Source organism: Rutidosis leptorrhynchoides, chromosome 1 (genome assembly GCF_046630445.1).
Source record: "Rutidosis leptorrhynchoides isolate AG116_Rl617_1_P2 chromosome 1, CSIRO_AGI_Rlap_v1, whole genome shotgun sequence".
In the NCBI taxonomy this organism is placed as follows: domain Eukaryota; kingdom Viridiplantae; phylum Streptophyta; class Magnoliopsida; order Asterales; family Asteraceae; genus Rutidosis; species Rutidosis leptorrhynchoides.
Genome location: NC_092333.1, coordinates 266,484,096 through 266,628,274, shown reverse-complemented (window position 1 = coordinate 266,628,274; position 144,179 = coordinate 266,484,096). Strand labels below are relative to the sequence as shown.

General features: G+C 30.5%; 1 protein-coding gene across 1 annotated transcript; it reads left to right on the top strand.

Moving 5' to 3' along the window:
- The first annotated feature begins 126,541 nt into the window (after window positions 1-126,541).
- Window positions 126,542-127,117, top strand: LOC139897697 (uncharacterized). Its single transcript, XM_071880395.1, has one exon. The coding sequence runs from the start codon at window positions 126,542-126,544 to the stop codon at window positions 127,115-127,117; it is 576 nt and encodes a 191-aa protein (XP_071736496.1).
- Window positions 127,118-144,179: the final 17,062 nt, after the last annotated feature.

The following is a 144,179-nucleotide window of genomic DNA, read 5'->3' as shown; positions in this document are numbered from 1 at the left end:
AATCTTTAATGAACTCAATGACTCGAATGCAACGTTCTTCGAAATATGCTATGAAAGACTCCAAGTAATATCTTTAAAATGAGCAAATGCACAGCGGAAGATTTCTTTAACACCTGCGAATAAACATGCTTTAAAGTGTCAACCAAAAGGTTGGTGAGTTCATTAGTTTATCGTAATCATTTATTTCCATCATTTTAATAGACCAAAAGAATTTCATTTCCAGTTCTCATAAATATACGTCCCATGCATAGAGACAAAAATAATCATTCATATGGTGAACACCTGGTAACCGACATTAACTAGATACATATAAGAATATCCCCTATCATTCCGGGATCCTCCTTCGGACATGATATAAAATTCGAAGTACTAAAGCATCCGGTACTTTGGATGGTGTTTGTTAGGCCCAATAGATCTATCTTTAGAGTTCGCGTCAATTAGGGTGTCTGTTCCCTAATTCTTAGATTACCAGACTTAATAAAAAGAGGCATATTCGATTTCAATCATTCAACCATATAATGTAGTTTTGATTACTTGTGTCTATTTCGTAAAAACATTTATAAAAATTGCGCATGTATTCTCAGCCCAAAAATATAAAGGGTAAAAAGGTAAATGAAACTCACACATATAAATATTGTAAAACAGTTAATAAAGCCTTTGCGTGTATTCTCAGTCCAAAAACGTAAAGAGTAAAAAGGGCAAATGAAACTCACGCATATAAATATTTTAAAACAATTAATAAAGCTTTTGCATGTATTCTCAGCCCAAAAACGTAAAGAGTAAAAAGGGCAAATGAAACTCACACATATAAATATTGTAAAACAGTTAATAAAGCCTTTGCATGTATTCTCAGTCCAAAAATGTAAAGAGTAAAAAGGGTAAATGAAACTCACCATACTGTATTTCGTAGTAAAAATACATATAACGTCATTGAACAAGTGCAAGGTTGGCCTCGGATTCACGAACCTAAATTAATTATATATGATTATGTGTTGGTCAATATTTGTCTAACAAATTAGGTCAAGTCATACTGTACCACAATCCTAATGCTCGAGACTAATATGCAAAAGTCAACAAAAGTAAATTTGACTCAAAATAATTTCCCAAAATCTATACATGATTAATATACAGTTTAAATATCGTCGTTTTATATTTTTAAATATTTTTAAAAGATTTATTAGAGTAAATAATATAATTTATTTATTAATAAATAAAATTTTTATATTAAATTTATATAATAAAATATACTTTTATATATATTAAGTAATAAAATTTATAGGGTTCATTTAATATCATAAAGATAATATGATAGGTATTGTTAAAGTAAGTTATTACACATAGTAAAATATGTTTGTATCACATATTTATTTGATAAAATAATATCTATAATGATAGTAAGTAAAAGTTGTATTATTTTGTAATAATAATTATTAAAATAAAAATATCAATATTTATAATTACTAAGATGACATTATGATAAAATGATAATTCTAATTATGATAACTTTAATATTTACGATAATTTTTAATATTATCTTTAAAATAATAATTCTATTTAAAATAATAATAATAATGATATTTTATAGTAACAATGACATTTCTATTAAAATGATAATTTTTGTTAAAATGATGGTTTTAATACTAACGATACTTATAATAATAATAGTAATGATAAAAATAATAAGAACGATAATTTTATCTAAATCAATATCTTATAATATTTTAATTTCATCATGATACTCTTACTCATTATTTTCTAATCGTTTCGTTTAATAGCTTTTAATTGTCTTTTATATCGTGTTCATAATAATGATAATAATAGTAATCAAAATAATTAGGTGTTACAAATATTTGTTTTAATTACACTAATATTAATAATGATAGTTACTATAACATTATTAACGATAATACTAATAATTATCTTAATGATAATATAGTAATAATAATAATAACAATAACAATAACTATTTTTAAATAATGATATATATATTAATAATGATAATAATAATAATAATAATAATAATAATAATAATAATAATAATAATAATAATAATAATAATAATTATAATAATAATAATAATAATAATAATAATAATAATAAAATAATAATAATAATAATAATAATAATAATAATAATTGGATAATAATAATAATACTAATTATAACTTTAACGATAAAAACGATAGTAATAATAAAAAAAAATAACAATTTTTAATGATAAATCTCTTTTATTGATAAAGATAATAATAATGATAATAATAAGATAAAACTAGAACGACGATAAAAACGACGATAATAATAATAATTTTTAATAAAAATATCGAAAATTCAATTGATTATAACTTCTAATCCGTTCATCGAAACCATTCGATATCTAAAGGAAAAGTTCTTAATTTTTCGCTAGCTTTCCAAAGACATGCGTATCTTATATCTTATCTCAACCGCAAGTGTAACTATTTCAATATTCAACCTAACATGTCTAAGGGCAATATCAAAAGTACAAGCATGCATAATCCTAAATACTCGAGCACTAGTCAGGGATACACTATTAGTATGTAAAAGTTAAATTATGAGTACTCACGTATCAATATTAAGATTCAATATTGCAGGAAAGGTACGTAGACGCAACGGAAATGATAAACACTATATTGACCTCACGAGCATACCCATGAACCATACTCAATCACCTCCATAGCTATAACCCATAATTTCCTTAATCCTATCCTACTCGAAAAACAATTTCGAAATCACTCGGACAGCACTCCGTCGTAATATTTTATGTATACTAATAATATCTTAAAATAATACGGAGTAAATATATATATGTAAATCGATTGAGAGAGTTTAGAGAAAAATATTTTCAAGTTTCTATGAAATAATGAAACCTATTGAATTCTATTTATAATAGCTTTTTGAATTATTAAAGTGAATTATTAAAGTATGAATTATTAAAGTGAATTATTAAAGTATGAATTATTAAAGTGAATTATTAAAGTATGAATTATTAAAGTGAATTATTAAAGTATGAATTATTAAAGTGAATTATTAAAGTATGAATTATTAAAGTGAATTATTAAAGTTAAAGTAAAGTAAAAATAAAGTAAAGGTAAAGTTTAAGTATAGTAAAAGTATAAAACTATGTACGTATAATACGCGTATAAATATATATATTATTAATTTAAATCGTTATATATATTTAATAAAATAAAATATAAATATCGTTATCTTTATCATACTAGTTAAGTAATGAGTTGTCAAAAGTGGTTCTAGATATTTATAAAAGTTATATACGTTTTAATAATAAAGTTCTTTTTAAACTGAAAACGTTTTTTTTTTTTTACGTTTGAAACTAAATAGATCAATCGAGTCTTTATGAGATTCAATCTTCCACTATCCTTTGTCTAGTTCTCACTGATTGACAGTTTGTTCTTATTTATAAATCACTTTACCATTTTCCGAATATTGTTAAAATGGAAAGATTTCTCAAATCAACGTGGGCCTTTCAACAGAGACTTGTAATCATAATTCAATATATCTGATAATTCAATCATTTGATCTTATCTTCTAATTCCATTGATAAACATTTTGAAACAGATACAATCATATAAAGTATTTAATCTAATATTTTGTTTACGTTTCAAGTAATAATATATATACACATATACATATATAATCATATTCGTTCAATGGTTCGTGAATCGTTGGAACTTGGTCGAGGTTGAATGAATGTATGAACATAGTTTAAAATTCTTGAAATTTAACTTAACAAATATTGCTTATCGTGTCGGAAACATATAAAGATTAAAGTTTAAATTTTGTTGGAAATTTCCGGGTTGTCACAGTACCTACCCCATTAAAGAAATTTCGTCCCGAAATTTGAGTGGAAAGGTCGTGAATGATAATAAGTATGTTTTCATGATGCATACGGGTTAAAAATTAGAGTTTTATCATCAGCGAATAATTTGGATAAACAATCCATTTATATGAAGAGTACGAATGAAGCTAACATAGAAGAGTGAAATGAGTAAGTGTAGATTCATCTTATCATTTAACGTAGATATGATTGATTCCCAGATTTCAAGGGATTTTAAGAAAATCTTCTTAATAAGATTTAACTCTCCGGTAATCAAGGGAATTAGGATCCGCTTTAAATGCGATCGTCCACTTTAATTGTTCTGTCGGAGATTTTCTTATAAATTTACCTCCTTCGTTTCCTTACAACTCACACCTTCTGTTGATGCATTTTATGCAAGTCCCTAGTCATCTACCCACGTCCATTGCAGGTACAACAGTTTACAGGCCACCATGATTGCTCGTTATTATCCTATCCGTGTTTGTATGTGGTTACAGGAACTGCAGGAACGAGATTTAGATGTTTGACTATGTTAGACTTAGTTAGACATATGTGTGAAGCCTCACTAGTACGGCTGACAGGCTCATACGCACGGTTGATGCTGAGCTAAGTCACAATTACAACCTAAATGAGAAGACACGAGTGAGTGATCACCCGTACGGCTGATGAAACCAACTCGTACGTGTGATGAATGAATCGTATGGGTGAGTCAACATCAGGGGTATATAAAGTCTTATGTTCTTCATTTTAGGTTAAGCATCTCATTTGTTACGGTGGGAATTTAGGAAAAGTGTTAGACAAAATCTATTGGGATAGATACGATAAGATATAATAAGATATGATGTGTCTATACTTTAATAATGGCAGTATGACGTGTCGAGATCATAAAGTGATAAGTATGTAATCTAATAATCTTTTGATTAAAGACTTTCAATTCGTATACTGTGATAGCCCAATGACATTTTTCGATTCGCAAACCGATGCATGAAGGCATAAGGCATATAGGTACGTGATATAATAGGGAGTTATATACGTTTGATTGTGAGTAGTAACAATTATAAGAGTTTCAAAATCATGGATAATATTTCATGTAATACATATGTAATACACATAACCATGATAGATGACTTATGAATGTCAAGAATTTCTGAAATCATTGTGTCGCATTTAGATGTGGTGGTGTAATTGGATAGTACTCAGGAAAGTGAGCAGAGTTCTTAGATTAGCTCGGCATTCTAAGATAAGTAAAGTTTCTAAAGTATAGTGTAGCATTTAACAGTTAAAGGCAACAATTAAAGGCACTATGGTCAAGGAAAGTTGTAGTCCTACATTAGGAAAGAGACTTTGATTAGAATCTTTAAGTCAAGTTCGGTAAAGCATGATTGTTAAGATTATAAGGCAATCCTAAGTGCTTTAAGTCTAAGGCAGGAAAGGTTATAGTTTCTTAGATTGCTAAGGCACCCTAGCTAGCAAGTAAGGCACACATAAAAATGCAATCCTGGTTCTCTATAACAGCCTGGTTATGCTCTGATACCAATCTGTAACGTCCTCCCAATAGGGTCTGGAAGAAACGTTACTAATATCAAATAAACCAACATATTATAATACGAGAACAATACTAAATGATAAAATTAACTGGAATGAGTACGCAGCGGAAAATGAAATGTCGTTACAAAAGAAATATGTAATTGTTTAAATGCAGTAGTAATAAATGCGATAATCTCTTGATCCTATGTCCAAGTAGCATCACATAAGCAGTAGATAGGAAAGCTTGAATTAAACATCACCTGAGACAAAACATGCTAAAGTGTCAACCAAAAAGGTTGAGTGAAGTTCATAGGTTTAACAAAAGTAGTTATCGTTGTTTTTAGACCACAAGATTTAGTTGTAAAGTTGATCTTCCGCAGGATCAAAAAGTAGATCTCGCAGATCCAAAAGTTATGCCAGTGCGTGATATTTAGACTAAACATTCAAGTTTGCCCCATGACAAATTGTGTCTGTCCTTGTCGGTTTAATTTCATTATCAAGTAATACAAAGACTTAGTCAAATGTATCGGGGACGTTACTCCCGATAGGCCTACCCCCAATAAATAAGCATGCCGCAGCACTTAAAAATATCACTGTAGGGACTTAGTCAGACATAGCCGGGTATAGCATAGTTTTAACAGTTGGTACTTTTGTCTAAATTGTAAATAGTAAAAGCAGCATGTGTCTCACCCCAAAAAGTTAAATAAGTTTGCTAGCAATAAAGAGTGGGGCTATGAATTCACCTTAGTAAGTAGAGAGAGAGTTATTCCTCGGAATAAAGAGTTGAACGAGTGAGCAGGAAAGTCAACCTATTGACATTTAAGAGTAGTTAAGTGTTTTGCCCATGTTTAAGTTTAAGTATGTGTTTAAGTATAGTTTGTTTTACTAAGTTTCTATTCCTAGTAAGTTACTATTTTTATAAAGTTTCCATTTTTAGAAAGTTTCTTATTTTACTAAGTTTCTATGACTAGAGAGTTTCTACTTTTATGAGTGTTTTTCATTTTAGGATACTTGCTGTATTAGATAAGCTTCCAATCACCCCTTTCCCTTCGAATGGCTAATTTAGATCTAGGGGCTTGAGCCATAGGACCCTTTAAATCGGAAATCCAAACCCTCTGCCTAGAATCTCGTAGAAACCATTCGTCAAGAAAGTTCGAAGATCTATACATCTCTAATACATATCCCAAAATGTTTTTGTGCTACAATATAAGTAGTAGGTTATAGGTGCTAGTAATAGTAATAGTGTATACATGTTAAGTACTAGTATAAGTAGTATTAGGGTTTAAGGTATTAATATGTATATGTATATATAATTCGTATATATATGTATATATATATATAAAAATATATTTTTTTACATGTATATATGTATATATAAATCTAGGTGTGTTTATGTATATACTTATGAATAACAAGTTTATAATATGAATATGAATTAACAAAGATTAAAGTTTATGTGAATAGTTTAGGGTTTATGTTATACCTTTGAAGATTCAAGATAATTAACAAAGAAAAGATGAACACGATGAAGATTGAAGATCAAAGCCTTGAAAATCTTGAAGAACTCCTTGAAGATTCTTGAAGAACACGAAGAACAAGCTTGAAGATCCGAATACCACAAGAGAGGGAGAGGGAGAGATTGTTTTTGAGAGAGGATTTTGGTGTGATTTGTGAATGAGAAACTAGGAGTCTAGGAGTGTTTATATAGTGTAAGTATTAGAGTGTTAGTCAACATAAGGATGTTCTAATTAATGATTTTATTTTGTTTTATAATTTTTAGTCAACAAAAGGTGGTACTAGTTTATAATTAGTCAACATAAGGATGTACTAGTTTATACTTTATTTTTAGTCAACATAAGGATGTAATTGTTTAAGATTCTTTAGTCTCATTATTATTAATATTATTATTATTATTATTATTATTATTATTATTATTATTATTATTATTATTATTATTATTATTATTATTATTATTATTATTATTATTATAATTATTATTATTATTTACATTTACTACATGATAAGTATTATTTTCTTTTTACTAATTCATGACTTGTATTTATTTTTATTTAGTTCCCAATTGTTTTATTATTTATATAAATGTCACTTTTTATTTATTACTTATAGATTAATAGTTATAAATAATATTACTGAAATGCATAAATTTTAATTAGCAGTGAGTGTCGAATAAAAATTTATTATTTGGTCAACGTTAAATTGATTGTGTATATAACAACCCTTAAATAATTAATACGTATAGTTAGACAGTAAACCCTAGGGTCATTTCAGTAATTTCAGAAGTCAAAAAGTGAGGGTTGTTATAGTACCTCCCCGTTAATAAAAACTTCGTCCCGAAGTTTTAGGTAGACTTCTCGGATGCATCAGCAGTTGAGAAGAGATGGGGATATTTCCGTTTCATATGGTCTTTGCGTTCCCAGGTATATTCGGGGCCTCTACGCGAATTCTCACAGACTTTAATGATAGGTATGTTGCTTTTACGCGTTTGTTTGACCTCTCCTTCCATGATTTCTATAGGTTCTTCAACGAAGTGCATTTTATCATTAATGAGAAGATCATTCAAAATGATGATGTTATACAAGTCATTTCAGTAAATTGGATACATGAAATGTGTTATGAATAGTATTGAGCTCATTTAAAACCTTGAGCATTTTATGCCACAATATTAGGGCAGACAAACAGAGAGGAGTTCGTGAAAATCACAGTCATGAAATTTGATAGAGATCTTCATTGTTTACAACAAGAATATTTTAATGATGAATATAAGTTGAAAAATAAAGTTTTATCACTATTGGATAATATGGATAAAACGATTCGTTTATAGGAAGAGTATAAACGAAGCAATCATAAAAGAGTGAAATGAGAAAATTAAATGCTCGCCTTAACTTTTGACGTAGTCATGATTGATTTCTGGAATTCAAGGAATTAAAGGAAATCTTCGTAATCTATAAGATTTGATTCTCCGGTAATTAAGGAATTTGAGATTTTCTTTGATTAAATGCGGTGGATTGTCTCGATTGTTGTGTTTGGAATTTTGCTATAAATTAGCTTCTTCCGTTTCATTATCTTCACCACTTCTATACTTTCTTCCTCAATTCAAACTTCCAAAAGATTAAGAAAATGCTTAATCCAGTTCTGATCCTGGTTATTATATTGACCATATATGCAGTCATTCTTCTTTTTCTTTTACCGCCAGAGGAATCTGTTTACTTCTACTATGCTCTTGGGGTTATAGTGTTTTTAATTATCCCGTGTCTTTATATTGCTATACGCATTGATATACACGGTTTGTAATTTCGGAGTCGTTATCGGGCTTTATATTTTCCCTTATATGTCGGAGCTTTATGCTTTTGTTTCTTCTTCTCGACTTCAAGTCAAGCGAGTAATGGTCCAGAATTCATAGGTATGAAGTTTAAAATGATCATAATATATAAAGTAGAAAGTAAAGGTAATAGCACGATTTGATTTGTCATATTACCAGAATATCCGGAAAAGACCGAATCATCAAGAAAAATATTTTCTTGATATGTTTAGAGGTTAAATAGAATGTAAGAGTCGTGTAACATGGCAAATGATGATTATAAAATCTATGAATCATCATCTTCCATTAAAAACTTAGCATGACTTACTGTAATATAATCACGTTGGTCTGACGTCATTATATTATACTAACTCATGCTTCAATTCCCAACACTTCTTCAAAGCATTTATAATTTAAACTCGAATTTTACAGAATATAGAAACTAAAACAGTTTCCTTTATAAATATATCGCAAAGAGATACTTAATTGCGGACATGAATCGTTATGAAGATATCTTCCGAAATATAGAGGATATTTATGATGATATTTTGGAATTTCTAAGTTTGAAAGTTGATGAAAAAAAAATTTCCGCAAGCTTTTAACATGACTTCGGAGTAAGATATTCTCTAAAGATTTCACCGGATCCAGAATTACCTGCATTCTTTGAATATAGGGTTTGGCCCTTGTGTTTGTCCTTGGTCTCCTCCATGGTTAGCTCAATCCGTTTTTCAGTTCAAAATTTTCTTTTGAGCTTTTCCAACGTACCATTCTTTATTATCAAACAGTTGGCCCTTAAGACCATCTACAATTTTTCTGTTTCCTCTGCATTTAATGCAGCCATATTTGAATCATCGGTTATCAATCCGAGATGGTTTCAAGAAATTTCATTTTTAGATGATTAAACGCTGATTGCGATCGTCAAGATTCAAAGGATGTTTTCAAGAATTTTGAATTTGAAGTGTTTAAGCGTAAGATGCATCCATCAATGGATCTAACGGTTGATGAAGAAATGTTGTGATTTTCAAAAGTAAGGAATGGTAAGTTCGGTGGTTTGATGTGATAATTCATCACAGAATACGAATGAATATAATTCATGAATGTAGCGATCTTTAGGAAGATAACACTTGCTAAAGCTTTACTTAAGTTCCGATATGTCAAAATCAGAATATGTAACTGAATTTGTATGAAAATGGTTGTTCTTTGGTGAACATATACATATATCATGTGAATGTAAGTAGTGTAGTTAACAACTGCTGAATCAGAATGGAAGAATGTACAATGTAACATATTTATATGAGATATGAATATCTCTCGGGTTTTACCTACCCGTTAAAATATTTTTCACAATTACAAAAGAGAAGATATACGTTCATATATGTATTCTTCAGATGTAATCATGGTTTTAATGAGTTAATATAATATTAAACTCATTTGATTTGCTGTTGAAACGAGAATAAATAATCTCCAAAACCTTTGAGATTTCATAATTGTCGTGAAATATTTCGCTAATGAAGTTATGAATCAATACTTCATCATTCATTATTATTGATATACTTCGGTATATGATGTTGGTGCTCGTGGAATTCTTGTGAAATTCATAAGGCACTAATGATGTTTTCTAGAAAGTTTCGAGTACATCGAAAATTAAAGTATACAATCAATCATGTATTTGAGTAATACACTTGGTTTATTACGAAATGGAGTTTATTGTGTTGAAGCAATGATTAACGATTGTTAAGTTATTAACAAAAGATGTACATCATAGCATATTATGATATGAATTAACCATGTAGTACATACTAGTTAAGATTCACACGTAATAGCTTAGTACGAAAAGATTTATTATTGTTCCAATCCATATATATAAAGTATACATATGTAATTCTTCAGGAAGAATGAGTCAATACATCTTAACTCATTATTAGTAATATTCCTTGGTATCTATAGGGTGTATGATGTTGATGTTTGAGGTACTGAGTGTGATGTTGAGGCGTGGAATGCAGATGTTGTCGTTGGTGAAGCTGGTGATGTTGGTGGTGATGCCGATGGTACTGGTGGTACTGGTTATGCTACTGGTGCTGCTGCTGGTGTTTGTAGGTTTCGCACCATATTCTCCAGAGCCACTACTCGAGCGCGAAGCTCGTTGACTTCTTCTATTATTCCGGGATGATTGGCGGTTCGGACAAGTGGATGAATAAGATCTAAAATTTTAGATATTATATATTCGTGACTGGATATCCTGGAAATGAGGGTGAAAATAGTGTTCCGAATGGGTTCGCCAGTAAGTGCTTCAGGTTCTTCACCAAGAGGTGAATTCGGTTGGTGGAAGGGATCACCTTCTTCTTGTCTCCATTGATTAAGTTTGCTACGAACCCATCCCCAATTCATCCAAAATAGATGATGGCTGATTGGTTCGTTCATTCCGGTTACGCTGCCATTGGAGCTCGAAGAGTTCGAGGAACCATATTATGTGTTTGGAATAGGGTTTTTGATATGAGATTAGTGTTGAATACTGGATGATATATTCGTCTCCTCGAATACGTGTATATAGCAAAAAGATTTCCGTAATTTACAGTGGGAATTTAGGAAAAGTGTTAGACAAAATCTATTGGGATAGATACGATAAGATATAATAAGATATGATGTGTCTATACTTTAATAATGGCAGTATGACGTGTCGAGATCATAAAGTGATAAGTATGTAATCTAATAATCTTTTGATTAAAGACTTTCAATTCGTATACTGTGATAGCCCAATGACATTTTTTGATTTGCAAACCGATGCATGAAGGCATAAGGTATATAGGTACGTGATATAATAGGGAGTTATATACGTTTGATTGTGAGTAGTAACAATTATAATAGTTTCAAAATCATGGATAATATTTCATGTAATACATATGTAATACACATAACCATGATAGATGACTTATGAATGTCAAGAATTTCTGAAATCATTGTGTCGCATTTAGATGTGGTGGTGTAATTGGATAGTACTCAGGAAAGTGAGCAGAGTTCTTAGATTAGCTCGGCATTCTAAGATAAGTAAAGTTTCTAAAGTATAGTGTAGCATTTAACAGTTAAAGGAAACAATTAAAGGCACTATGGTCAAGGAAAGTTGTAGTCCTACATTAGGAAAGAGACTTTGATTAGAATCTTTAAGTCAAGTTTGGTAAAGCATGATTGTTAACATTATAAGGCAATCCTAAGTGCTTTAAGTCTAAGGCAGGAAAGGTTATAGTTTCCTAGATTGCTAAGGCACCCTAGCTAGCAAGTAAGGCACACATAAAAATGCAATCCTGGTTCTCTATAACAGCCTGGTTATGCTCTGATATCAATCTGTAACGTCCTCCCAATAGGGTCTGGAAGAAACGTTACTGATATCAAATAAACCAACATATTATAATACGAGAACAATACTAAATGATAAAATTAACTGGAATGAGTACGCAGTGGAAAATGAAATGTCGTTACAAAAGAAATATGTAATTGTTTAAATGCAGTAGTAATAAATGCGATAATCTCTTGATCCTATGTCCAAGTAGCATCACATAAGCAGTAGATAGGAAAGCTTGAATTAAACATCACCTGAGACAAAACATGCTAAAGTTTCAACCAAAAAGGTTGAGTGAAGTTCATAGGTTTAACAAAAGTAGTTATCGTTGTTTTTAGACCACAAGATTTAGTTGTAAATTTGATCTCCCGCAGAATCAAAAAGTAGATCTCGCAGATCCAAAAGTTATGCCAGTGCGTGATATTTAGACTAAACATTCAAGTTTTCCCCATGACAAGTTGTGTCTGTCCTTGTCGGTTTAATTTCATTATCAAGTAATACAATGACTTAGTCAAATGTATCGGGGACGTTACTCCCGATAGGCCTACCCCCAATAAATAAGCATGCCGCAGCACTTAAAAATATCACTGTAGGGACTTAGTCGGACATAGCCGGGTATAGCATAGTTTTAACAGTTGGTACTTGTGTCTAAATTGTAAATAGTAAAAGCAGCATGTGTCTCACCCTAAAAGGTTAAATAAGTTTGCTAGCAATAAAGAGTGGGGCTATGAATTCACCTTAGTAAGTAGAGAGAGAGTTATTCCTCAGAATAAAGAGTTGAACGAGTGAGCAGGAAAGTCAACCTATTGACATTTAAGAGTAGTTAAGTGTTTTGCCCATGTTTAAGTTTAAGTATGTGTTTAAGTATAGTTTGTTTTACTAAGTTTCTATTCCTAGTAAGTTACTATTTTTATAAAGTTTCCATTTTTAGAAAGTTTCTTATTTTACTAAGTTTCTATGACTAGAGAGTTTCTACTTTTATGAGTGTTTTCCATTTTAGGATACTTGCTGTATTAGATAAGCTTCCAATCACCCCTTTCCCTTCGAATGGCTAATTTAGATCTAGGGGCTTGAGCCATAGGACCCTTTAAATCAGAAATCCAAACCCTCTGCCTAGAATCTCGTAGAAACCATTCGTCAAGAAAGTTCGAAGATCTATACATCTCTAATACATATCCCAAAATATTTTTGTGCTACAATATAAGTAGTAGGTTATAGGTGCTAGTAATAGTAATAGTGTATACATGTTAAGTACTAGTATAAGTAGTATTAAGGTTTAAGGTTTTAATATGTATATGTATATATAATTCGTATATAAATGTATATATATATATATAAAAATATATATTTTTTACATGTATATATGTATATATAAATCTAGGTGTGTTTATGTATATACTTATGAATAACAAGTTTATAATATGAATATGAATTAACAAAGATTAAAGTTTATGTAAATAGTTTAGGGTTTATGTTATACCTTTGAAGATTCAAGATAATTAACAAAGAAAAGATGAACACGATGAAGATGGAAGATCAAAGCCTTGAAAATCTTGAAGAACTCCTTGAAGATTCTTGAAGAACACGAAGAACAAGCTTGAAGATCCGAATACCACAAGAGAGGGAGAGGGAGAGATTGTTTTTGAGAGAGGATTTTGGTGTGATTTGTGAATGAGAAACTAGGAGTCTAGGAGTGTTTATATAGTGCAAGTATTAGACTGTTAGTCAACATAAGGATGTTCTAATTAATGATTTTATTTTGTTTTATAATTTTTAGTCAACAAAAGGTGGTACTAGTTTATAATTAGTCAACATAAGGATGTACTAGTTTATACTTTATTTTTAGTCAACATAAGGATGTAATTGTTTAAGATTCTTTAGTCTCATTATTATTACTATTATTATTATTATTATTATTATTATTATTATTATTATTATTATTATTATTATTATTATTATTATTATTATTATTATTATTATTATTATTATTATTATTTACATTTACTACATGATAAGTATTATTTTCTTTTTACTAATTCATGACTTGTATTTATTTTTATTTAGTTCCCAATTGTTTTATTATTTATATAAATGTCACTTTTTATTTATTACTTATAGATTAATAGTTATAAATAATATTACTGGAATGCATAAATTTTAATTAGCAGTGAGTGTCGAATAAAAATTTATTATTTGGTCAACGTTAAATTGATTGTGTATATAACAACCCTTAAATAATTAATACGTATAGTCAGACAGTAAACCCTAGGGTCATTTCAGTAATTTCAGAAGTCAAAAAGTGAGGGTTGTTATAGATTCCATTTCGGAATCTGAGTGACTTGAACTGATGACGAATTCCATTTCGTACGATTGGATAAAGGATTTTTTTTTTTTTGATATGAAATGATTTTGGCTAACGGATGGTATTCTAATTACATAGAATATATATATATATATATATATATATATATATATATATATATATATATATATATATATATATATATATATATATATATATATATATATATATATAGATCAAAAGATTTCGTAGATTACGAAGGACTTTGCGAGATATGTCAGGCAAAGTTTAAAGTAACAGATACGATAAGATATGATTTAGCAGATATGCTAAGATATGAATTTTTGTCTATACACTATTCTTGTAATCAATGCAGCAAGACGTGTCTTAGACTAAAAATGATTAGCAGGTAATTTCCTGAGGATGATAAGTAGTTAATTTTCGACACAAAATGATAAGCAAAACTTTTGACATGCAGACACGGTCGAAGTCCAGACTCACTAATGCATCCTATCGACTTATCAGTTAGACACACTAATGCAGACCTGGTTCGCTAAGACCACCGCTCTGATACCAACTGAAAGGACCCGTTCATATACATTATAAACGATTCACAATAGTTGATTATATTGCGAGGTATTTGACCTCTATATGATACATTTTACAAACATTGCATTCGTTTTTAAAAGACAAACTTTCTTTACATCGAAAATTGACAGGCATGCATATCATTTCATAATATCCACTATCCAACTATAAATTGATTTAATAATAATCTTTGATGAACTCAATGACTCGAATGCAACGTTCTTCGAAATATGCTATGAAAGACTCCAAGTAATATCTTTAAAATGAGCAAATGCACAGCAGAAGATTTCTTTAACACCTGAGAATAAACATGCTTTAAAGTGTCAACCAAAAGGTTGGTGAGTTCATTAGTTTATCGTAATCATTTATTTCCATCATTTTAATAGACCACAAGAATTTCATTTCCAGTTCTCATAAATATACGTCCCATGCATAGAGACAAAAATAATCATTCATATGGTGAACACCTGGTAACCGACATTAACTAGATACATATAAGAATATCCCCTATCATTCCGGGATCCTCCTTCGGACATGATATAAATTTCGAAGTACTAAAGCATCCGGTACTTTGGATGGGGTTTGTTAGGTCCAATAGATCTATCTTTAGAGTTCGCGTCAATTAGGGTGTCTGTTCCCTAATTCTTAGATTACCAGACTTAATAAAAAGGGGCATATTCGATTTCTATCATTCAACCATATAATGTAGTTTTGATTACTTGTGTCTATTTCGTAAAAACATTTATAAAAATTGCGCATGTATTTTCAGCCCAAAAATATAAAGGGTAAAAAGGTAAATGAAACTCACACATATAAATATTGTAAAATAGTTAATAAAGCCTTTGCATGTATTATCAGTCCAAAAACGTAAAGAGTAAAAAGGGCAAATGAAACTCACGCATATAAATATTTTAAAACAATTAATAAAGCATTTTCATGTATTCTCAGCCCAAAAACGTAAAGAGTAAAAAGGGCAAATGAAACTCAAACATATAAATATTGTAAAACATTTAATAAAGCCTTTGCATGTATTCTCAGTCCAAAAACGTAAAGAGTAAAAAGGGCAAATGAAACTCACCATACTGTATTTCGTAGTAAAAATACATATAACGTCATTGAACAAGTGCAAGGTTGGCCTCGGATTCACGAACCTAAATTAATTATATATGATTATGTGTTGGTCAATATTTGTCTAACAAATTAGGTCAAGTCATAGTGTACCACAATCCTAATGCTCGAGACTAATATGCAAAAGTCAACAAAAGTAAATTTGACTCAAAATAAATTCCCAAAATCTATACATGATTAATATACAGTTTAAATATCGTCATTTTATATTTTTAAATATTTTTAAAAGATTTATTAGAGTAAATAATATAATTTATTTATTAATAAATAAAATTTTTATATTAAATTTATATAATAAAATATACTTTTATATATATTAAGTAATAAAATTTATAGGGTTCATTTAATATCATAAAGATAATATGATAGGTATTATTAAAGTAAGTTATTACACGTAGTAAAATATATTTGTATCACATATTTATTTGATAAAATAATATCTATAATGATAGTAAGTAAAAGTTGTATTATTTTGTAATAATAATTATTAAAATAAAAATATCAATATTTATAATTACTAAGATGACATTATGATAAAACGATAATTCTAATTATGATAACTTTAATATTTACGATAATTTTTAATATTATCTTTAAAATAATAATTCTATTTAAAATAATAATAATAATAATGATATTTTATAGTAACAATGACATTTCTATTAAAATGATAATTTTTGTTAAAATGATGGTTTTAATACTAACGATACTTTTAATAATAATAGTAATGATAAAAATAATAAGAAAGATAATTTTATCTAAATCAATATCTTATAATATTTTAATTTCATCATGATACTCTTACTCATTATTTTCTAATCGTTTCGTTTAATAGCTTTTAATTGTCTTTTATATCGTGTTCATAATAATGATAATAATAGTAATCAAAATAATTAGGTGTTACAAATATTTATTTTAATTACACTAATATTAATAATGATAGTTACTATAACATTATTAACAATAATACTAATAATTATCTTAATGATAATATAGTAATAATAATAATAACAATAATAATAACCATTTTTAAATAATGATATATATATATTAATAATGATAATAATAATAATAATAATAATAATAATAATAATAATAATAATAATAATAATAATAATAATAATAATAATAATAATAATAATAATAATAATAATAATAATAATAATTGGATAATAATAATAATACAAATTATAACTTTAACGATAATAACGATAGTAATAATAAAAAAAATAACAATTTTTAATGATAAATCTCTTTTATTGATAAAGATAATAATAATGATAATAATAAGATAAAACTAGAACGACGATAAAAACGACGATAATAATAATAATTTTTAATAAAAATATCAAAAATTTAATTGATTATAACTTCTAATTCGTTTATCGAAACCATTCGATATCTAAAGGAAAAGTTCTTATACCTTATATCAACCGCAAGTGTAACTAATTAAATATTCAACCTAACCTGTCTAAGGGCAATATCAAAAGTACAAGCATGCATAATCCTAAATACTCGAGCACTAGTCAGGGATACACTATTAGTATGTAAAAGTTAAATTATGAGTACTCACGTATCAATATTGAGATTCAATATTGCAGGAAAGGTACGTAGACACAACGGAAATGATAAACACTATATTGACCTCACGAGCATACCCATGAACCATACTCAATCACCTCCATAGCTATAACCCATAATTTCCTTAATCCTATCCTACTCGAAAAACAATTTCGAAATCACTCGGACAGCACTCCGTCGTAATATTTTATGTATACTAATAATATCTTGAAATAATACGGAGTAAATATATATATGTAAATTGATTGAGAGAGTTTAGAGAAAAATATTTTCAAGTTTCTATGAAATAATGAAACCTATTGAATTCTATTTATAATAGATTTTTGAATTATTAAAGTGAATTATTAAAGTATGAATTATTAATGTGAATTATTAAAGTATGAATTATTAAAGTGAATTATTAAAGTTAAAGTAAAGTAAAGTAAAAATAAAGTAAAGGTAAAGTTTAAGTATAGTAAAAGTATAAAACTATGTACGTATAATACGCGTATAAATATATATAATATTAATTTAAATCGTTATATATATTTAATAAAATAAAATATAAATATCGTTATCTTTATCATACTAGTTAAGTAATGAGTTGTCAAAAGTGGTTCTAGATATTTATAAAAGTTATATACGTTTTAATAATAAAGTTCTTTTTAAACTGAAAACGTTTTTTTTTATGTTTGAAACTAAATAGATCAATCGAGTCTTTATGAGATTCAATCTTCCACTATCCTTTGTCTAGTTCTCAATGATTGACAATTTGTTCTTATTTATAAATCACTTTACCATTTTCTGAATATTGTTAAAATGGAAAGATTTCTCAAATCAATGTGGGCCTTTCAACAGAGACTTGTAATCGTAATTCAATATATCTGATAATTCAATCATTTGATCTTATCTTCTAATTCCATTGATAAACATTTTGAAACAGATACAATCATATAAAGTATTTAATCTAATATTTTGTTTACGTTTCAAGTTATAATATATATACACATATACATATATAATCATATTCGTTCAATGGTTCGTGAATCGTTGGAACTTGGTCGAGGTTGAATGAATGTATGAACATAGTTTAAAATTCTTGCAATTTAACTTAACAAATATTGCTTATCGTGTCGAAAACATATAAAGATTAAAGTTTAAATTTGGTTGGAAATTTCCGGGTTGTCACAGTACCTGCCCGTTAAAGAAATTTCGTCCTGAAATTTTAGTGGAAAGGTCGTGAATGATAATAAGTATGTTTTCATGATGCATACGGGTTGAAAATTAGAGTTTTATCATCAGCGAATAATTTGGATAAACAATCCATTTATATGAAGAGTGCGAATGAAGCTAACATAGAAGAGTGAAATGAGTAAGTGTAGATTCATCTTATCATTTGACGTAGATATGATTGATTCCCAGATTTCAAGGAATTTGAAGAAAATCTTCTTAATAAGATTTAACTCTCCGGTAATCAAGGGAATTAGGATCCGCTTTAAATGCGATCGTCCATTATAATTGTTCTGTCGGAGATTTTCTTATAAATTCACCTCCTTCGTTTCCGTACAACTCACACGAGCTATTGGTGCAGCTCCTGATACAAGGTCTATTTGAAATTCAACGGATCGATGTGGGGGTAATCCCGGTAACTCTTGCGGAAATACATCGGGAAATTCTTTTATGACAAGAACATCACTGATGTTCTTTTCTTCAGGTTTAACTTCCTTGATGTGTGCTAGAATGACGTAACAATCTTTTCTTATTAGTTTCTGCACCTTCAAACTACTAATAAGATTTAATTTCGCATTGTTCTTCTCTCCGTACACCATTAAAGGTTTTCCCTTTTCAAGCATAATGCGAATCGCATTTTTGTAACAAACGACCTCTGCTCTCACCTTTTTTAACTAGTCCATACCAATTATTACATCAAAACTCCCTAACTCGACTGGTATTAAATCAATTTTAAACGTTTCATCCCCCAGTTTAATTTCTCTATCCCGACATATATTATCTGCTGAAATTAATTTACCGTTTGCTAATTCAAGTAAAAATTTACTATCCAAAGGTGTCAATGGGCAACTTAACTTAGCACAAAAATCTCTACTCATATAGCTTCTATCCGTACCCGAATCAAATAAAATATAAGCAGATTTATTATCAATAAGAAACGTACCCGTAACAAGCTCCGGGTCTTCCTGCGCTTCTGCCGTATTAATATTGAAAACTCTTTCGCGGCCCTGCCCATTAGTATTCCCCTGATTCAGGCAATTACTTCTAATGTGGCCCGGTTTAACACATCCATAACAAACAAAGGCGGCATTACTTGTTTCGCCACTATTTGTTCCTTTAGTTCTGTTAAACTTTGGTCCGTAGACCTCACACTTTTTCGCACCGTGGCCAGTTCTTTTACACTTGGTGCAAAATGTCATGCAGAACCCATTCTGGTGGTACTCTTCACACCTTTGGCATTTTTGGTTTTTGTTGCCGTTGTTGTTATTGAGGTTGTTGTTAGGATTGTTATTGTTGTTGGAACGGTTGTTGTAGTTGTTGTTGTTGTTATTGTTGTTGGGACGTTTGTTGTAGTTATTGTTGGGATTGCGGTTATTGTTGCGATTGTTGTTGCGGTTGTGGTTGTAATTGTTGTTGTTGTAGTATTGGTGACCCTTGTGACTGGTTTCTTCCCACTTTCTCTTGAGTTGTTTCGTGTTGGCTTCTTCGGCTGCCTGCTCTTTAATTCTTCCCTCAATCTGATTTATGAGTTTATGAGCCATTCGACTTACCTTTTGATTGGAAGTGGGCTCATGTGAACTCACATCTTCTTAAATCCTTACTGGTAACCCTTTTATAAACACGTCGATCTTCTCTTCTTCATCTTCGAACGTTCCTGGACATAATAGGCACAACTCTGTGAATCGTCGTTCATATGTGGTAATGTCGAACCCTTGTGTTCGTAACTCTCTAAGCTCTACCTTGAGCTTATTGACTTCGTTTCTAGGACGATACTGCTCGTTCATCAATTGCTTGAATGCCGACCACGGTAGTGCGTAAGCAGCATTTTGTCCTACCTGATCAAAATAGGTGTTCCACCACGTTAACGCAGTACCTGTGAAGGTATGCGTAGCGTACTTAACTTTATCCTCTTCAGTACACTTATTTATGGTAAACACCGATTCGACTTTCTCGGTCCACCGTTTCAATCCAATTGGTCCTTCAGTTCCATCAAATTCCAAAGGTTTGCAGGCAGTGAATTCTTTGTAGGAGCATCCTACATGATTTCTTGTGGAATTAGTTCCACTGCAAGATCCAGAGTTATTGTTATTTTGCATCGCAGCATGTACTGAGGCTATGTTTGCTGCAAGGAAAACACGGAAGTCTTCCTCGCTCATGTTCAAATTCTGACGAGTCGCCGGTGCCATTTCCTTCAAAAATAGCCAAAAGAATTGAGTTAATCATATAGAATTTAAGAGTAGTCAATAGTATTTCGTAGCATAATATGAACTCATTTATAAAAGCTTTTTCTTCATATTAGCGTTTTATAAGTTTAAATTCGGGTACTACCTACCCGTTAAGTTCATACTTAGTAGCTAATATACAATTCAACTACTATAATTCCATATGAAAAACTGATTATAATAATATATCACATATAAATATTCTTCAAACTTACAACTTCACTATACTAAATATAACATGAAATATAGTACACTTTGATACAGGACAGTTTTGAAGAAAAAATCTAGTTAATACGCAAGTTGTTCAGCAAAGGAATTAAAGACACATAATTCATAAGTCAAGAAACAAGTCATGCATTCTGGTTTTACTAAGACGACTTCCCATCCTTGGTCTTGTGAAAAATAACCGTTATGACCATTAGCTAGGCAGCATGTTGTAATGTCGTTAAAAGGACGAGGGTTTCGTAATATCCAACAGCCCCGTAATAATCTAAAAACCTTGTTTCTCACCCCAACTACTAAATCTGTCACTTGTGGGAAGGTTTTATTTAAAAGCTGCAATCTGATGTTCTTTTTCTCACTTTGGTAAGAAGCGAACATCACTAACCCGTAAGCATAACATGCTTCTTTATGTTGCATGTGAGAAGCTCTTTCTAATTCACGAAATCCTATGTTGGGATATGTTGAGTCAAAATAGGTTCTTAACCCGTAGCGTAAAATTGCATTTGGGTTCCCCGCATTTAACTCTTTAAAGAAAACACGGCGTAACTTACGGTCTCCTCAATGTGATATACCCCACCTATCAAAGGAAAGCCTTTTATAAACTAAGGCATTTATGAAAAGTCTTTCAAATGTTTGACAAGTTAATTTTGCCATAATTAATTGTGCTGATAAATTCTGACCGACTCTAGACAAGATTTTCTCAATCATATCCTCTTTTAGATCTTCTAAAATATTCGGTTGTCTACCTTTAACGTCCATTTTGTTTTTATACTGTAAAATAGACAAGGATTAGATTCGTAAAAGATAATTAACAAACAATACAAGCAATTTTTACATAGAACATAAAAGTACAAGCACACTACAATACATATAATACACAACATGATTACAACCCTCTAATCTGAATCACTGGTTTCTTCTTCTTCGGACTTGGTTCGTTTTCCTAATTTTCTAGGAATATATGGTGTTCCTCTAATACGAGCTGTCGTTTTCCACAATGGTTTAGAAAAACCTGGTGGTTTAGAGATTCCCGGGTCATTGTTACATTTTAGAAAATACGGATGTTGCCGATATATATAAAGTTCATCGGGGTTGGAATCGGGTTTCTCTATTTTTATACCTTTTCCCTTATTATTTTCTTTCTCTTTATTAAATTGGGTCAAGGTAATTTCTATAACATCATCGGAATCCTCATCAGGATCCGATTCATCGGAAAATTGATAATCTTCCCAATATTTTTCTTCCTTGGCGGAAACACCATTGACCATTATTAACTTTGGTCCGTTGGTTGAGGATTTTCTTTTATTTAATCGATTTACTATAGGTATCAATATTTCTTCCTCCAAAACCTCTTCTTCTTCCACTTCCTCTTCTTCCGGTTCCTCTTCTTCCGGTTCCTCTTCGGGAATTTATGAATCTTCCCAAATTATATTCGACTCTTCATTATTATTAGGTGAATCGATGGGATTTGTACTAGTGGTAGACATCTATCACACAATATCAAACACATTAAGAGGTTAATATATCATATAATATTTACATGTTAATAATATATAGTTTCCAACAAAAGTGTTAAGCAATCATTTTTAAAGAAAACACGGTCGAAGTCCAGACTCACTAATGTATCCTAACAAACTCGATAAGACACCCTAATGCAAATTTCTAGTTCTCTAAGACCAATGCTCGGATACCAACTGAAATGTCCCGTTCATATTGATTATAAACGTTCCATATTAATTGATTTCGTCGCGAGGTTTTGACCTCTATATGAGACGTTTTTTAAAGACTGCATTCATTTTTAAAACAACCATAACCTTTATTTTATCGATAAAGGTTTAAAAAAAACATTACGTAGATTATCAAATAATGATAATCTAAAATATACCGTTTACACATGACCATTACATAATGGTTTACAATAAGAATATATTACATCAAAAATAAGTTTCTTGAATGCAGTTTTTACATAATATCATACAAGCATGGACTCTAAATCTTGTCCTTATTTTAGTATGCAACAGCGGAAGCTCTTAATAATCACCTGAGAATAAACATGCTTTAAACCTCAACAAAAATGTTGGTGAGTTATAGGTTTAACCTATATATTTATCAATCGAAATAATAGACGACAAGATTTCATATTTCAATATATCCCATACATAGAGATAAAAATCATTCATACGGTGAACACCTGGTAACCGACATTAACAAGATGCATATAGAATATCCCCATCATTCTGGGACACCCGTCGGACATGATAATTTCGAAGTACTAAAGCATTCAAAATTCCAGAATGGGGCTTGTTGGGCCCGATAGATCTATCTTTAGGATCCGCGTCAATTTGGGGGTCTGTTCCCAAATTCTTAGGCTACCAAGCTAAAAAGGGGCATATTTGGCTTCGATCATTCACCCATATAAAGTAGTTTCATTTACTTGTGTCTATTTCGTAAAACATTTATAAATTTGCATGTATTCTCATCCCAAAATATTAGATTTTAAAAGTGGGACTATAACTCACTTTCACAGATTTTTTACTTCTTCGGGAAGTAAGACTTGGCCACTGGTCGATTCATGAACCTATAACAAATATGTACATATATATCAAAGTATGTTCAAAATATATTTACAACATTTGTAATACGTTTTAATGTTTTAAGTTTATTAAGTCAGCTGTCCTCGTTAGTAACCTACAACTAGTTATCCATAGTTAGATGTACAGAAAATAAATTGATATATATTATCTTAACCCAATCCACAACCCAGTGTATACACGTCTCAGGCTAGATCACAACTCAAAGTATATATATTTTTGGAATCAACCTCAACTCTGTATAGTTAACTCCAACATTACTGCATATAGAGTTTCTATGGTTGTTCCAAATAATATATATAGATGGGTCGATATGATATGTCAAAACATTTGCATACGTGTCTATGGTATCCCAAGATTACATAATATATTAGAATACATGTATAATACAATACAAGTTAGCAAGGATATGATTAATATAGATTTGTTACCAATTTTCACGTAGCTACAACAAGCAAAAATATCCAATCTTGTTTTACCCATAACTTCTTCGTTTTAAATCCGTTTTGAGTGAATACAATTGCTATGGTTTCATATTGAACTTAAGTTTATGAATCTATACATAAAAATTATAAGTTTATAGTCGTAAATACAGGTTACAAGTCATTTTTATAAAGGTAGTCATTTCAGTCGAAAGAACGACGTCTAGGTGACCATTTTGGAAAACATACTTTCCCTTTGAGTTTAACCATGATTTTTGGATATAGTTTCATGTTCATAAGAAAAATCATTTTCCCAGAAGAACAACTTTTAAATCAAAGTTTATCATAGTTTTTAATTAACTAACCCAAAACAGCCCGCGGTGTTACTACGACGGCGTATATCCAGTTTTACAGTGTTTTTGTGTTTTCAGGTTTTAAATCATTAAGTTAGAATATCATATAGATATAGAACATGTGTCTAGTTAATTTTAAAAGTCAAGTTAGAAGGATTAACTTTTGTTTGCGAAAAGTTTAGAATTAACTAAACTATGTTCTAGTGATTTCAAGTTTAAACCTTCGAATAAGGTAGTTTTATATATATGAATCGAATGATGTTATGAACATCATTACTATCTCAAGTTTTTTGGATAAACCTACTGGAAATGAGAAAAAATAGATCTAGCTTCAAAGGATCCTTGGATGGCTTGAAAGTTCTTGGAGCAGAATCATGACACGAAAACAAGTTCAAGTAAGATTTTCACTCGAAATAAGATTGTTATAGTTATAGAAATTGAATCAAAGTTTGAATATGAGTATTACCTTGTATTAGAAATATATCTTACTATAAATAAGAAAGATTTCTTGAGGTTGGATGATCACTTTACAAGATTGGAAGTAAGCTAGCAAACTTGGAAGTATTCTTGATTTTATGAAACTAAAACTTATAGAATTTATGAAGAACACTTAGAACTTGAAGATAGAACTTGAGAGAGATAAATTAGATGAAGAAAATTAAAGAATGAAAGTGTTTGTAGGTGTTTTTGGTCGTTGGTATATGGATTAGATATAAAGGATGTGTAATTTTGTTTACATGTAAATAAGTCATGAATGATTACTAATATTTTTGTAATTTTATTAGATATTTCATGCTTGTTTCCAAATGATGGTTCCTACATGTGTTAGGTGACTCACATGGGCTGTTAAGAGCTGATAATTGGAGTGTATATACCAATAGTACATACATCTAAAAGCTGTGTATTGTACGAGTACGAATACGGGTGCATACGAGTAGAATTGTTGATGAAACTGAACGAGGATGTAATTGTAAGTATTTTTGTTAAGTAGAAGTATTTTGATAAGTGTCTTGAAGTCTTTCAAAAGTGTATGAATACATATTAAAACACTACATGTATATACATTTTAACTGAGTCGTTAAGTCATCGTTAGTCGTTACATGTAAATGTTGTTTTGAAGCCTTTAGGTTAACGATACTGTTAAGTGTTGTTAACCCATTGTTTATTATATCAAATGAGATGTTAAATTATTACATTATCATGATATTATGATGTATTAATATATCTTAATATGATATATATACAATTAAATGTCGTTACAACGATAATCGTTACATATATGCCTCGTTTCGAAATCCTTAAGTTAGGAGTCTTGTTTTTACATATGTAGTTCATTGTTAATATACTTAATGATATGTTTACTTATCATAATACCATGTTAACTATATATATATATATATATATATATATATATATATATATATATATATATATATATATATATATATATATATATATATATATATATATATATATATATATATATATATATATATATATATCCATATATCTATATATATGACATCATATAGTTTTTACAAGTTTTAACGTTCGTGAATCACCGGTCAACTTGGGTGGTCAATTGTCTATATAAAACCTATTTCAATTAATCAAGTCTTAACAAGTTTGATTGCTTAACATGTTGGAAACACTTAATCATATAAATATCAATTTCATTTAATATATATAAACATGGAAAAGTTCGGGTCACTACAAATCTTTCATTCCGTAGATGAAGTACGGTTGGTTCATCCTCTTGATTGAGGTGTTTTCAAGAATCATGAAAGGTTTGAACGCAGATTATAATCATCAAGATACAAATGAGGTTTAAGATGAAATCAAGTGGCAAACTTGAAGAATTGTTTAGTTTCATATGTTATAATCAATATTTTAAGTGTCCAATATTGATAGTCCACAGTTAGTAATTCAATAATTCATATATAGTTTAATATATAATATCTGAATTAATTAATACGTGTCGTGACCCATTATATACATGTCTCAGACTCGATCACAACTCAAAGTATATATATTATTTGAGAATCAACCTCGACCCTTTATATGCGAACTCGAACATTACAGCGTATAGAGTGACTTACGGTTATTCCAAATAATATATATAGATGACGTCGATATGTTATGTCAAAACATTGTATATGTGTCCCGATAAAGTGCGTAAAATAAATAACGGAAATTAAATAAAATTGCGAGAATTAAATTGCGATAAAATAAATTGCGATAATTAAAATGTAATAAGGAATTAACAGTTAGCTAGGAACAGTTAGCTAGGATTTTGTTAGCGTGGATTCTTAACAAAATTTCTCATAGTTAATTTGTTTGTTTCTAACAAATTTTATTTTGTCAAATGTTTTCTTCATTATGCCACTTGTTGGATTCTGATAGGTCAAAATCCAAATATGAAATTGAATGAAAATAGTTATTCTGCGGTGAATGGATTTGTATATCTGTGGATGTAAATAGGATACTAAATGACTATTGAATCAAATTGGAAGAATGTTCAGTGTAACTTATTAATGTGAAATCTAAATATTTCTAGGGTACTACCTACCCGTTAAAATATTTTCATCATTAACAGTCTGTACAAAAGAATTTTTAATTACAATCTTTATGAAAACATATATACATATATATTTTCTTCAGATGTAACCATGGATTTAATGAGTTAATATGATATTAAGCTCATTTGATTTTTGGCTAGAACTAGAATAAATTATTTCTAAGACTTTAGAGATTCATAATCGCTACCGAATGTTTCTCTAATAATGTTATAGATTGATACTTCATCGGTTGTTGTTGTTGTTGGTACTCCTTGGTATCTATGATGCGTATGACGTTGATGCTCGAGATACAGATTGTGATGTTGAATCACGGGATGTGGATGTTGTGGATGGTGGTACTAGTTATACTGCTGGTGCTGCTGATGGAGGTACTGTTGCTGCCGGTGTTGCCGCTGGTGCTTGTAATCTTTGCACCATATTATCCAAAGTCAATACCCGAGCGCGAAGCTCGTTGACTTCTTCTATTACACCGAGGTGATTGTCGATTCGGACGGGCGGATAAATAAAATCTAGAATTTGATGTAGTATATAATCGTAACGAGATACTCTGGAAATGAGAGAGAAAATGGTGTTTCAGACAGGTTCGCCGGTAAGTGCTTCAGGTTCTTAGTCAAGAGGACAATGTGGTGGATGGAAGGGATCACCTTCTTCTTGTCTCCAATGATTGAGGAGGCTACGAACCCATCCCCAATTCATCCAGAATAGATGATGGCTGATTGGTTGATCCATTCCGGTCACACTGCCTTCGGAGCTGGAGTGGAATTCCATTTCGGAATCCGAGGGACTTGAACTAATGACGAATTCCATTTCGTACGATTGAATAAGAATTTTTCGATAGGAAATGATTTTTCGGCTATCGGATGGTATCCAAATTACATAGAATATCTATATATATAGAGCAAAAGATTTCGTAGATTACGGAGGAATTTACGGAATATGTCAGGCAAAGTTTACAGTAACAGATACCCTAAGATATGAATTAGCAGATTCGCTAAGATATGAATTTTGTCTATACACTATTCATGCAATCAATGCAATAAGATGTGTCTAGACTAAGAATGATAAGCAGGCAATTTCCGACCATTAATGATAAGCAAAACTTTTGACATGCAGACACGGTCGAAGTCCAGACTCACTAATGCATCCTAACTTATCAGTTAGACACACTAATGCAGACCTGGTTTGCTAAGACCACCGCTCTGATACCAACTTTCATGACCCGTCCTAATCCATCTGGATGAATACATTACATTTGGTTACATCGCGAGGTACTTGACCTCTATATGATACATTTTATAAACATTGCATTCGTTTTTAAAAAGACAAACTTTAATTACATCGAAGGTTGACGGCATGCATACCACTTCATAATATATCCAACTATAATTGACTTAATATTAATCTTGATGAACTCAACGACTCGAATGCAACGTCTTTTGAAATATGTCATGAATGACTACAAGTAATATCTCTAAAATGAGCAAATGCACAGCGAAAGATTTCTTTCATACCTGAGAATAAACATGCTTTAAAGTGTCAACCAAAAGGTTAGTGAGTTCATTAGTTTATCATAATCGATCATTTTCATCATTTTAATAGACCACAAGATTTTCATTTCCATTTCTCATAAATATACGTCCCATGCATAGAAACAAAAATCATTCATATGGATTGAACACCTGGTAACCGACATTAACAAGATGCATATAGAATATCCCCATCATTCCGAAACACCCATCGGACATGATAAAATTGAAGTACTAAAGCATTCCAAATTCCAGAATGGGGGTTGTTAGTTCCCGTAGATCTACCTTTAGGATTCGCGTCAATTAGGGGCCAGTTCCCTAATTCTTAGGCTACCAAGCTAAAAGGGGCATATTCGATTTCGATCATTCAACCATAGAATGTAGTTTCAATTACTTGTGTCTATTTCATCAAACATTTATAAAAGCACATGTATTCTCAGTCCTAAAAATATATATTGCAAAAGCATTTAAAAAGGGAGTAATGAAACTCACAATACTGTATTTTGTAGTAAAAATACATATGACGACATTGAACAACTGAACAATGCAGGGTTGGCCTCGAATTCACGAACCTATAACATTTATATATATATTAACACATATAATTGTAATCGAACAAAATTTATATATTATTAGTGATATAATTATTATATTTAATAATTTATAGGTTTCATTAATAATTTAGTTAGATATATTTACTTTATTTACTTTAGATAAATAATTATTATTTATTATAAAAATATTAGTATAGTTATGTTATATGTATTAAATATATTTTTATATAATTTAATATTTATTTGTAATAATATTAATACTAGGAATAATATTAATCATAATGATACTTATAATAATAATAATGATAATACTAATAATAATGTTAATATTGATAATAAAAATGATAATAATAATAATAATAATAATAATAATAATAATAATGGTTTAATCCTAATGATACTAATACTAACAATAATGACTTGTATTATTTTCATAATAATAATAATAATAATAATAATAATAATAATAATAATAATAATAATAATAATAAAAATAATAATAATAATAGTAATAGTAATAGTAATAATAATAATAATAGTGATATTACTTATAACTATGATAATACTAATAGTAATTATAATACTAATGTTAATTATAATTCTAATATTAGTCATGACAATAACAACAATAATAATAATAATAATGAAAAAGTAATAATAATAATAATAATAATAATAATAATAATAATAATAATAATAATAATAATAATAATAATAATAATAATAATAATAATAATAATAATAATATTATAATAATAATAATAATAATAATAATAATAATAATAATAATAATAATAATAATAATAATAATAATAATAATAATAATAATAATAATAATAATAAATAAATAAAAAGAAAACTACCTCATAAACCCTTCATAAAAAGAAATGCCCCAAGCCGGGCTCGAACTCGAGACCTCACGCTCACCCGCTAACCCCCTTAACCATCCTTCCATTTTCATTTATGTAATAAACTCTATCTTATTTCTACTTAATCTGTGATCCTATTTTCTCATAATAATCATCTCCTTCACCAATATGACCACAGCAAGAATCTACAATATAAATTAATTTAGGATTTAATTAAACCTTGGAAGTGAATCGTAACAACCCAGATGTGAGTGAATTGATTCATCAACACTAGAAAAAAAATATAAAAGAAAATAAAGGCTGTAGTAGCCATTTTTGAACTCGATGAACTCTAAATCCAATTTCAAAATTTTGAACGTTTTAGATCGAAGTTTCTTCATGAAATAGCTTCCAAATTACTCATAGAATCTTTCCAGATCATCAATTGATCTGGAGATATCAAAACCAATTCTAATTTTACAATAAACAAATATTTTGACCTTTTGATTTGAACCTTTGACTCAAAAATTGGGATTTGATACTAAAAATTGGCATCTGAAACTTTCCAGATAGTTTAAGTGGAAGATTTCTAACAGGATTTCATTATTACATTTTAAAATACAATTCGAATTAGAGCTGTTAAGAAATTGAACTCAAGAACATGTCGACTGGTTTCATACTTCCTTTCTGTTTTAAAAATTAACTCGATTTAGACAGATGCACGTGATAATTGATATTGAGGATGTGTAGTTGTTTGAATGTGTCAAAACCTGAGTAATTCGTTTATTTATCTAACCAATTGGTCGACGGAATAAAATCATCAAGTACACAAAAAATATAAAAATTATAAAAAGCTGCAGTGGGTTGTTAGCAGATTCGTTTGAGATTTTTTTCTAGCATCAATTGTGTCGACAAGAGTACCAATTAAGAACATAAGAAGAAGAAAAAAATTAAAGCGATGGTGATGGCTAACAGAATATGTATACGGCTGTATTTAGATAAGTATATACTGTTTTTATATAGATATATATCTGTATATGTCTTTGAATATATACATACTGTATTTTGTACATGTATATGATTATAATAAATATATACGCAAATTATTAATAATATTAATACTATTAATAAGTATATAATTAATATTAATAATAATAAAATTTATAATAATGATAATAATCTCAATAATTCTAATAACTCATAGTTAATAATTAAATAATTTAATAATAATACTAATGATAATATTAATAATGATAATATTAACGATAATGATCATAGTAATATTAATAATGACATTGATATTGTTATTAGTAAATACTAATACAAATATTAACAATAAAAGACTACTACTAATAATAATATTGTCTAAATATAAGACTGATATTAATCATAATAACTAACATCATAACCTTACTACTAGTTGTAATGATATTATCAATAACAACAAAAATAAAAGTGTATCAAATTTCAGTATTATAATTTTAATAATATTACTAATACTAATATTAATGTTAATATTAATATAGTAACTATAGTTAAACTTGTAATTACATTTAATATATTAATATTAAAACTCATTAATCATGTAATATTTATTAATTATATTATATGTTACATGGTAATAATTATTAATATAACAAATCCAATGTATCTAATTCCCTATCTAAATATTATGTATAGAAATCATATATATATATATATATATATATATATATATATATATATATATATATATATATATATATATATATATATATATATATATATATATATATATATATATATATATATATATTTCTAATTACAATATCTATAGTTATATTTTAGTTATCAAGTTTTATTACATAGATAAATATATTAATTCTATATATAATGAAATAAATAAACTTATTTAATACTTTGTTAACAAATTAGAATCGTTTACATTCAATATACCATCTATAATTAACTAAACAGTTTCATATGACAAGTTTTAAATTATTATAAATTATCTTTCATAATAACTAAATCATATAATAGTTTAATTTTTAGTATATATAGTTATTTACATATATCATTATTTATATATACATTTCTGTTTACAATTAAAGGTTCGTGAATCATCGGAATGGTCAAAGATTAACTGAATCCATGTACAGTTCAAAAACTTTAAGACTCAATATTAAAGACTTTGCTTATCATGTCGAAATCATATTTAGTTGGAGTTTAAATTTGGTCAGAAATTTCCAGGTCGTCACAGGTTTGGTAATATTAACAATATTAATTACAAATAGGTTAATAATACTAATGTTAAAAATAATAGTACTAGTACTATTATTAATATAAAAAAATAATGATAACTTTAATAAACATAATTATAATAATAATACCTAAATGATAAGGTTAATAATAAAAAAAATATACTAATGATAATAATGTCTTTAATACTTTAAAATATAATTATGATATTAGTAATAATAATAACTATAATACTAGGTAATGATAATATTATTAGTAATAATAACAATTATACATTAATAATTATAATAGCAATAACAATAATAATAAAAATAATAATAATAATGATAATAATAATAAGTAAATGATTAATACCTTAAAGGGCTCAAAAGAATAACAGGTCACCCAAGCTGGGACTCGAACCCGTGACCTCCCGCTAAACTGAATCAACACCCTGCCACTACTCCATTTCTTTATTTCTGTTTTAATACCCCAATTTAAACGATATAACCTATATGTCTAACTGTCTCTTCTTCATCTTTTACAACCCAATCAACCAAAGCCAAATTATTCATAACCGCGAATTTTAAGTTTGGATTAGAGTGTGATATTGAAACGGAAACAATCCCATGTTGTTGAATTGTGTTAACAGAATATAAAATAAAAAAAATTGCTGTTGTGCTTCGACAAGAACTCTAACCTTGATTTCGAATTTTGGACACTCTCAGGCAATAATTCCTACATGAAATATGTACTAAATCGTTCCTTGAAACTATCTCACTCATCAATTTAATCAGAAACAGAAACCAGAATTCGAATTTCATGAAGAACGAATCTTTTGACTTTTTAAATTACATGTTTGACCTCAAATTTGAACTCGATAGATTGAATTAGGTTTTGAAACTTTCAAGATAGATTCAATATAAGATTCCTAACAATACTGCATTTTTAGATTTTTAAATTGCATTCAAAATCAAACATTTGACAAAATGACCAAGAACAGGGTGTCGTGCTTCAGGTTCTTAGGATTTTTGGTTTAATTCGACATTTTAAAAACTGTAAAAGGGAATTTTAACTATTAGTTGATAATGTAGGTCAACTAGTATCCTTTAACACTAAATTATGATCGCGTATATAATGGTTTGATGCTCGACATGATATATTAGCAAGGACAGAAACAAATAAAAGAAAAATAAAAGGTTGAATCGATGGTTAACAGAATTTGGCTTTGTTCAATTTGCTTTAACACTGATTGGTACGATTTTAACAATTATCAACCGCTGGATAACGACTGAAATCAATTCCGATTTACCAAATCTATTGTTTTATAATTTACATAATAAATTCTTAATAAATAATAAATATATATATATGGATAATAATAGATTACGTAATTAATTATATCAGATTATATATTTGTAGTTAAATCTGTATTATCCTATTTTATATAACAGTATTTATTTATTTAAATATATATAATGTCGTCATATTTTTGTATTTATATCACAATTAATCTTATAGTAATAATAATAATAATAATTTATAATCATATATTAATAATAATAATAATAATTATGATAACGGTAATAATAATAACAATAATAATAATCATATAACTAATAAATAATATAATAGTAATAATAATTACATTCATAATAGTAAATAATAATGATACTAAAAAGAATAATAATAATAATAATAATAATAATAATAATGTTATTAATGATAATGATAATAAAAAATTTAATTATTTAATAATAACAACAATAATTAACATAACAACTTACATGTATTTTACTTCCATACATATAATTTTCTTAATAGATTTTTATATTACTATTTATTTTAATGAAAGTAATAATAATACATTATTAATATAATATTTATGTTTTAACTTGTAGTTACATTTAATATTACAATTTATTAGTTATGTAATATTTAATAGTTATATCTATAATAACATATATTTAGTATTTAATATCTATACCTTACAATATATATATATATATATATATATATATATATATATATATATATATATATATATATATATATATATATATATAATAATAATAATAATAATAATAATAATAATAATAATAACAATCTATTTAATAATATTATTGATAATGTTACTTAATAATAACACTAATAATGATAATAGTATTAATATAATAATTATATTCAGCTTGTAATTAAGTTTACTATTTATTATAATATCTTTTAACTATATAATTTTATTGAATCCTTATTATTTTTTTAATTACATATATATTTATTACAATATTACATATGTATAGATTTCATATATATTTACATATTTATTTATACATCAATGTTCGTGAATCGTCGGGAATAGTTAAAGGTATAAATGAATCTATGTAAATAGTTCAAAAATTTGTAGACTCAGTTTAACAGACTTGCTTATCAAGTCGAAATCATATAAAGATTAAGTTTAAATTTGGTCAAAAATTTCTGGGTCGTCACAGTACCTACCCGTTAAAGAAATTTCGTCCCCGTAATTTGATCGAGGTCGTCACGGCTAACAATAAGTATGTTTTCATGACGAATATGAGTTGATAAATAGAGTTTTATTACCTTTGAGTAATAAAGATAAAATAATTCGATTGTTCAAAGAGTATGAATGAAGCTATCACAAAAGATTGAGATAGGGATTTAACTTTTGATGTAGTCACTGTTGAATTCCGGAATTCAAGGGATTTAAAGAAAATCTTCGGAATCTATAAGATTTGATTCTTCAGTGAATAAGGAAATTAAGATCTTCTTCGGTTAAATGCGATAATCTGTATTGATTACTCTGTCGGATATTTCACTATAAATCTACTTCCTTCGTTTCCTTTATATTTTAGAGTTCCATCCTTTTATTTTCTCTTCCCGACATTAAGTCAACCGAATAATGGTCCAGAATTCACAGATATAAATTTCAAAATGAACATTTTTAATGTTCTAAGAAAGAAATTGTAATGGCACGATCTTGACTTGTCAAATTACTAGAATACCTCGAAAAAGGCCGAATCATCAAGAAATATTTTCTTAATATTTTAGAGATTAAAGAGAATACAAGAGTCGTGCAACATAGCACATGATGACGTTATGATCTGTGAATCATCACGTTCCATTTAGAAAATCAGCATGAATTACTGTAATATAATCACGTTGATCAAGTGTCATTATATTATACTAACTCATGCTTCAGCTCCCAACACTACTTCAAAAATATTCCTATTTTAAACTCGAATGTTTCAGAATTTAGAAACTAAAATAGTTTCTTTTATGATGCAATATAGATAGCGCGAAGAGGTAAATAATTTTAGATGAGAATAGTTATGAATATATCTTTAGAAATATGGAGGATATTTATAATGAAAGATACGATGATATCTTAGAATATATAAGGTTAGAGGATGATGAAGAATAGTGTCCTTAAGGGATTAGAGTAAGGAGCAACGTATTCAATAAAAGACTTCAGCAGGCATTGAATCATTTAGATTCTTTGAAGGCAGGTTCAGCCTTTGTGATTTATGCACAGCCTCCTTCATACTTTGCTTAATCCGTTTTCCAGTTCCAAAAATTCTCTGAGCTTTGCCAATACTCTATTCTTTATCATCAAACTTTTTACTGTTAAGGTCGTTTATAGTTTTTGCTGCTTCATCAGTATTTCGAGAACTAGTTCGCAGTTCAAGGTGTTTTTCAGAAACTTCACATTCGAAGTATGTAAGTCTTGGAGGTAGACGTTATATGTATATGTAATTGTTGATGTAGACATGCTGCGGGTTTCAAAATACTGATTGCTGATTCTCAATAATTTGTATGGCAATTCTAGTTATAGGGTGCGGATGAGTAAATGATGGGGTTTCGATAATTATAATGATTTTTTTTGGAGAGTCAAAGATAAGTGGAGTTGTTGGTAAGTTTATTGCTAATGTGGTGGAACATAAATAGTTCCCCGGTAACGATGATGAATGGCAACGTATATATCAAGGTTATAATAAGGTTGTTTTGATTGGGAAGTCGAAGTTGTCTTGCTGGAGCTGTGACAATACTGACTACTTTGGAAAGGAATTGAAAAGTCATTTTAGCTAATAAATGCCAAAGGGTCTGAAACAGATACGTGTTAAACTATGACTTTGGTTTCGAGAGCTATTCAGGTGTATAACTTTGGGTAACATATGGTTAGATCATCATCTCGATTGTTCATTGTTTGAAGTGTCTTCAGGAATTTTGGAGGGTTTGAACACAGATTTTAATCGTTAATATACATATGATGTTTGATGTGTGCCAGGCGTACTAGGAAATAGTGTATATTTTACTAGGAAAAACTATTAAATACAATACAATTTTACACAAGATATTTATTATTTATTTACGGATGGATTATACCTAAACCTTGCTACAACACTTATAGGCAGTGTACCTAATCATAGAGTAGTATAGTTTTTAGTAAGTCCGGTTTGTTCCACAGGGAGCTAGTGATTACGTACTATATTTTTAACAACTATATTTATATAAAAAATATATAATTATATAAGTAGTAATATTATAAAAGGGGGGTTTACCGTTTAATGACCGGTTTGTCGATTTTATATTTTAAGCATAAAGATAAATGACAATAATTAAAGTGCGTAAAATAAATAACAATATTAAAATGACAATAAATAAAATGACAGTAAATAAAATTACGATGAGATATAAAATAAAAGAATTATGCTTATTTATACTTCCGTAATCATGATGTTTGACGTTTTGATTTTAATTTATTACCCTGGGTTAATTGTCCTTTGTCCTAGTTTATTTGATACGTCTATCTGGTTTTTGTCCATAATAGTCTATCGGTCATAAATATAAAGTGCGAGTGTCCTCGTCAAATTACCCTTATACCCGAAGTCAAATATTCCAACTAATTAAGGATTTAAACTGTGACGCAGTTATCACTTCTGTCAATAATTACACCAGTTATCACTGTATGTAATCCACCCCTGTTTTAATTAGTTTATGAATATTAATTCATCCACTTGATCAGAATGAATAATCAATTACCCAACCCAATTGATTAATTAAATGATTATAACAGATTCCATATGAACATCACTAAATAGGACAACCATAATCATTATTAATTATTAGGTTAATTAATTTGAAGATAGGTTTGACAGACTCCAATGAGTTGTCACTCAATTAGACAATACCCCCCATCTATTAATAGTCAATAGTCCAATTTCCACAAGTGTCGGTCTTTTGCCCAAACCTTAATTATGGTCCAAAGCCCAATAACTCCGTCTTAATATTTAGCCCAACATCAAGATTACTTCTACTTAAATAAGCATAATAATAACTTAGTTATGAGACATTAATTTAAAAAGGAAGAACATAGCTTACAGTGATTATTTTCGCGTAGCGTTACACGGACAGAGTTCCGACTTAAAACCCGTAAAACATTTCTTACAATAACCCAACTAAACCATAACTTATTATTAATCTTAATTAAAATTATAATTATAAATATATATTACATAAAGAGAAAGAAAGATTGAAAAAAAAAAGTAACTATTGAAAGCCTCCGAATGCGTTGCTTTTATAGGCAAATATTGAATTGAAATTTTCACTTATGACCCCTTAACTATGCTCAATTAACAACTTTTTATTATTTATTCTTATTCTTATTATGAATTATTTAAATATTATATTATATTCTTGTGCATAGTTGACTTGTACTTTTAGTTCCGTTGCTTCGAGCGTTGAAAGTTGGTTCATGTCTCGGTTCCGGATTTTCGAATGCCTTTTCGTATAATTTAATATCTTGTACTTTGCGTTTTGCGGCTTGTACTTTTGTAATTTAATATCTCATCAATAAATTGAACCACTTGGATTGTATCTTGTACATTTGAGCTTTTTGGTCATTTGCGTCTTCAAATCGTCGAATATGTCTTTTGTCTTCACCTTTTATTATTTAAACGATAATTACTTGAAATTAGAACAATTGCAACTAAAAGCTTGTCTTTCTTGAGGGATAATGCTATGAAATATATGTTCGTTTTTAGCATTATCAAATATTCCCACACTTGAGCGTTGCTTGTCCTCAAGTGATATAGTCTTGAAATATACTAGAATCACTTCTTATTCTTCACACTTTGTACATCAGTAATTTCTATACGGCGCTATAAATAATGGTAGTAACGATGTGGTTTACAGTCCCACATGACTATAAAATTTAGATCCTTTAAGGAAATTGAATCTTTATGAAAACATTTGACCTTTTTGAAAATTAAATCTAGCTTTTACCCTAGATAAGTTTTTCGGAATAACCCTTCACCGGTGTTTGCAAATTATTTTTGTGGGTTTGGTGGGTTTCGGATTTTAAAATTTTAGCTCAAAACTTTACGGTTTTGTGTCACCCACTTGCTAACCTTGTATTAGGAAAGCAACACGTCCAGTTTACTTGTCCCGTATATTACCTTTCGATAAACTACCGTCCGGTTGTAAAGGAAAGCGATGAACAAGAAACTGTTAAGGCAATGTCTAATGACATGCATTTGTTCGGATGCTATTACTATCCTTTGTAGGAGCAATAGTAAAGATCATCCTATAATTTTTCTGGTCTGGCACAAGGTCCTGTCTTCGACCATGCTATGCAATCACCGTTCTTACGGTTGACACCCGATTTGGTTCAGGTGACCTAATGAATTCCAGGTAAATTCCTAGGATTTTACGTTCAATGAACGCATTGAAAATAGGTTTTCAGAAAACAAATCGGTTTGTAATTTTGATCAAAATATTTTCTCGTTCAACCTCGAGTTTAGATATCATTGAATTCCATGAGTTTGTAATTCTCAATCTTTAAGGTCAATCTCAAGGATTGAGTAATATCAGGCTTAAAAGCTGATTTTTAATCTTTAAGGAGATTATCCTTTTCTGGGGGTCTGATTCATTAGTCTTATCAAGCTAATTTGCACGGCGCTCTCCCCATTTTACGAGACAGATCCTCTCATGGTTAGGATAAGTCTGACTACATGGCGACCCTGTTTGATGCTGAGGTCCGTGGATTTCCTGCTGATTTTAGAGATGACTTTTCTAGATTTTTCGTCAACCTACAGCTGGTCTGGACGACAACTTCTTGACCTAAATCAAGAAGCGCGTGTCTTTTCGGAAGACTTTACTTCCTTTTAATGATGGAATTGATTCATCGTGTAGATCCATCTTTCTTTCAAAAGTATTACAGTACATCGGGTAAAATTGATTAGTTTAGTCCAAAGCAAAAGTACCTGCAATAATTCTTGTACAAAAATATGTGATATATGTTTTAAAGAACTTGGTAAATTCTTCTCATACTTAGCTTTTATTTATTCTTTTCTTTGCCTTTTTATTCTCCTCTATTCCATTTTAAATGAATTCAAGCGTTTTGGGTTGTTTCTCAATTTATGTCCTTTTCGAGGTAACATTAATTTCGGTATTAACACCTATTTTTATCGTTCATAAATATGTATAAACATGATTTTGAGTTCATTTAATTGAAAATTTTTCAAATTTTCACAAAATTTGGCAATTAAACTAAGTGTAAACCCGAGAGAATTTATAACCCTTCCCCACACTTGAGATCTTGCAATGCCCTCATTTGCAAGAAATCAGTAAAAATTTAAATTTATGAGGGTGATTAGCGTAGGAAAATGATTAAAAATACCAAGTTTGCAAACATATTGTTGTTATCTCACATTTGATGTTTTGCGTCTTGTCGTCAAAATTAGTACTTTTTGCTGAACTTAATGACAGTCTTTGAAAGTGCATTGTTTTACCCTGTTGTGTATATGATAAAATACAAACATATATACATATTTTTGAAGTTGGGTATATTACCCCATATTCATATAATATTTTTGGCATACATTAGATCAATAAAATTAAAAATAATGATAACAAAATTTGTCGCCCCGCCCTTAGGTAAAGCAATTTCGGTTCTATGACCTAGTGTTTAACTCACGACGAATTTTTAGAAATCACTTTTTTTTTAAACTTAATGAAATAGTAAATTTTTGTTTTAAAAAAAAACACACCAAAACTTAACTTAAAGAAAAGCGTATTAATTTCATATAAAACCTACAAAACAAAAAATATTTCAGAATGGGGGGAGAAAACTAGTTCTTTATTGTCTGCTAGTGGAAAAGACCAATCGAATTCCATTCTCGGAACTACACGAGAACAGAACAACTAACTCTAGACAGCATTTTCTTTTTAGAACATTTGAATCTCCCCACACTTAGGTAGTTGTGGTGTCGAAATTGTGATTAACTTCATCGTCAATTTCTCTTGGACCATAATCAACTTGCATATCCGTGACTTTTTCTTTAAGCCAGTGACCAGCTTCTTCCGTAATATCCATAAATTCAACTAGTTTTGCTTTTTCTTTAGGCGACAGATTGGATACTACCCGGTTACATAACTTAAAGTTCCCCTTACTTCTAGCATCATAAACCCGTTTAAAAAGTTTCTTCATTGAACTGTTAATAATGGGGTCATTTAATTTCGTATCAACAACGGGGTTCTTTGTTATCAGGTCATCAATAGGTGTTTTTTCATTTTCCCCACACTTAGGCATTTTATTATTGTTAAGCACTACCGTTGGAGTTGGTAAAACAACATGGTTCTTACCAATCGTTTTTGCTGGTTCAACGGCTTTGGTTGGTGGAGATTTAGACTTTCGAATCATAAAGGTGATCGATTTCTCATTATTACTAAGTATCATTCTACCCTTTCTTACATCAAATAACGCCCCGGTGGACGCTAAGAATGGTCGACCTAAAATTAGAGGAACGTTTGAGTCCTCTTCTATGTCAATGACAATAAATTCGACTAGAAAAGTTAAATTACCTACTTGAACAGGTAGGTTGTCAGCAATTCCAACTGGATGCTTAATGGTTTGATCAAGGAGTCGAACACTCATATCCGTTGGAGTTAACTCACCTACACCTAATCTCTTATATAATGAAAGAGGCATACCACTCACATTTGCACCTAAATCTGCTAGTGCATCATACATGACACAATCACTAAGTAGACAATGAACAATAAATTCACCCGGATCACCTACCCTAGGTGGAGGTTTTGGTGGAAATGTCTTCACCGGGTTTACTTTTACGGGTTTTATTTCTTGTACTTTCTTATTCTTCTTCTTCTTTCCAGAGGTATCACAAACTTTATTTCCTACTACTTGCTCATACTCAACTCCTTTTCTTGGAAACGGGATAGGTGGTCTGTATGGTGCCACCACTGGCTTTACATACTCGGGTGGTGGTGGTGTAACTTCTTCATTGTTACTCACATCTAAAACCTTCCCATCTTCTGGTGTTGGTTTTTCAGAATTTGTTGACACCATATTAACATTCTCATTCCGAGGATTTACTTCAGTATTACTCGGTAGCTTTCCTTGTTCCCTTTCACTCATCAATCTAACAAGAGTACCTACTTGTTTTTCTATATTCAAAATGAAAGCTTGTTGAGTTCTAAATGACTGATCAAACCTCTCATTCGTTTGGGTTTGAGTTTCAATAAATTGTGTTTGCGATTCAACTAGCTTAAATACCACTTCTTCCAGATTTGACTTTTTCTCTTCAGTTTGTTGTGGTGGTTTATATAAGCCAGGTCTTTGTTGATTGAAAGTGTTGTTTTGAGTTAGTTGGTTATTCAGACCTTGTTGGTTGTACGAGTTATTGTCGGGTCCTTTTGGATTGTAAAGAATGTTTTGATTTCGATTGAAGTTTGGCCTTGGCGGTTGATAATTATTTTGATAATTATTTTCCGGCTTTTGGTTCATGTAGGAAAAATTCTCACGTTGTTCCATTGTTTGTTCGATGTGACAATCTTTCGTTAAGTGTGGTCCTCCGCATTGCTCACAACTAATTCATATTGCGTGAATATCTTTAGTTATCTTTTTCATTCGTCTCTCGAAAGCATCTATTTTTGCGGAAACAGAATCAAAGTTATGGTTAGAATCGGCTCTAGCCACTTTAGATGAATGGAAAATATCTTTTTCCTGGTGCCACTCATGAGAGTGGGAGGCTGTGTTATCAATGATCTTGTGAGCTTCGGTTACGGTTTTCTTCATAATGGGACCACCAGCTGCTGTGTCGATGTCTTTTCGTGTGGCGACGTCGACGCCTTTATAGAAGATTTGTACTATTTGAAAAGTATCTAGACCGTGTTGAGGACATCCTCTCAACATCCTTCCGAATCTTGTCCAAGCCTCATATAACGTTTCATTTGGCTTTTGCACGAACGTGGCAATTTATCCTTGAAGTCTCACGGCTTTAGATGCCGAAAAGAATCTTTGAAGAAATTTCTCAACTAAAACATCCCATGTGTCAATCGCTCCTTCAGGTAACGATTCTAACCAATCTTTGGCTTCTCCTTTTAAAGTCCATGGGAACAACATAAGATAAATAGTTTCATCCTCAACTTCTCGAATTTTAAATAGATTACAAACCCTATTAAAAGTTCGAAGATGTTCGTTTGGATCTTCTTTTGTTGTACCACCAAATTGGCACTGATTGGTGATCATGTGTAGGATTTGTCCTTTGATTTCAAAATCTAATGCTCTAACACCTGGCTGATTAATGGCGTGACCTTGGCCCGTGCATATGGCTCTCATTCGGTCTTCCATGCTTTGAGGTTCCGTTATTTCCATTTTTGAATTTGTTGAATTCAAATCAATAAAAGATTCTGATTTAATTATTTGTGGTTCAGGAGGAATAAATAGTGGTTCAGGATCTTGGAATTGTCCTTGAATATCCCCGGATTCTCAGTTGTGAAGTCGGGTTCAAAAGATGGATTGTCGGAAATTTGAATTGGAGTATTTGTTTGACTGGATGATGATTCTAAAGAAAAATCAACAGAGGCAATATTGGCTAGATGTCTTGATCGAGTTACAGGTGGTGAACGTATGAAAGGTGGTCAACATTTTGCTCGGTGCATTCACTGAATATCCTATTAGTTATAAAAATAAAAATTATATAAGTTATCAAATTAATAGACTTTTCTGATTTTGCCCACGTTTCGAATAGCCAATAGATGCAGCAGGTAGCCAGGACCCTTTAAATCGAAAGCCCACAACTCGCCACTAACAAATCCAACTATTACTACAAACCAGAAAATTTGGATGTCTATCAATTTAACCGCTTAAAATAATTTTTCGTTTGAAATTTTAGAGAATAAATAGAAAATTCTATGTCCTATAAACTAGAGCGTAGAAATGAGAAAGAAAAAGAAGCGCGTCGAAAAACGTAGAAAAAAAAATAAGAAAGTAGCGCGTCGAAAAATAAGAGGTACTAAAATTTATAAACAGCGTCGCAAAATTCTAAAGCACCTAAATCTTAATCTAAAGAAAAAACGCTTAAGGGATTTTACGGCAAAGCTTAGAAATCTAGAAATAAAAATAAACTACGGCAAAATATTAGACTTAAAACTAAGGAAAAATTACTCTAAGTGAATAGTAAATTTACAATATTTAATGGTAGAACGACACTTGATATTTAATGTTCATTGAACGTAGTTATATAATGCTAGAATATTAAGACGGGTTTTGTTCAATGATTGATATTTAAGAAAATATTGCACAAGAAAAATTATATATATTTAATGTTCATTTAAATTTCGTTTTCATGGTTTAGTTCAATTACCCTTACATATCATGTGAATATTTTACACAACAGTGTCCATCGGTCAAGTTTTTTTTTTTTTTTTACAATTTTTTACCAACAAATATTTCTTTCCTTTTCTTTGTGTTGCTTGCGCCGACAGAGAGTAGACCCAACCACTCTCCTCTTTTTCCTTTGTGGTTATTTTTTTATTATTGCTATTATATTTTTTATTTTTTATTTTTTATTTTTATTTTATATTTTTTTTTTGTCGACAGAAACAATAACCCCAATGGGGTCCGCTGGCGGCTAGGCAAAAGAGATGTAAATTTTAAGAGATAACTGGACAAGAATAAATTCATTTAAACCTCAAATTGGCCTATGTGACCCTTGGATTTGTGCACCAATAACTAAAAATAAATATTCTTGGCCTTCTTTCTCCTTCTTGGTCTTGTGACCAGAACATCCAAGATGGAACCACCTTCCTCTCTTCCTATTGGACCTCCTTGTGACCTCTCTTTTTTAAAGATGGGACCTTTTTTTTTTCATTTTCAAATCGTGACACCAAATCACACTGCCTTTTTTTTTTTTTTTTTACTATTATTAGTATTATATCTTTTTGTATAACTAAATATTTATCTAATTAAAAATTTAAGATTATTAACTTGAAAACTTATAAAAAAAATTAAAAAGAAAAATCTATATTAAAATTAACTAAAACCTAAATTAATAAGTATAATTAAAATAATACACCGTAATAACTTAACCTAACTTAATTATACTAATTAATTAATTAACCTAAATTTTAAATAAAATAAATAAATAAATAAATAAGTAAAAACGTAAATGAGTTAAGATTCTAATTCAGTCACATCAATCTATATGCTTTTATACTTCTAGAAATCTTGTTTTAACAAATTGGGTGATTTAAAGTGGGTGATTTCACATCAATCGTTTAGCTTTAACAAATTCGGTGATTTAAATTTGAATAAAACTAAAATAAAAATGAAATTTAAATATATATAAATATATAAACCTAATTAATTAAAAAAAACTAAAAAAAAAATATTCAAAATACTTAACAATGAAATTCTAAATCAACTCCCCGGCAGCGGCGCCAAAAACTTGATGTGTGCCAGGCGTACTAGGAAATAGTGTATATTTTACTAGGAAAAACTATTAAATACGATACAATTTTACACAAGATATTTATTATTTATTTACGGATGGATTATACCTAAACCGTGCTACAACACTTATAGGCAGTGTACCTAATCGTAGAGTAGTATAGTTTTTAGTAAGTCCGGTTCGTTCCACAGGGAGCTAGTGATTACGTACTATATTTTTAACAACTATATTTATATAAGATATATATATAATTATATAAGTAGTAATATTATAAAAGGGGGGTTTACTGTTTAATGACCGGTTTATCGATTTTATATTTTAAGCATAAAGATAATTGACAATAATTAAAGTGCGTAAAATAAATAACAATATTAAAATGACAATAAATAAAATGACAGTAAATAAAATTACGATGAGATATAAAATAAAAGAATTATGCTTATTTAAACTTCCGTAATCATGATGTTTGACGTTTTGATTTTAATTTATTACCCTGGGTTAATTGTCCTTTGTCCTGGTTTATTTGATACGTCTATCTAGTTTTTGTCCATAATAGTCTATCGGTCATAAATATAAAGTGCGAGTGTCCTCGTCAAATTACCCTTATACCCGAAGTCAAATATTCCAACTAATTAAGGATTTAAACTGTGACGCAGTTATCACTTCTGTCAATAATTACACCAGTTATCACTGTATGTAATCCACCCCTGTTTTAATTAGTTTATGAATATTAATTCATCCACTTGATCAGAATGAATAATCAATTACCCAACCCAATTGATTAATTAAATGATTATAACAGATTCCATATGAACATCACTAAATAGGACAACCATAATCATTATTAATTATTAGGTTAATTAATTTGTAGATAGGTTTGACAGACTCCAATGAGTTGTCACTCAATTAGACAATACCCCCCATCTATTAATAGTCAATAGTCCAATTTCCACAAGTGTCGGTCTTTTGCCCAAACCTTAATTATGGTCCAAAGCCCAATAACCCCGTCTTAATATTTAGCCCAACATCATGATTACTTCGACTTAAATAAGCATAATAATAACTTAGTTACGAGACATTAATTTAAAAAGGAAGAACATAGCTTACAGTGATTATTTTCGCGTAGCGTTACACGGACAGAGTTTCGACTTAAAACCCGTAAAATATTTCTTACAATAACCCAACTAAACCATAACTTATTATTAATCTTAATTAAAATTATAATTATAAATATATATTACATAAAGAGAAAGAAAGATTGAAAAAAAAAGTATCTATTGAAAGCCTCCGAATGCGTTGCTTTTATAGGCAAATATTGAATTGAAATTTTCACTTATGACCCCTTAACTATGCTCAATTAACAACTTTTTATTATTTATTATTATTCTTATTATGAATTATTTAAATATTATATTATATTCTTGTGCATAGTTGACTTGTACTTTCAGTTCCGTTGCGTCGAGCGTTGAAAGTTGGTTCATGTCTCGGTTTCGGATTTTCGAACGCCTTTTCGTATAATTTAATATCTTGTACTTTGCGTTTTGCGGCTTGTACTTTTGTAATTTTGAGACGTTTCTCATCAATAAATTGAACCACTTGGATTGTATCTTGTACATTTGAGCTTTTTGGTCATTTGCGTCTTCAAATCGTCGAATATGTCTTTTGTATTCACCTTTTATTATTTAAACGATAATTACTTGAAATTAGAACAATTGCAACTAAAAGCTTGTCTTTCTTGAGGGATAATGCTATGAAATATATGTTCGTTTTTAGCATTATCAATGTTCTAACACAGTTTTGAAGTCAAGGTATAACTTTGAAAGATATAGGAATTTAAGAGTGATGATATTGGTTATATTTCGAATTGAATTCTGCGATTTCAAGATCAGCATATGTAATTGAATTTGAATGAGTATGGTTGTTTTGATTTTTATAAAAGAATGTATATTGTTGAGAAAATAGTGAGTATAGTTGATGATTGCTGAATCAGATTCGAAGAATGTAACATATTAATTGTGAATTTATATATCACTTGGGAATAACCTACCCGTTAAAAAAAATTCACAATTAATATTTTGTACAAAAGAATTTTTACTACAGTCTTTATGAAAATATATTTGTGTATATTTTCTTCAGATGTAACATAGATTTAATGAGTTAAATATGATATTAATCTCATTTGCTTTTCGTTTTGAGCTAGAATAAATAATCTCTAAGACTTTAGAGATTACATAATCACCACAGAATGTTTCTCCAATGATGTGATAGATTAATACTTCATCGGTTGTTGTTGTTGGTACTCCTTGGTATCTATGGTACGTATGACATTGATGCTCGAGGTACAGATTGCGATGTTGAGGCGTGTGATGTTGAAACTTGGATTGTTGGTGGTACTGTTGGTGCTGGTGATGTTGCTAAAGCTGATACGTTTTGCACCATATTTTCCAAGGCTACAACTCGGGCGCGAAGCTCGTTGACTTCTGCTATTACTCCGTGATGATTGTCGGTAGGAACAAGTAGATGAATAAGGTTTAGAATCTAAGTCATGATATAGTCGTGGCGAGATACTCTGGAAATGAGAGAGAAAATGGTGTTTCGAACAGGTTCGCCGGTAAGTGCTTCAGGTTGTTTGCCAAGGGGGAAAGTTTAGTTAGTGGAAAGGATAGCCTACTTCTCGTTTCCGTCGATTAAGTCGACTACGAACCCATCAGATGAATTGGGGATGGCTGATTGGTTGATCAATTTCGGTTACACTGCTTTCGGAGCTTAGGTGAATATCCATATCGGAATAGCAGTCGGAACGACTATCGGAATAGCTCATCGGAATCCGAGGAACTTGAACTAGTGGCGAGTTCCATTTTGTACGATTGAGTTAAGGATTTTTTGATATGAAATGATTTCTGGCTATTGGATGGTATTCTAATTACATAGAATATCTATATATATAGAACAAAAGATTTCGTAGATTACAGAGGAGTTTACGGAATATGTTAGGCAAAGTTACAGTAACAGATACGCTAAGATATGAAGTAGCAGATACGCTAAGATATGAATTTTGTCTATACACTATTCATGCAATCCAGGCAGTAAGATATGTCTAGATTAAGAATGATAAGCAAGTGATTCCCTAAGAATGATAAGTAGGTAATTTTTGACACGGAATGATAAGCAAAACTTTTAACATGCAGACACGGTCGAAGTCCAGACTCACCAATGCATCTAAACAACTATCAGATGCACTAATGCAAGACCTGGTTCGCTAAGACCACCGCTCTGATACCAACTCAAAGGACCCATTCATATACAATATAAACGATTCACAATAGTTAATTTCATCGCGAGGTACTTGACCTTTATATGATACATTTTACAAACATTGCATTCGTTTTTGAAAAGATAATCTTTCATTACATCAAAAGTTGACGGCATGCATACCATTTTATAATATATCCAACTATAATTGACTTAATAATAATCTTGATGAACTCAACGACTCGAATGCAACGTCTTTTGAAATATGTCATGAATGACTCCAAGTAATATCTCTAATATGAGGAAATGCACAACGGAAGATTTCTTTCATACCTGAGAATAAACATGCTTTAAAGTGTCATCAAAAGGTTGGTGAGTTCATTAGCTTATCATAATCATTCATTTTCATCATTTTAATAGACCACAAGATTTCATATATTGTCACGCGTAACTCGCGAATTAAAATTCATTCTTATGGATTGAACACCTGGTAACCGACCTTAATAGGATGCATATAGAATATCCCCATCATTCCGGAACTTACATCGAACATGATAAATCGAAGTACTAAAGCAGTTCAAATTCTCTGACTAGGGCTTGTTAGTGCCCATAGATCTATCTTTAGGATTTGCGTCAATTGGTGGCAATTATAATAAACACCAATTCTTAGGCTACCAAGCTAAAAAGGGGCATATTCGGTTTGATAATAAAAACCATAGAATGTAGTTTCGATCACTTGTGTCTATTTCGTAAAGCATTTATAAAAGCATCGCATGTATTCTCAGTCCCAAAAATATATATTGCAAAAACATTTAAAAAGGGAGCAAATGAAACTCACAATACGATATTTTGTAGTAAAAATATTCATACGACGAAACTGAACAATGCAGGATTGACCTCGGATTCACGAACCTATATCATTTGTGTATATATTAAAACGTACAATCGTAATCGAACAATTATATATATTATTATTATTGATATAATTTTTATATTAGTAACTTTTATATTTCATTATTAATATATATATAATTTTATATATATAAAAATATAAATTTTTGTTATGTCATGTATTAAGTATTTTATATATATATATATATATATATATATATATATATATATATATATATATACTCCATTTGTTTGTTAAAATAGTAATTATAACAATTCTAGAATAATATTAGTAGCGATTAAAATAATAATAATGATAATACTAGTAATAATAATAATAATAATAATAATAATAATAATAATAATAATAATAATAATAATAATAATAATAATAATAATAATAATAATAATAATAATAATAATAATAATAATAATAATAATAATAATAATAATAATAATAATAATGATTCTCATAATAATAATATGAATGATAGTTTTATTAGTAAATCTTACAATAGTGATAATAACAGTTTTTAAGTGAAAGGTTTGGTAATATTAACAATATTAATTACAAATAGGTTAATAATACTAATGTTAAAAAAAATGGTACTAGTACTATTATTAATAAAAAAAATAATGATAACTTTAATAAACATAATTATAATAATAATACCTAAATGATAAGGTTAATAATAAAAAAAATATACTAATGATAATAATGTCTTTAATACTTTAAAATATAATTATGATATTAGTAATAATAATAACTATAATACTAGGTAATGATAATATTATTAGTAATAATAACAATTATACATTAATAATTATAATAGCAATAACAATAATAATAATAATAATAATAATAATAATGATAATAATAATAAGTAAATGATTAATACCTTAAAGGGCTCAAAAGAATAACAGATCGCCCAAGCCGGGACTTGAACCCGTGACCTCCCGCTAAACCGAATCAACACCCTGCCACTACCCCATTTCCTTATTTCTGTTTTAATACCCCAATTTAAACGATATAACCTATATGTCTAACTGTCTCTTCTTTATCTTCTACAACCCAACCGACCAAAGCCAAATTATTCATAACCGCGAATTTTAAGTTTGGATTAGAGTGTGATATTGAAACGAAAACAATCCCATGTTGTTGAATTGTGTTAACAGAATATAAAATAAAATAAAAAAAAATTTGCTGTTGTGCTTCGATAAGAACTCTAACCTTGATTTCAAATTTTGGACACTCTCAGGCAATAATTCCTACATGAAATATGTACTAAATCGTTCCTTGAAACTATCTCACTCATTAATTTAATCAGAGACAGAAACCAGAATTCAAATTTCATGAAGAACGAATCTTTTGACTTTTTAAATTACATGTTTGACCTCAAAATTTGAACTCGATAGATTGAATTAGGTTTTGAAACTTTCCAGATAGATTCAATATAAGATTCCTAACAATACTGCATTTTTAGATTTTTAAATTGCATTCAAAATCAAACATTTGACAAAATGACCAAGAACAGGGTGTCGTGCTTCAGGTTCTTAGGATTTTTGGTTTAATTCGACATTTTAAAAACTGTAAAAGGGAATTTTAACTGTTAGTTGATAATGTAGGTCGACTAGTATCCTTTAACACTAAATTATGATCGCGTATGTAATGGTTTGATGCTTGACAGGATATATTAGCAAGGACAGAAAAAAATAAAAGAAAAATAAAAGGTTGAATCGATGGTTAACAGAATTTGGCTTTGTTCAATTTGCTTTAACACTGATTGGTACGATTTTAACAATTATCAACAGCTGGATAACGACTGAAATCAATTCTGATTTACCAAATCTATTGTTTTATAATTTATATAATAAATTCTTAATAAATAATAAATATATATATGGATAATAATAGATTATGTAATTAATTATATCAAATTATATATTTGTAGTTAAATCTGTACTATCTTATTTTATATAACAGTATTTATTTATTTAAATATATATAATGTCTTCATATTTTTGTATTTATATCATAATTAATCTTATAATAATAATAATAATAATAATAATAATAATAATAATAATAATAATAATAATAATTTATAATCATATATTAATAATAATAATAATTATAATAATGGTAATAATAATAATAATAATAATAATAATAATAATCAAATAACTAATAAATAATATAATAGTAATAATAATTACATTCATCATAGTAAATAATAATGATACTAAAAAGAATAAAAATAATAATAATAATGTTATTTGTAACGACCCGGATTTTTCTGATTGTTTTATACTTATGAGATTAATATTTACATAAAATAAACCTTACCAACATGATAAGCAATCCAAACTGTTGAGACTTATGTTTTTGAAAAGAGTTTCACACAATGTTTGACCATCCAATTTGACCGATGATATCACGAACTATATAACACACGATAATTATACGATTATGTATATGTACATATCTATACATATTTAACATGATTTAAGGATGGTTTAACATTTCATTGTGAACTAACAACAATGAGTTATAAGTATACTTTGAGACCACTAACTTAAGTTTTCAAAACGATAACTATATGTAACATTCTTTGATATATATACTTACAATATATAATGTGTTGGTGATCTATGTCACCAATATGATTTAAGTGTAATGGGATTAATTTGTAACTGTGACAACCCGGAAATTTCCAACCAAATTTAAACTTTATCTTTATATTATTCCGACACGATAAGCAAAGTTTGTTAAGTTAAATCTCAAGAATTTTAAATTGTGTTCATACATTCATTATAACCTCGACCAAATTCCGACGATTCACGAACCGTTATATATAAATAAATATGTATATATATATTATAACTTGAGAATATTAATAAAGTATTAAACATATAATACTTTACATGAACGTATTTGTTTCAATATGTTTATCGATGGAATTAGAAGATAATATCAAATGATTGATTTATCAGATACATTATGATATCATTACGGGTCTATGTTATGAGGTCCACTGTGATTTAAGAAATCTATTCTTTTTGACAACATTCGGAAAATGGTAAAGTGATTTATAAGTAAGAACGTGAAGTGTAAATAACTTAGATGTTAGATATCGACAAGTTAAGTAACTCGACATTTTTCATTAAGATGATTTCATACGTTTATTTAACCTTTGAACTTTATCCCATGCTTCACCAACAAACTGTAATTTAAAAACTTGAAACCTATTATGAATATATATGATTCTACTTTTCTAAAGCATTTTATGATATAACGATTTCCATTATTTTAACCTTTAAACAAAATGATTCTTAAAAATATATTTGGTTTTGGAAAACAAAATTATTATATTTGATTTAGTTTCAAACGTACAAAAACGTTTTCAGTTTAAAAAGAACTTTATTATTAAAACGTATATAACTTTTATAAATATCTAGAACCACTTTTGACAACTTATTACTTAACCAGTATGATAAAGATAACGATATTTATATTTTATTTTATTAAATATATATAACGATTTAAATTAATATTATATATATTTATACGCGTATTATACGTACATAGTTTTATACTTTTACTATACTTAAACTTTACATTTACTTTATTTTTACTTTACTTTAACTTTAATAATTCACTTTAATAATTCATACTTTAATAATTCACTTTAATAATTCATACTTTAATAATTCACTTTAATAATTCATACTTTAATAATTCACTTTAATAATTCAAAAATATATTATAAATAGAATTCAGTAGGTTTCATTATTTTATAGAAACTTGAAAATATATTTCTCTAAACTCTCTCAATCGATTTACATATATATATATATATATATATATATATATATATATATATATATATATATATATATATTTACTCCGTATTATTTCAAGATATTATTAGTATACATAAAATATTACGTCAGAGTGCTGTCCGAGTGATTTCGAAATTGTTTTTCAAGTGGGATTGGATTAAGGAAATTATGGGTTATAGCAATGGAGGTGATTGGGCATGGTTCATGGGTATGCTCGTGAGGTCAATATAGTGTTTATCATCTCCGTTGCGTCTACGTACCTTTCCTGCAATATTGAATCTCAATATTGATACGTTCGTGAATCCGAGGCCAACCTTGCACTTGTTCAATGACGTTATATGTATTTTTACTACGAAATACAGTATGGTGAGTTTCATTTGCCTTTTTACCCTTTATATTTTTGGGACTGAGAATACATGCGCTTTTATAAATGTTTGACGAAATAGACACAAGTAATTGAAACTAAATTCTATGGTTGAATTATCGAAATCGAATATGCCCCTTTTTATTAAAGTCTGGTAATCTAAGAATTAGGGAACAGACACCCTAATTGACACGAATCCTAAAGATAGATCTATTGAGCCTAACAAACCCCATCCAAAGTACCGGATGCTTTAGTACTTCGAAATTTATATCATGTCCGAAGGAGGATCCCGGAATGATAGGGGATATTCTTATATGTATCTAGTTAATGTCGGTTACCAGGTGCTCACCATATGAATGATTATTTTTTTGTCTCTATGCATGGGACGTATATTTATGAGAACTGGAAATGAAATTCTTGTGGTCTATTAAAATGATGGAAATAAATGATTATGATAAACTAATGAACTCACCAACCTTTTGGTTGACACTTTAAAGCATGTTTATTCTCAGGTGTTAAAGAAATCTTCCGCTGTGCATTTGCTCATTTTAAAGATATTACTTGGAGTCTTTCATAGCATATTTCTAAGAACGTTGCATTTGAGTCATTGAGTTCATCAAAGATTATTATTAAATCAATTTATAGTTGGATAGTGGATATTATGAAATGGTATGCATGCCTGTCAATTTTTGATGTAAAGAATGATTGTCTTTTAAAAACGAATGCAATGTTTGTAAAATGTATCATATAGAGGTCAAATACCTCGCAATGTAATCAACTATTGTGAATCGTTTATAATGTATATGAACGGGTCCTTTCAGTTGGTATCAGAGCGGTGGTCTTAGCGAACCAGGTCTGCATTAGTGTGTCTAACTGATAAGTCGTTAGGATGCATTAGTGAGTCTGGACTTCGACCGTGTCTGCATGTCAAAAGTTTTGCTTATCATTTCTAGTCAGAAATCATCTGCTTATCATCCATAGGAAATTACCTGCTTATCATTATTAGTCTAGACACGTCTTGCTACATTAATTGCATGAGTAGTGTATAGACAAAATTCATATCTTAGCGTATCTGCTAAATCATATATTATCGTATCTGTTACTTTAAACTTTGCCTGACATATCCCGCAAATTCCTCCGTAATCTATGAAATCTTTTGATCTCTATATATAGATATCCTATGTAAATAGAATACCACCCGATAGCTGAAAAACATTTTATATCGAAAATCCTTTATCCAATCGTACGAAATGGAATTTGTCATCAGTTCAAGTCACTCGGATTCCGAAATGGAATCTCACTCAAGCTCCGAAAGCAGTGTGACCGGAATGGATCAACCAATCAGTCATCACCTATTCTGGATGAATTGGGGATGGGTTCGTAGCCTCCTCAATCATTGGAAACAAGAAGAAGGCGATCCTTTCCATCCACCACATTGCCCTCTTGGCGAAGAACCTGAAGCACTTACCGGAGAACCTGTTCGAGACACCATTTTCTCTCTCATTTCCAGGGTATCTCGTCACAATTATATACTACATCAAATTCTAGATTTTATTTATCCGCTCGTTCTGACCGACAATCATCCTGGAATAATAGAAGAAGTCAACGAACTTCGCACTCGGGTAGTGGCTTTAGAGAATATGGTGCAGAGATTACAAACACCAGCAGCAGCACCAGTAGCATAACCAGTACCACCATCATCAACGCCAACAGTACCATTACCACCTCCAACCACAACCGCGTTGTAAACCTCAACTTCACAATCTGTCCCACGAGCATCAACGTCATACGTACCATAGATACCAAGGAGTACCAACAACAATAACTGACGAAGTATTAATTCATAACTGCATTGAAGAAACATTCCGCGGCGATTATATAATCTCTAAAGTCTTAGAGATTATCTAATCTAGCCCTAACCATAAATCAGTTAAGCGAACCAAAATGATAGAAGGAAGAGTAGAAACCCTGACAAAAATGGTGTGTGATTAACAAGTTAAACTTGTTTTACCAACAGCATCAACAGTACCGTCAACGTCACCAGCATCGTCAGTACAGTCAACATCAGAATCAACAACACCTATAACATCACAAACTCCGTCAGTTCAAGAATCACTGTGGACATCATTACGAATCAATAATGTGTATATTGTATCAACAAGTTATGAAGAATTAACTCATTCCCTCTGAAGAAATTATATATATATTTTATATATATATATATATATATATATTTTGAAATAAAAAATAAATCTTTCCGTGCTAAGCTATTGTGTGTGAATCTTAACTACTCAGTTAATTCATATTACAAATATGCAATAATGTACATCCCTCGCCCGCGACTTAATCATCGTTAACTACAATCTCTGTCTCAATTCAACAAATTCCAATTCCTAATAAATTAAGTATATATTTGATTTTACACTTCATTATTGATGTAACCGAAACTTTTCAGATAACATCATTCGTACTTTGCGAAGTTCACAAGAATTTAACGAAAACCAACATCACATCTCAACAAATAACGAAGTATTGATTCATAATTTCAATATTATTGAACAAATACTTATGTAACCTCTAAAGCCTTCAAGGAATTATTCAATTCTAGTTCCAACCATAAATCGAATGAGTTTAATTTAGTATTAACTCATTAAAATCTATGTTACATCTGAGGAGAATATATACATATATATTTTCATAAAGACTGTAATAAAATTCTCATGTACAAAATATTAATTGTGAAAATTTTTTAACGGGTAGGTAATACCCGAGAGATATATATAAATTCACAATTAATATGTTACATTCTTCGAATCAGATTAAGCAAATTATCAATTATACTTCCTACTTTCACAATAATATACATTCTTTCATAGAAATCAAAACAACCATACTCATTTAAACCCAATTACATATTCTGCTTTTAAAATCTCAGAATTCTATTTGAGATATAACCGGTACCATCACTTTTAGATTCCTACATCTTTCAAAGCTATACTTTGACTTCAAAAGTGTGTTAGAACATCAAATGTATACAAACGATTACAATCTGTGTTCAAACACTTCGAAAATCTCTGAAGACACTTCAAATAATGAGCAATCGAGATGATGATCCAACCACATATTACCCACAGTTATGTACTTAAAAAGCTCTCGAAACCAAAGTCATAATTCAACACATATCTGTGTTAGATCTTTTGGCATTTATTAGCAAAAATAACCTTGCAATTCCTTTGCAAAGTAGCAAATTATATCACAGCTCCAGCAAGACAACTTCGATTTTTTCATTCGGATTAGCCTTATCATAATTTTGATATATGTGATTACCCTTTTTGTTACTGGAGAACCTTTCATATTCCACCACATTAGCAATAAACTTACCAACAACTTCACTAATCTTGGGCATTCCGAAGAATCTTTATATTTATCGAAACCTCATCATTTACTCATCTGCCTCTTGTAACGAGAATTGTCATACGAATCATTGGGAATTAGCAATCAGTATTTTGAAATCTCACACATGTTGACACCAACAGTTATACATAACGTCTATTTCCAAGGCTTACATACTTCGAATGTGAAGTTTCTGAAAAACACTCTGAACCGCGAACTAGTTCTCGAAATGCTGATGAAGCAACAAAAACTGTAAACGACCTTAGCAGTAAAAAGTTTGATGATAAAGATTAGTGTATTAACAAAGCTCAGAAATAGAGAAGTTTTGGAACTGGAAAACGGATTGAGCAAAGTATGAAGGAGGCTGTGGAAAAATCACAAAGACTGAACCTGCCTTCAAAGAATCCAAATGATTCAGTGTCTGCTGAAGTCATTAATGAATACCTTGCTCCTGACACTAAACCCTTACAGACAATATTCTTCATCATCCTCTGATATTAGAAATTCTAAGATATCATCGTATCTTTCATTATAAATATCCTCCATATTTCTGAAGATATTTCCATAACTATTCTTATCTAGAATCATTTATCTCTTTGCGCTATCTGTATTACATCAAAAAGAAAACTGTTTAGTTCCTATACTCTGTAAACCTTTGAGTTTAAAATATGAATGTTTTTGAAGTAGTGTTGGAAACTGAAGCATGAGTTAGTATAATATAATGACACTTGATCAACGTGATTATATTACAGTAATTCATGCTGAGTTTCTAAATGGAACGTGATGATTCACAGATCATAACATCATCATGTGCCATGTTATACGACTCTTGTATTCTATTTAACCTCTAAAATATCAAGAAAATATTTCTTGATGATTCGGCCTTTTCCAAGGTATTCTAGTAATTTGACAAGTCAAGATCGTGCCATCACAATTTTCTTCCTAGAACATTAACAATGTTCATTTCGAAATTCATATCTGTGAATTCTGGACCATTACAAGCGGTGCTTAATCGCAAGAAGAAGAAACGAAAGGACAAAACTCTGAAATAGAAATTGGGGTATAAATTGCAGCAAATAAAAGAGAGCATTAACTGTGGATGACAATGATTATAGAAGATAGAAATAGAGACTTTGAAATATAAGGGAAGATATAAAGCCCAACGACAAACCAAAAATTATAAACCATATATATCGATGCATATAGCAATAAAAAGACACGGGAGAACTAGAAACACTATAAAACCAAGAGTATAGTAGAAGTAAATAGATTCTTCTGGCGGTAGATGAAAAAGAAGAATGACCGATATGAAAGTTATAAGTATATCGAGAATCAGAACTGGATGGAGCATATTGATGAATACTTTAAAATATGAGTTGAGGGGGAAAGAATAGAAGGTGATGAAACATGACTAGGAACTTAGAAATCAACAGATTTAACTCACACAATGACGGAATAAGTGAATCAAACCCTCTAGTGAATAGGTTAAGCTTTTTTGGATTAATTTAGTCATACCACAACTAAATCAAGTGTGATTAGATCAACACCTAGAGCTATTATTCACCACCTGGGTGATTTGGGTTGAGAGAGAATCGGAGGAGCTCACCAGATCTGAGTGTGTGTAACAAATGAGAGGCTTAACCTAAAATGAAAAACATAAGACTTTATATACCCCTGCTGTTGACTCACCCGTACGATTCATCCATCACACATACGAGTTGGCTTCATCAGCCGTACGGGTAATCACTCACTTGTGTCTTCTCATTTAGGTGGTAATTGTGACTTAGCTCAGCATCAACCGTGCGTATGAGCCTGTCAGCCGTACGAGTGAGGCTTCACTCGGACGTCTGACTAAGTCTAACATAGTCAAACATCCAAATCTCGTTTCTGCAGTTGCTGTAACCACATACAAACACGGATAGGATAATAACGAATGATCATGGTGGCATGTAAACTGTTGTACCTACAATGGACGTGGGTAGATGTCTAGGGACTTGCATAAAATATATCAACAAAAGGTGTGAGTTGTAAGAAAACGAAGGAGCTGAATTTATAAGAAAATTTCCGACAGAACAATTAAAATGGACGATCGCATTTAAAGCGGATCCTAATTCCTTTTGTTACCGGAGAATCAAATCTTATTACAAAGATTTTCTTCAAATCTGGAAATCAATCATATCTACGTCAAATGATAAGATGAATCTACACTTACTCATTTCACTCTTCTATGTTAGCTTCATTCGTACTCTTCATATAAATAGATTGTTTATCCAAATTATTCGCTGATGATAAAACTCTAATTTTCAGCCTGTATGCATCATGAAAACATACTTATTATCATTCACGACCTTTCCACTCAAATTTCGGGACGAAATTTCTTTAACGGGTAGGTACTGTAACAACCCGGAAATTTCCAACCAAATTTAAACTTTATCTTTATATTATTCCGACACGATAAGCAAAGTTTGTTAAGTTAAATCTCAAGAATTTTAAATTGTGTTCATACATTCATTATAACCTCGACCAAATTCCGACGATTCATGAACCGTTATATATAAATAAATATGTATATATATGTATATATATATTATAACTTGAGAATATTAATAAAGTATTAAACGTATAATACTTTACATGAACGTATTTGTTTCAATATGTTTATCGATGGAATTAGAAGATAATATCAAATGATTGATTTATCAGATACATTATGATATCATTACGGGTCTATGTTATGAGGTCCACTGTGATTTAAGAAATCTATTCTTTTTGACAACATTCGGGAAATGGTAAAGTGATTTATAAGTAAGAACGTGAAGTGTAAATAACTTAGATGTTAGATATTGACAAGTTAAGTAACTTGACATTTTTCATTAAGATGATTTCATACGTTTATTTAACCTTTGAACTTTATCACATGCTTCACCAACAAACTGTAATTTAAAAACTTGAAACCTATTATGAATATATATGATTCTACTTTTCTAAAGCATTTTATGATATAACGATTTCCATTATTTTAACCTTTAAACAAAATGATTCTTAAAAATATATTTGGTTTTGGAAAACAAAATTATTATATTTGATTTAGTTTCAAACGTACAAAAACGTTTTCAGTTTAAAAAGAACTTTATTATTAAAACGTATATAACTTTTATAAATATCTAGAACCACTTTTGACAACTCATTACTTAACCAGTATGATAAAGATAACGATATTTATATTTTATTTTATTAAATATATATAACAATTTAAATTAATATTATATATATTTATACGCGTATTATACGTACATAGTTTTATACTTTTACTATACTTAAACTTTATCTTTACTTTATTTTTACTTTACTTTAACTTTAATAATTCATACTTTAATAATTCACTTTAATAATTCATACTTTAATAATTCACTTTAATAATTCATACTTTAATAATTCACTTTAATAATTCAAAAATCTATTATAAAATACAATTCAATAGGTTTCATTATTTCATAGAAACTTGAAAATATTTTTCTCTAAACTCTCTCAATCGATTTATATATATATATATATATATATATATATATATATATATATATATATATATATATATATATATATATATATATATATATATATATATATATATATATATATATATATATATTTACTCCGTATTATTTCAAGATATTATTAGTATACATAAAATATTACGTCAGAGTGCTGTCCGAGTGATTTCGAAATTGTTTTTCAAGTGGGATTGGATTAAGGAAATTATGGGTTATAGCTATGGAGGTGATTGGGTATGGTTCATGGGTATGCTCGTGAGGTCAATATAGTGTTTATCATCTCCGTTGCGTCTACGTACCTTTCCTGCAATATTGAATCTCAATATTGATACGTTCGTGAATCCGAGGCCAACCTTGCACTTGTTCAATGACGTTATATGTATTTTTACTACGAAATACAGTATGGTGAGTTTCATTTACCTTTTTACCCTTTATATTTTTGGGACTGAGAATACATGCGCTTTTATAAATGTTTGACGAAATAGACACAAGTAATTGAAACTAAATTCTATGGTTGAATTATCGAAATCGAATATGCCCCTTTTTATTAAAGTCGGGTAATCTAAGAATTAGGGAACAGACACCCTAATTGACGTGAATCCTAAAGATAGATCTATTGGGCCTAACAAACCCCATCCAAAGTACCGGATGCTTTAGTACTTCGAAATTTATATCATGTCCGAAGGAGGATCCCGGAATGATAGGGGATATTCTTATATGTATCTAGTTAATGTCTGTTACCAGGTGTTCACCATATGAATGATTATTTTTTGTCTCTATGCATGGGACGTATATTTATGAGAACTGGAAATGAAATTCTTGTGGTCTATTAAAATGATAGAAATAAATGATTATGATAAACTAATGAACTCACCAACCTTTTGGTTGACACTTTAAAGCATGTTTATTCTCAGGTGTTAAAGAAATCTTCCGCTGTGCATTTGCTCATTTTAAAGATATTACTTGGAGTCTTTCATAGCATATTTCTAAGAACGTTGCATTCGAGTCATTGAGTTCATCAAAGATTATTATTAAATCAATTTATAGTTGGATAGTGGATATTATGAAATGGTATGCATGCCTGTCAATTTTTGATGTAAAGAAAGATTGTCTTTTAAAAACGAATGCAATGTTTGTAAAATGTATCATATAGAGGTCAAATACCTTGCAATGTAATCAGCTATTGTGAATCGTTTATAATGTATATGAACGGGTCCTTTCAGTAACCAAAATAATCTTGATAAATATCGAACAAGTTTGGGGAAGTGTGGAGTGCACACTTGTTTGAACTTATCTTGATTATGACGGGGGTTCGGGGGCAGCGCCCCCGATAAGCGGGGTCCAAGGGGTGGCAACCCCTGGCGGGGTCCAAGGGGCAGAGCCCCTGGTTGGGGTCGAGCTGCCAGGTCAGCTTGGAAATTTTTTTTTGGGCTAACATTGCTTTATTAAAAATGTCTTAAAATTTTATTTTGGCCCGGTTTGACCCAAAAATAAAAGCCCAGTTTTGAGCCTCTTTTACAGTTATAAACCCGTCCATATTTGAATTCTCGTTCCGATTCCTCAAAATTTCTACAAGTATATCTAGGGTATATGTAACCGTATCATACCCAGCTTCTATATGTATTTACTATTGGTATATACCAACAATAAACTTCAATGATCAGCCACTAGACATGATGTTACATGTGGGAACCAGCCATTTAACCTCATGTGTGACTTTTGTGCAAGAAAACAAACTAAATCTCCTATATATCTATCCCATAATCATGCTATTTTGCACACACACACATACAATTTCATTTCCAATTTTCTTTCAAGTTAATTCACTCCCTAATCTCTCTTCATTTACCTACTCAAGAACGTATCAATATAGTCATCCGATTTCAAGGAGATTACTTCCAATCTTTCAATCCCACTCCACCACTCTTTTGATTCCAAGATTTTTCTTACCTTTTCCAGTAGCTTTGTCCAAGTAACTTGAGGTAGTAACCTTATTCATAACCTTATTCGATTCATATTTATATAGCTATCTTATTTTGTGTTATAAAATTTTAACAACAAGAACATAGTTTGAGTGATTTCAAAATTGTTCACAAACTAAATAGATCCTTCTAATTTGATTTTTAAAAACACTTCAAGACCTGTAATATATCATATTATGACAAAATCGGATTAATCATATCTTGGCTAATTAACATAATATTTAATATATATTTACTTATGATTTGATTTTATATATTTCAGGACCACCCGTAAACAACACGAGAAGATTAATCATAAGACCTCATGATTGTACGCAACATGTCATTTGACAACACGGTACTTTATGTACGCAACACGTCATTTGACAACATGGTACCATGGGTCAAGATTAATTATGATCAATACGAATACGATGGGGTCTTTATTTATTTTATTTAAGCAACTAATTGTGGACCACTAACATCGGACTGCTAACTTCGGACTAAGAAAATATGAAAAGTATTAAAAGTATATATATATATATATATATATGTAACGATTACTTGAAAAGAAAATATGTTGATATATTATATATATGGTTAGGTTCGTGATATCTATCGGAGACCAAGTCGAGTTAAATACCTTCAAGACAAAAGTGAGTATATAGTCCCACTTTTAAACTCTAAATATTTCGGGATGAGAATACATGCATTTTATGATTTACGTTATGGACACAAGTGATTAAAAATATATATTCTACGTTGAGTTGTACCACTGGCATACTTCCCTGTAACTTGGTAACTACTATTTACATGAGGTATTGTAAACGCGAATCCTGTTGATAGATCTATCGGGCCTGACAACCCCAACCGGACTGGACGACCAGTATTCAACGGTTGCACAGTACTTCGTTTCGGTGACTACACTTGGTACGGTGTAGTAAGATTTCATAATAAAGGGAATATGCGACGTTGATTAAATGTTAAGTATGGTTATCAAGTGCTCAACAACTTAGAATATTTTTATTAAAACGTTTATGTATGAAAGCTTGTGGTCTATATTCATAACGCTGCCGGCATTAAACCTATATCTCACCAACTTTATGTTGACATTTTAAGCATGTTTATTCTCAGGTGATAACTAAAAGCTTCCGCTGCAACATGTTGAATTTAAGCAAGATCTTGAGTATGCATATTTGTGTCAAAAATAAAACTGCATATCGGAGGATTTGTAATGTAAAATATGTTGGAGGTCGTATTGTTATTATCACATGTAAAGTTTGTAAGTCTAAGATTATCGCTAAACGATAATCATTATTAAGTTGTTTAAACCTTGTATTTGTAATAAAAGCTATGGTTTGTATTGTAAAAACGAATGCAGTTTTTGAAAAATGTCGCATATAGAGGTCAATACCTCGCGATGAAATCATATGTTATGGTATTCGACCTTATGGTTAAGGTCGGGTTATGACATTATTAATGATAATGATAATAATAAATTGTATTATTTACTAATAATAACAATAATAACATTAACATAACAACTTACATGTATTTTACTTCCATATATATAATTTTCTTAATAGATTTTAATATTACTATTTATTTTGATGAAAGTAATAATAATACATTATTAATATAATATTTATGTTTTAACTTGTAGTTACATTTAATATTACAATTTATTAGTTATGTAATATTTAATAGTTATATCTATAATAACATATATTTAGTATTTAATATATATACCTTACAATATGTGTATATATATATATATATATATATATATATATATATATATATATATACAATAATAATAATAATAATAATAATAACAATCTATTTAATAATATTATTGATAATGTTACTTAATAATAACACTAATAATGATAATAGTATTAATATAATAATTATATTCAGCTTGAAATTAAGTTTACTATTTATTATAATATCTTTTAACTATATAATTTTATTGAATCCTTTTTTTTTAATTACATATATATTTATTACAATATTACATATGTATAGATTTCATATATATTTACATATTTATTTATACATCAATGTTCGTGAATCGTCGGGAATAGTCAAAGGTATAAATGAATCTATGTAAATAGTTCAAAAATTTGTAGACTCAGTTTAACAGACTTTGCTTATCAAGTCGAAATCATATAAAGATTAAGTTTAAATTTGGTCGAAAATTTTCGGGTCGTCACATACAGTCAAAATGGTAACAAAGATCAAGAGTAGATGATTTTCACATAATTCTGGAAAATAGAAATTTGAAAATGAGAAGATTGGAGTTGAAAAAAATAAAAAAATGGAGATGTTTGAGTTATATCAAAACCTTCAGTCATAGCAACGCGTTAACCAAAGAAGATAACTTTATTAGATTGAGAAGGATTTTAATATCATTAATTATTGTAAACTGAATCCTACAGATCTAAAGAGATTTTCAAATCCCTAAAATTTCAGAAATCAACAGTGATTACATTGAAAAGTCAAAGCGGAAAAATATTATCTCATCACAATTATTAGTGATAACTTCTTCCATATATTCCGCGTAATCTCTATAGTTTCATTCACATTTCACAATGACAAGAAACTCTATACTCATTTAACTCGTATTCATCACGAAACTAAACTCGACCTAAAAGGACATTCGTAAATTTTTCGTGCATTAATTTCGAAGAAGTATATAACTTTATCATTTTCCTCGATGACACACGTGTAGACGACCAAATTCTTTTATTAAAGAATTCATGGAAGCTTAAGTCTGGAAAGACAAACTATTCAAGTCAAGTATAAACTTTATTATTAAAATTCTTTATAACTCTTTTAGAGAATGCAATTTCACATAAACGTGAAGATTTATTGATACGAAAATATTTTATTTTCATCAATAACTGCCATCAGTCAAATTTCGGGACGAAATTTTCATTAACGGGTAGGTACTGTGATGACCCAGAAATTTCCAACTTAATTTAAACCTTATATTTATATGATATAATGTTTTCGACGTAATAAGCAAACTTGTTATTATGAGTCTCAAAATTTTTGAAAGGTTTTATGAAGTCATTCACCCCTTTCGAACAACCGATGATTCATGAACGTTATTACGTGTATTAAATATATATGTATGTATGTATGTATGTATGTATGTATGTATGTATGTATGTATGTATGTATGTATGTATGTATGTATGTATGTATGTATGTATGTATGTATATATGTATATATATATATACCTAACTTGAAAATACAATAATTAAGTATCTCATGAAGTATATTAACAAAGTATTACACCTACGTTTTCATATTACAAACTTATAGTTTTCAAACTATATATATATATATATATATATATATATATATATATATATATATATATATATATATATATATATATATATATATGTAATATTTATCGATGTATTTAAACCCATATTAAAATGTATTTATATATAATGTATTATGAATGTATAAATACACTCTTGAAAGCTATGAATACATACTTTAACATACTTATACTTATTGAAGATAACAACATTCATATTCCGATTCATTTTCATTAAATATTCTACTCGTATTTATGCGGTATTTATACGTGTATTATATGCAAGCTTCTAGATGTATAACTATTGGAAAATACACTCCTTAGCAGCTCCATTTTTGTGTCCTAGCATCTTTTGTCTTGTTAATGAGTCATGAGACAAAACCTCACAAGTTTACTGAGATGACCCATCCTAATCCATAAGGACGAATACAATAACATATGGTTACATTGCGAGGTATTTGACCTCTATATGATACATTTTACAAACATTGCATTTGTTATAAAAGACAAACTTTCATTTCATCAACAGTAGATAGGCATGCATACCATTTCATAATATCCAAACTATAAATGACCTAATCTGTCATTTACTTAATAATATTCTTTATTGAACTCAACGACTTGAATGCAACGTCTTTTGAAATATGCCATGAATGACTCTAAGAAATATCTTTAAAATGAGCAAATGCACAGCGGAAGATTTCTTTCAATCTTGAGAATAAACATGCTTAAAATTGTTAACCAAAAGGTTGGTCAGTTCATTAGTTTATCGTAATCAATCATTTCCATAATTTTAATAGACCACAAGATTTTCATTTCCATTTCTCATAAATATCATGCATGCATATAGCCATCTGCATAAAAATCATTCATATAGATTGAACACCTGGTAACCGACATTAACCTTAATGCATAGAATATCCCCACAGACATCTCGTTTGTATAATAATAATCTCGAAGTACTAAAGCCATCTATAAACATGAATGGGGGGTTGTTAGGCCCAATAGATCTATCTTTAGGATTCGCGTCAATTAGAGGCCATTTTCCTAATTCTTAGGTTACCAGACTTAAAGGGCGATATTCGATTTCGATAATCCAACCATATAATGTAGTTTCGATTACTTGTGTCTATTTCGTCAAACATTTATAAAAGCGCATGTATTCTCAGTCTCAAAAATATATATTGCAAAAGCATTTAAAAAGGGAGTAATGAAACTCACAATACTGTATTTCGTAGTAAAAAAACATATGACGGCATTGAACAAGTGTAGGGTTGGCCTCAGATACACGAACCTATATTAAGTATATATATTTATATGTTGATCAATATCTGTCTAACAATTTAGGTCAAGTCGTAGTGTACTACAATCCTGATGCTCGAGACTGATATGCAAAAGTCAACAAAAGTCGACTTGACCCAAAAATGACTTCCAAAATCTATACATGATTATTATATAACTTAGATATAGTCATTTTATATATTTAAATATATTTAACAGATTTTATTAGAGTAGATAATATAAATCATTTATTAATAAATAAAAATTTATGTAAAATTTTATATATAATAAAAATATACTTTTATATATCTTAAGTAATAAAATTTACAGAGTTCACATAATATCATAAAAATATAGTGGTATGTATTATTATTAATGTAATTATATTACATATGGTAAAATATCTCTGTATCACATATTCATTTGATAAAATAATATTGATGATAATAATATTAAGTAAAAGTTGTATTATTTTATAATAATAATTATTATTATTATTATTATTCTACTAATAATAATAACAATATTTATATTTATTAATGATGATATTAATTATGATAAAATGATAATTCTAATCACGATAATTTTAATAATAATGATACTTTTTAATATTAACAGTAATAATAATAATATTTTATAAAAATAATAATTCTATTCAAAATGATAATTTTTAATAATAATACTAAAATGATAATAATAATGATATTTTATAATAACAATGATATTTCTATTAAAAATGATAATTTTAGTAAAAATGATAGTTTTAATATTAATAATACTTTTAATAATAATAATAATGATAATAATAATAATGATAAAAATAATGAAAACGATATTTTTCTCTAAATCAATGTCTTACAATATTTTAATTTCAACATGATACTTATACTCATTAATTCCTAATGATTTGTTTAATAGCTTTTAGTCCTATTTTATATCGCATTCATAATAATGATAATAATAGCAATCATAATAATTAGATGATACTAATAGTAGTTTTAATGATAATGATACTAATAAGTATTATAATAATATTAATGATAATACTAATAATTATAATAATAATGATAATATTAATAATAACCTTAATGATAATAACGATAGTAATAATAATAACAATAACAATTTTTATTAATAATAAATATAATAATAATGATAATAATAATAATAATAATAATAATAATAATAATAATAATAATAATAATAATAATATAATAATAATAATAATAATAATAATAATAATAATAATAATAATAACGACGATAATAACGACGATAATAACGACGATAGTAATAATAATCATTTTAACAATAATAATACCAAAATTAATAATAATTCAGTTGACCGTATCACTTAATCCGTTCATCGAAACCACACGATTCCTAAATGAAAAGTTATTAATTTTTCTCCAGCTTTCCAATGACATGCATATCATATACCTTATCTCAGTAGCGTATGTATTAAATTCATGATTTATCATAAACTATTTAACGACGAAACTAAGCATACAAGCATACATAATCATATATACTCGAGCACTAGTCAGGGATACACTATTAATATATAAAAGTTAAGATATGAGTGCTCACGTAACAATATTGTGATTCAATATTGCAGGAAAGTACGTAGATGCAACAGAGATGATAAATACTAGTTTGACCTCACGAGCTATACCCCCGAACAATACCCATAACCTCCATAGTTATAACCCATGATTTCCTTAACTCTATCCCTCTCGAAAAACTCGTTTTGAAAACACACGAGCAGAACCTCGTGGTAGTATTTTATGTATAATAATAATTAATAATAAGATTTAATAATTAATCTTAATACTAATAATAATAATAATATAATAATAATAATAATAATTTATATTAATATATATATATATATATATATATATATATATATATATATATATATATATATATATATCGATATTGAGAGAGAGTTGTATGAATGTGTAACAAACCAAAATTCGTCAAGCTTTATAGATAGTTGCTGAATCCTAACCACATGCGATCGCATGGGTTCATAGGCTTACAGCCATGCGATCGCATGGCTCCTGTGGCCAGCTCACAATCGCATTATTTTGGCTGCCGACACTTTTTATTAATATTTAATATATATATTTAATTAATTTATATAATTATATATATATATATATATATTATATTATATTTACGAGTATAGATGACCTGTAATCTCAGTTCTGATAACTTGTACGTTTACTCTCGACTAAAGTCCAGATTCCGGTTTATCGAATATCATCTCGTACGCTTAGAAAACTTGTATTAAACGATACGCGACATGTACCTTTATCAATAAATAGACTTAAATTGCCAATAAACTATATCACTCTATATGTAATCTGAACGTTCGAGTGTTTTGGTCATTTGCTTCTAAAAATTGACGTCTCGTTACATACTAATATATATAAAAATATTATTTTAAATCAAAGCGTTATATAACTAGTTAATATTATATTTTATCACTTTGTAAAATTTATATTTTTATTTAGAAATATAAATTTATATATATTAGAAATAATATAATATTTAGTTTCTCAAACTAATTATATTTCAAAGTTTATTGTTTGGTTTAAAATCGTTTTCATAATATAATATAAATTGGTATGAATCATTTATATACTAGCATTTACCTGACTTCTCAAATATTCTAATTAACTTATTTAGATATCAATTGAGTCACTAATCGAATACTAATATCGTTTATTAAATAATTCGAAATATATATAAACACATTTTTTAATTACACGTTGCAAGTTATTTATATATTTATATTTAATTAAATCACGGACCGTTATCATTTGTAATTTGTCAAAAGGTTTCTAGAAAGATTCTAAATTTTAAGATAACGTTAAAACCTTTATCCTTATTAAAATGGCTCGATAAAAATTTGTTAAAAGTGGTTCCAGATATATATAAAGTTATATTCCTTTTTAAGGAAGACGTGACACTCAAATCATTTTATATAATTTCTAAAATTTATAACAATAAAAGATAATGATAATAACATTAATAATTTACTTCTTCACATGTTGTAAAATGTACAAATCTTTCAAAATATATCGTAGTACATTTTATATCTTTGAAACAAAACTTATATGTACTTTATAGCATAAAAATTTTAATTCGGTTTTATATACATATACAACTTACATTATAAATCGTTTTAATAATAGACTTCTTTTAGACCGATAATGTTTTCGTACGTTCGAAATTAAATCAAATATCTATTATAAAGTTTATTTTTCTAAAACTAATTATATTTAGATCACATAATCTATTACTAGAACTTATGTTGATTTTAAATCCTCATAAGTTTGAATTAACTTGTTTAATAACAATTAAGTGTTACTGTATCTATTAATTGTATTCGACACCGCTCAAATATAAGTTCAATATACTTTGTCTATATATATATATATATATATATATATATATATATATATATATATATATATATATATACACACACATTTCACAATAACACGTTTTATTACGTAAATGTTTATCTAAAACGAAAAAGTATAACGTTATACGTTTAATACTTTGTTAACGTTTTTAAGTCATATAATAATTTCATAACTTATTTTCATATCAACCAAACCGTTAACTGTTTTATTAATATTTCTCAATTTAATATTCACACATATGTATATATTCATACGTATCTATTTACACATAATCGTTCGTGAATCGTCGAGAGCAGTCGAAGGGTAAATGAATACATAAACATAGTTTAAAGTTTTTGAGATTTCAACATTACAGACTTTGCTTATCGTGTCAGAAACATATAAAGATTAAGTTTAAATTTGATCGGAAATTTCCGGGTCATCACAGTACCTACCCGTTAAAGAAATTTTGTCCCGAAATTTGATTGGGATGGTCATGGCTGACATAAGTATGTTTTCATGACTCATACGAGTTGTAAATTAGAGTTTTATCGTCATTGAGTAATATGGATATTACAACTCGATTATGTGAAGAGTACGAGTGAAGCTATCGCAAAAGAGTGAAATGAGTAATTGTAGATTCGTCATATCTTTTGACGTAGACAGGATTGATTTTCAGAGTTCAAGGGATTTGGAGAAAATCTTCGTAATAAGATTTGGTTATTCAGTAATTAAGGAAATTAGGATCCTCTTTGGTTAAATGCGATGATCTGTCTCGATTGCTCTGTCTGATGCTTCACTATAAATCCACCCTCTTTGTTTCCTTATTTCCATAGCTCACACTTTTTATTCTTTCTCCCTAAATTCATACTTTTAAAACATTCGTCAATATGCTCCATCCGGTTCTAATTCTTGATATACTCCTAAATTTCATATCTGTTATTCTTCTTTTTCATCTACCGCCGGAAGAATCTATTTACTTCTACTATACTCTTGGTTTTATAGTGTTTTTAGTTCTCCCGTGTCTTTATGTTGCTATATGCATTGATATATACGGTTTGTAATTTCTGGGTTATTGTTGGGTTTTATATTTTGCCTTATATTTCGATGTCTCTGCTTCTGTCTTTCTGTAATCATTGACATCCACAGTTAATGCTCTCTCCAATTTATTGTGATCTATAATCCCATTGATATTTTGAAGCTTCATACTTTTGTTTTCTCTTCCCTACTTTAAGTCAAGCGAATAATGGTCTAGAATTCGTAGATATGAATTTCAGAATGAACATAGTTAATGTTCTAAGAAAGAAATTGTAATGGCACGATCTTGATTTATCAAATAACCAGAATATCCTAGAAAAGGCCGAATCATCAAGAAAAATATTTTCTTGATATGTTTAGAGGTTAAATAGGATACAAGAGTCGTGTAACATGGCACATGATGACGGTATGGTCTGTGAATCATCATGTTCCATTAGAAACTCAGCATGACTTACTGTATATAATCACGTTGATCAAGTGTCATTATATTTAACTACTGTATATAATCACTTTGATCAAGTGTCATTATATTTAACTAACTCATTCTTCAGTTACCAACACTAGTTCAAAAACATTCATAATTTAAACTCAAAGGTTTTCAGAATATAGAAACTAAACATTTTTCTTTATGATGTAATACAGATAGCGCGAAGAGATAATTGATTTCAGATAAGAATAGTTATGAAGATATCCTCAGAAATATCGAGGATATTTATAATGAAAGATACGTTGATTTCTTAGAATTTCTAATATTGCTGGATGATGAAGAACAGTGTTCATAAAGGTTTAGAGTCAGGAGCAAGGTATTCATTAATGAATTCAGCAGATACTGAATCATTTGGATTCTATGAAAGCAGATTTATTCTTTGTGATTTGTCCACAGCCTCCTTCATGGTTTGCTTAATCCATTTTTTTTCAGTACCAAATCTTCTCTTTTTCTGAGCTTTGCCAACACGCTATTCTTTATCGTCAAACTTTTGACTGTTAAGGTCGTTTACAGTTTTTGCTGCTTCATCAGCATTTTTCAACATTTCGAGAACTAGTTCGCAATTTAGGGTGTTTTTCAAAAACTTAACATTTGAAGTATGTAAGTCTTGGAGGTAGATGTTATATGTATATATATAACTGTTGGCGTAGAATCATTGCGAGATTCGAAAGATTGATTGCTAATTCTCGGTAGTTGGTATGGCAATTATTGTTACAAGATGTAGATGAGTAAATGATGGGGTTTCGATAAATATAATGGTTTTTCGGAAAGTCCTAGATCAATACGGTTGCTGGTAAGTTTACTGCTAATGTGGTGGAATATAAATGGTTCCCCGGTAACAATGACATACAGGGCAACGTATATATCAAGGTTATAATAAGGCTAATCCGAATGAAAAGTCGAAATTGATTTTGCTGGAGGTGTGACAAAATTGGCTATTTTTGAAAGGAATTACAAAGTTATTTTTGCTAATAAATGTCAAAGGTCTGACACAGATACATGTTAAACTATGACTTTGGTTTCGAGAGTTTTTCAGGTGCAAGACTGTGGGTAATATGTGGCTGGATCATCATCTCGATTGCTTATTATTTGAAGTGTCTTCAGGAATTTCGAAGGGTTTGAACACAGATTGTAATCGTTAATATATGATGTTCTAGAATTTTGAATGATACGAATATTTTTCTGAGTTTTATGAATAGAATAAATATTCTATCACAGTTTTGAAGTCAAAGTATAGCTTTTAGAGCTGTAGGAATCTAAGAGTGATGTCTTCTGTAAAATCTTGACTTGAATTTTGATATGTTAAAATCAGAATATATAATCAAATTTAGATGTGAAAGAATGTATATCGTTGTGAAAGTAGTGAGTATAGTTGATGATTGCTGAATCAGATTCAAAAAATGTATCATACTAATTGTGAATTTATATATCTCTCGGGTATTACCTACCCGTTAAAAGTTTCACAAGTAATGTTTTGTACCAGAAAATTTTATTACAGTCTTTATGAAAATATATGTATATTTTCTTCAGATGTAATACAGATTTGATGAGTTAATACTAAATTAAGCTCATTTGATTTTTGGCTGGAATTAGAAATGAATAATCTCTAAAATAATAGAGATTGCATAATCTTCGCGGAGTATTTCACTAATGTAATCAATACTCCATTATTTATTCTTATTGATATTTCCTCAGTGAATCATGCTGATGTTCATAGAACTCTTGCTAACTTTGCAAGGTACGAATGATGTTTCTTAGAGAGTTTCGAGTATATCGAAAGAGTAAAATCAAACATATAATTGAATAATACACTTGGATTATTATGAAACGGAATTCATTGAATTGAAACAGAGACTGTGGTTAACGATAGTTAAGTCGTTAATCGAAGGATTATAGCATATTAGTAATATGAATTTAACTTAGTAGTATCTACCCTTTTTCGATTCATACATAATAGCTTAGTACGAAAAGATTTATGATGGTTTCAAAATTTATATATATAAGATATACATATAAATTCTTCAGAGAAATTGAGTTAATACTTCATAACTCGTTGATACAATATAATCGTTGTTGATTCATAATGATGTCCACGGTGATTCTTGAACTGGTGGAGCTTGTGATGTTCTAGGTGTTGCTAGTGCTGATGATGCTGACGGTACTGACGGTGCTGGTGATGCTGACGATACTGTTGGTGTTGTTGGTAAAACAAGTCTAGCTTGTAAATCACGCACTATTCTTGTCAGGGTTTCTACTCTTCTTTATATCATTTCGGTCCACTCATCAGATTTATGGTTTAAGGCTAGCATAGATGTGATGACCCGGAAAATTTCGACTTATTCTGAACCAAATTCTCGATATGGTTTAATATTCCTGACACGATAAGCAAATGAATATGTTGATTTAAAATAATTTCATACGTTTAATTGTTCATAGGACTTAACCCTACGATTCACGAATAAACTGTAAGTAAAAACTGGAAACCATTATGACGTATTTATTATATGATTTTACTTTATTAAATGAAAATATTTTATGATATAATAATTTCTATTATTTAAAACTTTTAATAAAGTGATTTGGAATATAAGTAGTTTTGGAAAACTAAACCTTATAGTATTATTTGATTTAGTTTCAAACGTACGAAAACATTTTTTTCGATATAATAGAATTTGATTGTTAAAATACTTTTATGGATTTTCAATGATATGAAAATAAAAATAGAGATAAAATAAAAGTTTCTAATGAGCACTAAAAGACTACAACATTTCATCTCAAGATTTCAAGTTAAAATGATGAAAATCACTAAACCTGCGCACTTGCACGAGAAAAATCATAACTAAATCATACTGCCTCGAAAAAGGGTGATTCTGGTGTCCAGACGTCCGTAACTCAAAAATCTACAACTTTCGTGAAGACACCATACGCGGACCGCATACCTATCTATGCAAAACGCATAATGTTTGTCGACATAAAAAGTTTGTCGACATAAAAAGTGATGGCGGCTTATTATTATATTATATATTATATTATTATATTATTATATTTATATTATTATATTATATATATGTGTATATATATATATATGCATATCATCCATCATTTTATTTATATTTACTCTGCATCAATTTTATTTTTATTTTCAAAACGGGTTTTTGAGCGGGATGAAGCTAAGGAAATTATGGGTTATTGCCAAGGAGGTTATGAGTAATGTTCGGGGATATATTTATGAATCAAACCTAGTGTTTACCATCTCCGTTACGTCTACATATTTTCCTACAATATTGAATCTCAATATTGATAAGTTGAGATCTACGGTTAGTTTGCATTCCGAGTTTCGGTCACATTTCGGTGAATGACTTTATGTGCTGCTAAGGTGAGTTTCATTTGCCCCCTTTTTAAATGCTTTTGCAATATATATATTTTTGGGCTGAGAATACATGCACTTTATTTTAAACGCAATGGATACAAGTACATACTAAATTCTACACTGAGTTTGAACCGAAAATCCCTTAGCTTTGGTAACTAGTAACTGCCGGTTATAAGAACTGGTGGGCGCGAGTAGTAGTATATGGATCCATAGGGCTTGATATCCCCGTCCGAGCTAGAGCACTAGCCTTTTAACGGACGTATGCTATTTGAGAAGCGTACACGTTGGTTTGCGTATATTATTAAAATGATTATACAAAGGGTATAAATTATATATACGTTAAGTTTAGTTACCAGGTTGCTCAATTTCGTAGAATATTTTGATAAACGTTTCTGGATGAAACAACTGAAATCTTGCGATCCACTTTTATATACAGATTATGCGAAACACTAAAACTATGAACTCACCAACCTTTGTGTTGACACTTGTTAGCATGTTTATTCTCAGGTTCTCTAGAAGTCTTCCGCTGTTTGCTTATATGTTATACAAGCTATGTGCATGGAGTCTTACATGACATATTTTCAAGGAAACGTTGCATTCACCAAATCATCACCATGTATCTTATTTTGACTGCATTGTCAACGGAAGTATCATTGTAAACTATTATATTACGGTGATTGTCTATATGTAGAAATCATCAGATGTCGAAAACTTTTGATTTAAATATTCATTTATGGTTTGCCTTTTTAAAAGAATGCAATGTTTACAAAACGTATCATATAGAGGTCAAATACCTCGCAATGAAATTGATGAATGACGTGTTCGTCCATATGGATTTGGAGCGATCGTCACAGTTGGTATCAGAGTGTTGGTCCTAGCAAACCAGGTCTTGCATGAGTGTGTCTAACTGATAGTTGTTAAGATGCATTAGTAAGTCTGGACTTCGACCGTGTCTGCATGTTAAAAGTTTTGCTTAACATTTCTTGTCAGAAATTACATGTTTATCATTCTTAAGTCTAGACACGTTTTCCTGCATTTATTGCATAAATAGTGTATAGACAAAAATTCACATCTTAGCGTATCTGTTACTCTAAACTTTTGCTGACATCTTCCGAAAATTTCTCCGTAACTTATGGGATTTTGGTATTATATATACATATGTAAATTATGTATCGGAGAATACCAAACTAAATCCTATAATCTATCTCATATCAAAATCAATTCCCTGATTATACAAGATGGATCACGTATCTAGTTCAAATTCCTTAAACTCCGACAGGTATTCCGATATGGATATTCACCTGAATTCCGAAGACAGTGTAACCGGAATGGATCAACCAATTAGCCATCATCTATTCCGGATGAATTGGGGATGTGTTCGTAGTCTACTTAATCATTGGAGACAAGAAGAAGGTGATCCCTTCCATCCACCACATTGCCCTCTTGGCGAAGAACCTGAAGCACTTACCGGCGAACCTATTCGAGACACCATTTCCTCTCTCATTTCCAGAGTGTCTCGTCACGATTATATATTATCTCAAATTCTAGATCTTATTCGTCCACTCGTCCGAACAAATAATCACCCAGGTGTAATAGAAGAAGTCAATGAGCTTCGCGCTCGGATAGTGGCTTTGGAGAATGTGGTGCAAAGGTTACAAGCACCAGCAGCAGCACCGACAGCAACAGCACCACCATAGCAACACCAACAGTACCATCACCACCACCAACAACAACATCCGCATCCCACACCTCAACATCACAATCTGCACCTCGAACATCAACGACATAAGCACCATAGATACCAAGGAATACCAACAACAACAACAAACGATGAAGTATTGATTCATAACTTCATCGAAGAAATATTTTGCAGAGAATATGTAGTTTCCAAAAGTTTTAGAGATTATATATTCTAGTCCTAGTCAAAAACCAGATGAGATTAATATTATGTTAACTCATTAAATCCATGATTACATCTAAGGAAAATATATATGTAAGTATATTTTCATAAATATTGTAATTAAGAAAATTCTTTTGTACAAACTGTTAATGGTGAGAATATTTTAACGGGTAGGTAATACCCGAGAGATATATAAATTCACAATTAATATGTTACATTCTTCGACTCTGATTCAACAAATCATCAACTATCCTCACTACTTTCACAACAATATATATTCTTTTATAAATATCAAAGCAACCATCCTCATCCAAATTTAATTACATATTTTGATTTTGACAAATCAAAATCCAAGTCAAGATTTAACAAAAGACATCATTCTTAGATTCCTACATCTTTCGAAGCTATACTTTGACTTCAAAACTGTGCTAGAACATCATAGAACCCAGAAAAGTATTTGTATCATTCAAATTCCTAGAACATCATATGAATATTAACGATTACAATCTATGTTCAAATCCCTCAAAATTCCTGAAGACACTTCAAATAATAAATCATCGAGATGATGATCCAACCACATGTTACTGCAGTCTGGTACCTGAAAAATCCTCGAAATCAAAGTCATAGTTTAACACGTATCCGTGTCAGACCCTTTGGCATTTATTAGCTAAAATAACTTTTCAATTCCTTTTCAAAATAGATAGTTTTGTCACCACTCCAGCAAATCACCTTCAATTGTTCATTCGAATAAGCTTTATTATAACGATTACCAAATCATAATTGTTACCGAGGAACCTTTCATGTTCCACCACATTAGCAGTAAATTTACCAACAACTTCATTGATCCTTGACCTTCCGAAAAAATCCTTATACTCATAGAAACCCTATCACGTACTGATCCACGTCTAGAAACGGTAATTGCCATACCAACTACCGGGAATTAGGAATCAGTATTTCGAATTTCGCAGTAATTCTACGCCAACAGTTATATATATACATATAATTTCTATCTTCTAGACTTACATACTTCGAATGTGAAGCTTCTGAAAAACATCCCAAACTACAAAACTAGTTCTCCGAATTTTGGAAAAATGCTGATGAAGCAGTAAAAACTGTAAACGACCTTAACAGTCAAAAGTTTGATGATAAAGAATAGTATGGTGGTAAAGCTGAGAAAAAGAGAAGGTTTGGAACTGGAAAATGGATTGAGCAGACCATGAAGGAGGCTGTGGACAAATCATAAAGACTAAACCTGCCTTCAAAGAATCCAAATGATTAAGTATCTGCTGAAGCCATTAACGAATACCTTGCTTCCGAATCTAAACCCTTGCGGACAATATTCTTCATCATCCTTCGATATTAGAAATTATAAGATATCATCATATCTTTCATTATAAATATCTTCGATATTTCTGAAGATATCTTCATAACAATTATTATCCGAAATTATTAACCTCTTCGCGTTATCTGTGTTACATCATAAAAGAAACTGTTTAGTTTCTGAAATTCTAAAAAATTTGAATTTAAAATATGAATGTTTTGAAGTAGTGTTGGGAACTGAAGCATGAACTAGTATAATATAATGACACTTGATCAACGTGATTATATTACAGTAAGTCATGCTGAGTTTCTAATGGAACGTGATAAAGGTTCACAGATCATACCCTCATCATGAACCATGTTACATAACTCTTCCATTCTATTTAACCTCTAAACATATCAAGAAAATAATTTTCTTGATGATTCGGTCTTTTTCGGATATTCTGGTAATTTGACAAGTCAAGATCGTGCGATTACCATTTCTTTCATAGCACATTAGTTATGTTCATCTAAAACTTCATACCTACGAATTATGGACCATTACAAGCGATGCTTAATCGCAAGAAGAGGAAACGAAAGAATGAAGCTCCGAAATAGAAATGGGAGTATAAATCACAGCAAATAGAAAGCAGCATTAACTGTAGACGACAATGATTATAGAAGGAAGAAGCAGGAACTCCGAAATATAACAGAGAATATAAAGCCCGATAACAACACTTAAATTACAAACCGTGTATATCAATAAGTATTGCAACGTAAAGACACGGGAGAACTAAAAACACTATAAAGCCAAGAGTATAGTAAAAGTGAATAGATTCCTCCGGCGGTAGATGAAAAAGAAGAACGATCGTTATGAAAGTTAGAAGTATATCAAGGATCAGAACTGGATGAAGCATTTTCACAATCTTTTGGAAGTATGAAATAAGGAAGAAGATTATAGGAGTGATGAAAATAAATGAAACGGAAGTGGTCAATTTATAGAGAAATATCAAACATAGCAATCGAGGCAGATTACGCATTTAATCAAAGGAAATCTTAATTTCCTTAAATTCCGAAAAATCAAATCTTATTTGGATTATGAAGATTTTCTATTCCTTAAATTACGGAAAACAATCGTTAATACGTCAAGAGTTAAGACGAATCTCTATTCTTCATTTCACTATTTTATGATAACTTCTCTCATACGCTTCGTGTAATTGGATTGTTTTATCTATATTATTCAACGGTGATAAAACTCTATTTATCGACACATATACGTCATGAAAACATTTTTATTGTTAGCCATGACGACCTCACTCAAATTTCAGGGCGAAATTTCTTTAACGGGTAGGTACTGTGATGACCCGGAAAATTTCGACTTATTCTGAACCAAATTCTCGATATGGTTTAATATTCCTGACACGATAAGCAAATGGATATGTTGATTTAAAATAATTTCATACGTTTAATTGTTCATAGGACTTAACCCTACGATTCACGAATAAACTGTAAGTAAAAACTGAAAACCATTATGACGTATATATTATATGATTTTACTTTATTAAATGAAAATATTTTATGATATAATAATTTCTATTATTTAAACCTTTTAATAAAGTGATTTGGAATATAAGTAGTTTTGGAAAACTAAACCTTATAGTATTATTTGATTTAGTTTCAAACGTACGAAAACATTTTTTTTCGATATAATAGAATTTGATTGTTTAAATGTTTTTATGGATTTTCAATGATATGAAAATAAAAATAGAGATAAAATAAAGGTTTCTAATGAGCACTAAAAGACTACAACATTTCATCTCAAGATTTCAAGTTAAAATGATGGAAATCACTAAACATGCGCACTTGCACGAGAAAAATCATAACTAAATCATACTGACTCGAAAAAGGGTAATTCAGGTGTCCAAACGTCCGTAACTCAAAAATCTACAACTTTCGTGAAGACACCATACGTGGACCGCGTACCTATCTACGCGAAACGCGTAATGTTTGTCGACATAAAAAGTTTGTCTACATAAAAAGTGATGGCGGCTTATTATTATATTATATATTATATTATTATATTATTATATTATTATATTATTATATTTATATTATTATATTATATATATGTGTATATATATATATGCATATCATCCATCATTTTATTTATATTTACTCTGCATCAATTTTATTTTTATTTTCAAAACGGGTTTTTGAGCGGGATGAAGCTAAGGAAATTATGGGTTATTGCCAAGGAGGTTATGAGTAATGTTCGGGGATATATTTATGAATCAAACCTAGTGTTTACCATCTCCGTTACGTCTACATATTTTCCTACAATATTGAATCTCAATATTGATAAGTTGAGATCTACGGTTAGTTTGCATTCCGAGTTTCGGTCACATTTCGGTGAATGACTTTATGTGCTGCTAAGGTGAGTTTCATTTGCCCCCTTTTTAAATGCTTTTGCAATATATATATTTTTGGGCTGAGAATACATGCACTTTATTTTAAACGCAATGGATACAAGTACATACTAAATTCTACACTGAGTTTGAACCGAAAATCCCTTAGCTTTGGTAACTAGTAACTGCCGGTTATAAGAACTGGTGGGCGCGAGTAGTAGTATATGGATCCATAGGGCTTGATATCCCCGTCCGAGCTAGAGCACTAGCCTTTTAACGGACGTATGCTATTTGAGAAGCGTACACGTTGGTTTGCGTATATTATTAAAATGATTATACAAAGGGTATAAATTATATATACGTTAAGTTTAGTTACCAGGTTGCTCAATTTCGTAGAATATTTTGATAAACGTTTCTGGATGAAACAACTGAAATCTTGCGATCCACTTTTATATACAGATTATGCGAAACACTAAAACTATGAACTCACCAACCTTTGTGTTGACACTTGTTAGCATGTTTATTCTCAGGTTCTCTAGAAGTCTTCCGCTGTTTGCTTATATGTTATACAAGCTATGTGCATGGAGTCTTACATGACATATTTTCAAGGAAACGTTGCATTCACCAAATCATCACCATGTATCTTATTTTGACTGCATTGTCAACGGAAGTATCATTGTAAACTATTATATTACGGTGATTGTCTATATGTAGAAATCATCAGATGTCGAAAACTTTTGATTTAAATATTCATTTATGGTTTGCCCTTTTAAAAGAATGCAATGTTTACAAAACGTATCATATAGAGGTCAAATACCTCGCAATGAAATCGATGAATGACGTGTTCGTCCATATGGATTTGGAGCGATCGTCACAATAGATAATCTCTAAGACTTTGGAGATTACATAATCACCACAGAATGTTTCTCCAATGAAGTTATAGATTAATACTTCATCGGTTATTGTTGTTGGTAATCCTTGGTATCTATGGTGTGTATGACGTTGATGCTCGAGGTACAGATTGTGATGTTGAGGTGTGGGATGCGGATGTTGCTGTTGGTGGTGGTGATGGTACTGTTGATGTTGTTGATGGTGGTACTGTTGCTACCGGTGCTGCTTCTGGTGCTTGTAATCTTTGCACCATATTCTCCTAAGCCACTACCCGAGCGCGAAGCTCGTTAACTTCTTCTGTTACACCGGAGTGATTGTCGGTTCGGACAAGCGGATGAATAAGATCCAAAATTCGAGATAGTATATAGTCATGAAGAGATACTCTGGAAATAAGAGAGAAAATGGTATTACAAACAGGTTTGCCGGTAAGTGCTTCAGGTTCTTCGCCAAGAGGGGAATGTCCAGGATGGAAGGAGTCACCTTCTTCTTGCCTCCAATGATTTAGTAGACTACGAACCCATCCCCAATTCATCCAGAATTGATGATGGCTGATTGGTTGATCCATTCCGGTTACACTGTCTTCGGAGTTCAGGTGAATATCCATATCAGAATAGCTGTCGGAGTTTAAGGAGTTTGAACTAGATACGGGATCCATCTTGTATAATTAGGGAGATGATTTATGATTTGAAATAGATTATAGAATTTAGATTGGTACTCTTCAATACATAATTTACATATGTATATAATACCAAAATTCCATAAATCACGGAGGAATCTTCGGAAGATATCAAGAAAAGTTTATAGTAACAGATATGCTAAGATACGAAATCGTCTGTACACTATGCATGCAATAAATGCAGGAAAACGTGTCTAGACTTAAGGATGATAAGTATGTAATTCCCGAAAAATAATGATAAGCAAAACTTTTTGATATGCAGACACAGTTGAAGTCCAGACTTACTAATGCATCTTAATAACTATCCGTTAGACACACTAATGCAAGACCTGGTTCGCTAAGACCACTGCTCTGATACCACATGAGATGACCCATCCTAATCCATAAGGACGAATACAATAACATATGGTTACATTGCGAGGTATTTGACCTCTATATGATACATTTTACAGACATTGCATTCGTTATAAAAGATAAACTTTCATTTCATCGAAAGTTGATAGGTATGCATACCATTTCATAATATCCAAAGTATAAATGACCTAATCTGTCATTTACTTAATAATATTCTTTATTGAACTCAACGACTTGAATGCAATGTCTTTTGAATATGCCATGAATGACTCCAAGTAATATCTTTAAAATGAGCAAATGCACAGCGGAAGATTTATTTCAATCCTGAGAATAAACATGCTTAAAAGTGTCAACCATAAGGTTGGTGAGTTCATTAGTTTATCGTAATCAATCATTTCCATAATTTTAATAGACCACAAGATTTTCATTTCCATTTCTCATAAATATCATGCATGCATATAGCCATCTGCATAAAAATCATTCATATGGATTGAACACCTGGTAACCGACATTAACCTTAATGCATAGAATATATCCCCACAGACATCTCATCTGTATAATAATAATCTTGAAGTACTAAAGCCATCCATAAACATGAATGGGGGTTGTTAGGCCCAATAGATCTATCTTTAGGATTCGCGTCAATTAGAGGCCATTTTCCTAATTCTTAGGTTACCAGACTTGAAGGCGATATTCGATTTCGATAATCCAACCATATAATGTAGTTTTGATTACTTGTGTCTATTTCGTCAAACATTTATAAAAGCGCATGTATTCTCAGTCCCAAAAATATATATTGCAAAAGCATTTAAAAAGGGAGTAATGAAACTCACAATACTGTATTTCGTAGTAAAAATACATATGACGGCATTGAACAAGTGTAGGGTTGGCCTCGGATTCACGAACCTATATTAAGTATATATATTTATATGTTGATCAATATCTGTCTAACAATTTAGGTTAAGTCGTAGTGTATCACAATCCTAATGCTCGAGACTGATATGCAAAAGTCAACAAAAGTCAACTTGACCCAAAATGACTTCCAAAATCTATACATGATTATTATATAACTTAAATATAGTCGTTTTAAATATTTAAATATATTTAACAGATTTATTAGAGTAGATAATATAAATCATTTATTAATAAATAAAAATTTATATTAAATTTTATATATAATAAAAATATACTTTTATATATCTTAGGTAATAAAATTTATAGAGTTCACATATGATCATAAAAATATAGTGGTATGTATTATTAACGTAATTATATTACATGTGGTAAAATATCTTTGTATCACATATTCATTTGATAAAATAATATTGATGATAATAATATTAAGTAAAAGTTGTATTATTTTATAATAATAATAATTATTATTATTATTCTACTAATAATAATAACAATAATTATATTTATTAATGATGATAAAATGATAATTCTAATCATGATAATTTCAATAATAACGATACTTTTTAATATTAACAGTAATAATAATAATAATATTTTATAAAAATAATAATTCTATTCAAAATGATAATTTTTAATAATAATACTAAAATGATAATAATAATAATAATAATGATATTTTATAATAACAATGATATTTCTATTAAAAATGATAATTTTAGTAAAAATGATAGTTTTAATATTAATAATAATAATGATGATAAAAATAATGAAAACGAGATTTTTATCTAAATCAATGTCTTACAATATTTTAATTTCAACATGATACTTATACTCATTATTTCCTAATCGATTTGTTTAATAGCTTTTAGTCCTCTTTTATATCACACTAATAATAATGATAATAATAGCAATCGTAATAATTAGATGATAATAATATTAGTGTTAATGATAATGATACTAATAAGTATTATAATAATATTAATGATAATACTAATAATTATAATAATAATGATAATATTAATAATAACCTTAATGATAATAACGATAGTAATAATAATAACAATAACAATTTTTATTTATAATACATATATTTATAATAATAATAATAATAATAATAATAATAATAATAATAATAATAATAATAATAATAATAATAATAATAATAATAATAATAATAATAATAATAATAATAATAATAATAATAATAATAATAATCATTTTAACAATAATAATGCTAAAATTAATAATAATTCAGTTGACCTTATCTTTTAATCCGTTCATCGAAACCACAAGATTCCTAAATGAAAAGTTATTAATTTTTCTCCAACTTTCCAATGACATGCATATCATATACCTTATCTCAGTAGCGTATGTATTAAATTCATGATTTATCATAAACTATTTAATGACGAAACTAAGCATACAAGTATGCATAATCATATATACTCGAGCACTAGTCAGTGATACACTATTAATATATAAAATTTAAGATATGAGTGCTCACGTATCAATATTGTGATTCAATATTGCAGGAAAGTACGTAGACGCAACGGAGATGGTAAACACTAGTTTGACCTAACGAGCTATACCCCTGAACAATACCCATAACCTCTATAGCTATAACCCATGATTTCCTTAACTCTAACCCTCTCGAAAAACTCGTTTTGAAAACACGCAAGCAGAACCTCGTCGTAGTATTTTATGTATAATACTAATTAATAATAAGATTTAATAATTAATCTTAATACTAATAATAATAATAATAATAATAATAATAATAATAATAATAATAATAATAATAATAATAATTTATATATATATATATATATATATATATATATATATATATATATATATAAAAATTATATATATATATATATATATATATATATATATATATATATATATATATATATATATATATATATATATATATATATATATCTATATTGAGAGAGAGTTGTATGAAGAGTGTGTGTAACAAACCAAAATTCGTCAAGCTTTATAGATAGTTGCTGAATCTTAACCCCATGCGATCGCATGGGTTCACAGGCTTACAGCCATGCGATCGCATGGCTCCTGTGGCCAGCTCACAATCGCATTATTTTGGCTGCCGACACTTTTTATTAATATTTAATATATATATATATATATATATATATATATATATATATATATATATATATATATATATATATATATATTTAATTAATTTATATAATTATATATATATTATATTATATTTACGAGTATAGATGACCTGTAATCTCAATTTCGATAACTTGTACGTTTACTCTCGACTAAATTCCAATTTCCGGTTTATCGAATATCGTCTCGTACGCTTAGAAAACTTGTATTAAACGATAAGTGACATGTACTGATGTTGCGAATCGTAACCTTTATTTATGAACGGATTTGAGTTGTTTTGTTACACGAATTGATTTATTGTATATGTGGTATTTTATTGAATTCAGGTTGATTTCACACATATATAGGCAACTATTCCTATCCGTGTAGTTTAGTTTGTCGGTAAATCCGATTCGTTCCACAGGGAGATGGAGTGCTTAATGGTTTTTAATAGTCTTTGATGTCAAACTTAATTAAAGGGGGTTTTGGATTAGGAATTTATAAATTAACAGTAAAAGAAAATAAATTAAACTAATTTACTAAATAAAATTACAAGATTACAATAATTAACTTAAAAAGGAACTAAATGAAAATATACTGATTATGCTGCGACAATTATATTACTAAATAGCAATTAGAAAAATAGTAACTTTTAATAAAACTATATGTTTAGAATTTTGTTTTGAGCAATTATAATATAAACTTATTTAAATTAACTAAATGACATGTTTAAAAAGATTAATACAAATTAAAAGGAATTAAAATGATTAACTAATTTGTAAACTAATTTCTAATTATAAAGTATTATAATTAACACTAATTATTAGGATTTAACATGTATTAAAGTATTTTATAAGAACTAATATAAGTAATAACCTAAATATAATAGTAAAATAACTAAAACCCTAATTTTAAACTAATTAAATAATTAAAACCCTAATTTTAACCCGACTGGTACTGTAGCCGTGTCTTGTACATATGCGTTTCGCGTATTTATACGCGTATCGCGTATAATTTAAAACCTACGCGAATTGTGTGAATCTGGTCGTACAGTTTGAATTACAGGCATACGCGTTTCGCGTATAACATACACGATTCGCGTATGATATATAAACTGTGACAAACAGTCTGTTACAGATTTAAATGTTTTTATGTATTGTTTTTTATATTTTAAAATAATAATTCGTAAATAATGATAATAAGATGTTTACAAGAAATAGTAATGGGATAAAAGGGAGTGTTTACTTAAATGTGTCACCTCTAGGTCCATGGATTGTTTTGAATTTAAGCCCTATTAAAATGTTTTAGTAATAAACTTTACATTTTTCTTTCGAAAAAATATAAGGTTACGACTAACTAAATCAAATCTAATTTTCATCGGATTTTATTTAGAAAGCTACTATTCCCCAAGTATTTAAATTGAGACCTAGCCTAGTTTTGACTTTCGCCAATACTCAAATCGTAACGGTTTCCCTTTTTACAATTTCACTATCATATAATTATTGATATTACCCAAACCACCGAAGTTTATTTCTAAATTGGTGTTAATAACTTATCCATAAATTCGTCTAGATCATTTTTAATGTTGAAGCTTAATTTATGTAAATAAAAACAACTTTCGTTATTTAAATTTAATAAATTAAGTGGCAAGGGTTAAATACCTAATTACATAAAAATTGTTCTTTTAACTAGGCTCAATATTAAAAATACTAAAGTTACATTTTTAACTTTTACAGATGGTAACAATCCATTTCACTAGGGGCTCTACATTTAAGCAAACACTAGGGAAATTTAGCTATTCATTACACTAGGATAAACATAAAAATATAGATATGCAAACATAATAACAACGCTAATTTTAACAGAATAAACTTACTAAAATATCTTCACTTTCATTAACTTCAAACGGTAGAAAAATTACAATAATAACACCCCTTTCACGCGTACAATAACACCCTTAATCACGAACAATACCCCCTAAATATTTGAAACTAATTTTACAGAGTAATAAAATGACAGTAGTAATTATGTATAGTAATTGATATGTGTAAACTTGTGTTATATTCTCCTTCTCTTTTGTGTTGATAGTACTCCGTATTTATCATTGAACTTGAAGTAGTAGTTGAGTCAAAAAGCTCCACTTGCTGTAGCACTTAGACAAAAGAATTGTTTTAAAAACATAAAAGTAGCCGCCCCCTTCTGGAAACTGGAACAGTAATCTGGCCTAACATTACGCGTTTCGTGTATGGATACACGATTCGCGTATGACCAAAAGGCTACACGTTTCGTGTAGTGTTACACGATTCGTGTAAGACCAATTGACAGTTTTCTTCATTTTTTCCTTTTTGTTTATTCTTTGTTGATCCCTTATTGATATATACCATTTTGGACGACTTGTGTAACCTTTTTCTTCAGTCTTCTTTGTTCTTGAATTCGGATAAACGTTTTTTTTTCGATATATATTTGATTTAAACTCATCGTTTTATCGTCGAATCTTCAAATAGCAAGCTCTTGTCTACTTTTGTCGTTTTTCTCGTGAAATGCGCAATGAATGTCTTTGTAGATGGTAAAAACCTATGAAATATAAGTGATATTGCGTCGAATAATATGTATGTTTAGAGCAATATCAAAATACCCCACACTAGAATGTTGCTTGTCCTCAAGCAATTACATCTTTGAACAGAATTAGAACATTATATATTTTTCCTTATTGAACATTAAGATCACACAACACACACTACACGAAATGAGACACACGCTATATGAAATATATTACACAACACAGTATTTATTGGATCACACGCACACGAAACGAAATTCTGACAACAGAAACAAACATGAAACTCGTGATTAGGGTTTAAAAATTTGGATCCTTAGGGAAAATTGGACCTTGTGGAAACGTTTTATGATTTTATAAAATGTCATGCTAGTTTTTACACTAGACACGTTTTCCGGTTTTAACCTCAAATTCCGGTTGAGGGTAACTGAAAACCGAAGTCTCAGTCGGCGATTAGCAAGCTATTCGCCCCCATGATTGTAGTATCATGGAACTTGAAGCCGAATGTCCAAAAAAAATGGTTTTACACAAATATAATTCATAAAATAGCATAAGTTTTAGAACAAAATTATATCGTGTCCAAATATCATCGGTAAACCATGAGTTTGCACACCTCAATTTGTTATGGCATATGTATGTTGACCGCGGTCAAACATAGATGCAGTTGATCTTTACGGAGATCATCCATCTGGGGATTAGATTCATTAGTCTTAAAAGCTAATTTGCATTGTGCCCCCCCATTGTACGAAACATATCCTTCTCATGGTTAGGATAAGTCTGACCACCAAAAACCCTGTTTGATGCTGAGGTTAGGTGGATTTCCAGCCGATTTTAGGGATGACTTTTCAAGATTTTTCGTCAACCTACAGCTGTTCTGGACTACATCTTCTAACATAAGTTAGCAAGTGTGTCAATTTGGAAGACTTTACTTCCTTACGGGATGGACTTGATTCATCCTCTATTACTCGTAATAGTGGAATATTCAGGTTTATACGTTCCAAAGCAATGATATCTGCAATAACTTCATAGAAACATGTGATATATGGTTCTCAACATAAGGTTTTATAAATTCTTGTTATACTTGGTTTCCTTTTATAGGTTTTAAACAAATAAACTTATGCGTTTTTAATGTATTGAGACGATAATTTCGGTTTTTGACACCTATGCTTTAATCGCTCGTAGTTACCTTAAAAATTCATTTGATATATTTGTTTAAAATTTTTATAAATCTTGATAAAAATCACCAAATTATAAGTTCTCGAGAATTTATATATTCCCACCCCACACTTAAGATTATGTAATGCCCTCATTACATAAAAATCAGATAATAATGTATAAATTTGAGAGGACAAATAGTGTGAAGTATTTGGAACTTCCTTTGTTAACCCATTTGGATTTTCAAATTGTTTTACCTATGATTTTATCCAACGTTTGTATCACAATGTAATTCGATGTTTCGTTTCGTCTAATTGCATTTTCTTCTGTACCTGTCAAAACCATGTTAAAAACATACAAACATGGGGTTGTACTTCAATCATACAAAACAATATTACCCCACACTAATTTCTTACTAATATATAATAAAACATAAGAAGTATAAAAAGTATCAATACACACCATACAATTATGTTATTACACACCATAAAAATAAAAATGATTAAAACAATAGAACTAGTCAAATGGGCTCCAAAATGGTCCTCCTCGTTCGCCCTCCTCCTGTTGCTGTCGCTGACGTTGCTCGTTTAGGCGTTGTTCCTCGTAGAAACGCCTATATGCATCCTGACTCGCGGCTATGGCGGCGTTATGGTCATAGGGTGGAGGTAGAGGGTCATTGGGTGTCTGCCATTGGGGGTATGATGGATAGGCTGAGGGTGCGTAATTCTGCGGGTTAGACGCGTATAAATATGCCTGATGATGCGCCCACTCTAATTGTGCTCCCTGACCCCTCTGATCGTATCGAATGTTAGACAGAAAATTATACTGATCTAGTTGGGTATGCCTAATATCCCCTAATTGCCGAGATAAAGCAGTGTACTGATCTTCTGATCTCGCTCCCCAGTTTTGATATGAATTACGTACATCTAAACTCAATGCGTTAAACGAGTTTTGGAGCATATCGAAATCAGAAGTACCTGTATGAGACGAGCTAGCCTGATCTGTCTCTCTGCGTCTCCTCCTAGCTTCCCTCGCGGGTTCATCATCCTCCTCCATAGGTGCGTGAGCAGCAACTTCCTGTTGCCTTAAACTACGTACCCCACCCCTTACACGTATAGCCTTAGCTGTCCTATACACCTCCAATCCCAAATTACGAACCGGTTGATCTATTGGTTGGATTGGAGGGTCAAATTCGTTCGGGTCGAGACCGAACCAGGCTGCCAAACACGTGACATAGTGACCCCCCGACATGTCACTGGATCCTCGAGCACCCTTACCAAAATGGGCTAAAAAGTAGGCCACTCCATAGGGTATACTAATAAATGTATCCCTATCTCTAATTGCATCCAAATACCAAAGGTCAACATAATTAATCTTATCTGTATTAAGGAATGCCCTTTGGTTAATTGTGTTCGCTATAAATTTATGAATTATTCGATAGCGAACATCAGTGATCTTAAGGTATGATTCTTGGCCTGCTACATAAGTATTCTTTTGGGAAAAAGAGCGCCAGACACTCAAAGAATCATAATCTCCTGTATACCTAGCTCCTGTAAAAATATATTCCCAAAAACCTGGAGCATTCATCTCATTACCGTCGTAAATCCATAAAGCCATAGTCATGTCGCCTAGGGACATTACTCTATCTACACCACCCAATCTAAATTGTAGGAAACTAGTATCTTCGATATTTTCCGGGTGTATATTCATCCTAACGGTAGAATAAAATTCTAAACACCATTCTCTATATACAGGAGAATTTAACCTAAACAATCTCTCAAAGTCATTATAATACCTAATTTCCCCAAATTCATTCGTGAAACTTTGGGTTAAAATTTCCCTTATCGGTGTATCTAAATTGACTGGGTCTCCTAGGGGATCCCAATCAACAACGTAAACTGGAGAGATGGTTCGATTTACCAGAATGAGTAAATCCTTAACTTTTTGCACCCTTTGATGTAATTCGTTAGGAAATTGCAGGATCGGGTGTAGGTTCAAGAGTTGTTGTTCCATTTCGGGGGTAACTTGATCTTGTGCTTGTTGTTGGTTAAATGCCCTCATTCTAAATGGTCCCTGCATAACATTTTAAAAACAAGGAAATCATCCCAATAGGATGTGTTAATGTTAGCAAAGAGTCTAAATTCAACTTACAAACTTGTTTCATCACCACATGAATCAATTTATTTCAACAACTTTGGAAGATTTAGTTCTATAATTCAAAACAAAGCAGAAACAAACCAAAAATCATAAATCAAAAATCAAGTTTCATATGCAAAGTTTAATTCACAAGTGAAAACACGCAATTTATCTAAGTGTATCTAATTCAACTCAATCACATTGCGTGTATTTCAACTTCTAAACAATCCTTAATAGCATTAAAGTTCATACTTGATTCATTAAAATGAACTTGCAAAAAATTAACAAATTTAGGCTAAAATTAAAAATCACAAAGTCAAACAATCAAAATCATGTTCAAAAGTTCTAACTACTAACAAAACACTCAAAAACAACTAATTACAACCAAAATAACACACCTCAGTATCAATTTCCTAATTTTCCCCAATTTTGTATAAACCCTAATTTTCAATAACCAATTAAACATCATTTTTTTATGCTAATCGGGTTTATTGTCCTACTAACAACATAGATATAGCATTAATCAAGCAAAATTCAACAAAAACATGCATATAAATCGGATTAAAGCTATAAAGAAAAATAATGAAAAACTTGAAGAACACTAAGTAAAATGGGTTTAGGACCCTTACCAATCTAGGCATGTTGATTGAAGATTTGGAGAAGATTGGAAGTGTTAATTTAAGTTTTTGGGTGTGATTTTCGGGTTTTTGGGGTTTCCTCTCGTTTACAGCAGCCTAAATAATGATAAGAGTGTGTAAAGAACAGACTGCTGCTCGTCTGTTATGTTCAGCTATTTTTGACCTTACGCGTTTCGCGTAGGTCTACGCGATTCGCGTAAGCTTTGTATTCCATGCGTTTCGTGTAGGTCTACACGATTCGCGTATGCTTTGTCTGTATTTTTTTTTTTTTTATATAACTTAAAATCAATTGAATTTAAAAATATCTTTTATAAATTTATATTTGTAACGGAAATTCGGTTGTTAGACCTGATCTTAATCCGTTTGTAAATTTTTTATTTCAATACATGTTTCAATAATTTCAATTTATAAAATTCAATCCATTAAAAGTTAAAGTTTTTAATGTTTTTCGAAAACAAATTTAAAATAAAATAAAAACACTCTATTTTTGTGTTAAAATTATTAACATTTTTAATTTTAAAACAAGTACATGAAAAATAAAAATTACACAAATTAAAATACACTCTATTTTTTTTTTTTTTGTATACCCCTAGATCAACTAATTTTCAAACTTAAAACTTTGTTTCCTATCGATTAGGTAGAGATAAATTCGGTCGTCAAACCTATCATTATCCACGACAAAGATTTACAAGTTATATATTTTTACGGTTATTGATAAAAAGGTATATTTTGCAATCTACTGTAGATTTTTAGAATTTAACAATAAATTTTTGTGCAATTTGAATAATAAAAATTCAGTTGTGACACCTAAACATTTTCATTTTCAAAGAAACAAGTTAAACTCAAGGCGTTTCACCTTCAATTTAGTAGAAAGGATTTTTTTTTTTTTTTTTTTTAAAAAATTTTTTATTTTGTTTTCGTGGTTTACTATTTAACAGATATCTTATGAATCCAACAAGAAATTTCGTGCAATTTGGAAAACGATAATTCAGTTGTAACACTTAACATTTATCGTTTTTAATGAAAACATATTGAACTCAAGGTTCATCACTTTTAAATGGTAGACCGTTTTAATAGAACATACAACAAACAAAAACAAACCAAACACACCAAAACATTACACACAAAAATGCACAAACACACAATTGGCGAGAAAAAGATTTAAAGAGTGAAGCCTCGTTGGCTCGCTTCGTAGTGGAGTCCCATTATTTCGCTCCCCATTGCTTCGTAGGCGTAACCTCGCTGGTTTAAGAGGTTTTCTTCTGCACATTTTAAAGGCCCTTCTCGGCATAAGGTTACGTACTCGTAATTAGAGTCCGTTTGGTTCTTTGGGCAATCTCCGGAGTGAGTCGGTTTTCCACATTTCACACATTTACCCAAATGATGTGCTCTACACCTTTTAGCTGATTTAGATTTTCCTCTTGCATAGTTTGTCTCATTTAGTTTCTGTCTTTCTTCTTTCCTCGCCTTATCGCATCTTTTCTTAATATCTAACACCACATCCCTCGGTAAAATCTTATCGCACTTTAAAATGAAATGGTTGTAGATATACTGACTGCGCATCTTGAAATTACACAATAAAAACAAAAAGAAATTAAAAAGGTAGAATGGAGGGAGAAGACTAGTTCTTTAGGGTCTGCTAGGGAAAGACCAATCTAACCCCACTCTTAAAGATAAGAATAAAAATCGAGAATGGAGTTTAAAACCTTAGAGTTACCCTGAATTTATTTGTCCTTAGGGTAGAAGGTGATTTCGTCTCTTTCCGTAGTATTGATTTCTTCAAAGTATAACTTGAGTCTGTGTCCGTTCACTTTGAAAGTTCCACCGTCTTTACCATACAACTCTGCATATCCAGATGGAAAAACCTGTTTTATTATATATGGCCCAGTCCATCGGGATCTAAGTTTACCAGGTGAAAACTTGAAACGTGATTGGAATACCAATACTTTATCCCCTTGTTCAAATTCTTTCTTTTTTAATCGTGCATCGTGCCATACTTTAGTTTTTTCTTTATATGTTTTAGAATTTTCGTAGGCTTGTAATCTTAATTCATCTAGTTCGTTAAGTTGTAATAACCTATTTTCTCCGGCTTGTACAAGGTCAGTATTACATTCTCTCATAGCCCAGTATGCCTTGTGTTCAACTTCAACAGGTAGATGACACGCTTTACCGTATACAAGTCTAAATGGTGTGGTACCTATTGGTGTTTTATACGCAGTCCTAAAAGCCCACAACGCGTCATCTAACTTGCGTTGCCAGATTTTAGGGTTGTTATTAACCGTCTTCTCAAGTATGCGTTTTAAGGCACGATTCGTGTTCTCCACTTGACCACTTGTTTGCGGGTGGTACGGAGTAGAGAAACGATGAGTTACGCCATACTTCTTCAACACCTTTTCAAGAAGGTTGTTGGTAAAATGTGTTCCTCGGTCGGATATGAGTGCTTTTGGGATTCCAAAGCGTGAGAAGAGATTTTTCAAGAAGTTTACCACCACCCTAGCATCATTTGTAGGCAAAGCTTTTGCTTCAGCCCACTTGGATACATAGTCAACGGCTACTAGTATGTACTTGCACTTATGTGAACTTGGAAAGGGTCCCATGAAATCGATTCCCCAAATGTCAAATATTTCGCAAACTTGGATGCCGGTTTGAGGCATCTCATCCTTTTTCGTTATGTTACCCGTTCGTTGGCATGCGTTACAAGTCCGAACGAAATCATGGGCATCTTTAAAGATCGTGGGCTAATAAAAGCCCGATTCAAGGATTTTTCTTGCAGTGTGGTTTGGTCCGAAATGACCGCCAGTTGGCCCGTGATGGCAATGCTCAAGAATTTGTTGAGCTTCTTGTCCGTATACACAACGGCGAATTATTTGATCCGCACCAACACGAAATAGGTCTGGGTATTCCCAGAAATAAGACTTTAAATCCGCAAAGAATTTCTTCTTTTGCTGATAAGTAAGTCCTTTTTGTAGAATGCCTGAAGCAAGATAGTTTGCAAAATGGGCAAACCATGGGATTTCAGATTCTTTTTCAACCCTCATTAGAGATTCGTCAGGAAATGTATCTTTGATGATTGTATCATCAAGTTTATCTAATTCGGGGTTTTCAAGTCGGGATAAATGATCGGCAGCTAGATTCTCGGCTCCTTTCTTATCACGTATCTCAATGTCAAATTCTTGAAGTAAAAGAACCCAACGTATGAGACGATGTTTTGCATCTAGTTTCGAGAATAAATACCTAAGTGCCGAATGGTCCGTGTAAACAATGGTTTTGGACAACACCAAATATGACCGAAATTTATCAAATGCATAAACAACCGCTAGGAGTTCTTTTTCCGTGGTGGTATAATTAATTTGGGCTCCCGTTAGAGTTTTACTTGCATAATAAATCGGAAGAAAATGATTATCGGGACGTTGTCCTAAAACAGCACCTAAAGCATAGTCGCTTGCGTCACACATTAGCTCAAATGGCATACTCCAATCTGGAGATACCATAATGGGAGCTTGTGTGAGTTTTGACTTAAGAATCGAGAATGCATTCTCGCAATTAGTGTCAAAGTCAAATGGAGCATCCTTTTCAAGAAGCTTGGTCAATGGGCGGGCGATTTTAGAAAAATCTTTGATAAATCGCCTATAGAATCCTGCGTGACCAAGAAAGCTTGTAATTGCTTTAACATTTGATGGTTTAGGTAGCTTAGAGATAACTTCAATTTTAGCTTTATCTACCTCTATTCCCGCACGAGATATTTTGTGACCAAGTACAATGCCCTCTTTCACCATGAAGTGGCATTTTTCCCAATTTAGGACCAAGTTTGCTTTCTCACATCGGATAAGCATACGTTCAAGGTTGAAAAGACACGATTCAAAGGAGTCTCCAAATACGGAAAAGTCATCCATGAAGACTTCCATACAATCCTCTACCATGTCATCAAAGATTGCCATCATGCACCTTTGAAAGGTTCCGGGTGCATTGCATAAACCAAACGGCATGCGGCGATAGGCAAAGGTACCGAAAGGACAAGTGAATGTGGTCTTTTCTTGGTCGTTGGGATCAATTGGAATTTGGAAGTAACCGGAGAAACCGTCTAAAAAGCAATAATATTCTTTTCCCGCTAATCGTTCAAGCATTTGATCAATAAAAGGTAACGGGAAATGATCCTTTCTAGTGGCATCATTTAGACGTCTGTAATCAATACAGACTCTCCAGCCGGTAACTGTTCTAGTTGGGACGAGTTCGTCCTTTTCATTTAATATAACGGTTGTACCCCCCTTTTTGGGTACTACTTGTACTGGACTAACCCATGGACTATCGGAGATGGGGTAGATTAACCCGGTGTCAAGAAGCTTGACGACCTCCTTTTTAACAACCTCTTTCATGTTGGGATTTAGCCTGCGTTGTCTTTGTACTACGGGTTTGTAGTCATTCTCAAGGAGAATTTTATGTGTACAATAAGACGGGTTTATTCCCGGAATGTCGGTTGTTTTCCAGGCTATAGCCTTTTTATGGGTTTTTAATACAGAAATTAGCTTATCCTTCTCATTATCTGAAAGATTTGAAGCAATAATTACTGGTAATTTAGATGTACCTTCGAGATAAGCATACTCCAAGTGTTTGGGTAGCTCTTTAAGCTCTAGTACGGGTGGTTCTTCTAAGGAATTTTTTATACGAAATCTATCTTCATTTTTGATTTCCTCAAACGATTCCTCTTCCATGGGAATTTCTTCTATTATGGTCTCGTCATCCGTGACCACCTTCATCAACTCATCAAAATCTTTATCAATATTGAAGTATTCATTCTCACTTACCGGGGCTAACCCCGGGATATCAATTTCAAGTAGCTCCTTCAATTCATTCTCGACACAAAGATCTATAACATCAATTTGAAAACAAGAGTCATCGGTAGAAGTGGGTCTTTTCATGGCTTTGTCAATGTGACAAATTATTTTCTCGTTTCCCACACCTAGACTCAATTGTTCTTTTTAGACATTAATGATAGCATCTGCAGTGTTTAGGAAAGGACGTCCTAAAATGATAGGAACTTTTGTGTCCTCTTGCATTTCTAGAATAACAAAGTCGACGGGAAAGATAAGTGAGCCAACTTTTACAAGTATATCCTCGGCTATACCTATGGGAGTATCAAATGATTGGTTTGCTAATCGAATACCCATCCGGGTTGGTTTTAAGTCTCCTAAGTCAAGTTTTAAATATAACGAGTAAGGCATTAAGTTAACACTTGCACCTAGGTCGGCTAGTGCATCGTACACTACCGAATCACCCATCATACATGGTATGATAAAACTACCAGGGTCTCCTAATTTTGGAGGTACATTTTGTTTCTTTAAGATGGCCGAACATTCCTCATGGAGGAATGTGGCAGAAACGTCGTGGTATTTACCCTTCGAGGATATGAGATCCTTTAAAAACTTCCCGTAATTGGGCATATCCCTAAGAACCTCCGCGAGTGGCATGTTAATGCTAATTTGCTTAATCATGTCCGCAAATTTCTCATACCGCCTTGCGAGTCTGTCTTTCTTTAATGCTTTCGGGTAAGGAATAGGTTCCTTATGCACCTTTACTGGTGGTTCTTCACTTTTCTTTGGTATGACCTCAGGTGGATCATCTTTCTCTTGTTCTTTATCAACTTGCTCATTTTCATCAACCGGTATTTGTAAAACAGAAGGAGATAAAGGAACTTCCGGGGACTTAAGAGTCTCCGGTTTAGTAGTTAAACCACTTCTAGTAGTTATAGCATTTACATGCTCGTTCCTTGTTTGGGGGTTGTTGGGATTCACTTGAGTATTTGAGGGGAGAGTACCTGGTGGTCTCTCTGATAGTAACTGTGATATCCTTCCAACATCCCTTTCTAAGTTTTGTATTGTGGCTTGTTGATTTCGGATTTGCTGAGTTTGGAGCTCTGCATTTTGCTCGTGCTTAACCATAAAATCTCTTAAGAGATCTTCTAAACCAGATTTCCTCTCAGGTTGAGGTTGCATAATTGCTAATGGTTGTGGTTGATTAAATGCTAGTGGTTGTGGTTGATTGTGTTGGAAATTATTTTGATAATTTCGTTGAGGTTGATTTCGGTTATTATAACCTGGTGGCGGATTTCTTTGATTTTGATTTGGGAAATTCCGGTTATTTTGGTAACCTGGATTTCCTCCTTGATAGTTATTATTATTTTGATAGTTATTATTATTTGATCCTGAAGGTCCTCCTATTTGATAGCTGTTTATAGGAGGATATTTTCGGTTGTTTGCTTCTATAGCTGGAAAATCACTGAAGTTCATTTCACCTTTTCGTAAGTAACCTAAGAAATTTGCTTGCTCTTCCATTGTACTTTGATCACAATCTCTAGTAAGATGGGGACCTTGGCATAGTTCACATCCTACTCTGATAGCATGCATTTCCTTGGTTACTTTCTCGATTTGCCTTGCTTGATTTGCTATTTGACCTTTTAAAGAAGCAATTTCATCATTGCTTTCAATACTAGCAACATTTGATGATCTAGAGAATTCTATTTCTTGATGCCAAGTATGGGAATGGGAAGCTAAATCAGCAATGATTGTGTGAGCGTCTTCAGGTGTTTTCTTCATGATCGAACCTCCGGCTGCAACATCTATATCTTTTCTAGTTGTCACATTGACTCCTTTATAGAATATTTGGACCTTTTGGAATGTATTCAACCCGTGTTGAGGACATATTCGAAGCATTTTATTGAATCGGGTCCAAGCTTCATAAAGAGTTTCATTAGGCTTTTGTTTAAAGTGATTTATGTCACTTTGTAATTTTGCTGCTTTTGAAGCAGGAAAGAATTCTGACAAAAATTTATCCATCATATCATTCCAGTTTTCAATATAACCTTCTGGTAATGAGTCTAGCCAATCTCTTGCATCATCTTTTAAGGACCATGGAGAGATTTTTAAACATACAACTTCATCGGTGACATCTTTGATTTTGAAAAGCTTGCAAATGCTTACAAACTTACGAAGATGCTCGTTAGCATCCTCATTTGGGGCTCTACCGAATTGATATGTATTAGTTACCATGTGTAAAAATTGACCTTTTATTTCAAAGCCATCACTCATCGTGGGTTGGATGATTGCGTGGCCTTGACCTTTTCTTGTGGCCTTCATTAATGCTTCCATCGTTTGATTTTTATCAGCCATTTCTTCTTCTTCTTTAATAATCGGCTCTATGATTGGTTGAATTATTGGTTCAGAGTCGGATTCTAAGAAAAGTGACTCTAAATTTTTAGCAAGAGATTCTACTTCTTGAGCTCTTAAGCGTTCGTGGAATTTCCTTTCGGGTTCAGGATGTGAAGGAGTTAATTCAGCGTTGGAGGAACGTAAGTTCATACATTAATTTCTATTATGAGATCACTTCACTAAAGGTTTATCTAGGGTTACCTATTTGTTTCTCTTTTTTTGTGTTTTTTGGTGTTTTAAAATTACTAGTACTTCCTATTTCTTTTTGTTGTTTTTGTCCTTTTATTAATTCTTTGAGGTTCCGGATTAAGTTTAACGAGTTTAGGATTGAACGGATCATACAATTTGGGAAATTGTACAAAGAATTAAAGGATTTATTCAAAAACTTTGAACTTTCTTGGAAATGAATTTCCTCGAGAGGATCGAATAACATAAAAACAATGATAAAAACCTTTAAATAAACAGATTATCCTTCTGATTTTGCCCACGTTTCGAATAGCCAAAAGATGCAGCAGAGGGGCAGGATCCTTCTATTGACCAATAAAATTGGTGATCCAACAACCCGGTCCACGTACAAATCCAACTACTACTACGAATCAGAAAAATTATCTATTTATTTAACTGCCAACTCCCCGGCAGCGGCGCCAAAAAGTTGATGTTGCGAATCGTAACCTTTATTTATGAACGGATTTGAGTTGTTTTGTTACACGAATTGATTTATTGTATATGTGGTATTTTATTGAATTCAGGTTGATTTCACACATATATAGGCAACTATTCCTATCCGTGTAGTTTAGTTTGTCGGTAAATTCGATTCGTTCCACAGGGAGATGGAGTGTTTAATGGTTTTTAATAGTCTTTGATGTCAAACTTAATTAAAGGGGGTTTTGGATTAGGAATTTATAAATTAACAGTAAAAGAAAATAAATTAAACTAATTTACTAAATAAAATTACAAGATTACAATAATTAACTTAAAAAGGAACTAAATGAAAATATACTGATTATGCTGCGACAATTATATTACTAAATAGCAATTAGTAAAATAGTAACTTTTAATAAAACTATATGTTTAGAATTTTGTTTTGAGCAATTATAATATAAACTTATTTAAATTAACTAAATGACATGTTTAAAAAGATTAATACAAATTAAAAGGAATTAAAATGATTAACTAATTTGTAAACTAATTTCTAATTATAAAGTATTATAATTAACACTAATTATTAGGATTTAACATGTATTAAAGTATTTTATAAGAACTAATATAAGTAATAACCTAAATATAATAGTAAAATAACTAAAACCCTAATTTTAAACTAATTAAATAATTAAAACCCTAATTTTAACCCTACTGGTACTGTAGCCGTGTCTTGTACATACGTGTTTCGCGTATTTATACGCGTATCGCGTATAATTTAAAACCTACGCGAATTGTGTGAATCTGGTCGTACAGTTTGAATTACAGGCATACGCGTTTCGCGTATAACATACACGATTCGCGTATGATATATAAACTGTGACAAACAGTCTGTTACAGATTTAAATGTTTTTATGTATTGTTTTTTATATTTTAAAATAATAATTCGTAAATAATGATAATAAGATGTTTACAAGAAATAGTAATGGGATAAAAGGGAGTGTTTACTTAAATGTGTCACCTCTAGGTCCATGGATTGTTTTGAATTTAAGCCCTATTAAAATGTTTTAGTAATAAACTTTACATTTTTCTTTCGAAAAAATATAAGGTTACGACTAACTAAATCAAATCTAATTTTCATCGGATTTTATTTAGAAAGCTACTATTCCCCAAGTATTTAAATTGAGACCTAGCCTAGTTTTGACTTTCGCCAATACCCAAATCGTAACGGTTTCCCTTTTTACAATTTCACTATCATATAATTATTGATATTACCCAAACCACCGAAGTTTATTTCTAAATTGGTGTTAATAACTTATCCATAAATTCGTCTAGATCATTTTTAATGTTGAAGCTTAATTTATGTAAATAAAAACAACTTTCGTTATTTAAATTTAATAAATTAAGTGGCAAGGGTTAAATACCTAATTACATAAAAATGGTTCTTTTAACTAGGCTCAATATTAAAAATACTAAAGTTACATTTTTAACTTTTACAGATGGTAACAATCCATTTCACTAGGGGCTCTACATTTAAGCAAACACTAGGGAAATTTAGCTATTCATTACACTAGGATAAACATAAAAATATAGATATGCAAACATAATAACAATGCTAATTTTAACAGAATAAACTTACTAAAATATCTTCACTTTCATTAACTTCAAACGGTAGAAAAATTACAATAATAACACCCCTTTCACGCGTACAATAACACCCTTAATCACGAACAATACCCCCTAAATATTTGAAACTAATTTTACAGAGTAATAAAATGACAGTAGTAATTATGTATAGTAATTGATATGTGTAAACTTGTGTTATATTCCCCTTCTCTTTTGTGTTGATAGTACTCCGTATTTATCATTGAACTTAAAGTAGTAGTTGAGTCAAAAAGCTCCACTTGCTGTAGCACTTAGACAAAAGAATTGTTTTAAAAACATAAAAGTAGCCGCCCCCTTCTGGAAACTGGAACAGTAATCTAGCCTAACATTACGCGTTTCGTGTATGGATACACGATTCGCATATGACCAAAAGGCTACACGTTTCGTGTAGTGTTACACGATTCGTGTAAGACCAATTGACAGTTTTCTTCATTTTTTCCTTTTTGTTTATTCTTTGTTGATCCCTTATTGATATATACCATTTTGGACGACTTGTGTAACCTTTTTCTTCAGTCTTCTTTGTTCTTGAATTCGGATAAACGTTTTTTTTTCGATATATATTTGATTTAAACTCATCGTTTTATCGTCGAATCTTCAAATAGCAAGCTCTTGTCTACTTTTGTCATTTTTCTCGTGAAATGCGCATTGAATGTCTTTGTAGATGGTAAAAACCTATGAAATATAAGTGATATTGCGTCGAATAATATGTATGTTTAGAGCAATATCATGTACCTTTATCAATAAATAGACTTAAATTTCCAATAAACTATATCACTCTATATGTAATCTGAACGTTCGAGTGTTTTGGTCATTTGCTTCTAAAAATCGACATCTCGTTACATACTAATATATATATAAAAATATTATTTTAAATCAAAGCGTTATATAACTAGTTAATATTATATTTTATCACTTTGTAAAATTTATATTTTTATTTAGAAATATAAATTTATATATATTAGAAATAATATAATATTTAGTTTCTCAAACTAATTATATTTCCAAGTTTATTATTTAGTTTAAAATCGTTTTCATAATATAACATAAATTGGTATGAATCGTTTATATACTAGCGTTTACCTGACTTCTCAAATATTCTAATTAACTTATTTAAATATCAATCGAGTCACTAATCAAATACTATTATCGTTTATTAAATAATTCAAAATATATATAAACTTCGTTTTTTTAATTACACGTTGCAAGTTATTTATATATTTATATTTAATTAAATCATGGACCGTTATCATTTGTAAATTGTCAAAAGGTTCCTAGAAAGATTCTAAATTTTAAGATAACGTTAAAACCTTTATCCTTATTAAAATGGCTCGATAACAATTTGTCAAAAGTGGTTCCAGATATATATAAAGTTATATTCCTTTTTAAGGAAGACGTGACACTCAAATCATTTTATATAATTTCTAAAATTTATAACAATAAAAGATAATGATAATAACATTAATAATTTACTTCTTGACATGTTGTAAAATGTACAAATCTTTCAAAATATATCGTAGTACATTTTATATCTTTGAAACAAAACTTATATGTACTTTATAGCATAAAACTTTTAATTAGGTTTTATATACCTATACAACTTACATTAGAAAACGTTTTAATAATAGACTTCTTTTAGACCGAAAATGTTTTCGTATGTTCGAAATTAAATCAAATATCTATTATAAAGTTTATTTTTCTAAAACTAATTATATTTAGATCACATAATCTATTACTGGAACTTATGTTTATTTTAAATCCTCATAGGTTTGAATTAACTTGTTTAATAACAATTAAGTGTTACTATATCTATTAATTGTATTCAACACCGCTTAAATATAAGTTCAATATACTTTGTCTCTCTCTCTCTCTCTCTCTCTCTCTATATATATATATATATATATATATATATATATATACACACACACATTTCACAATAACACATTTAATTACGTAGATGGTTATCTAAAACAAAAAAGTATAACGTTATACGTTTAATACTTTGTTAACGTTTTCAAGTCATATAATAATTTCATAACTTATTTTCATATCAACCAAACTGTTAACTGTTTTATTAATATTTCTCAATTTAATATTCACACATATGTATATATTCATACATATTTATTTACACATAATCGTTCGTGAATCGTCGAGAGAAGTCGAAGGGTAAATGAATACATAAACATAGTTCAAAGTTTTTGAGATTTCAACATTACAGACTTTGCTTATCGTGTCGGAAACATATAAAGATTAAGTTTAAATTTGATCGAAAATTTCCGGGTCATCACATTTACTAACCATTTTGGCAACATATGACTCCATTATGAACTTAAATTTCGTCCATATATACCACGCCATTTTTCCATTCCATTTTCTCATTCTTTACTCCAAATTACTCTCTCAAAATACTTCTATCTTCATACTAGATCATCACCAAGCATTTTCCTCATCATCTAGCTTCAAAATTAAGTTAAAACACCTCTTAAACTCTTGTTAAATTCCTACTTTTATTGCTATCTTTTTAAGTTTATAAAACTTAAAAAAAAACTAGAACTTGTTTTGGTGTAAACTAAACTTGTTTGAAAACTAAGCTAACCTTACTAACATGACTGGAAAAATACTTATATATATGTATTATAACTTTATACTAAGTTACTATAAGAATTAATAACTTGTATACATGTATAAGACACTTAAAACTTAACAACAACATTTAGTCTCTTTCGGTTCTTAAAAAATGTTTTGACATAAAAATTAAAAGGCTATCTTAGACTTTGTTTTAAAGGCTTCTATTTTAGGAAAATGTTCAATTACATAATATTGATTTTCTATACAAAAATCACCAATTATCTCAAAGAAAAATGTATCTTTCATTTTTATTTAGTGACTACAGTTCGAAATTTCTCCGAATCTGTCCACCGTTACAAGTAGAGGACATAAGCCTAACTTCGACTATGAAACCAAAACATTTCGAATATTTTTTGAAAACCCAACATATTAAGGAGTCTCCAGCAATTTTTATGACCAAAATATATGAGGTAACGAAGAAATTATGAACCGAAACTTTTGACTAAGATTAACGTTGTATGCTTAATATATTTAACTTAAAAACTATTCTAACTAAGACCTAGGATATTTTCCTTCCTAACCTATGTTAATATATATGTTAATAACTAAATTCCAGAATATCTAACAAAAATAATAAGTTTAGCTATTTATCATACCATACTCACTGTTCCTATGACGATTATTGGACTGTTTTGGACAATTTTATAATTTTGACTAACCTATACCTTGATTCAGGACATATGAAGATTTGGATTAGTTAGAAGACTAAAAATAGCTATCCAAGGGTGCCTAGTACACCTATAGATGATAAATACACTATGAGATACACTTAACCAAAGCTAACTACACGAGCCTGATATATATATATATATATATATATATATATATATATATATATATATATATATATATATATATATATATATATATATATATACTTATTATATAACTACTAACAATTAATTTCTAATGGAAAACAAGTAAAAGTATTATATGTGTCATATAAACTTGTTTTATTATTTGTTGTTATATATCTTGATACATATATTCTTGATCTAGATTCATGAATCTGGAGTCGACCGTGTAATTCTTACACTACCGCTGCACTTATTTTCCAAATATTGTATCGTGAGTTTATAGATCACTTTTTAATTGCTTTTTCAATCTATATTTTTGGGCTGAGAATACATGCACTTTATTTTAAACGCAATGGACACAAGTACATACTAAATTCTACACTGAGTTTGAACCAAAAATCCCTTAGCTTTGGTAACTAGTAACTGCCGGTTAGAAAAACTGGTGGGCGCGAGTAGTTGTATATGGATCCATAGGGCTTGACATCCCCGTCCGTTCCAGGTATAGAGACCCTAGCCTGAACTATAAATCGACGTATTCTATTTGAGTTTAGTACACGTTGGTTTGCGTGTATTGTACATGTTGGTTACATGTATGTTAAAACAGGGGTACTTATTATATATACGTTAAGTTTAGTTACCAGTGTGCTCAATTTCGTAGAATATTTTGATAAACGTTTTGAATGAAACAACTGAAATCTTGTGGTCCACCTTTATATACAGATTATGCGCTATATTAAAACTATGAACTCACCAACCTTTGTGTTGACACTTTTAGCATGTTTAGTCTCAGGTCCTTAGAAGTCTTGAGTTGTTTGCTTATACGTTATACAAGCTATGTGCATGGATTCATACATGCTTTATTCGAGAAAACTTTGCATTCACAAAATCATCACCATGTATCTTATTTTGAATGTATTGTCAACGGATGTATTATTGTAAACTATTATTTACGGTGATTCTTTATACGTAGAAATCAACAGATGTCAAAAACCTTGAATTTATATATTCATTTATGGTCTGCCTTTTAAAAAGAATGCAATGTTTACAAAATGTGTCATATAGAGGTCAATACCTCGCAATGAAACCAGTTATTAACGCACTGCGTCAATAGCAATTTTGGCGGGTCGTTATAGCTATCGTTACTGTGAAGCAAATTATTGTAAAAGGAGGTTACATGTTATTTCATGATTGAAGTTAATTTTTTTTATATATATATATTTTGAAAGGCACTAAGGATAAAGTTAATGGAAACAAGAATCATGATACAAAAACCAGCATGCCCACGAATGAGCCAAAAACGAATAACATCCCTCAACACAAAGGGCAGAACAGCAAAAGAACTACACCTTAAAAAAACTATGAAAGAAACAGGATGGACAAAAACACTAAATCAAACACGAGCATTTGTAACAACCCGACTTTTTTCATTATGCTTTTCGATTAAATAGTTAACGACCCTTAAGTAAGTTAAACCTTTTTACTTAGGATTTGTGTCCTAGGCGAGTTAGAAGCAACAAACTTTAAACATTTAACTGTTCACCGTTCATTTAAGAATAACTAGAACACTTTCTGTTAGAGAAACCTCTACCACCATTTGCATAAGAGAGCCAAAATTTTACATTTGATCGAGCCAATATTTAATCCACCGTTCACATATGGAAGAAGGGTTCTTTCCATTTTACCCACGAGATTTTTTTTACCCGACCCAAAGTCCCCCAAAATAATTGTCTCCTCATTCTCTCAAGATATTTAATCACACAGGGCGGGGCACAAAATATTGAAAAGTAATACAATGGAAGACTCGAAAGAAGTGGCTTAATAAGTGTTACCTGACCACGAAAGGATACCAAACACGCGTTCCACTCCGAAAGTCTACAATTAAATTTCTCAATCACCACGTTCCAATCGCATACTTTTTTTTATCTTAGTCCCAGCTGGTAACCCGAGATACGTGAAACGGAAGGAACCCACATAACAACCAAAACTTCCAGCAACATTCTTTATCTCGTCATTCGCAACACCTATGCCAAAAATGTTACTTTTTCTCATATTGACTTTTAGACTAGAGGTAGTTCGAAGCATTAAGAAGATTCATCAAGCTTCTAATATTTTCGATATCCCACTCGCCAAAGAAGATCGTGCCATTTGCATATTGAAGATGCAAGGTAAAGATTCTATAATTACCAACTTTGACACCTTTATAAAGATTTTTTTCGGACGCGACTTTTGTTCAAATATTGAAGCCCTCGACCGCAAGAATGAACAAGAATGGCGATAAGGGGTCACCTTGCTGAACCCATCTACCCATAGTGAATTTATTTGTAGTCGACCCATTAACCAAAACCTTGAGACATGCTAAAATCCAACCGTACCATTTCTCATAATATAAATGATAAGAAAACCTCAAATCTGATACCATATAAATGCGGAAGAATTAGAAAATCAATATGAATTCTCATTGCTTCTAAAATTCAATCTTACAAAACTGAATTGTAAACCTAACGATTGTGACGACCCGGAAATTTCTGACCAAATTTAAACTTAATCTTTATATGATTTCAACACGATAAGCAAAGTCTAAAATATAGAGTCTCAATGAACTATTTCCGTACATTCATTTGACTTCGACCATTTCCGACGATTCACGAACAATTGATTGTAAATAGATATGTATGTATTTAAAAATATATATATGTATATATATATATATATATATACAGATATATAATAATAATTCAAAATATAAGTTGAAATATTATATTATTTAGTTATTAGAATTAATTTTGTAAAATAAAATAATATAAGATATAACAAAAATTTATTATGAAATTTATATTAAATGTAAATATTAAATGATTGTAATACTCGTTTGATGTTCCGATTGATATTAAGCAAGTTAAATTCAAACTTATATTATTTTAAAAATAAACGGTGATCCGAAAATGAATGATATAAATTATAGGCTTATTAAAAATGTATTTAGGAGCTAATTGTTAAATTTGAACACTTTTCATATTTTACCTGGAATCGAGCGCGGACAGTGATGTAATTTTTATTTAGTAGTTAATAACCAAATTTTATACCATAAATACCAAAATAAATAAATATAATTATCCTGAAAATTTAGAATTTTTCTGAAGACTTTTTGTTCGCCACTGAGTAACAATGGAGTACGAAATAATAGTCCGTAGAAAACTGTCGGCAGCTTAATAGTTAAACTACCTTGATATTTTGAATTATGAAATGTGTGTCATAGATTACTATTTCCTTTTAATTATTTATGTTTACTGTTTTGCTTGTGAAATGTCCCATTCATATTGATTATAAACGTTCCATATTAATTGATTTCGTCGCGAGGTTTTGACCTCTATATGAGACGTTTTTCAAAGACTGCATTCATTTTTAAAACAACCATAACCTTTATTTTATCTATAAAGGTTTAAAAAGCATTACGTAGATTATCAAATAATGATAATCTAAAATATACCGTTTACACACGACCATTACATAATGGTTTACAATAAGAATATATTACATCAAAAATAAGTTTCTTGAATGCAGTTTTTACATAATATCATACAAGCATGGACTCCAAATCTTGTCCTTATTTTAGTATGCAACAGCAGAAGCTCTTAATAATCACCTGAGAATAAACATGCTTAAAACGTCAACAAAAATGTTGGTGAGTTATAGGTTTAACCAATATATTATCAAATCATAATAATAGACCACAAGATTTCATATTTCAATATACATCCCATACATAGAGATAAAAATCATTCATATGGTGAACACCTGGTAACCAACATTAACAAGATGCATATAAGAATATCCCCATCATTCCGGGACATCCATCGGACATGATATAAAACTCGAAGTACTAAAGCATCCGGTACTTTGGATGGGGTTTGTTAGGCTCAATAGATCTATCTTTAGGATTCGCTTCAATTAGGCGTGCCCTAATTCTCAAAATTAGTGATGTTCTCTAATTCTTAGGCTACCAAGCAAAAAGGGGCATATTCGGCTTCGATCATTCAACCATAGAAAGTAGTTTCATGTACTTGTGTCTATTTTGTAAAACATTTATAAAGCTGCATGTATTCTCATCCCAAAAATATTAGATTTTAAAAGTGGGACTATAACTCACTTTCACAGATTTTTACTTCGTCGGGAAGTAAGACTTGGCCACTGGTCGATTCACGAACCTATAACAAATATGTACATATATATCAAAGTATGTTCAAAATATATTTACAACACTTTTAATACATTTTTGATGTTTTAAGTTTATTAAGTCAGCTGTCATCGTTAGTAACCTACAACTAGTTGTCCAAAGTTAGATGTACATAAATAAATTGATATATATTATCTTGAATCAATCCACGACCCAGTATATACACGTCTCAGGCTAGATCACAACTCAAAGTATATATATTTTTAGAATCAACCTCAACCCTGTATAGCTAACTCCAACATTACTGCATATAGAGTGTCTATCGTTGTTCCAAATAATATATATACATGGGTCGATATGATATGTCAAAACATTTGCATACGTGTCTATGGTATCCCAAGATTACATAATATATTAGAATACATGTATAATACAATATAAGTCAGCTAGGATATGATTAATATAGATTTGTTACAATATTTCCCGTAGCTACAACAATCCAAAAATATCCAATCTTGTTTTACCCATAACTTCTTCGTTTTAAATCTGTTTTGAGTGAATCAAATTGCTATGGTTTCATATTGAACTCTATTTTATGAATCTAAACAGATAAAGTATAGGTTTATAGTCAAAAATATAAGTTACAAGTCATTTTTGTAAGAGGTAGTCATTTCAGTCGAAAGAACGACGTCTTGATGACCATTTTGAAAAACATACTTCCATTTTGAGTTTAACCATGATTTTTGGATATAGTTTCATGCTCATAAGAAAAATTATTTTCCCAGAAGAACAACTTTTAAATCAAAGTTTATCATAGTTTTTAATTATCAAACCCAAAACAGCCCGCGGTGTTACTACGACGGCGTATGTCCGGTTTTACGGTGTTTTTCGTGTTTCCGGGTTTTAAATCATTAAGTTAGCATATCATATAGATATAGAACATGTGTTTAGTTGCTTTTAAAAGTCAAGTTAGAAGGATTAACTTTTGTTGCGAACAAGTTTAGAATTAACTAAACTATGTTCTAGTGATTTCAAGTTTAAACCTTCGAATAAGGTAGTTTTATATATATGAATCGAATGATGTTATGATCATCATTACTACCTCGGGTTTTGTGGATAAACCTACTGGAAATGAGAAAAATAGATCTAGCTTCAAAGGATCCTTGAATGGCTTGAAAGTTCTTGAAGCAGAATCATGACACGAAAACAAGTTCAAGTAAGATTTCCACTCGAAATAAGATTGTTATAGTTATAGAAATTGAATCAAAGTTTAAATATGAGTATTACCTTGTATTAGAAAGATATCTTACTATAAATAAGAAAAATTTCTTGAGGTTGGATGATCACTTTACAAGATTGGAAGTAAGCGAGCAAACTTAGAAGTATTCTTGATTTTATGAAACTAGAACTTATAGAATTTATGAAGACCACTTAGAACTTGAAGATAGAACTTGAGAGAGATCAATTAGATGAAGAAAATTGAAGAATGAAAGTGTTTGTAGGTATTTTTGGTCGTTGGTATATGGATTAGATATAAAGGATGTGTAATTTTGTTTACATGTAAATAATCATGAATGATTACTAATATTTTTGTAATTTTATGAGATATTTCATGCTAGTTTCCAAATGATGGTTCCCACATGTGTTAGGTGACTCACATGGGCTGCTAAGAGCTGATCATTAGAGTGTATATACCAATAGTATATACATCTAACAGCTGTGTATTGTACGAGTACGAATACGGGTGCATACGAGTAGAATTGTTGATGAAACTAAACGAGGTTGTAATTGTAGTCATTTTTGTTAAGTAGAAGTATTTTGATAAGTGTCTTGAAGTCTTTCAAAAGTGTATGAATACATATTAAAACACTACATGTATATACATTTTAACTGAGTGGTTAAGTCATCGTTAGTCGTTACATGTAAATGTTGTTTTGAAACCTTTAGGTTAACGATCTTGTTAAATGTTGTTAACCCATTGTTTATTATATCTAAAGAGATGTTAAATTATTACATTAGCATGATATTATGATATATTAATATATCTTAGTATGATATATATACAGTTAAATGTTGTTACAACGATAATCGTTACATATATGTCTCGTTTCGAAATCATTAAGTTAGTAGTCTTGTTTTTACATATGTAGTTCATTGTTAATACACTTAATGACATGTTTACTTATCATTTATCATGATTAAACATAGGGTATCAATATCTTAATATGATTCATATGTATTTAGTAAGACGTTGTTATAACGATAATCGTTATATATATCGTTTCGAGTTTCTTAATTCAATAAACTCAATTTTATGTATATAACTCATTGTTAAAATACCTAATGAGATACTTACTTATCATAATATCATGTTAACTATATATATAATCATATATATGTCATCATATAGTTTTTAGAAGTTTTAACATTCGTGAATCACCGGTCAACTTGGGTGGTCAATTGTCTATATGAAACCTATTTCAATTAATCAAGTCTTAACAAGTTTGATTGGTTAACATATTGGAAACACTTAATTATGTAAACAAGAATTTCATAATATATATATAAACATGGAAAAGTTCGGGTCACTACAGCTTGTACTACCAACTTTCTCATCTCTATGTCCCTCTATATATGTATATGATATTGAGTAGTGATTAAAAAAAACTGCAACCATCACATGCTCCTCTCAAAACAAACCCATGCCACCACCCATCACTCTACAATTACATCACACTAAACTATCATAAACTTATCACCAATATCATTATTTATTTATTTATTTTTGTCGTTGATAGGTTCATCCTGTCCGAGAACAAAGTCCACAAACCAACAAAGCCTTAACCTTCGATCACCTCTTCATCATCCTCCAACACCCGTATAAGTATCTTCAAACAATCTTTCATACTACCACCTCCGTTGCTAGTTTATTTCGATAATCAACCCAACATCATAACTTTCGATCACCATTGTTGTTGCTCGAACTCGACCCAAAAACAACCACCTGCTATTGCAGTCTTTTACCAACACAAAACCACCATCATCTAACCTTTTCACTGCCGCAACTCCACGATGATCATGCTGCCTCAGACCACCACCAAACTCACTCATCAACCGCCATAAAAAGTTAACCAATCGTTTCTGTTTTCTTCATAAACCAAACACCACCATAGAAACCCAACAAAACCCACAGTAGACTAATGTTACAATTTCTGTTTTGATATCATCAAACACCATATGTAATTATCATCGTCATTCATGTACTACTATTGTATTGTTGCTATTTAATCGAATCACCACCAACACCTTAATTGTTCCTGTTTCTTTTTCTGTCGGGAGAATAACATCAAACACAACCATCTATATCTCTCTCTATACTTCGATTTCTATCTCTCTCTTCTCTCTCTCCTCCTTCTTTCTTATGTTTTTCTTCGTGACTCACCTACAACCAAGTCTTTTACTGCTGCCCGTTAATTTACTGTCTCTGTTTCATCGACAGCCCAACAAACCTCCATGATCACCAAGTTTAAACACCACCTATTACCACCACAAACCAGAACACCCACCTGCGTTATTTTTACTGTTTCCTTTCTGTTTCCACGCCCACCATCAACCGAACCCATCACATATACACCATCTTATTCTATTTATATTTTTTTTATTTACTTCTCTGGGTTTCAACTTATGATGACAAACGATGGATGATAGTTGATAATGATTAAGAAAACGAATAAAGATGATTTTGAAAATAATTAGACGATGATGGTGACTATGATACAAGACTTATGTTTTATATTTTTTTTCGTTCGATGAACAACTGATTGGCCAAGCTGCTGTATACAGCCGTTATAGATGATGAAGATAACGATTTTTTTTATGTTAGACGCTATCATCAATAGCTGTAAAGCTAAACCTGTCGAGTTTGATGTGTAGAAGGGAAAAAGAAGAAGGGAGGGGGCCACGAGGAGACGTGTTCTGGAAATCTAAAAACCACGAGCAAAGTTTCTTTAATTTTTTTTATACAGACCTTGAACTGGGCCGTGTTCCTGTTTATCCTACTGGGCCGATATATGTTGGGCCGAGATTCAATCACATTGTTGGGCTGTGACCCAATAGGCAAGCAGGCTGCTGCAAATCGGGTTAAATAGAATTAAGCTAGGAGTTAAAATAGAAAAATGGAAGGCAGATCGACGGTTTGAGGTGTTGTGTGTTAAGCGAGAGGTCGCGGGTTCGAGCCTTGTGTGGGGCATTATTTTTTTGGGGAAAAGCTTTAAAGGTAGTCCTCCATTATTAAGATTATTATTATTATTATTATTATTATTATTATTACAATTATTATTATTATCAACATCATTGATATTGGATATTGACTAAAATACACTTTTTAAAAAACTTTTATCACAGAATACACTTTTTTGAAAAAAATTGTCAATATACACCATCAGGGGACCGAGACTTTGGTCGACCACCATTATAACATGGTTGACTGCGTAGTCGACCAACCCTAACAAGGTAGTCGACCGACCATTACAAGGTGGTCGACCACTCTTATTCGAACAAAAATTGGGTCGACTACCATTATATCACGGTTGACTACGTAGTCGACCAACACTAACAAGGTGGTCGACCAACCATTACAAGGTGGTCGACCAAAATAATTTAAAAAAAAATAAAATAAAAAAACCTTCCCCAAATGAAACTCAAACGTGAAGATGTAAAGTTGAATAAATTGAATATGTAAACTAATTCTAAATCAATCCTTGAGCATCAAAAAGATGTTTTTTATGAAGATTATAACACCAAAATATCAAATTATTGCAAACGCATCTTCAAATATGCAAGTGAAGTTGAACAACTCATTACCTGCAAATATGCGACTGTGATGATTTAGTTCTGTATATGCATATTTATTTATTTACAAAATTGTTTAATTGATTTGCCAACTCACCACAAATATGCAATTTTTGTATATGCAAAATACGCCAGCTGTTTTGGTAGAACTTTCCACCCAGTTCACCACAAACATTTTTTCAGCAAAGCAATCACATGGTCGACCACCTTGTAATGGTTGGTCGACCACTTTATTATATTGGTCGACTACGCAGTCAACCATGATATAATGGTAGTCGACCCAATTTTTGTTCGAATAAGATTGGTCGACCACCTTATAATGGTCGGTCGACTACCTTGTTAGAGTTGGTCGACTACGCAGTCAACCATGTTATAATGGTGGTCGACCATAGTCTGGGTCGCCCTGATGGTGCATATTGACAATTTTTTTTTTTAAAAGTGTATTTTGTGATAAAAGATTAAAAAAAAGTGTATTTGAGCCAATTTCCCTTGATATTATTGTTGTTATCATTATTGTTGAAAAATATCATTTTTATAAATGTCATTTAGCAAAAGTATTATTATTATTATTATTATTATTATTATTATTATTATTATTATTATTATTATTATTATTATTATTATTATTATTATTATTATTATTATTATTATTATTATTATTATTAGATTACTTATTATTATTATTATTACTAAGATTAACATGATTATTATTATTATCATTAAGTATTAACAAGTATTAATATTATTATTATTATTATTATTATTATTATTATTATTATTATTATTATTATTATTATTATTATTATTATTATTATTATTAGTAGTAGTAAAATTATTATTATAGTTATTATTATTATCAGTATTATTATCATTATGATCCTTAAAGTATTTTTTTATTATTTATCATTTTTATTAGTATTATTATTGAAATAAACATTTTATTTAAACTATCATTTTTATTATTAAAAGTATCACTTTTATTATTATTAGAATTATCATAATTTTTATCATAATTAGTATTATTTTTATCATTATTATTATTAGTATTATTAATATATCAAATAAAGATTTTCTATATAAAAATATATTTATGACATAAAACCTAACCATATTAATACTTATGTAATAAATGTTAATTATCTATATAAAAATAAATATATATCTAATTAAGTTATTAATAAAAACATGATATAAAATAACAATTAAAATCACTAATAATATATATATATATATATATATATATATATATATATATATATATATATATATATATATATATATATATATATATATATATATATATATATATATATATATATATATATATATATATATATATATATATATATATATATATATATATATATATATATATATATATATATTTGTTTGGCTACCATTACATGTGTTGATATGCATAATTGATATAGGTTCGTGAATCCGAGGCCAACCTTGCATTGTTCAATGTCGTCATATGTATTTTTACTACAAAATACAGTATCGTGAGTTTCATTTGCTCCCTTTTTAAATGCTTTTGCAATATATATTTTTGGGACTGAGAATACATGCGCTGCTTTTATAAATGTTTGACGAAATAGACACAAGTACTTAAAACTACATTCTATGGCTGGATTATTAAACCGAATATGCCCTTTTTTAGTCTGGTAATCTAAGAATTAGGGAACGGACACCCTAATTGACGTGAATCCTAAAGATAGATCTATTGGGCCCAACATGCCCCATCCAAAGTACCGGATTCTTTAGTACTTCGAATTTATCATGTCCGAAGGGAGTCCCGGAATGATGGGGATATTCTATATGCATCTTGTTAAGGTCGGTTACCAGGTGTTCACCATATGAATGATTTTTATCTCTATGTATGGGATGTATATTTATGAGAAATGGAAATGAAAATCTTGTGGTCTATTAAAAATGATGGAAACGAATATTGATGATAAACTAATGAACTCACCAACCTTTTGGTTGACATTTGAAAGCATGTTTATTCTCAGGTATGAAAGAAATCTTCCACTGTGCATTTGCTCATATTAGAGATATTACTTGGAGTCATTCATGACATATTTCAAAAGACGTTTCATTCGAGTCGTTGAGTTCATCAAGATTATTATTAAGTCAATTATAGTTGGATATATTATGAAATGGTATGCATACCGTCAACTTTCGATGTAAAGAAAGTTTGTCTTTTAAAAACGAATGCAATGTTTGTAAAATGTATCATATAGAGGTCAAGTACCTCGCAATGAAATCAGCTATTGTGAATCGTTTATAATGTATATGAACGGGTCCTTTCAACGATTACAGATATAGACGAGTTACAACTAACAACCCTAACTAACTACTTGATTAAACTAATAACGACTTTATAACAAACCTTTAAACTATGTTACAGTTTGTAGCCTTCAATTCTATAACTTTAAAATTTTGTACTAAAACTATATATAGAACTATATATATTCTATAGCATTCTTCTTTCAAGGTGGGAGGAATGGATCTTATCATAGGAGATGAAGATTTGTGCTTATGTTATCCTCGTGATTTCTTTGTAGATAAATTAGTAATATTGTAATAGAGTTATTTTTAACTTTATTGCTTTAAAGAGGTGATATATATATATATATATATATATATATATATATATATATATATATATATATATATATATATATATATATATATATATATATATATATATATATATATATATATATATATTATTTGCTTTAATTTTTATATGTATATGTATTTAGATGTTTAGTAGAGAAATGTTAAAATAAAGAGGTAAAATGAAGAAAAGCTACGAACTTTTTTCTCAAACGCTAATTTTATTAGCTTTTAGCTTTTACTTTTTTTTCCTCCCTTTAAAAGCTTTAAACTCTTTTAATCAAATGAAACTTTCTATTAAATATGAGTTTTTTCATAAAAGCTAAAAATTTCTAAAAAAAAAAAAAAAAAAAAAAAAAAAAAAAAAACTCTGTGCTAAACATAACCATAATCTAAGTTTTTTAGAACTCTTTATTAAAAGGAGTATGTTAGAGTTAATATAGAAGCTATCATGTCAAGTAAATTTTTATTTATTCTGTTTTTTTACCTATTATTATTATTATTATTATATTAATTATATCTAAATCTAAATATATTGAATACCACATTGGATTAGTGGTTGTCTGTACTTTAAGGTAACCAAAGGGTCACGGTTTGAACTGTTGTGATATATGACTTTTTAACTTTTTTTTAACCTCATATTTTAAATCTTCAGGATGACCCCTTTTAATGTTTTATTTGCAATTCAGTCTTCCCACTTTTCTATCTTATTGATTTTTCATTGTAAACTCTTCCACTCTTTTGTGTTTTTAGTTATTTTCTCATTTTTCTTATTATATCTCTTTTATGACTTTTTTATTCAAACTTTACAATTTTTTTTAGAAAACGTTTTCTCACATTTTCTCAAAAGTTTTTTTACAATATCTTTCGCAATTTTTTTTTCCAACTATTTTTCCCTCTTTTTCTTTCCATTTTTTTTTTCCTTTAACACATTTTATTAATAATTTTAAAAAATATATTCAAATTATGTTAATTTTAATTAATTTTATTATTGAAGATTAAAATAGGTTGCCTTGGTATTGTGACAGAATATTATCTCTTTGGTTATGTTACATTTATCAAAGATAAAATATATTAATTAAAAACTTATAGTTGTATACTACAAAAAGTTTTATGTCCGCGTCAGCGCACGGTAACTTACATTTTTTTTTTAGAAAACGTTTTCTCACATTTTCTCAAAAGTTTTTTTACAATATCTTTCGCAATTTTTTTTTCCAACTATTTTTCCCTCTTTTTCTTTCCATTTTTTTTTCCTTTAACACATTTTATTAATAATTTTAAAAAATATATTCAAATTATGTTAATTTTAATTAATTTTATTATTGAAGATTAAAATATGTTGCCTTGGTATTGTGACAGAATATTATATCTTTGGTTATGTTACATTTATCAAAGATAAAATATATTAATTAAAAACTTATAGTTGTATACTACAAAAAGTTTTATGTCCGCGTCAGCGCACGGTAACTTCATATTTGTTGCAATCATCTAGAAAAAAATTAATAAAAATCAGCCATGATTTAATTTCTCGAGTTTTTGATCTATTTTTCAATTTACATCATCTCAATTACTCAATATTTTTCAATCATATTTTTTTCGAACGGCGATATCGGCATCGTCCAGAGGGAATTTAACTACTTTCGCGATCATATGCCACTCACACACAAGTTAGAAGGAAACTCAATTCGTAATGATGTTGGTAGTACCATCGAAGGTTGGGAAAACCCCCCAGACCTTCCCAAATCGCATTAATGTTGACAGTACCATCAAAGGTTGGAAACTACCGCTTGAAATGAGAATCGAACATGAGTTTGCAGTACCTCAAATTGAATCCCACCACATACCGCTCAAACTAAGGCTTCGGTGGGAAGGAAAATATCTTCATGTTGAACCTTGCTTATTTCGTGACCAGATACATAAAGAATACAATTTATTCTCATCCAAACTAATTAGATATTAACAAAAATTCTTCATTCAAATTCTTTTAACCCATTTATTTGTTTGTTTTTCTATCCTTTACTTAATTTACAAATCATAATTCCTAATGTATTTAAATGTTATAGATTATAATAATTAAAACTATTATCTAGCAAATGATCTGTTGTTCATGATAATGCGTAAATAGGTATCACATAATAAGATATTTATATCTATCTATATTTATTTATAAGTTATATTATATGATCCTATCTTACTATAAATTAAAAGAGAGTCTCGATTAGCTAATAAATATTTTTAAAACCCCCTTAATTACCATTAGATTAGAAAATTATATTATAATACCCCTTGATTTAACGGTTCTTAATCATCCACTAAAAATATTAGCTAATAAATCAATTTCTTAACAATGATCCCTTAATTGTCCCTCAAATTAAGAAAAAGCACGGGAAGAAATACGTAAACGAGGGGTTCTATAATCTATACTATCACTTTCATTCGCTTCAAACTACATACAATAAAAAACCCTAAACCCTAATAATTCAATTTTTAGGAGTCTCCACTTCTTTATCAAGGTTCTTACTATAATGAATCATCTTCTTTCTCCCATACTCAATGGTTTTCTTTACAGTATCGTGTGATATTCGTGTCTAGGGTTCTTCTACTTCACTCTTATGTGGTTTGATTTCAGTAATTTATTTTCATATATTCTTTGTAATTCACTATCTTCTTCGGACTTCAATCTTTCCTCATCAAAATCCTCAATTCAATGTTTAAGTTTTAATTATTAAAGCTTCATTATGGTCCTTCTAATTTCTTTTTTTATGATTTCAATTCCGGTTTTTTTTCCTTTTGACAGATTGATAGCTGGGTTCGAAACAACATAAAAGAAAGGATTTGGGAGGGATACGTAAACACAAATCAAATCACCTCACATATGGATCTTCTGATAAAAACTTTATTCTATGGACGTTGGTATCTTCTGATTGAGTTATTTTTTTCATGTTCCCTTTTCAACTTAAGTTATTTTTGAAGTTTGAATTTGTAATGTATCTATTCTTTTCGTAGAAGATGCGTGGCTTAAGGATGTTACATATGGCTTGTTAATTAGGTCCGTAGTTTAAGCATTGCATTGATGGGTTTATTATAGTTAGTCTACATGGTAGGTTGTGATGTGTGGTATAATTCAATATTACTGACACTACATTTTTTATATTGAGTAGATTGAAATTGTTTTGATTCAACTCTATAGAAAGAAATGGGGTTCAGTTCTTGATCTTACGTGAGTAAGGTAAAATAGGTATCCAATGGTTAATAAGTTTTATATATGTCTTTTTCAAAAAATTTATTGATGATTAATCTTGATTTTGGATTATGGTGGTGACATGTTCAAATGGGAGTATGGAACAAAGCTACATTGGCTACCTGATGGTTTTATGCAGCAACTATTGTTGTTTTTTGTTCTGTTTTGTAGCTAGACTATGAATTGCTTCCAAATAACGGTGTTTTATTGATGCAACATGTATGCTATCGTTGTGACTTCTGATGAATCTGCTCAGGGCAATGATTCATATATAGAGCCATGGAGGCGCGACCTAAAGGATCAGGTATGTGCGGGTTGATTTTGTACCATCTGAATTATCGTCTTCTATTAAGAGATACTTATAAGTTGTTTCTTATATACAAAGAACTTTCATAAAATTTTGCAACTTTTTTTTTTTTAAATTCAATATAGAAGGTTCTAATGATGTTACCTTTACGGATGAGTGCAACAAGTGCAATACACGATACACGATACTCTAAAGGGTGGAGATGCAATTGCAATCAAGAAAACCTTTATGGCGTCTAGAAGATGACTCAATCTGAGAAGTATAAAATTCTGCTGAAGTTTATGGACCTTAAGGGTTTTAAGTAGGCCCAATCACTTTGGAACCAGATGGATTTCGGGTCAATTTGTTCATCTTCTCATTATATGTTTTAGAATGAGTCGGTGTTTTAAGGTCTGGTCTATATATTTTCATAGGCTGGACTTGTGTCTAAAATTGTGTATCACTGGTAACATAAGCATAGGTTTGGAGAAATGTTATATATGTAAGGAAATGGTGCATATATTCTCTCAATGAAACGTTTCCCCTTCCCCACCTCTCCTTTCACACCGACATCCAAACCAGGAAATCAACGCCGGATTCCCACCTTCAAACCCAAATTCAGTGATGATATTGAGGAAGGAGAATGGGTTCAATCAGAAAGAAATCAAAAATCACCTGCGATAAAAATAAAACCTAATTCTCATCATCGAGATCTCATCCGTCGGTTTGGATCTGACAACGGTTACAGCAATCCGGTCACCGAAAATCTTCACAATCAACACGCAACCTTCCCAAACAATATTCCACTTCATAAACGGTCTCAATCCCCTCATCCATCTTCAAACAGCGAAACTTCAATCATGTTCTTTAATTTTCCTGACCATTGGAATTACAATGATTTACTGATTTTCTTCAAAAGGTATGGTTCTGTAACTGATTTATTCATCCCGATCAGGAAAACCTTAAGAAACGGTAAAAGCTTCGGCTTTGTACGCTTTGTGGATATCTCTGATTTAGATTTTCTCCTTAAGCGATTAAATAGCATCTATCTAAATGGTAATTGGTTGCGTGCGTACAGAGCTTTTGAAAGAAAAGGACCTTCACTGGTTAATAAAATGCATCGTAACCAAGGACCTACACATCCTGCCAATCAACCTTTCGACAATTCAGTTCCTCCTAACCAACTCCCCAACAATCGTCATTCTGCAAGTTCAATTCCCTTTGAAAACAAACAGCCTACCAAAACACGCTACATCCCTAAAACTTCAACCGTTAAAACAAGCATCCCTAAGTACAATGAAGACAAGAACCTGAAAGAAAACCCTCATGAAAAACTCAACCAAAAAGTCCCAAACCCTGCTGATAAGCCTCGAGTTATTGATTTGGAAGAAGAAGATTCGAACAAAAAAATACTTTCAAGAGCCATTATAGGTGAAATATTGGACATTGATCTAATCGAGGAATTTCCTACACTTTGCACAGCTGAAGGTCTCTCCAAATTCAACGTTAAATATCTTGGTGGACTCGATTTATGTCTAACCTTCGAAGACGACAAAACTATTGAGAATATCTTCAATAATGAAGATCATATTCTAAGACAATGGCTTAAGAACATCCGTCGAGTTCAAGAGAAATCATTCCAATCGGCCAGGCTCTCTTGGCTCACCATCAAAGGGGTCCCAATCAATTGTTGGTCGGAAAAGAATTTTAGAAAAATTGCAAGTTGGTATGGTCCAATACATGATCTTCATAATTGTAACTTCAATGGTAATCAGAACTTGGTGGCAGGAAAAGTACTAGTAAAACTTTGGGGTCAAGAAAGTCTTATAAATACAACTGTCCAAGTGAAAATCAAAGAAGGCTTATTCTATGTGCAAATTATTGAAGATGTTGCAGGTATAGTGGAAATAGAGATGGAAGAAACGGATTCATCTTTTGACCTCACGGATTCAAACAGCAACTTCAAAAACGAAAACGAGCATAACGTAGATATTTCTGACAAAGAAGACGAGGATGATTGGCCACCGGTGGGAGTTAACCAGTTCGTCACCGGAGAAGATGAAGCTTCAAAAGTTTTCGCCATGTCAGATGATTTTTTCGAGAAGAATTTCAACGACAATAATTACGTCTCTCCCAATAGTGAAAAAGTAAATGAAGATATTAATGGCAACAATTCTCAAAAAAACGAGGGTAATGTTGGAAGTGATAGTGACAATGACTCCTTCATTGATGAAACGACACACGAGGTAAACAAACAGAATGCGAATTTCATTAATGTGTCATCGGACTTACAAGAAAAATCTGCACCACTGTCGGACGAATCTGTCCCATACCCTTTGTCTCCTGTAAAATCGACACTTTCTCCTAGCCCAATCCATCCCACAAACGATCCCAGCCTCATTAACATACCCAGCCCAATAAACTCGAGCCTTAAATCGATGGAGCCCAATAATGAAACTCGAGCCTTAAACCTAGAATCTGAACAAATACAACCTGACCCCGTTTTTGTTTTCAATTCCGATCCAATTCAGCCTACTGATCATGAACTTCATTATGATAACCCCTCTAAACCTTCAAACCAAGCCTGTAGCAAAAAAGAATTTCCAAGCAAAAAACGAAAAACTTCTAGCAAATCCTCAATTGAATCTTGGTCTAATATCAGAAATTGGACTTCATCTTCCAAGTTTCTAAAGGTTAAAAGCCTAGCAAGAAAGCCAAGGAAAAAGATTTCTATTAATAAGGCTGGCTCAAAATCGGTTGCATCACAGAAAAAAGATAAAGGACCACAATCTCTTTCCGAAAAATCACTGAATTGTGACGAAGTTGGCGATATATTAGGTCTATCGAGAAAGAATTTTACTGTCAGGAGTTGAGGTACTCTCTAACCCTATCGTGATTATTATTTAATATTTTAATAATGAAGCTGTTATCTTTAAACATTAGAGGGTTGGGTTTAGACGACAAAAAGAAATTCAATTGGTTTAAAAAACTTTGTTTTCAACATAAACCAAACTTAATAGCAATTCAAGAAACAAAAGCTGAAAATATTCCAGAAAAATGGGTTGAAAAAATTTGGGGAAACTGCGACTACAGGTATGCCTTCAAAAAATCAAAAGGCAATTCGGGGGGGATTTTAACGGTTTGGGATCCGAACATCTTTAAAGCTAACCGTGTTGTTGAGCGTGATTCCTTTATTGCGATAAAAGGACATTGGCAGGATATAGGTACTGAACTCGTTCTAATAAATGCTTATGGTCCACAAACCGAGAACGACAAAAAAGTTATGTGGAATGATCTCTCTGATGTGTTGAAATACGAGGACGCTATGTGGGCAATTTTTGGTGACTTTAATGAAGTTAGATACGCATCCGAAAGAAAAAACACTGAGTTCTGTGCCAGAAAAGCCAAACTGTTTAACGATTTTATCAAAGATAATTCTCTTCTTGATTTACCTCTGGGCGGTAGAACGTATACGCGCATTAGTGACAACGGGACTAAATTCAGCAAACTAGATAGGTTCTTGGTATCGGACAATTTTATTCAACAATGGACAAATGCGAATGTGTTGGTTCTAGATAAGAAACATACAGATCATTGCCCTCTACTTCTGAAAGACGGTGATGTAGATTTTGGTCCTAAACCAATTAGAGTATTCGATGAATGGTTAAAACATAAGGATTCACACGATGTCATCAAAAGTGCATGGGACTCAAACATCAATAGCAATAAACCCGACGTCATCTTTCGAGAAAAGTTAAAGATTGTTAAACAAGAGTTGAGGAAATGGTATTCAACGACTCATGGCAAACTCAATGTCGAAATACAGGATCTCTCGAATGCAATCAATGATTGGGAAAAGCTAGCTGAAAAGTCAAATCTTAGCCCCGAGCAATATTTAAAATGGATGAAGGATCGCGAATCTCTCGCTCAAAAAGAAAACACGCAACTTGAGATGCTCAAACAAAAAGCTAGATTTAAATGGGCATTAGAGGGGGATGAAAACAGCAAATTCTTCCATTCCTACATCCGACGTAGGCACCATAAAAACAATATCCATGGAATTAACGCCGCAGGGGTATGGACTTCTAACCCTTCTGATATTAAAAACGAAGCTTTTAATTTTTTTCAGGGTCTTTTCGAGAAAAACAATTCCGATGGTTGGATGCTTAATAACTGGGACGGCTCTAAATTAGAAGAACACATGGCAGAATCACTTGAAGCTCACTTCTCAGAATCAGAAGTTTTAGAATCAATCAAAGGCTGCGGTACAAACAAAGCTCCTGGTCCAGACGGTTTCAATATCCTTTTTTACATAAAATTCTGGGACATCATCAAGGAAGATCTCTTAAAAGCGATTAACTGGTTCTGGGAGTCAGGTCAAATTTCGAACGGATGCAATGCTTCTTTCATCACCCTCATCCCAAAGGTAAAAGACCCGCTCAATTTCTCAAACTTTCGACCTATTAGCCTCATCGGGAGCTATTACAAAATCCTTTCAAAGCTCCTTGCAAATCGAATTAGAAAAATAATCCCGAGGCTAATAGGGGACGAGCAAACCGCTTTCATTGCTAATAGATATATTTTAGACGGTGTTTTAATTGCTCTTGAAACTATCGAAGACCTCAAATCTAGAAATCAAAAGAGTTTTATATTTAAGGTTGACTTTGAAAAGGCCTTTGATTGTCTAGATTGGGATTTCCTTAGTTCCATTATGAAGTCTATGGAGTTCGGGGTTAAATGGGTTAAATGGATTCAATCGTGTTTAAATTCCACCTCAATTTCGGTTCTTATCAATGGTTCACCCACTGGTCAATTCTTCCCAAAGAGAGGGGTAAGGCAAGGTGATCCACTATCTCCTTTCCTTTTCATTCTTGCGGGTGAAGGGCTAAACCACCTTTTGAAAGTTGCATCTAACAAAAAACTTATCAACGGTGTCGAGGTTGGAAATGATAAGGTCATTGTTTCGCACCTTCAATATGCGGATGACACTATCATTTTCGGTAAATGGAATAAATGTGAAGTTCGTAATACTCTGAAAATCCTTAAATGTTTCGAAGATTTATCGGGTCTTAAAGTTAATCTTAATAAAAGTTGTGTTTACGGAATTGGTACTTCAAATGTTGAATTAAGTAATATTGCCAATTGGTTTGGGTGTAAAGAAGGGTCTTTTCCGTTTAATTATCTTGGTCTTCCAATCGGGGCAAATTTGAAAAAGCATAATAATTGGACACCCATTTTCGAAAAATTCAAAAAACGCCTTTCCGATTGGAAGGCCAAATCTATCTCTTACGGCGGACGACTAACTCTCATCAAAGCGGTGCTAAGTAGCCTACCACAATATTATTTCTCCCTTTTCAAAGCCCCGGTAAGTGTTATAAAAGAATTGGAAAAAATGCGTCGAGTATTCTTTTGGGGCGGGTCATGTGAAGAGAATAAAATGGCTTGGGTCAAATGGGAAAAAATCCTTTTACCTTATGAATTTGGTGGTTTAAGTGTCAACTCTTTAAAGCTAAAAAATCTTTCCCTGTTAGCAAAATGGTGGTGGCGCTTCCTTTCAAATAAAAACTCTTTTTGGGTCCGTGTAATTAAAAGTATTTACGGGGAAAATGGAGGGTTGGGTTGTATATCTCCGCTACCTGCCAATAAATTGAAAAAATTCTCGGGTCGAACTTGGTTTAATATTATCAATATCGAGCAAACCCTAAACAAGTTAGGGTGTAATATTGCTAATGCGTTTGTTAAGGATGTAGGAAATGGAGCTGACACCTTTTTCTGGAAGGATAAATGGATTGGAGATAAGCCGCTCTGTGATGTTTTCCCAAGACTCTTTAGGTTGGAGGTAGATATAGAGACGTTTGTAGCTGACCGAGTGCTAATTTCCGAATCTGGCAATGTTCTCAATTGGAATTGGGCCTCACAGCCCAAATGAAGAGCCGCTGATGAGCTTGCTACTCTCACCGATTTGCTCAGTCGACACCATTTCTCTCGTAGTTCGCCCTCCACATGGTCTTGAAAATTTAACCCAAATGGTATCTTTTCTACAGACTCCCTAATGCATCTCTTGAACAATTTGGCGGCGGCTTCTCAACCTTCGCGTATCCCTACTGACCTCAACCCACTCATTCCCCAAAAAATTGGTATCTTCATTTGGAGGGCAAAACAAAACAAATTACCCGTCCGATCCGAATTAGATAAAAAGGGCATAGATCTTCACTCCGTTAGGTGCCCGGTTTGTGACGATGACATTGAAACACTTCTTCATTCTCTTTTAAAATGTTCGAATTCCATGGACATTTGGAATAGAATTCAAAAATGGTGGAGTTTAGACCACTTATACCTTTCGTGCATCTATGATCTAGCCAAGGGTTCAAATCCGCAACTGATCTCAAATTTAGGGTCCTCGCTGTGGCAAGCGGTGGGGACTACCACTTATTACATTTGGATCCACCGTAATGATCGTGTTTTTAGTGATAAAAATCGTAGCTCTTCAAAAATAGTGTCTGAAATACAATCAAAGTGCTATGAATGGATTAATTGTCGTTGGAAAAAAGGTACTCTAGACTGGCTAAAATGGATCTCTAATCCGAGATGGTTCGATGCTAACCAAGCAAAAGTAGGCATTGGTTAATGTGCAGGTTTTTTATGCCGGATTCCTCCGATTCTCTACCTTCGCCGAGACTAAGAGGGGAAGGGCCAATTTGCTTTGTCGTTGCATAATGCAATACTGTAAGTTGGCTCCTTTCCCTGCTTGTAATTACAAGTTGTTCTTAGCCTAGTTGGAAATCGTGGATGAAGGCTTTTTCCTGCTCGCGAAAAATTAACCTTCGTGTTTATGCATTTAGATACTTGTATAGTCTTTGCTTAGTTTTCACGTTTGTATCTCGTCGTGTCTAGCTCTTTTAATCCTTGGTTAGGGTCTCGTTTCGAGTCTTTGTTTATGTAATTCTTTGTATTAGTTCTTTCTTAATAAAGTTGTTTGGCTTTTCAAAAAAAAAAATAAATAAAGGAGAGATAAGGTTGGCAAAAAATTTCACTTTTTTCCCAAGGATCTTTGTTGGTCCTTGTCTTTTTAATGAAGTGTTATATATCATTTCTTGTTGGGGTGGCTGTGGTTTGTGATTTATATGCACAACTCGGGCTGTCATGGTCAAGGTCATCCCCATTATTGGGATGATAACTGGGTTCTGCATCGATATTTGAACCCATGTGTCATATAATTAGAGTCCGTCTGTTTTGGTTACTTGCTTCCTGGATTTGTTGGAATCTGAAGAGTATAACTGTTAGGGTTTTATTTGTCAACTAGATTTAAGAGCCCGTGCGTTGCACGGCAGCTCTAAAAAAGAGTATTTGTAGACGTTAGTATTGAGACTGAGTAGCTGTAGTATACAATTATAATTAAGAAACCCTCAAGTATTGTTAACATTTGTACTAAAAGTAATGTATTGAAACGATCAATATACAATGCAGCTTTCGATTGTTCATAGTCAATTATATCATCTCCGAGTTGCGAGCTCACTAAGTTTACCGGAAAATGCAAAGCAAATAAAGACCAAATTCATTCTCCATCTCTATTTGAATTTGCAAATAACATGTGTGAAAAGATCCAGAAAAAAATATAACTGATAATAACTTTTTATTAGACTTTTATCAGCATTTATGTACTACCTAGATTTCGTTTCCTAACACATGTACCATCGAACAAAGCAACAATATGATCAGAATGACCATCTGCTGTGCAACAACACATCTCAAACAACTTTTCATGTCCACTTTGCAACTATAGTTTTCATTATCAGTGGATTATGGACTTGTGAGCAATATATTGCCTTAAGCCTCAAATATTCATGAACATGAAAAGTTGTTGCTGAATATAACTCTGTATTTATATCCCACAGCTGAGATTTATTAAAGAAAAGAAACTACAGCTTATTAAAAAAAGTAACTATAGTTGTTACTCAATCCACTTTACATTCCCATCTTTCCATGCACAAATAGATGTATTATTCATGACAATTTTACCCATTTAGTTATGATTTAATTAATTTGGGTTTTGTTGTATTTCTAACCGGTTGTGACAATTTTGACTCCTTGGCAATTTCGACTCATTCAACCCCATTATGGAAAATTACATGTTTTGGACCAAATTCACTCGACCTTCTTATCTTTCCACCTCTAGAAATAATCATATTTTAGTAAATTCCTACCTTCGAGCACTTTACATGTTTATCATTAGCAAATAGCAGAATACCATTGGTGTAGTCTAATATGAATGATTATCTTCTCAATTTCCGAGCTCGTTAGATAGTTCGAAACCTAATCATACATGTGCATTAGTCAGAACTCTATAATATAATGAAAAGAAAGAAACGTGATAGTTATAAAGAAAAGGATAACCTCTGGCTCATGACTTTGTAATTTTGGAGAGAAATTCAAGGTTGTTGAGTTTTTGAAACAATCTACCACCTAAATGTATAGGTAATAATTCTTATATAACATGAGTGTTACCTTGAAATGGTGATCAAAATTAGCTTGCCAAGTTATATGTATGCAAGTCAGAGTATTCAACCCCTGGTTGTAATGTGCTTGAAGCACAACTGTCCACACTTAAAATAGTAACAAACCTGATATAGTGATATTAGTAAAAAAGACGGGTCACAAGTAATTTTCACTTAGCTAAAATTGACCATCAAGAAAATTAAATATTAGATACACATGAATTAGATAGTATCTTAATAATTACAGTAGTGCGGAGAAACAATGTAATACACAATGTATGGTAAAAAATGGCAGAGAGTCCAAAAACTCTTTTGTCCTAAATATTTTTTTGAACGGCTCTTTTGTCCTAATTTGTTTTAGTTGATAAAATTATTAGTTAATTTCTTATTTGAGTTTCTGGACTGTTGGCCAAAATTTACAAACTATAGAAGCGTCGACGGGTTGGCGGAACCCCACCGGTTCTGAGCCAATTTTTAGATTACTTGTTGACATGCTCATAAATAAGCATGTGTTCCTCCACATAATATATTATACACCGACCCATTTGAACATGTTTCAAATCGTTATGTTACCACCTCCGATCCTTAACATAATAGGTGTGTGAAATGAAGTGGGTTCGCACCTACCTGATTGAAATGGTAAATGTTGCCAATCAAACGAAACAGGTGTTATTCAGACAGTCAATCCATAGAGCCACTGACTGCAAATATTAAGAGGTTAGTTCATTTAACTATAGCCAAACACAAACATATTTTTTTAGAGAAGCATGCAATTTATTAATTATAACATAATACAGGATGTATACATGCCAATAAAGAATCTGGGTTTCACCCTTTAATTCCCAATAAAGAACCTCAAAAGGCTTAATAAAGCAATATACATGTTGATAAAAAGACGTGTGATAATGTTCTCTTATTTGAAATCTCAATCGTTTGAACACATGGTTTAGTATCGTTAATCTTTATATGATAACATTCTTTACATGACCTATCGACCATGTCAACCCAAAACTCGAAACCCATAATTCAAAACGTGTTCTTACAATTTTCATCCATAAGTAATTCATGGAATAGTCCATTATCACATCCAAATCCAAACAGTGCAACCATTGTGTTGTAACTACTTATACAATCTATATCTATATTATATTAGAAGTGAACAGGGAGACAACGGAAGTGGAAGTGTAAGTTGAAAGAGAACAAATAGCTAACCAAACAATTCAACATAATTCAATCACCATAAAAGGTTTTAACATAAAAACAAATAAAGAATTGTCCGAACAACTGCAATATGAATCCTTCAAGAAAACAACTACCAGAAAATAAACCAATGTAAGGTAGATAAATTAGACATACAAATGTAAGGTCATTAACTGCTCATGAACAAAATAAATCATGTTTGACACCCTTTGCAGCCAAGACATCAACATAGTAGTTTATATCATAGAATGGCAAGGTTATAATCGATGAGTGTTCCATAGGTTATCTCCGGTAATGATTACAATTGCATCAAAGTTGCATAAAATAGCACCAGCAGAATCATCAAGATCAGCAGCAATTCATTATATGAACTTAACTCTAACAATTATAACTATAAAGACATTATTATAAATCTGATTATTATGATTATGATTTCAAATAACAAATATATTTGTTCCAAATGCAAATCCCAAATTTCTTGAAATGATTTATTACTTACCCAATCGAGTAAACTACCGTTCATAAAGGTATTAGCCGAATGGAGTAATCAATTCTAAGAGGATGACCCCATATGAAAAAACATTATATTTCTCTGACAGTTTACCTGAAGACGCATATTTCGGTGCTATATAACTGTATAACTATACACATTAAATTCATAACAAAAAATAAGTGACGAATAATTCATTAAAGTTTGACTAAAATGTATTCAGCAACTGTACAGGTATACCCGAAAGTTCCCATCACGTGGGTTGAGACATGAGTAGCAAGATCATAAGTAATCATGGTAAGCGCAAAATCACCATGTAAAAGCAGTAAACTATACAACAATGAGCAATTAATAAATAAAAATAGTAATAAAATGCTAACCAAAAAAGTAATATGATAAATGAACATGAGCTGCATACCTTGAGAGCAGTAAGCTTATCAACAATGTCAAGTCAAACACATTGCTACTCTGTACACACCGATTCCATTTGAGGTTTTGTGATTTATAAGGAATAGAGCTACCTACAACAATATTCATCCATTGTTAATAAAAAACATAAGGATCAACTGGAAAAATACCCTGAATTAGAAAGCCACAATGCCATAAAAATTCAAAGAACACAGTTATTATCAAAGAACACATATGATTAACCATTCCAAATTTTTCAAAACAGATAATATAACACTGCTATTATAAAGTTTATCAAAATTCCTATAAAAACACATCTCATTGATAATATTACAAATGTTATTAAAACAACAAATAAGATCATTACAGACTTGCATTAATCGAAATCCTTAATAATACTTGAATCCTACACATGACCTTCCTGTATTTATAGGAAACCGAAATCGTTATTCAAAATCGTTATGTATATATTCTGGCATCCGACGGCTAGCAGCCGTTACGATTCGATAGGGAGCGAGCGCAATGGGTAGATTTCACTGGTTGATTCTTCGACGGAAAGGGTCGATTTCAGCGGCTCAATAGAAGCGTAAATTTGAGTTCTATAAGATTCGAAAATCATAGAATCATGCGGCAGTTGAATTAGGGTTTTTAATTGTTTAGAGAACTGAAAATAGATGTGAAATAAAGGCGTCGATCTCACTTGTCTGTGTGATATTTCCTTCTCTAATTTAGATGGCCACGTGGCATTTTCTTTGCTTAATTATTGTTAATCAGGTTTAATTAGCAATATTACACATCAACAAACATGATTAAGGAGTAATTAGAAGGTGCCACATTGGATTAAGCTTAACGATTTATAGAATGTAATAGATAGATAGATAGATAGATGGATAGATGCTTTTGGGTATTGGGTCATGATTACTGCTGCTGCATAATATCGGGTCAATTTTGTTGCTGTATAAGCATTATGGGTCGAATTTGCCACTGTATCTGTGATTTGGGTCATGTTTGTTACTGTTTACTTATATCAGGTCAAAAATGTATTTGGATAGTCAGAGTGCACAATGCAGTTGGTTTTTGGGTCAAGATTGCTATTTTAAAGTTGATTTGGGTCACTATTGCTACTCCTTGGGTAAACTATCTAATCTAAATTTATAAGTCAAAATTTCGTGGAGATAGATATTCCCAATTATTGAGCCTATACAAAAGATGATGCAAGAAATGGTTGTGCCAAACCATCAAGCATAGATATTGTTAAGATAGATATTCCCAATTTCGCAAATCATTTGAGAAGCCCAACTTGGGGTATTGTAAGTACTGTTTCGATTCTAATCATTTCAACTTCTTACTAGCTGCATCATTATTTTTTTTACATGTATGCTTATTTTCATGTAATGAACACTATGTATTTTCGCTATTTTGCTGAAAAACAAAATGCTCATATGTTAACTTTAAGGAGATGAGTAGAGCAATATAGGGGTTGCACTTTTTTAACTGATTTTGTTGATGATTTAGGATCACACGGAATGTAGTTAATAAAACATTAAGCTTAGGGTGTTTAGCAAAATATTAAGCACTTTTTAAAATGATTTTTTTTTATGATTTAGGATGACATAGAATTTAGTTAATAAAACATTAGGCTTAGGATGTTTAGCAAATATTAAGAACCTCTCTAGATTTGATATAAGTTTGTTTAGGGATGTATAGTTATTTCAGTTTTCAATGTATCTTCTGTCTGTTTTTTTTTTTTTCTGTTCTTTATTTATTGTAGTAACAATTATATATAACCAATGTATCCTATTTGCAGTTTTATATTTGAATGGAAATTGACAAAATATTTGCAGTTTTATCCCAATGTATCCTATTGTCAGAGTGTAGGCTGTTAAAGTCCTGCTAAAGTTGAATATCTACAAGAAAAATATATAAACACACCATCATGGTCCTACTGATGTTGCAGAAATCCACGAGGTGCTGAAAATACAAAATTAGCACCAAAGTTTAAAGAAGTGCAACCCTAAACCCTAAACTCTAAACCGTTCGTGTTAAAAACTCAATCTAAATCCTAAATCTAAACCTTAAACCCTAAATTTTTAAACCCTAATATCTAAACCCTATAAACCCTAATATCTAAAACCTCAACATACGCACGAAAAACGCGATAATTGTTACTACATAATAGTTCTTCGAGCGTTTTTCAGCCAGAATAAAAATATTTATCACAAAGTGTCTTTATTAAATGTTCATATTTTCATCCAATCAATAATGTTCGTGAACAAAGTTTTTTTCAAAAAATGAAAAAAGAAAAAAATTTGTTTCCCCCCGATTGGTTACTTCCCTCTTGATCCTACCACTATATATATATATATATATATATATATATATATATATATATATATATATATATATATATATATATATATATATATATATATAGGGGCAGGATCAATGGGGAAGTAACCAATCGGGCGGAAGCGGGGGGGAAGCAAAAAAAAATAAAAAATTTCGTTTTTTTTTAAATTTTTTTTTTCGGGCATCAAGATCACACGAAAATATGATCATTTAAAAGAGACACCTCGTGATGAATGTTATTATTTAGGTGGGAAAATGATCGACAAAAATAACATTCAATATAATATTGTTCGTGAAGAATATGAACGTTTTTTTTTTCTTTTCATGTTTTGTGAAGTAAAATTTAGCCCGATTTAGAGTTTAGGGTTTAGGGGTTTAGGGTTTGGTGTTTTGGGTTTATTCCATAAACCCAAAACACCAAACCCTAAACCCTAAACCCTAAACTCTAAACCGTTCGTGTTAAAAACTCAATCTAAATCCTAAATCTAAACCCTAAATCTAAACCCTAAACCCTAAATTTCTAAACCCTAATATCTAAACCCTATAAACCCTAATATCTAAACCCCAATAGCTAAAACCTCAAAATACGCTCGAAAAACACGATAATTGTTATATATTACTTCTTCGAGCGTTTTCCCGCTAAAATAAAAACATTTATCAAAAAGTGTCTCTACTAAATGTTCATATTTTCATCTCATCTATAATGTTCGTGAACAAAGTTTTTTCAAAAAACAAAAAACAAAAAAGTTTTTGCTTCCCCCCGCTTCCCCCCCCCCCCCCCCCCCCGAATGATTACTTCCCTCTTGATCCTACCACTATATATATATATATATATATATATATATATATATATATATATATATATATATATATTACAAATTTGAACTTTTAGAATGTTATATTATTTATTTGTGTTATCATGGTTGAAGATTGTTTTCCACAAAACTTGTGAAATCAATAAAATGAATAAACAATCATTGCAGACATGCATATTTAACTACAATAAACAGATAAAAACCAATTACATTGGACGATAATGGGAATGATTAAATATCACCAAGAATATTGTTTATAAGAAATCCTTGAGACGTATTTGGTTGAGATTTAAATGTTCTATGGTTAAATATCCTTTGAATATTTTTGGTACAACTCTAATTAAATATACTTATAGTACAAACTAAATTCATTTTGACAACTAATATAAGCTTAATGGATAAAAGGGTTCACGTTGAGAGTTAATGATTTAAGGTTAAGGAATTGCTATTTAGGGTTTACGGTTATGGTTTACAGTTTAAGATTTAGGATTTAGGGTTAAGATTATAGAATTTATGCTTTAAGGTTTAGTGTATAGGGTTACGGTTTAGTCTTTACGATTTAGGGATAAGGGTTTAGAGTTTAGGGTTTAGTTTTTAGAATTTATGGTATAGAGTTTAGGGTTTAGGGTTTTAGGCTGTATGGTTTATGGTTTTGAGTTTAGTGTTTAGGTTTTAGATATAGTGTTCATCTAACAACCCGTCCTAATCCATCTGGACTAATACATTACAATTGGTTACATTGCGAGGTACTTGACCTCTATATGATACATTTTACAAACATTGCATTCGTTTTTAAAAGACAAACTTTCATTACATTGAAAGTTGACGGCATGCATACCATTTCATAATATACCCAACTATAATTGACTTAATAATATTCTTGATGAACTCAACGACTCGAATGCAACGTCTTTTGAAATATGTCATGAATGACTCCAAGTAATATCTCTAAAATGAGCAAATGCACAGCGGAAGACTTCTTTCAAACCTGAGAATAAACATGCTTTCAAGTGTCAACCAAAAGGTTGGTGAGTTCATTAGTTTATCATAAACATCCATTTTCATCATTTTAATAGACCACAAGATTTCATATATTGTCACGCGTAACTCGCGAATTAAAATTCATTCATATGGTGAATACCTGGTAACCGACCATAACAGGATGCATATAGAATATCCCCATCATTCCGGGACTCACATCGAACATGATAAATCGAAGTACTAAAGCAGTTCAAATTCTCTGACTGGGGCTTGTTAGTGCCCATAGATCTATCTTTAGGATTCGCGTCAATTGGTGGTAATTATAATAAACACCAATTCTTAGGCTACAAAGCTAAAAATGGGCATATTCGATTTGATAATCCAACCATAGAATGTAGTTTCGATCACTTGTGTCTATTTTGTAAAACATTTATAAAAGCAGCGCATGTATTCTCAGTCCCAAAAATATATATTGCAAAAGCATTTAAAATGGGAGCAAATGAAACTCACAATACGATATTTTGTAGAAAAAATATTCATACGACGGAACTGAATAATGAAGGTTTGGCCTTGGATTCACGAACCTATATCAATTGTATATGTATTAAAACATTTAATAGAATCACATAATTTCCTTTATTAGTATGTATTATATATATATATATATATATATATATATATATATATATATATATATATATATATATATATATATATATATATATATATATAGTTATCTTTTGTTTGTAAGAAAAAAATAATAATAAAATAATGATAATGATAATAATAATAATAATAATTAGATTTGAAAATAATAATAAAAATGATAATAATATTAATAATGATAAAACTAATAATAATAATAATGAAATATTTAAAAAATACTTTTAATGATAATTCTAATAATAATAATAATGATAAATTTAATAAAAATGATAATTTTATATGTAATGATAATTTTACTAATAATGATAACTTTAATAAAAATGATAATTTTTAATAAAAAATGATAATTTTAATGATAATACTAATAATAATTTAAATGATGATATTAATAAACATGTTATTCTTAATAATAATGATAATCTTAATAAAAATGATAATTTTATTTAATCACGACTTAATTGTATTTATATTCATCTTACTCATAAACGTACTTATAATTATACTTCTCGGTAGTAATTTCCTTAACTATATTCATGATCACAACCTTAATCGTTTTTATCTTAACATTTGTAATCTTAATTATATTAGTATTAATGATATTAATAATATAATAATTATGATATCGAGATTGGTATTAGTATAATAATAATAATAATAATAATAATAATAATAATAATAATAATAATAATAATAATAATAATAATAATAATAATAATAATAATAATACCTCACATGAAAAAGCTCTAACAAAATAAGTGCCCTTGCCCGGGCTCAAACACATGACCTCTCACCCACACTCACTCCCTTGAACCATCTACTCGCTTATGATTTCCAAATTTATATTTAACACCAATATATATAACCCATATTTTGAAGTCAATTAAGATTAAAGAAACCCAAAGATACCAGCCCATAAAAGGGAGTCCAATAAGCAGCCCAGTCGAATTCTATTGTAACAAAAATATGTCCTGGCCTAGAATCGAACCTAGGACCTCTCGATAACACACACATATCCCAGACCAATGCTCTATCTGATTCTTTCCTGTTTTATTTCCCAAAATATATAATATAACCCGTTTCCTTCTGTTTCCCTTTTTCTTATTCTTCATCATCTTTAACAAATTATAATCATCACGATTCTTAACTACATAAAATTACAATCATCATCATCCTTATATTCACATCATCATAACCATCTATTTCGTGATCATCATCTTTATATTATCAACTCTTAATTATCATCATTCGGTTATCGTATTATCATTATTGCTAATCATAACATTACGATTACCATTAATCGTCATCACATCTTTATTCCTAATCATCTATCTTTATCATAAACTTATAATCATCATTTATATGTATCATCATACCATAATTCATACGTGGAGCCTCATAATCACTTTCATTATCGTTTAACACCATTGACGTCTTCCCTGTACATCTCAATCGCCATCTTCGTTCATTGTCTTCTTTATCATTGAAAAACGAAGCAGCAACAGCAGTAAAAAGGGTCTGTAGGTTGGTGGTTTTAGACTATTTTGATGGAGGAAAATAGTAGCAAGGCTGTTGTAGCAGCGGTGGTGGTGATGGTTGCAAAAAGCACACAGCAAGGGTGGCGATGGGGGTGGTTTACGGTTTGCAACAGAAATAACAAAAATGGTTGTCCAACGTGCTGTTGTGGTGGAGATTGGTGGCTATAGGTGGAGCAAGGGTGGTGTTCTTGGATATTAATAAGAGAGAGAGAGAGAGAGAAAGAGAGGGAGAGAGAAGAGAGAAAAGGAGAGAGAGTGGCGGTTTGGTGGTTGTAGTAGCCGGTTTTCATGGTGTTCTAATGGTTTTTGAATAAACAATAAGACAGAAAATAAAAAGTATAAGTTTTGACAGTGATGATTGATGAAGATGATGGTTGTGGTGTTGTTCGACTAGCATGCTACTAAGGTGTTCGGGTGTAGGTTTGTATATGTGTGTGCTTCGGAAACTATACCAGAGAAAGAGTAGTAGCTGGGATCCAATGTGATGGATCGTGGTGGTGTTGGAGGTGGCTGTGGTGGTTAACTGGTGATCGTAGCATGGTAGTGGTGGTGGTGGTCTAGGGTGGCGAGTAGAAGCAATAACCCGAGGTGGGTTTCGATTGAGGATAGCATGGATTGTGTTTGTGATTTCACAAAGAAGAAAAAGAAATGTGGGTATACATAAAGAAAAACAAAGGCAGCTAGCTTGCAAACCCCACACACAAGTCAGAAACAGAAATAATCGAGTAGTACAAGTTGATGGGTTATGATATGTATTAGTGCATGTATGTGTTAAATAATATAATATATTAATATCATATTATATTGAAGAAATAAAAGAACGTGGGAAATAAAATTAGAAACCTCAATTTAAGTTGCCGACAGTTTTTTTACGGATGGTATATCGTGTCCATTGCTAAACAGTTAACGTATAAAAGTGTTCCTAAAAATCCCAAATTTTTAAATTAAATATATTTATTTATTTTGGTCATTATGGTATAAAATTCAGTCATTAACTGTTAAATAAAAATTACATTAATTATTCACTCCCAACGCCAACTAAAATATAAAAAGTTTTAAAATTCAACAAATAGTTACTAAATACATTTTTAATAAGTCTATAATTTATAAAACTCATTTCCAGATCACCGTTTATTTTAAAATCGCATAAGTTCCTTTTTAACTCGTTTATTATCAATCGAATGACAATTGAGTGTTACCGTTGTTTACTAAATAATTTCGAAATCACAAAAGATATATTCTATATACTTTATGTATATATATACTTTTTGAATAATAATTATTATAATATCATATTTTATTTTATTTTTTCATAATAAATTCTAAATATTAAATCATATAATATTTCAAATTATAATTCAACTTATTATTATATATTCGTATATTTAAATATATATATGTATCTATTTACAAATAGTGGTTCGTGAATTGTCGGGAATGGTCGAAGGTCGATTGAATATATCAAACAGTTCAAAATTTTTGAGACTCAGTCTAACAGACTTTACTTATCGTGTCAAAATTATATAAGAATTAAGTTTAAATTTGGTTGGAAATTTTCAGGTCGTCATAGTACCTACCCGTTAAAGAAATTTCGTCCCGAAATTTGATCGAGGTAATCATGGCTAACAATAAAAAATATTTTCATGACTCATATGAGTTGATAAATGGAGTTTTATCATCATTGTGTAATATGGATAAAAACAATTCGATTATATGAAGATTACGAGTGAAGTTGTCACAAAAGAGTGAATTGAAGAAATAAAGTTGCGTCTTAACTTTTGACGTTGTTTTGGTTGAATTCCGGAATTCAAGGGATTTAAAGAAAATCTTCGAAATCTAAAAGATTTGATTCTTCGGCGAGTAATGAAATTAAGATCTCTATAATTAAATACGGTGATCTGCCTCGATTACTCTGTCTGATATTTTCATTATAAATTAAACTTTTCCAATCCATTATTCTCACCATTCCTATACTTTCTTTCTTAGTTCATACATCCAAAAGATTTATGAAAATGCTTAATCCCGTTGTAATCCTTGATATTTTCCTAATTAACATTTCTGTCATCCTTCTTTTTAATCTTCTACCAGAAGAATCTGTTTACTTCTACTATTACCTTGGGGTGATACTATTCTTAATTCTACCGTGTCTTTATATTGCTATTCGTATTAATATTCACGGTTTGTAACCTCCGTGTTATTATTGGGCTTTATATTTTCCCCTATATTTTGGAGTTCTTTGCCTTTTTATTCTCTTCTCGACCTCTAGTAAAGCGAGTAATGGTCAAGAATTCGTAAGTATGGAGTTTCGAATGAACTTAATGTTCTATACAAGAAAGAACATAATAGCACGATTTGATTTGTCAAATTACCAGAATCACTGAGAATAGAACTATCAAGAATATATTTTCTTGATATGTTCAGAAGTTAAGCAAAATGAAAGAGTTATGTAACATGGCACATGATGACGTTATGATCTGTGAATCATCACATTCCATTAGAAACTCAGCATGACTTACTGTAATATAATCACGTTGATCAAGTGTCATTATATTATATTAATTCATGCATCAATTTCTCTACATTTCTTCAGAATTCATTCATAAATTAAACTTAGATTTTACAGAAATTTCCAATATAATGAAACACAGGAAGCACGAAGAGGTATATAATTTCGGACGAGAATATTTATGAAAATATCCTCAGAAATATCGAAGATATTGATGATGATATTTTAGAATTTCTAAGTTCGAAGATTGATGAAGAAAAATTTTCCTCAAGATTTTAACATGACTTCGGAGCAAGATATTCTCTAAAGATTTCAACGGATCCAGAATTACCTGGATTCTTTGAATATAGGGTATGGTCCTTGTATTTATCCTTGGTCTCCTTCGTGGTTAGCTCAATCCATTTTTCAGTTCCAACTTTTCTGAGCTTTTCCAACATACTATTCTTTATCATCAAACTTCTGACGATTAAGGTCGTTTACGGTCGTCTACAGTTTCTCTGCTTCATTCAGTTTTTTTTCAAAGTTCAATGTATTGATTCGTAGGCTGGGTGTTTTTTTTTTTTCAAAATTTCAGAATGGAAGGTCATAATTCTAAGAGATAAAGGTTATACATATAACTGTTGATGTAGATATGCTGTGAGTTTTCAAAGTACTGATTGCCTGATTTCCGGTAATTGGTATGGCAGTTCTTGTTACAAGATGCGGATGAGTATATGTTAGGGTTTTAATGAACAATTATAATGGTTTTTCGAAGAGGTTTAAATCAAAGAGCAATGAAGTTGATGGTAAGTTTACTGCTAATGTTGTGGAATATGAACGGTTCCCCGGTAACGATGACGAAAGGTAACATATATATCAAGGTTATAATAAGGTTGTTTCGAACAAAAAGTCGAAGTTGACTTGCTGAAGCTGTGAAAAAACTGGCTATCTCGAACAGGAGTTGCAAAGTTACTTTCGGTAATAATAACGCTAAAGGAATTAGCACAGCTACGTTTTACACGTTTACTCAGGTTTCAAGAGTTTTTCAAGTGCATAACTATATACATAAATCTTTTCTTCCGTCGATGAAGTGCGGTTGGTTCATCCTCTCTATTGAGGTGTTTTCAAGAATCATGAAAGGTTTGAACGCAGATTATAATCGTCAAGATACAAACGAGGTTTAAGATGAACTCAAGTGGCAAACTTGAAGAAATATTTAGTTTCATATGTTATAATCAATATTTTATTTCATTTTAATTGTTCAATGTTGGCAGTCCACAGTTAGCAGTCCACAATTAGTAATTCAATAATTCATATATAGTTTAATATATAATATTCGAATTAATTAATACATATCGTGACCCATTGTATACATGTCTCAGACTCGATCACAACTCAAAGTATATATATTATTATAGAATCAACATCAACCCTGTATAGCTAACTCTATCATTACTGCATATAGAGTGTCTATGGTTATTCCAAATAATATATATAGATGCGTCGATATGATATGTCAAAACATTGTATACGCGTCCCGATATTTAAAATGCGTAAATAACAGTATTTAAATGACGATAAATAAAGTGCGTAAAATAAATAACAGAAATTAAATGACGATAAATAAAATTGCGAGAATATAAATTGCGATAAATAAACTACGACAAATAAATTGCGTTAATAAAATGTAATAAAGAATTAACAGTTAGCTAGGAACAGTTAGCTAGGATTTTGTAAGTCTGGATTCTTAACAAAATTTTCTCATGGTTAATTTGTTTGTTTCTAACAAATTTTATTTTTGTCCAATGTTTTCTTCATTATGCCACTTGTTGGATTCTGATAGATCAAAATCCAGATATGAAATTGAATGAAAAGGGTTATTCTGCGGTGAATGGATACGTATATCGGTGGTTGTAAATAGGATAGTAAATGACTGTTGAATTAGATTTGAAAGAATGTACAGTGTACTTATTAATGTGAAATCTAAATATTCCTCGGGTATTACCTACCCGTTAAAATATTTTCACCATTAACAGTTTGTACGAAAGAATTTTTAATTACAATCTTTATGAAAAAAAAAAATTTATACATATATATTTTCTTCAGATGTAATCATGGATTTAATGAGTCAATATGATATTAAATTCATTTGATTTTCCGTTAGAACAAGAATATATAACCTCTAAAACATTAGAGATTACATAATCGTCATGTCGAACGAAGATAAATGATGTAGAACGATTCGCAGATTGATGATTATGCTCGAGGTACATAATGAGATGTTGAGGTGTGTGATGTTGAACTTGGGTTGTTGGTGGTACTGGTATTGATGTTGGTGCTGGTGATGTTGCTGAAGCTGGTAAATTTTGCATCATATTCTCCAAAGTCACTATCCGAGCGCGAAATTCGTTGACTTCTTCTATTATTCCGGGATGATTGTCGGTTGGAACGAGCGGATGAATAAGGTTTAGAATTTTAGATAGAATATAATTGTGGCGAGATATTCGGGAAATGAGAGTGAAAATGGTGTTTCGGATTGGTTCGCCGGTGAATGCTTCAGGTTCTTTGCCCAGAGGACAATATGGTGGATGAAAGGGATCGCTTCTTCTTGTCTCTAATGATTAAGTAGACTACGAACCCATCCCCAATTCATCCAGAATTGAAGATGACTAGTTGGTTGATCCATTTCGTTTACACTGATTTCGGAGCTTAGGTGAATATCCATGTCGAAATAGCTGTCGGAATAACTATCAGAATAGCTATCGGAATCTAAGGGACTCGAACTAGTTGAGGGATTCACCTCGTACGATCAGATGAAAGATTTTCGATAAGAAATAGATTATAGGATGTAGATTAGTACCCTGCTATACATAATTTACATATGCATATATAATACTAAAATCCCATAAGTTACAGGAGAATCTACGGAAGCTGTCAGGCAAAGGTAACAATAACAGATACGCTAAGATATGAATTTATCTATACACTATCTATGCAATTGAGGTAGTAAGAAGTGTCTAGACTTTAAGGATGATAAGTAAATAATTTTCGACACGAAATGATAAGCAAAAATTTTGACATGCAGACACGGTCGAAGTCCAGACCCACTAATGCATCTAAACAACTATCAGTTAGACACACTAATGCAAGACCTGGTTTGCTAAGACCACCGCTCTGATACCAACTCTAACAACCCGTCCTAATCCATCTGGACGAATACATTACAATTGGTTACATCGCGAGGTACTTGACCTCTATATGATACATTTTACAAACATTGCATTCGTTTTTAAAAGACAAACTTTCATTACATTGAAAGTTGACGGCATGCATACCATTTCATAATATACCCAACTATAATTAACTTAATAATATTCTTGATGAACTCAACGACTCGAATGCAACGTCTTTTGAAATATGTCATGAATGACTCCAAGTAATATCTCTAAAATGAGCAAATGCACAACGGAAGATTTCTTTCAAACCTGAGAATAAACATGCTTTCAAGTGTCAACCAAAAGGTTGGTGAGTTCATTAGTTTATCATAAACATCCATTTTCATCATTTTAATAGACCACAAGATTTCATATATTGTCACGCGTAACTCGCGAATTAAAATTCATTCATATGGTGAATGTAACGACCCGACCAAATCATGTTTGACGGCGCCGACTACTTAGGTCCTGTTACGTGGTCATAAGTCTTTAACATGACGTTTGACCGAAATATGTGGCATTCATTTCATAAGTAAAAGGATGTTTCAAGTTTACAAAAGTAGTTCAAAGACTAGTTACATTACAATGTTTAACATACGAATGAAACCTATGCGACACAATTTAAAAGTTGTCAAAAGACGCTCTAACTATGCATGTATACTCGACATCCAAGCAAGTATCAAAAAGAGTGCGGAAGCATGTATCAAGTAGCGTTCAAGGACCTGAGAAAACATATAGAAAACTTTCAACGAAAACGTTGGTGAAATCATAGGTGTTTTAGTAAACGTTGCATTTGAACCACAAGATTTAATATAATATGATTATCAAAATCATTTGCATTCCAAAGTTGTTATTTGTTTCGCGGGCACCCAATTATCAAACTTAACTATTTTGCACCCTTTGCCTAGTGTTAGAACATACACTAGACCCGAAAATATATTTCATCCGCTAACGGTAGCGAACCGTCCGAATGAGGCTCGTCAAGCCCACGTGATCACATAATATAAGTTCACGTTTACACCCTACAAGTGTAACTAATGATAATTGAATT

Bases quoted from the DNA above. Each gene is read 5' to 3' on its own strand.
- LOC139897697 (XM_071880395.1), top strand. From the start codon at position 126,542: ATGCATCTCTTGAACAATTTGGCGGCGGCTTCTCAACCTTCGCGTATC.